The sequence below is a fragment of the Vitis vinifera genome, chromosome 2 (genome assembly GCF_030704535.1).
Source record: "Vitis vinifera cultivar Pinot Noir 40024 chromosome 2, ASM3070453v1".
Lineage (NCBI taxonomy): Eukaryota > Viridiplantae > Streptophyta > Magnoliopsida > Vitales > Vitaceae > Vitis > Vitis vinifera.
The window spans coordinates 14026712-14170890 of NC_081806.1; the positions used below are offsets into that span (position 1 = coordinate 14026712).

At 39.5% G+C, this 144179-nt stretch overlaps 1 protein-coding gene across 1 annotated transcript; it reads left to right on the forward strand.

Moving 5' to 3' along the window:
* Positions 1 to 30207: 30207 nt before the first annotated feature.
* On the forward strand, positions 30208 to 105268 carry LOC104882562 (uncharacterized). Its single transcript, XM_010666407.1, has 5 exons — positions 30208 to 30630; positions 31327 to 31582; positions 73847 to 74457; positions 75229 to 75462; positions 105119 to 105268. The coding sequence occupies exons 1-5, from the start codon at positions 30208 to 30210 to the stop codon at positions 105266 to 105268; spliced, it is 1674 nt and encodes a 557-aa protein (XP_010664709.1).
* The last annotated feature ends 38911 nt before the right edge of the window (positions 105269 to 144179 follow it).

Genomic DNA, 144179 nt, shown 5'->3' on the forward strand with positions numbered 1-144179 from the left:
CCTCTGGGAGGTGACTTGTAGGTAGGATTTTTTGGAATTGCCAACACTTGGTAAGCTTTTGGACTCCAAGGAGACATCCATTAATTATCTCTTGCGAGCTTGAGAAGGGAAGTCCAAGGTTAAAGATCACCTTGAATGGTTAAGGGTTAGTGAGAGGTTTGAACCATTGCAAGTTGTATCAGTGAGAGAATTAAAGCTGAAATCTAATTAAAGGATGTATCTGTACAACACCGGTTAGAGAATTGACTATATGTTGATTCTCTCACGCGAGGAAATGAACCAACTGACCTGAGCTATGTCTTTTGCATGAGGAACCTCCCTAGTGAACCTGACCCTCCAAGGAATGTTTTTCTTCCTAAGTAATTTCCATCACTTGCTTTGTAGTCATTTTAAATCTAAATCTTTACCAATCAAAGTTTTTGTTTTATTTCGTGAGCTAACCTTGAAATGAAAAAGTACCAATTCACTTTGAATTGGTATCATTTGTAATTTGGAAGCCCTTCCCAGTGAACGATCCTAGAGCCGCTATACTATGGTAGCTTTGTCTTTGCTACCCTAGTATATGGTGTAATAGGTTATAAATTTTGTTGATTAATCCCTCAATCAGAGCACCAGCTGGACACGAATCAGCTGAGACACCAATTGGGCACTAATCAAATGCCACACGAGTGCCATCACCTCAAGTAGCGAAACGGTTTCGCACGGTGCGAATTCGAGTGCGAAAATCAAATCATGGTGCGAAAATTTCGCACCTTGAAATCTAAAGTGCGAAAAATCCTTTCCAAGGTGCGAAATTTTTTTTAAAGTGCGAAAATGACCAATTGTCTTTTAAACCCATTTTTAAACACCCAAGACTCTGTTTTTCATTCCTAAAAGCCATTTCGACTTCCGAAAGAGTTTTTAAACGTGTGACCATCCAAAATCCGCCCCTCCCTCTCTATTTGAAGCCTTAGGAACATGCATTAGAGGAGAGAACACCCCTGTGCACCATTTGAGAACTCTCTGGAAATCATGAACATCCACCTCTCTCCATTTGAGCCATGGCCAAGACTAGAGGAGAGCCCCGCGCACCAGCTAAGTACCCTCTGGAACTCATGAACAACCACCTCTCTCCATTTCAGCCATGGTCAAGACTAGAGGATAACCCCATGCACCATGGGATCACACACATGAAGCCTCTCACTCCATTTTTGACCTCCCTAAACCATCACAACCCATAGCTCCAACTGAGAGCTCCAATTGAGAAGACTACGCCACCTAAGGAGACTACCAGAGTAGAGGTCAATGTCTTAACCCAACCCACTCAGAAGGCCACCACAGAGCCATTATCTCCACAGGACCCTACCACTACTTGATCATCTCTTTAATTTTTGTATTTACTTATTATATTAGTATAGACAATTCCATGTTTTAATGTTTTATATTCTGGGATTGGATGTATTGCATGATCATATATTATATTCTATTTTCTCAGATTAATATATAGACATCATTTTTGTTTAAACTTGACATTTTTGTATTTCCTCTACTCACTGAATCTTTTGTTTTTTTTTTAAACATGTGGTTTCTCCTATACGACTCAGACTCTATGCCACTCAGGAGGTACCACTTCCTCACTTTATTTTTTTAATCGCTCTTGAAACATTGAGGACAATGTTCAGCTTGGTTGTGGGGAGAGTTGAGGAAGGAGGTTTTGTTATTAATGCTAAGTTATTTTGGTAATTTACTTGCTTTTGGCTTAATTTTTAAAATTTTTTAAAGTTTTTTTAATACTCTCCATGGTTATTAAGAAAAAAAAATTCAAAATGAAATGGGAGAAATTAAATTTTTGTCTTTTTACTTGAAACTTAGAGTTTGTATTATGTTATTAAAAGTTGATGAATTATTGAACTCCTATTGATTTCAACCTTATTTCTTCCACTTTAAGCTTATCACACACCGTGCACACTAGGTTCCATTTATAAGATGAAAAACTATTTTCCCCCTTGACTTAGGAAAATTTAGACTTGGTACCTTTGACCTCATTTTAATAATGTTGAGACACCTTATAAAAGGCCAATGAGCCTTTGGAAAAAGAAAGAAAAAGAAAAATGTTTTACTTCCCTTGAAACCCGAGCAAGGTCTGAGGGGTATATGGTGAAAATCTTTAAAACTTGGTGCCCTAAGCCTTCAATGGTTGGGAGTCACCGACCTCAATGCTCGTTACATGGGTGAATAGGTGGAGTTTAACATATTGTAGGTGCTTGGGTATTAAAAATTCATTCTCAAAAGTCCGGGGTGAAATCCGAGGAGTTAGTGGTTGAAAAATCCTTAAAGCTTGATGCCCTAAACCTTGATTGGTTGGGAGTCATCGATGGACCCCCATTACATGGACAATTTAGAAAAGAATGCCTTTAAGCTTTGCACTCCTACAAGAAAAAAATTGTGAAAGAAAAGAGGTACGTTCTTAGCCTATTGGAGGTTGATTAGTTTGCTAAGCTTTGAAAAGAACTAGGTTGAGGGGAGAGATTAGTTTGACATACTATATCCGGAAACTAATAAATAACACTTACATTTTTGTGGAAGATTAAGGATTGGACCTTTGGGAGTGGAAATTATTTTGAAGCTTAAATTTGCATGATGCCTACTCTTTATGAATTGTGACTAGGCAAATTATTTGATAGCTCCTATTGAAGTTTGAGTTTTATATCTTTCATGTTCCATGTGAGAGTTTGATCAGTCATGCCACTTAAACATTTTTTGGAGTGATCAGCATGATTTTGTAAACTTATTACTTTTATTTTTATTTTTTCTCTCCTTCATTGTTAAGGGACTAGCAATATGTCGGTTGGGGGGAGTGATTACTACTCAAAAAGTGCTATTTTGTAGCTTGTAATTAACTCTTTTAAACACTCTTGAGTAGTAATTATTACCTTTTAACTCAATTGACATGTTAAGGACCCTTGCAATCGTTTCTAATCAAATTGTGTTAAGTTTTGGTGTTTTTGATAGCTTTTAGCTACACCAAAGCAATCCAAGAATGAGGGAGAGCTGTATATAGTTCATGGCAAAGCTTTTGGAAGCTCAAATTCATCAAGAACCAAGCTTTGGAGCTCCATAGCCCTTTGCCAAAGTCGTTCAAAGTAAGCAAGGAAAGAACAACGGAGAGAGGAAAAACAGAGTGAAGAAAACAGAGGACAGCAGCTACAGTCTTCTTTTGCACTTTTGGACCACTTTCCGAAGTCTATTTTATACATGCTATATACCATTTCAAAGCTCAGAAAGTCAAGAATTCAACGCTTCAAACGGTGTACGAATTGGAGCTGAAATAAGGAAGATATGGCCTTCTCAAGACAACTGCATCCAGCTGAAGGACAAATTCGCATCTTGTGAATTTGGAACTCCAACGTGCGAAATTAAATCCTACCTTGTGAAATGGAAATGGAATATGGCCGCACAGTCACAGAGAAGCCCAACTTGCGAAAGTGATTTTGCAACTTGTGAACTTGGAGCTCAACGTGCGAAAATGGATTCCAAGTTGCGAAATCAACTTGCGAGATTTTCGCAAGTCACCATGCAACGTGCGAAATCTACATGCGAACTGGGATATTTGTGCACCGACTCTTTTAGATCTTTTCTTCAGATATTTTTGTATAAATTTCCATTATTCTCCTTGTAATCCACCAACCATAAGATTTCTTAGCTAGGAAGGTTGGAAAAACTTCTCTATATATATTCCCTTGCATCCATTGTAAAAGATATAGATATAGATATATAAATATGTAGAATCGATCAATATATAGAATATACAGAGCCTTGCTCTGTTTTTCCTTCCCTTTCATTTTCATTTTCTTGCTAGCCAAACATTCTCTGAGATGTTTTCTCAGAGGATGAGTGGCTAGGCTTTTTGTTTCTTGGGTGAAGGAAGCTAAGTAAGGTTCCGGCTACATAAGTGTGAGACTTTGTTGTTTCCGTTTTTAATGAAGAGAAAGTGTGATCCGTTTTTGGTTTTTATATTTTTAGTTAACTAGGATTACCATGAATAGCCAATACTTGGTAAGCTTTCGGATTCCATGGATTCTTATTGCTTGCAATCTTGCTCCATGGAGGTCTAATTGTTATCTCTTGTTCGCTTGTGAAGGATGATCCGATGGTAAGGATCACCTTGAATGGCAAATACTAGGTGAGAGGTACAAGCCATTGCAAGGTGTATCAGTGAGAGGGATTTAGCGTTGAAACCATTAATGGCAAGAATCTGTATCACACCGGTTCGGGAAATAACTATAGGTTAAATTTCGAATGCGAGGAAAAGATTCAAGTGATTGGAATCTCCCTCTTTGTAGTTGACATCTGATCCTAGTAACCTGAAATCCCAAGAAACACCTTTCTTTCTAATTTCTTTCTAGTTAATTTTAGTTACTTTATGTTAGGTTAGCTTAATACCATCCGTTTTCATTCAAACTTATGTCTTCTTTTAAAGCTAACAAAGAAAAGAAAAAACACCAATTCAGTTTTTGAACTAATATCAATTGCGAAGTGAAAACCCATCTCTCTGGACTATCCTAGAGCCACTATATTATGCTAGCTAAATGCTACCTCTGTATATGGTGAAATAGGTTTATAAATTTTGTTGATTACTCATGTCTGAGGATTGAGATCAAAGCACATCAATTGAGTTGAATCAATTGGAACACTAATCGGGCATGAATCAATCACCTTGAATGAAAAATGCCAAGTGAGAGGCACGAGCCATTGTAAGATGAATCAGTGAGAAGGAGTTAGTGTTTGAATCCATAAAAGGGAAGCATTTGTACCGCACCAGTTAGAGAAATAACTATATGTTAATTCTCTAATATGAGGAAAATATTCAAGTGATCGGAACTCTGTTTTTGTATTGGGAACCTAAAACTCCAAGAAACGCTTTTCTTTATAAGTAATTCCCATTACTTTATTTTAGTTAGCTTAAAACCAATCCTTTTTAAACCAAAGTTTATGTTTTCTGTTGAAACTAACCTTGAAATGAAAAAATATCAATTCAACTTTGAATTATTATCAGTTGTAAGTTGAAAACCCTTCCTAGTGAACGATCCTAGAGCCACTATGCTATGCTAGCTGAGGCTATCTTAGCACATGGTCATATAGGTTATAAATTTTGTTGATTACTCCTGTCTAAGGACCGAAATCAAGGTACACCAACTGGGCACAAATCAAACAACCATGAGTTGTTCATAGAATCTAAAGACCTGAGCTCATAACCTAGATTTGTTCATGTATCCATAGCCTTGAGTTGCTAATAGCATCAAGAGGCCTTAGCCGATGATCTGGAGTCACTCATGTCAACAACAACCCTAAGTTGTTCATAGCATCTAGAGCCCTAAGCTCACGAGTCAGAGTCTTTCATTTCATTGACAACATTAAGTTGTGCATAACTTCTAGAGCCTTGAGCTCATAAATTGGAGTCTTTCATGTCAACCATAGCCCTTAGTTGTTCATAGAATCTAAAGGTCTAAGCTCATGACCTGGAGTCGTTCATGTTATCCACCAGTTTGAGTTGCTAATAACATCTAGAGCCTTAAGCTCACGACCCGAATTTGTTCATGTCATCCATAAGCCTAAGAAGTTCATAGCATCTAGAGGTTTGAGTTCATGACATAGCATCACTCATATCATCAATAACCCTTAGCGGTTCATAGCATCTAGAGGTTTGAGCTCACGAGATCCCGAGTCATTCATATCATCCGCAACTTTGAGTTGTTCATAGCATCTAGAGCCTTGGGTTCACGACCCGTAGCAGCTCATGTAATCAACAACCTAGAGTTGTTCATAGATTTTTGAGCCTTGAGCTCATAATCTCGAGTCATTCATGTTAACCACGGCCTTGAGCTCGCAACCTAAAGTCATTCGTGTCATCCACAACCCCGAGTTGTTCATAGAATCTAGAGGCCTAAGCACACGAGATCGTAACTCATTCATTTCATCAACATATCTGAGTTGTTCATAGCATTTGGAGCCCTGGCCTCACTACTTGGAGTCGTTCATGTTAAAAGATTTGAGCAATTCATAGCTTCTAGACAACTTTGCTCACAGGATCCCAAGTCATTCATATAATTCACAACTCTAGATTGTTCGTAACATCTAGAGTCTTAAGCTCATGACTTTGAGTAGCTCATGTCATCCATAGCTCTAAGTTATTCATAGCATCCACAACCTTAAGCTCATGACTTGGAGCAGCTTATCTCACCCACACCCTTGATTTTTTCATAACATTTAGAGTCTTGAGTTTAGGACCCAGATGATTCATGCCTAATTGGTGTCTCAGCTGATTCGTGTCCAGCTGGTGCTCCTTGATTGAGGGAGTAATCAACAAAATTTATAACCTATTACACCATATACTAGGGTAGCAAAGAAAAAGCTACTATAGTATAGTGGCTCTAGGATTGTTCACTGGGAAGGATTAACAAGCTATCAATGATACCAATTCAAAGTGAATTGGTCTTGTTTCATTTCAAGGTTAGCTTAAGAAATAAAACACAAACTTTGATTGGTAAAGATTAAGACTTAAACTAACTAACACAACAAGTAATGGGAATAACTTAGGAAGAAAAGCATTCCTTGGAGAGTCACGTTCACTGGGGTGGTTCCTCATGGAAAAGACATAGCTTCGGTCAGATGGTTCATTTCCTCGCGTTAGAGATTCAACATATAGTCAATTCTCTAACCAGGGTTGTACAAATACATCCTTTAATTAGATTTCAACTTTAATTCTCTCACTGATGCAACTTGCAATGGTTTAAGCCTCTCACTAAGCCTTAACCATTCAAGGTGATCTTTAACCTTGGACTTCCCTTCTCAAGCTCGCAAGAGATAACTAATGGATGTCTCCTTGGAGTCCAAAAGCTTACCAAGTGTTGGCAATTCAAGAAAATCCTACCTTAAAGTCACCTCCCAAAGGCTCGCAAGGGGTAAACTAGTGCATTTCCATGGTTGGAAATCACTTGCCTTACCAAGTGTTGGCCCAGGTGACTCTACAGTGTTTTAAGTTAACTAAAAACATAGAAATCACTAAAGGATTTCACTTCCTCTTCATTACTTGCTAAAACCACAAAGCTTTGCATTCTTGCACTTGGAACCTTCCCCGGCAACCTTAGCTCCAAAGAATTAGAGGTTTAGTTACTCATTCTCTGGGGAAAACTCCTCAGAGAGTTCATAACTTAGTAAGAAAATAAAAATACAAAGTGAGAAGGTAAGGCAATACAAAGAACTGAACTTTAATTGCTTACCCAAAACTTTACAAAAGGATCTCCTCTCTGAGAACAGGCTCCCGAGAGGTACTTATATGAACATAATATAAAACTAATTATTACATAGATATTTTCTCTTTTTACTAACTTAAAAGCTAAGGAATCTTGTAATTGGTGGCTTACAAGGAGTATTTTGGGATTTAGACAACAAAAATCTAATAGAAAATATCTCCAAATGTCGGTAGCAAATATCGGGATGCTCCAGGAACCATTTCGCAAGAGAAAATGGTGTCTGCGAGATTTCACAGACACTCAAGAAGGGCTGCGAAATCACTTCGCAACAAAAAGCTATTCTCGCAGGGTTGCGAAGTTGGCTTCCACCTTGAGGTTCTCAGCTCCCAGCTTGCGGCATATATTGGGCAACTTCAAAAGGAAATACACCCTACTGTACAAAAGGGCTGCAAAATCACTTCGCAACAAAAGGGTGATTTCGCAGCACTTTGCAAAATGCTTCCTTCAGCTTGGAGTGATTGGCTTGCACTGTCTGCAACTTCTTCGTTTCAACTCCGAATTGCACACCGCTTGAAGCATTGGATTGTTGACTTCCTGAGCTTTGAAATGGTATATAGCATGCATCAATTGGACTCTATAAAGTGCTCCAAAAGTGGCTGCTACGACTATCATCAAGAATATACTTCATGGCAGATTCTCTTTACTTTTTCTCCTTGCATTCCGGATTTACTCTTGGCAAATGACTTCCAAGCTTTGCCCAAGATTCCTCAAAATTCTCCTCAATCTTGACTTGTTTGGATGATCAAATTACTAACAAAAACACCAAAACTTACACAAAGTGATTAAAATTGCTTTCAAGGGTCCTTAACATGCCAATTGAGTTAAAAGGCCAAAACTACTACTCAAAAGTGTTTAAAAGGATTAATTATAAGCTATCAAATAGCACTTTTTGAGTAGTAATCACCAGAGTCATCCATAACCTTAAGTTGTCCATAGCATCTAGAGGCTTGAGTTCATGATGCAAAATCGTTCATATCATCAATAGCCCTGAGTGGTTCATAGTATATATGGGCCTGAGCTCACATGATCCTAAGTTGTTCATATCATCCATAACTCTTACATGTTTATAGCATCTAAAGCCCTTGGCTGATGACCTAAGGTTTTTGAGGACAACCACAACCCTATGTCATTAATGTTATCCACAACCCTAAGTTGTTCACACTGTCCAGAACCTAGAGCTTATGTCCCATAGTCGTTCATGTAAACCACAACCCTAAAACTATTCATCGCATCTAGAGCCCTAAGCTCACGACCTGAATTTGTTCATTTCATCTACAACCCTTATCCATTCATAACATTTAGAGGCTTGAGCTAAAGATATAGAATTGTTCATATCATCCATTGCCCTTAGCGATTCAAAGTATCTAGAGGCTTGAGCCACGGGATCCCAAGTCATTCATATCAACCATAACTTTTACCTATTCATGGCATCTAGATCCCTAAGCTCGTCCTAGAGTTATTCACCTTAACCAAAGCCTTGAGCGGTTCGTATCATCTAGAGACCTGTGCTCACAGGATCCTGAGTTGTTCATATAATTCATAACTCTAAGTTGTTCATAACATCTAAAGCCTTGAGCTCATGACCCGGAGTAGCTCATGTCATCCACAACCTTGAGCTGTTCATATCATCCAGGCCTTGAACTCACGACTTAGAGTAGTTCGTCTCATCCACACCCTTGAGTTTTTTATAGCATTTAGAGCCTTAAGCTTATGACCCAGAGTCATTCATGTCAACGACAACCATGAGGTGTTCATAGTATCTAGAGCATTAAGCTCATGACCTAGAGTTGTTAATGACATCCATAATCCTAAGCAGTTCACAACATCTAGAGGCATGAATTGATAAGATCTTGAGTCATTCATATCATCCATAGCTTTAAGTTGTTCATTTCTTCTAAAGCCTAGAGCTCACAACCCAAAGTCTTTCATGTCATCCATAGCCCTGACCCATTCATAGAATTTAGAGGCTTCATCTCATGATGTAGAATCTTTCATAGAATCCACAAACTTGAGTAGTTAATAACATCTAGAGACCTAAGCTCATGAGATCCTGAGTCGTTCATATTATCCATAATTTTGAGTTGTTTATAGCATCCAAAGCCTTGAGCTCACCACCCAGACTAGCTCTTATCATCCACAGCCTTAAGTTGTTTAAAGCATCTAGAGCCCTCAACTCACGACTAGAAGTTGGTCATGTCAACCATAACACTTGGTTGTTCATAGTATCTAGAGCCCTAAGCTTCCATCCAGAGTCGTTCATGTCATCCACAACCCTGAGTCGTGCATATCATCTAGATCTCTGAGCTCATGACCCGGATTCTTTCATGACATCGACAAAGCTAAGCTATGCATAGCATTTAGAGCCCTAACCTCACGACTTGGAGTCTTTCATGTCATCGATAGCCCTGAGTTGTGCATAACATCTACAGGTCTGAGCTCATGTCCCAGAGTATTTCATGTCAACCACAACCCTGAGCTATTCATAGTATCTTGAGGCCAGAGCTCATCACCCGGAGTCATTATTATCTTTCACAGCCTTGAGTTCTTCATATCATTTAGAGCCCTGAGGTCACGAACCGGATTCGTTCATGTCCACCATAAGCCTGAGCTGTTCATAACATCTAAAGCCTAGAGCTCATAACCCTAAGCTATCAATGATAACCCTAAGCTATTCATAGCATCTAGAGCCTTAAGCTTATAACTCAGAGTTGTTCAACTCAACCAGAGCAAAGAGTTGTTCATTACATCTAGAGCCTTGAGCTCATGACCAGGAGTTGATCATGTCATCCATAGCACTTAGAGGCTTGATCTAATAATGTAGAATCATTCATATCATCCACAACCCTAAACGGTTCATAATATCTAGAGGCCTGAGCTGACAAAATCTAAAGTCGTTCTTATAATCCACAACTCTAAGCTATTCATAGCATCTAAAGCCTTAAGCTCACAACCTAGAGTCGTTCATGTCAACCAAAGCGCTGAGTGATTCATAGCATCTATAGGCTCGAGATCATAGGATTATGAGTCATTCATATCATTCACAACTCTAGGTTGTTCATAGCATCCATAACGTTTACCTCACGATCCAGAGTAGCTCATGTCATCCACTACCCTGAGTGGTTTGTATCATCCAAAGCCCTATGCTCGTAACCTAGAATATCCCATCTCATCCACAACCATGAGCAGTTCATAGCCTCAAAAGCCCTAAGCTCACAACTCAGAGTCATTTATGCCAACCACAACCTTAAGTTATTTATAGTATTTCGAGCCTTGAGCTCATGACTAGAAATCATTCATGTTATCCATACCCCTAAGTTGTTCATAGCATCTAAAGGCTTAAGCTCATGGTGAAGAATCGTTCATATCATTCACAACTTTTAGTGGTTTATAGCATTTTGAAGCGTGAGCTCATAGGATCTTGAGTCATTCATATCATTCACAACTCTTAGCTGTTCATTGCTTTTAAAACACTGAGCTTAAGACTTAAAGACTTTAATGTCGACCACTGCCATGTTCATAGCATTTAGAGCCCTTAGCTTGTCACTTGAAGTTGTTCATGTCATTCATAGCTCTGAGTTATTCATAGCATCTAAAGCCTTAAGCTCACAACCTAGAGTCATTCATGTCAACCAAAGCGCTGAGTGATTCATAGCATCTATAGGCTCGAGATCATAGGATTATGAGTCATTCATATCATTCACAACTCTAGGTTGTTCATAGCATCCATAACGTTTACCTCACGATCCAGAGTAGCTCATGTCATCCACTACCTTGAGTGGTTCGTATCATCGAAAGCCCTATGCTCGTAACCTAGAATATCCCATCTCATCCACAACCATGAGCAGTTCATAGCCTCAAAAGCCCTAAGCTCACAACTCAGAGTCATTTATGCCAACCACAACCTTAAGTTGTTTATAGTATTTCGAACCTTGAGCTCACGACTAGAAATCATTCATGTTATCCATACCTCTAAGTTGTTCATAGCATCTAAAGGCTTAAGCTCATGGTGAAGAATCGTTCATATCATTCACAACCTTTAGCGGTTCATAGCATTTTGAAGCATGAGCTCATAGGATCTTGAGTCATTCATATCATCCACAACTCTTAGTTGTTCATTGCTTTTAAAACACTAAGCTTAAGACTCAAAGACTTTAATGTCGACCACTGCCATGTTCATAGCATTTAGAGCCCTTAGCTTATCACTCGAAGTTGTTCATTTCATTCATAGCTCTGAGTTATTCATAGCATCTAAAGCCCTAAGCTCATTACCTGGAGTCATTCATATTAACCACAACCTTGAGCTATTCATAGGATGTAGAGCCTAGAGCTCCCAAACCATAGTCTTTCAAGTCAACAACAACCTTGAGCTGTTCAGAGTATCTAGTGGCCTCATCTCATGACCCAGAGTCGTTCATGGCATCCACAACCCTGAATTATTCATAGGATGTAGAGCTTGTAGCTCACAATCTTAAGTCGTTCATTTCAACCCCAACCTTGAGCTGTTCATAGCATCTAGAGCCTTGACCTCAAGACCTAGAGTCTTTGAAGTAAAAAAGCAGCCCAAAGCTTGTCATAGTATCTAGAGACTTGAGCTCAAGAGCCGGAGTTGTTCATGTCATCCATAACCCTGAGTTGTTCACAACATCTAGAGCCTTGAGATCATGAGCTAGAGTTGTTCATGTCAATTGTAGCCCTGAGCTTTTCATAGCATCTAGAGCCCTGAGCTCACGACCCATAGTCATTCATGTCAACCGTAGCCTAGAGTTATTCATAGCATCTATAGACTTGTCCTCACGACTTGGAGTCATTCATGTCAACTATAGCCTTGAGTTGTGCATAGTATCTTAAGCCCAGAGCTTAAGACCCGTAACGGTTCATGTCAAGCATAACCCAGATCTATTCATATCATTCAGAGCCCTAAGCTCATGACCTAGAGTTGGTCATGTTAACCACAACCCTTAGTTGTTCATAGCATCTAAAGCTTTGAGCTCACAACTTGTAGTCACTCATGTCAATCACAACCTAAAGTTGGTTGTAGCATTTAGAGCCTTGAAATTATGACCTATAGTCATTCCTGTCAACCACAACCTAAAGCTATTTGTAGCATCTAGAGCCTTGAAATCATGACCTATAGTCATTCATGTCAACCGCAACCCTTAGTGGTTGATAGCTTCAATAGCCTTGAGCTCATAACCCGTAGTCGTCCATGTCAACCACAACCTAAAGTTATTCATAATTGCTAAAGCTTTAAGCTCATGACCTGGAGTCGTCATGTTAACCACAACCGTAAGCTCTTCCTAGTATCTAGTAGCCTAAGCTCATGACTTGGAGTCGTTTAAGACATCTACAAGCTTGAATTATTCCTAGGATCTAGAGTCTTGAGATCATGACTTGAATTTGTTCATGTCAACCATAGCTCCAAGTTGTTCACAACATTTAGAGCCTTGAGCTCATGAGCTAAAGTCTCTCAAGTCAATAACAACCCTAAGTTGTTCATAGTATTTAAAGGCCTAAGCTCATGAGTCGTAGTTGTTCATGTCATTAAGCACCCAGAGTTGTTCATAGCATCTAGAGCCTTAAGCTCATGACCTATAGTCATTCATGTCAACCATAGCATAGAGCTGCGCATTGCATCTAGAACCCTCCACTCACAACCTAGAGTCATTCATGTCAACCACAACCCTAGCTTGTTCATAGCATCTAGAGCCTTGAGCTCATGAGCCAAAGTCATTCAAGTCATTAATAGGCTTGAGCTCATGAGTCGAAGTCGTTCATGTCATCCACAATCCTGAGTTGTTCATGACATCAAGAGCCTTAAGATCACAAGCTGGAGTTGTTCATTTCAACCAAAGCCCTCAATTGCTTATAATATCTAGTGCCTTGAGCTCGCGACCCATAGTTGTTTATGTCAAACACACCTAGAGCTATTCATACCATCTAGAAACCTAAGCTCATGACATGGAGTCATTCATGTCATCTATAATCTTGAGCTCACGACCTATAGTTGTTCATGTCAACCACAACCAATAGTTGTTCATAACATCTAGAACTCTAAGCCAACGACCTGGATTCGTTCTTATCAACCATAGCTCTAAGCTCTTCATAGTATCTAAAGGCCTGAGCTCATGACCCGAAGTCGATCATGTCATCCATAACCCTGAATTATTTATAGGACTAAGATCCTTGTGATCATAACTCGGAGTTACTTATGTCAACCACAACCTTAAGTTATCAAAGCATCTAGAGCCTTGAGCTCACAACCTAGAGTCTTCCAAGTCAATAATAGCACTAAGTTGTTCATAGTATCTAAAGGCCTTAGTTCATAAGCCAGAGTCATTAATGTCATCCATAATCTAGAGTTGTTCATAGAATCTAGAGCCCTAAGTTGAGTGTTGTTCATGTCAACCACAATCCTGAGGTGTTCATAGTATCTATAGGTCTGAGTTCATGACCTAGAATAGTTCATGTTATCCACTTCCCTAAATTAATTGTAGGATCTAGAGCCTTGAGCTCTCGACCTCGAGTCATTCATTTCAATGACAACATTGAGTTGTTCATTTCATCTAGAGCCATTAGATCACAACTCAAAGTCTTTCAAGTCAATAAAGGCCTTGAGGATTTCATAGTATCTAGAGGCTTGAGCTCTTAAGCCAATATCATTCATGTCATCCACAACCCTGAGTTGTTCATAACCAAGAGCTATATATAACATCTAGTGCCTTGAGCTAATGAACAAGAGTAGCTCATGTCATCTATAGCCTTGAGCTTTTAATAGCATCCAAATTCATGAGCTCATGACCTAGAGTCCTTTATATCAACTACAACCTAGTGTTATTCATAGCATCTAAAGCCTTCAGTTAAAGACCCAAAGTGGCTCATGTCATTGACAACATTGAGTTGTTCATAGCATTTAAAGCCCTAAACGCATGACCTATAGTCATTCATGTCAACCACAACCTTAAGATGTTATATTATTTGTAGCCCTTAACTCAAAATCCTGAGTCATTCATGTCATCCACAACCCTAAGCTCATGATTCAGAGTCTTTCATATCATTAACAACCATGAGCTATTCATAACATCTAAGTCAAGAGCTCACGACCTGAACTCATTCATGTCAACCATTACTCAGACTTGCTAATAGTTTATAGAGCCCTGATCTGACGACTTAGAGTCATTTATGTAAACCACCGCCTAGAGTTGTTCATAGCATCTAGGGCCTTGAACTCATGAAATAAAGTCATTTATGTCAACCACAACCCAATGTTGTTCATAGCATCTAGAGCCACGAGCTCACGACCTAGAGTAGCCCATGTCATGCACAACCCTAAGCTATTCACAACATCCAGAGCCTTGATCTCACGACCCAGAGTTGTTCATGTCAAACACTACCCTGAGTTGTTCATAGTATCTAGAGCCTTAAGCTTACAACCCATAGTCTTTTATGTTATTGACAGCCTTGAGCTATTAATTGCATTTAGATCCCGGAGTCTCTTATGTCAACCACAACCAACCTTTTTTCATAACAATTTTGAGTCTTGAGCTCACAACCCAGATTAGTTGATGTTATTCTCATCCCTGATCCATTCTTTGGATTTAGAGTCCTCATCTCATGACCTAGAGTCGTTCATGTCAACCATAAGCTAGATTTGTTCATAACATCTATAGCCTTGACCTCATGACCTAAAGTATTTCATGTCATTAATATGTAGACCCTCAATTTTGTCCTTCGACACTTGAATTTATCTTAGGGGTGTCACATGCACCCAATTTTTTTTGTATGGCACCGCCATGACCCTCTTTTGGGCTTGATCGGCTTTTAAGCCTTGTGTAGGTTCATATGCGGTTCAATGTAGTGCGAGGGTGTAGTTAATTTTAGAGTATTGTCATGGCCAATTTCCTAGTCATTCACATTATGCTAAAGAAAGGAAGTGAGGTCTCCCTGAAACTTCAGTTTAGTTGGAGTTCATATGAGCGGATTTGAATACGGAGCACTTGGGATTGTTTCAATCATATCTCCATCATCCGAACTTAGAATCATGCACAATTTTTTTTGTTGGTTCCTTATTCTTCAAGAAATATTGTGTCAAAATTTGACAATTTTTATCAATCGATTGACCATTTTTTAAGGCGGTTGGCCTGTTCGTCGGGGCTGCTTGGAAACAGCTCTGTTTTTGGCATTTTTGGTGCCCTTGTCCATGTTGGTTCGAGCCCTGGTGCTCTAGATCGGATAGGAGGATGGTTTTATGTCTGATTTGGGCCATTTTTTGGGTTGATTGCAACCCACCTTGAATCCATGTGGATTCTTGGTGGGCAAGGAATTATGAAGTAATGAGAGGGCAGCCGCCCACCTCAAGAAATGGGGGAACTGAATGTGTTGGGGGGTTCCAAAGCTGAAGGTAATTTTCCCAAAGCTGAATGGGAAGAAAATGGTGTGGTGTGGATGCTGAGAGGGAGAAGTTTGAGAGGTTTTTGGAAAATAGAGGACGTTGGGAAGAGAAAAGGGGTTTTTTGGAGAGATCCTAAAGGAGACTCTATAGAAGAAAAACTGAAGCATGGGGAAAGAGTCTGGAGGTCTTGGAGGGTTTGGCACCTAGAAAGAAAGACAAAAACACAGTTGGGAAGAGAAGTTTGAGGGGTTTTAAGGAAAACAAAGAGGACGGGAAAAAAAGAAAAGAAAAAAAAGACAAAGGTATGAGAACAGGGGAGGTTTTGAGAGAAAGGCTGAGAAAGCAAGAAGTGGAGAGAAAGAAAGTAGAGTTGGAATTCGAACGTGTTCTTGCTTGAGAGGAGAACCTGCAGGTATATTTGTTATGTTTCCCTTACTTGCTTCCATTTATCGCTCTATTTTTCATCCGCTCTTGTGGTTCTTGGACATTTCTGGATAGTTTGGTTGTGAAATTGTTTTACTATTATGCTTTCTTCCCTTTTGATTTTGATTTTCATCAAACGGTAAGCTTGGATGTGGCTTCAGTTGTGCCACTGATCATGGATCTCATCGACTTCTACATGAAATGGGTGTCCATTTGATAGGTCATTTATTCGTTTTCCATGACTTTCTCTATTCTTTTTTTTTTTTTTTTTTTAATTTTGGGCTACCCATTAATAATCCAAACTTAAACCCTATGTCTTATGGCTACATGTAAAGGTTCCATGTGGCCGAAATTTTGGTTTGCTTCTTAGTGATTCTAGTAGCTGCATTGGGGGGACTTTAGGTGGTTGAATTTCAGCTGGATTCATAGGCTATAGAAGGATGAAATTTCAGTTTGTTTCATGGGATTGAAGTAGCTATAAGTGGGAGGCTTCAGGTGCATGAAATTTCAGTTCGGTTTTAGGGGATTTAGGTGGTCGTATGTGGATGTCCCTGTGACTGAACTTTCATATGGGTTTCCTGAGTTCAAGGGGGCTGCATTGTTCGTTGATTAATGAGCCCCATGGCCTTAGTTTTAATAAGGTTGGGTGGCTCGGGCTTGGCCTTCTACAAGGAACACATTGTATTGTTTCGGCCGGTTCTCCCTCATTTGGGATCGGAATTGAGCTCCATTTTTTTTTTTTTGGATTCCTTATTGTTTAAAGAATCTGTTGTTAAAGTTTCAAAATTTTTATCAATCGATTGAACCAGCTGGGAATCGGTTCAACGGGTCCCGTTAGGCAGTCCCGTTAAATAAACACGTTGCATTGTTTTGGCCGTTTGTCCCTCATCCGGGCTCAAAATTGAGCACCATTTTTATTTTTTTTGGATTCCTTATTCTTCAAAGAATTTGTTGGTAAAGTTTCAGAATTTTTCCTAATCAGTTGAATCGGTTGGGAGCCGATTCAACAGGTTCTGCTAGGCAACCCCAGTTTTAGCATGTTTTGACCCCGATTTTTGTTGTGGTTTGAGCCCTTAGGCCCCAAGGCACTTGTGGGCCACCATTAAGGTTGGAGTTCGGTTTGGTTAGATGTCATGTGAGCCCACTTCATTGATGGGAAGAATGTGGGTTAAGCGAGCATGGTTTAGTTTGATGGAATTTTTGTGTGCAAAAGAAAGCAAACCATTTATTTCATTTCGACCTGCTTCCCTCCCTTATGGGTATGAGATTTGATGTTTGATCGAGAGTGCATGTTGTATGCTTGTATTACTTGCCTCACCTTTTCCTTGCACCGCATGGTTAGGGACCACAGGTATACACTTCGGCTTTGGATAATGAAATTCACATGAATGCTTGGTGCATGATTGCTATGTATATTTTTTGTGCATTTGAGCTTATTGACTGACCTCTTATGCAGCGCTTGGCTGGGGACCTTAGGTATGCACTCTGATTTTGACTTGTTGAGTGTATGTGCATGCTAAATACTAGGCGGGTCCATGTGATTCATGTCATTTGTTTAGCTTAAGGTTTGTTTGGTCTTTGACCCATATGCTCCCATATACCCAGTTCATTAGTAGAGATCGAGTTCCGGGCCTAGAGGGGTGCTACCTCGTGTGAGGTACCTTCCCAATAGGTAACCTGATCCCCAAACCCAGAATCTAGTTTTCGTAGACCGTTTTTTCCTGACTGGAGTCATGTTAGGGTTTTTGTTCTTACTTAAATTTTCCCCATTTAAAAATAAAAATAAAAAGTAAGTGGTGACTCTAAACAAAACCATTCCTCACTAGGACGAATTTTTCAAAACTCAAAAACCAGCTTTCCCTTTCACCTTTAAAATAGTGAGTCATGCCGGTTGGTGGATCGGTTGAGGGTCCACACAATAACCTAGAGTTGTTCATAACATTTAGAGCCCTGAGCTCATGGCATAGATTCATTCATGTCAACCACAACCCAACATTGTTCATTGCATCTATAGTCCTAATCTCATGACCTAGAGTAGCCCGTGTTATCTATAGCCCTCAATTGTTTATAACAACTAGTCCCTTGAGCTCACAACTTGGAGTGATTCATGTCAACCACAACTTTGAGTTGTTTATAGTATCTAGAGCCCTAAGCTTATGAGTTGTAGTCTTTCATGTCATCGACAACCTTGAGTTGTTCATAGCTTCAAGAGCCCTAAGGTCATGACCTGGAGTAATTCATGTCAACCACAACCTAGACTTGTTCATAGAATCTTGTGCCCTAAGCTCACAAGTAAGAGAAGCTCATTTCATCCACAACCTTGAGTTGTTAATAGTATCTAGAGCCCTAATCTAACAACCCAGAGTCATTCATGTCAACCACAACCCAGAGTCGTCCATAGCATCTAAAGCCTTAAGCACAAGACCCAAAACGACTAATATCATCAAAAGCCTTTAGTGTTCATAGCATCTTGAGCCCTAAGCTTAGGACCTAGAGCCTTTCATCTCAACCATAGCCCAAACCTGTTCATAGAATCTAGAGCTCTAACCTCACAACCTAAAGTACCTCATGTCTTCCACAGCCCTGAGCTATTAACAACATCTAGAGTCTCGAGCTCATGACTCAAAGTCGTTCATGTCAACCACGAATGAGAGTTTTTCATAGCATTTAAAGCCCTAAGCTCAAGACCTACAGTGGGTAATGTCATCTATAGCTCTGAGTTGTTCATAACATCTAGAGCCATGAGCTCACAACTCGGAGTCTTTCATGTCAACCATAACCTAAAGCGGTATATTGAATCTAGGGCCTTGAGCTCACGACCTAGAGTTGTTCATGTCATCCATAACTCTGAACTGTTCATAGCATCTAGAGCCCTAAACTCACGACATAGAGTCATTGATGTCAAACACAACCCAATGTTATTCATGTCATTTAGAGCCCTTATCTCACAACCAAGAGTATCCCATGTTATCCACAACCCTTAGTTGTTCATAGCAACTAGAGCCTTGAGCTCACGATTGAGAGTCGTTCATGTCAACCATAACCCTGAGTTGTTCATAGTATCTACAACGCTGAGCTCATGACCCATAGTCTTTCATGTCATTAACAATTTGAAGTTGGTCTTAACATCAAGAGCCCTGTGCTCACGACCCTGAGTCGTTCATCTCAACCATAGCCCGAAGTTGTTCATAGCATCTAGAGCCCTGAGTTCATGACCTAGAGTACCTTATGTCTTCCATATAGAATCTAGTGGCTTGAGCTCATGACCCAGAGTCTTTCATGTCTTCGACCGCCTTGATCTGTTCATAGCATCTAGAGCCTTAAGGTCATGACTCGAATTGGCTCATGTCATTGACAACCCTGAATTGTGCAAAACATCTAAAGCCTTGAGCTCACGATCCAAGGCCATTCATGTGCCTCACAACCCTGAGATGTTCATAGTATCTATAATCCTTTGTTCATGACCTCGAGTCATTCATGTCAACCAGAACCTTAAGTTGTTCATAACATCTAAAACCATAAGCTCACGACCTAGAGTCTTTCATGTCATCCACAACCCTAAGTTGTTCATAGCATCTAAATTCCGAACCTCACAACCCAAAGTCGTTCCAGTTAACCATAGCCTAGAGTTGTTCATATCATCTAAATCCTTAAGCTCACGACCCAAAGTAGCTAATGTGATCCACAAACCTAAGCTATTTATAGCATCTAGAGCCCTCAGCTCATGACCCAGAGTATGTCATGTCATCCACAACCTTGAGTTGTTCATAATATCAAGAGCTCTGAGCTCACAAACTATAGTATTTCATGTCATCAACAACATTGAGTTGTTTATAACATCAAGAGGCCTAAGCTCATAATCGGGAGTCGTTCATACCAAATCCTAGAGTTGTTCATAGCATCTAGAGCCTTCAGCTCATGACCCATAGTAGCTCATGTCATCCACAATCGTGAGCTCTTAATAGCATCTAGAGCCATGAGCTCATGACCCAAAGTTGTTCATGTTAACCACAACCCAAAGTTGTTCATAGCAGCTAAAGCCCTAAGCTCATGACCTAGAGTAGCCCATGTTATCCATAGCTTGGAGCAGTTCATAGCATCTAGAGACCTAAGTTCACGACTTAGAGTCATTCAAGTCAACCACAACCTAGAGCTATTCATAGCATCTAGATTTCTAAGCTCATGATCCATTATAGCTAATGTGATCTACAGACCTAAGTTGTTCATAGCATCTAGAGCCTTGAGCTCACAACCCAGTGTAGATCATGTCATCCATAACCTTGAGTTGTTCAAAACATCAAGAGCCTTTAGCTCATGACCTATAGTCTTTCATGTCATCAACAATCCTGAACTGCTCATAGCATCAAGAGGCCAAAGCTCATGATGAAGAGTCGTTCACGTCTACCAAAGTCTAGAGTTGTTCATAGCATTTAGAGCTTTGAGCTCATGACCCATAGTTGCTCATGTCATCCACAATCGTGAGTTGTTAATAGCATCTAGAGCCTTGAGCTCATGACCCAGAGTTGTTCATGTCAGCCACAACCCAGAGCTATTCATATCTGCTAGAGCCCTAAGCTCACGACCTAGTACTACCCATGTTATCCATATCCTGAAGTAGTTCATAGCATCTAGAGGCATAAGCTCACGACTAAGAGTCGTTCAAGTCAACCACAGCCTAGAGTTATTCATAACATCTAGAGTCCTAAGCTCATGATCCATTGTAGCTAATGTGATCCATAGGCCTAAGTTGTTCATAACATCTAGAGCCTTGAGCTCACAGCCCAATGTAGATCATGTCATCCACAACCTTGAGTTGTTCATAACACCAAGAGCCTTGAGCTCACGACCTATAGTCTTTCATGTCATCGACGACCCTAAACTATTCATAGCATCAAGAGGCTAAAGATCACGATTGGGAGTCATTCACGTCTACCAAAGTCCAGAGTTGTTCATAGCATCTAGAGCCTTAAGCTCATGACCCGTAGTTGCTCATGTCATCCACAATCGTGAGGTGCTAATAGCATCCAGAGCCTTATGCTCCCAACCCAGAGTTGTTCATGTAAGCCACAACCTAAAGCTATTCATAGCAAGTAGAGCCTTCAGCTCACAACCAAGAGTAGCCCATGTTATCCATAGCTTAGAGTTATGCATAGTATCTAGAGCTTTGACCTTATGACCCAAATTCATTCATGTCAACCATACCTTAGAGTTGTTCATAGAACCTAGAGCCCCTGAGCTCATGACCCAGAGTAGCTTATGTCATCCACGATCCTGAGTTATTCATATCATCGAAAGCCTTGAGCTCACAACCTAAAGTCATTCATGTCAACCATATCCCTGAGTTGTTCATAGTATCTAGAGCCTTGAGCTCATGACTCTGAGTCGTTCATGTCATCCACAATCCTAAGTTGTTTATAGCATCTAGAACCCTTAGCTTAAACCCTAAGTCTTTAGTGTCATCAATAACCCTGAGTTGTACATAGTATCTAGAGCCTTAAGCTCATGACCTGGAGTTGTTCATGTCCACCATAGCCCAGGGTTGTTCATTGCATCTAGAGCCCTGAGCTCATAACCCAGAGTAGCTCATGTCATCCACAGCCTTGAGTTGTTCATAGCATTTAGAGCCCTGTGATTATACCCCAAGTCGTTCATGTCAACCACAACAGAGAGTTGTTTATAGCATCTAGAGCCTGAGTTAATGACCCATAGTAGCTCAATTTATCTACAACCTTGAGTTTCTCGTACCATCTAGAACCCTAAGCTCTTGACCTGGAGTCATTCATGTCAACCATAGCTCTAAGTTGTTCATAGTATAATGAGCCTTGAGCTCATGACCTGAAGTCATCCATGTTAACCATAACCATAGCTATTCATAGCATTTAGAGCCCTTATCTCACGACCCAGAGTTGCTTATGTCATCCATAGCCCTAAGCTATTTATAGTATCCTAAACATTGAGCTCATGGGATCCTGAGTTGTTCATATCATCTACAACTCAAAGTTGCTCATAGCATTTAGAGCCCTAAGCTCATGATCCAGAGTCATTCATGTTATCCACATCCCTAAGCTCATGACACAAAGTCATTCATATCATCCAAATCACTTGAACTACTCATAGCATCTAAAGGCTTAAGTTAACGGGATCCTTAGTTGTTCATATCATCCACAATGTTGAGTTGTTCAAAGCATCCATACCCTTGAGCTCACGACCTGGAGTGGCACATATCATCCATAGGCTTGAGCTTTTCATAGCATCTAGAGCCCTAAGAACACGACTCAGAGTTGTTTATGTCATCAATAGCCCTAAGCTATTCATAAAATTTAGACCCCTAAGCCCATGACCCGAAGTTGTTCATGTCATCATAAACCTTGGGCTATTCATAGCATCTAGAGTCGTGAGTTCATGACCCGAAATCATTATGTTATCCACAATCCTGAGCTATTCATAGAAATTAAAGCCATAAGCTCATGACAAAGAATCATTCATATTATCCATAGCTCTAAGTTGTTCATAGTATCTTGTGGCCTGAGCTCACAGGATTCTAAGTCATTCATATCATCTACAACTCTGAGCTGCTCATAGCATCTAGAGCCTTGAGCTCACGACCCAAAGTCGTTCATGTCAACCAGAACCTTAAGTTGTTCATAGTATCTTAAGTCATGAGCTCATAACTCAGAGTCATTTATGTCGTCCACCACCCTTAACTCGTGATGCAGAATCATTCATATCATCCATAGTCCTAAGCTACTCATAGCATCTAGAGGCCTTAGCTCACGGGATATCAAGTCATTCATATAATTCACAATGCTTAGTTATTCAAAGCATCCATAGGCTTGAGCTCATGACCCGGAGTGGAACATATCATCCATAGCCTTGAGTTGTTCATAACATCTAAAGCCCTAAGCACACAACCTAGAATCGTTCATGTCATCAACAACCCTAAATTATTCATATAATTTAGTCTACTAAGCCCATGACCCTAAATCTTTCATGTCATTTATAGCCCTAAGATTTTCATAAAATTTAGAGCCCCGAGATCACAGCCTGGAGTCCTTCATGTCATCCTTAACCTTGACTTTCCATATAATTTGAAGCCTTAAGCTCATGACCCAGAGTCATTCATGTCCACCACAACCCTGAGTTATTATAGCATCTAGAGCCTAGAGCACACCACTAAAAGTATTTAAAGTCATCCATAACCCTAAGCTATTCATAGTATAAAGCCCTAAAATTGTAACCTGAAGTAGTTCATGTCATCCACAACCTTGAGTTGTTCATAGCTTCTAGTACCCTAAGCTCACAACTCGAAATCGTTCATGTAATCCATAACCTTGAGTTTTTCATAGCATCTAGAGCCTTGAGCTCATGCCAAAGTTGTTCATGTCCACCATAGGCTTGATCTACTAATAGCATTTAGAGCCCTGAGCAGATGACCTTGAGTCATTCATGTCATCAATAGGTCTAGGATATTCATAGCATCTAGAGCCAGAAGCCCACGACCCAAAGTTATTCTTGTCATACATAGCCTTGAGTTGTTCATAACATCCGGAGCCTTAAGCTCACGACCTAGAGTCATTCATGTCATCCATAGCTTTGAGCTATTTATAGCAATTAGAGCCATGGGCTCATGACCAAGATTCATTAATATCATTCTCAACCATGAGTTGTTAATAGCATCTTGAGGCTTGAGCTCACAACATCCCAAGTTGTCCATATCATCCACAACTTTGAGTTGCTCATAACATCTAGAGCCTTGAGCTCACAACCTTGAGTCATTCACGTCAACCATAACCTTTAGTTATTCAAAGTATTTGCAACTGTTAGCTCACGACCCAAAGTCATTCATGTCATCCATGACCCTCAGCTCATGATGTAGAATCATTCATATCATCCACGACCCTAAGCTACTCATAGCATCTAAAGGCCCGAGCTTATGGGATCCCAAGTCATTCATATCATCCATAATGTTGAGTTTTCCAAAGCATCCATAATCTTGAGCTCACGACTCAGAGTAGCACATATCATCCAAAGCCTTGACTTGTTTCTAATATTTAGAGCCCTAAGCTCATGACACAAAGTCATTAATGTTATCCAAAGTCGTGAGCTATTCATAGCATCTTGACCCCTAAGCTCACAACCCGAAGACATTTATGTCCACCATAACCTTGAGTTGTGCATAGTATCTAGATTGCTAAGCACACAACCCAAAGTTGTTCATGTCATCCACAAACATGAGTTGTTCATAGCATCTCGAGTGATTACTACTCAAAACATGCTATTTTGTAGCTTGTAATTAGCTCTTTTAAACACCATTGAGTATTAATTATTACCTTTTAACCCAATTAGCATGTTAGGAGCCCTTGCAATCGTTTCTAACAATTATGTTAAGTTTTGGTGCTTTTTGATAGCTTTATGCTCACCAAAGCAATTTAAGAATGAGGGAGAGCTATTTATAGTTCAGGGCAAAGCTTTTGAAAGCTTAAATTTATGAAGAAATCAAGCTATGGAGCCTCATAATCCTTTGCCTTAATCGTTCAAAGTTTACAAGGGAGAAACAATGGAGAAGAAGAAAACAGGGGATGAAAACAGGGGACACAGCTGCAGTCTTTTAGTGCACTTTTGGAGCACTTCCCAAATTCCATTCTTTACATTCTATATACCATTTCGAAGCTCAGAAAGTCAAGAATCCAATGGTTCAAACCACGTATGATTTGGAGCTGAAATGAGGAAGATATGGACTTCGGAAGACAACTGCATCAAGCTGAGGGACAATTTCGCACACCACTGTTTAAGGTGCGAAATCCTCAGTCCACTGTGCGAAATTTTCGCACACCTCAAACCAACATGCGAAATTGGAACTCAGCGTGCGAAAATTGGATATTTTTGCCGACTCTTTTTCTTCTGATATTTTTGTGTTTAAATTTCCATTTTCTCCTTGTATTCAACCAACCATGTAATTCCTTAGCTAGGAAGTATCCAAGGAAGGGTAAAACTACCTTCCTATATAAATTCTCTTGTAATCACTGAATATATATCTTCGTCGGGGAGCTTTCTCCAGGAGACCAACTAATGTAACTTTGTTATACAGAGATCTCTTTTGTTTATTTTCTCTCTTCTATTTTCTATTTTCTTGCAAGCCAAACACCCTCTGAGGATGTTTTCCCAGAGGATGAGAGGCTAAACCAATAGTTTCTTGGATTAAAGGAAGCTAGGTGAAAAGTCCAGATTAAAAGGTGGAAAGTTTCCGTGCATTGAATTCAGGTGGTTGGAGTCCATAAATGGCTTTTAAAGCCAAGGTTTTGCCTTAAATCCCTTCGGATCACTTTGACTGGCCAATACATGGTAAGCTTAAGGTCTCTGTGGATGCTTATTGCTAGATCCATATCAGTCCATTAGTTATCATGTACGAGCCATTGGAAAGTGATTCAAGGTGATAGCCCATAGTGTCTTAAGCCATTAATGGATCTTGACTACCATCTCTAGTGACTTTTTATGGATTAAAACTTCATTGTCAAACCTATACCGGTTCGGGAAATAACTATAGGTTAAATCCCCAATGCGAGGAGAAAAATCCGGAATTTTCCACTTTGCATCTGGAACTTAAACCTAGCAACCTTTAGCTCCGGGAGACTTTCTTTCTTCCGCTTTTTACTTAGTTCTATGTGAGTTTAGTTTAAATCACCACTTTCAAAACAATTTTATTTTCTTTTAAACTTCAAGTTTGTGCTATAGGAAATCATCAGAATCAATTTCTAATTTAGAGTCTATCATTGGTAGAGTGAAAACCCATCCCTGAGTTCGACCCTAGAACTGCTATACTATAGTAGCTTTGCTACTCCAGTATAAGGTCATAGGTTTTATAAATGTTTTTGATTAAAAGATCCGGCTGGGGAAGTCAAGCTCAAAGAATCAAATGGCGCCGTTGCCGGGGATGGTGCCACAATACAGTGATACAACCTTTTAGAGGCTACTTGTGATTTTTATCACAAGTTAGGTGAATTCCTTTTTCACTAATTTCATTTTCTTTCATTTCCCTGTTGTTAATATTATTTTCATTTTCTTCCTAACTTTAACCTTTTTTCTAGATTCCTTTTGTTTTTGTTGTTTTTGTCTTATTTCAGGTATTGTAACTTGTGCATGCCCTATTGGATTAGGGACCAAGAGGGAAGATTAGTAAGGATTGAGAATCCTCAAGACACAGAGTTGGATATCTGTGTAAATATCATGGACCCTCCACCAGAGGATCAGAATTCTCAACAAGGTCAAGGGGGTAATCCTAATGCATACCTATCCATGAGGGATAGAATGCATCCCCCAAGGATGAGTGCACCCTCATGCATCCTGCCCCCTCTTGAGCAGTTGGTTATAAGACCCCATATTGTACCCCTCCTACCAACTTTCCATGGAATGGAGAGTGAGAATCCATATTCTCACATTAAGGAGTTTGAGGAGGTATGTAATACTTTTAGAGAGGGAGGAGCTTCAATAGACTTGATGAGACTCAAGCTATTCCCTTTCACTTTAAAGGACAAGGCAAAAATATGGCTTAATTCTTTAAGGCCAAGGAGCATAAGGAATTGGGTTGATCTTCAAGCTGAATTTCTGAAGAAATATTTCCCTACCCATAGGACTAATGGGTTGAAGAGACAAATCTCAAACTTTTCTGCAAAAGAAAATGAGAAGTTCCATGAGTGTTGGGAAAGGTATATGGAGGCTATCAATGCTTGTCCTCATCATGGTTTTGATACATGGCTCTTAGTGAGCTATTTTTATGATGGAATGTCTTCTTCCATGAAGCAAATTCTTGAGACCATGTGTGGGGGAGATTTTATGAGTAAGAATCCTGATGAAGCCATGGACTTTTTAAGTTATGTGGCTGAGGTGTCAAAAGGATGGGATGAGCCCAACTCAAGAGAGAAAGGAAAATTCCCCTCTCAACAAACCCAAAATCCAAAGGCTGGAATGTACATGTTGAGTGAAGACGTGGACATTAAAGCTAAGGTGGCAACAATAGCAAGGAGGTTGGAAGAACTTGAGTTGAAAAAGATGCATGAAGTCCAAGCTATTTCCGAGACTCAAGCCCATGCCATGCCATGCACCATTTGCCAATCATGTGATCATGTGGTAGATGAGTGTCCAACCATGCCAGCTGTGAGAGAGATGTTAGGTGATCAAGTGAATGTTGTGGGGCAATTTAGGCCTAACACCAATGCACCATATGGTAACACCTATAATTCAAGCTGGAGAAACCACCCAAATTTTTCTTGGAAACCAAGACCACCTCCATACCAACCACAAGGCCAAACCCAAGCACCTCAACAACCATCTTCAGTGGAGCAAGCCATTGCAAACCTAAGTAAAGTCATGAATGACTTTGTGGGTGAACAAAGGGCAATCAACTCCCAATTGCACCAAAAGATAGAGAATGTTGAGAGTTCTCTAAATAAGAGAATGGATGGGATGCAAAATGATCTATATCATAAGATAGATAATATTCAGTACTCCATCTCTAGACTTACCAACCTCAACACAGTGAATGAGAAAGGAAAATTCCCCTCTCAACCAAGCCAAAATCCTAAGGGTGTTCATGAAGTTGAAACCCAAGAGGGGGATTCTTCAAAGTTGAGGGAGGTTAAAGCTGTGATAACCTTGAGGAGTGGAAAGGAGGTTGATCAACCCTTGCCTAAGGTGAGGCAAGATGAAGAACTCATGTCAAAGGGACCCTTGATTAAAGAGGGCAAAAACCAAGAAGAGCAGAGTGGGAAGAAAAGTGCATCCAAATCAAGCATTGAGGAAGAACCAAGGATAGTGATTAAGGAGGATATGATGAAGAAACATATGCCTCCCCCTTTTCCTCAAGCTTTACATGGAAAGAAAGAAATCAAGAATTCATCAGAAATTCTTGAAGTACTGAGGCAAGTGAAGGTGAATATACCTTTACTTGATATGATCAAGCAAGTCCCCACATATGCAAAGTTTCTAAAGGACTTGTGCACAGTCAAGAGAGGTTTACAGGTGACAAAGAATGCATTCCTCACTGAGCAAGTGAGTGCTATCATTCAAAGTAAGTCCCCAGTTAAGTATAAAGATCCGGGATGTCCCACCATATCAGTCAACATTGGAGGGACACATGTGGAAAAAGCTTTACTAGACTTGGGAGCAAGTGTGAATTTGCTCCCATACTCTGTCTATAAACAACTGGGACTAGGAGGATTAAAGCCTACAACCATGACTCTCTCTTTAGCTGATAGGTCAGTCAAAATCCCAAGGGGTGTGATAGAGGATGTTCTAGTTCAAGTGGACAAATTCTACTATCCTGTGGATTTTGTGGTGCTTGATACTGATTCCTCTGTCAAAGAAGAAAATTATGTGCCAATCATCTTAGGGAGGCCTTTTCTAGCTACCTCAAATGCCATCGTTAACTGTAGGAATGGGGTGATGCAACTCACATTTGGAAACATGACTTTGGAAGTAAACATATTCCACTTATGTAAGAGGCATCTTTACCCTGAAGAGGAAGAAGGATTTGAGGAAGTATGCTTGATCAACACTTTGGTTGAAGAGCACTGTGACAAGAGTTTAGAGGAGAGCTTGAATGAAAACCTGGAAGTCCTTGAAGATGGGTTCCCTGAACCCTCTGATGTGCTAGCCATTATGTCTCCTTGGAGGAGACGGGAAGAGATCTTACCACTGTTCAACCAGGAAGACTCACAAGGAGCAACTGTGGAGGACCCTCCAAAGCTAGCTTTGAAGCCACTTCCTGTTGATTTAAATGCAAACTTCATATGGGATCCGGGCAAGCTAAATCCGGATCCAATTTTTTTTTTATGGACTTAGTCTTTCTAAAGACTAGCTAGTCCATATCTTTTTGTTTTATTTTTAAACTTGTTTTAATTTTGATTTCTTGCTTTAATTTTATTTTGGTTTGATTTAACTTAGTTTTTTTTATGATCTTGCTATGGGGGCTGTTTTGGAACAAAGAGTCTTGCTTTATGACTCTAAGCTTCATCTTTTTCCGGGAAAATTGAAATCCAGGTGGACGGGTCCTTTCATAATTCATGAAGTACATCCCAACGGAGTGGTGGAAATATTCAATTCCACAGGCAATCAAACCTTCAAAGTCAATGACCATCGTCTCAAGCCATTCTTAGAGCCTTACAGTACAGACAAGGAGGAGATCAACCTCCTTGAGCCACCACAACTCTGAGGGAAAGCAGGGTATCATGGGCTAAATAAGTCCATGAATTTTTTGTTATAGTTTTATAGTTATATCATTAATTTTATTTCTTTTTATTTTAATTTTTCCTTAATCTTAGTTTATTTTGTCTTAATTCAAGTCAATTTTCATGATAAATTTCAGAAAAAAAATCATGAAAGGTGAGGAGAGCTCTTCAAAAGCAGAACAGGGGAGTAAAATCAAGGAAGCAGAGCACCCAATTTCAAGGTGCCAAAATTTTCGCACACTTGATTTCAAGGTGCGAAAATTTCGCACACCCCAAAACCAAGGTGCGAAATCCTTGGGCCAAAAGAAGCCATTTTCGCACACCCCTACCTCAAGGTGCGAAATCAATTTCAAGGTGCGAATTTCCTAAAATCCAATTTCGCACACCACTGTGGAAGGTGCGAAAATTTTCGCACTGTGCGAAATCATCTCCAGGCACACGTGTGCCAATTTCGCACACCTCAAGCTGATTTTCGCATTGTGCGAAATAGTGTGCGAAAATTTCGCACACCACTATTCAAGATGCGAAAATTTCGCACACCTCCTTTTAACGTGCGAAATCATCAGCCAAAGGGGTGCCATTTTCGCACACCTAAATCCAAGGTGCGAAATTTGCAGGCCAAGGTGCGAAAATTTCGCACGGTAAAATTTTAACTTCTAAAAATTTAAAACCGACTTTTAAATTAAAATTTTACCCCCGAAATTGTGCCTAACGTCCAAAAAACGACTTTTCGGTTGCCTTGGAAAATTTTAAAAGATCAGAAACCCCTTAAACCTCATTCCTATATAAACCCCTGAAGTCCAGAAGCTCAAAGGACTCTCCTAAGCACCAGCTGAAAAACCTCTGGAATCCCGAACACCCATCTCCCTTCATTTCGGCCATGGCAAAGACCAGAGGAGGCCATTCCGCCTCCCCGTCCTCACCGACACCTCGACCACAGCGAGCCGCCATGGGAGCCGCGCCTTCACCTCCTGTTCAGGGCCCGGCCATTCCCCCAACTGAGGGGGAAGTTCCTTCTCAGCGCCGTTACCCCACTCGGAGGCCACCCGCGGACCCTGTGCCACCAGTCGAACAGGCCACGAGCCCTGTTTCTCGGCCCCCTGCGAAGAGGACCAGGTTCTTGGGTCCTGGAGAGCCATCCCACGCACCTCAGCCAGAACCAGCTACAGAGGAACCTCGGATTCCATTCGACATGCCTCTCGAGGCCATTATCAGGCGTCCCATGATAGCCGGACCACCGATTGAGGGCAACCTGGATTGCAGAGATCGACCCTTCCATTCCGAGACCTATTTTGATATAGAGGCCCTCAGACAGCAGCCAGAGCTCAGAGATTCATTCCGACTGCTGTAGAGGTATCACATGGAGTCTTTTCTTACTCCTAGGCAATTCTACTATCCCAGAGTAGTTTTAGATTTTTATCAATCTATGACTACTCGAGGTCTCCGCAATCCTACCCTCATCCAGTTTACTATAGACGGACGTCAGGGCGCCATTGGAGCTCATCACATTGCTGAGGCCCTCCATATACCTTATGAGCCCGTATTTCAGGCAGATTTCAGGGAGTGGTCCTCATTCTCTCAGAGTGACATGGTCCGCATTTTGTCCAGGGGGACTTCTACAGCCTCGGTATTGACCAGGAGAGAGCTTCCATCTGGGATGCTCCTCATTGATGTGCTCCTGCGTGCCAACCTATTCCCCCTTCAGCATAAGGTTCAGAGGAGAGGAGCTATACTTGAGGCGTTATTCAGGATTTCTGAGGGCTATTTCTTCGGCCCTCATCATTTGATTATGACTTCTCTTCTTCATTTTGAAGAGAAAGTCCATCAGAAGAAGCTTCAGAGGGCAGATGGCATCCCATTACTATTTCCGAGGCTCCTCTGCCAGATTTTAGAGCACTTGGGCTATCCTGAAGAGCCCCGTCTTGAGAGGCGCCGCCATTGTCGAGAGGACTTCTCTCTCGACAAATGGCATCACTTGGTAGCCTATTTTGCACCCCAGGGAGCCCCAGCTGTGCCTACACCTCCAGAGCTACCCCGAGATGAGCAGATACCTCAGGCCGAGCAGGATGAGATTCTCACAGAGACACCACCTCCTGCCCCAGCAGCACACCCCTCAGTGCACATGCCCGAGGCTATACATTCTACCTCCCCTATCACTCAGGGTGCTCCACCAGTCGTGCCAGCTACCCCAGCACCTCCTCCTCCATCTGAGCCCACTGTCACCATTTCTCTTACAGAATTCAGAGGCTTAGAGCGTTCATTGCGGACACTGAGCACTGCTCGGGATTCTATTATCCACCAGATGGCCACTATTCGGGCACACCAGGATCAGATCATCGCTACTCAGGCCCAGCATACCACGATCCTTCATCAGATTCAGCAGCATCTGAGTTTGCAGACCCCTCTTGGGCATGATAGGTCTGCACCATCCGAGCCTCTAGTGCCAGATGAGGAGAGCTTGCCAGCTGAGCAGCCTATACCCGAGGAGGAGATCAGAGCAGAGCCATCACATGACCCCACTCATATCTGATCTTTTTATGTTTTACTTGTTTTTTATTTTAGACTTGTAAATCCCAGCTTTTGCATGTGTTATAAACTGGGATTGGAAATAGTACTTGAAATCATACATTGTATTTTTTTTTTCAAGTAATATATATATATATCCTTTTTGATTATATTCCCTTTTCTCATTACTCTTTTGTCCTTGGAACATGTGGTTTAAGGTACTCCATACCTCCTTTACACTCAGACTTTATCTCACTCAGGAGGTACCACTTCCTCCCTCTATTTTTAATCGCTTTTGAAACATTGGGGACAATGTTCAACTTGGTTGGGGGGGAGAATTGAGAAAGGAAGTTTTGTTGTCAATATTAAGTTATTTTGGTATTTTAGTTGATTTTTGCTTAAAATTTAAAATTTTTAAAAGTTTTTTGAATCATTCTCTCTGGTTGTTAAAGATAATTTCTCAAAAATAAAATAGGATAAGTCGAGTTTTAACTTAATTATTTAAGTCTTAGAGTTTTTTTTATGCTTTCAAAGTTGATAATCTATTGACGCCTCTTTGATTTTGAACTTTCTTCTTCCATTTCGAGCTTTACACACACTGTGCACATTAGATCCCGGATTTAAGATGTAAAACTTTCTCACTTTCTAAGCTTAGGAAAATTTTGACTTGGTTTATTACTTAACCTCTTTTTAATAGTGTTGGGACACCTCATAAAGACCAATGAGTCTTAGAAAAAGACCAATGAGTCTTAGAAAAAGAAAAAGAGAATAAGCTTCTATTCTTTCCTTGAAACCTAAGTATGATCCGAAGGGGTGGCGAAAGCCTTTAAAACCCGATGCCCTAAACATTAATTGGTTGGGAGTCATCGATCCTTTGCTTGCTACATGGGTGAATTGGTTAAGTTTAGTAAGTAAAAAGAATTGTGAATAAGAAGGTGCGTTCTTAACCTATTAAGAGTTGGTTAATGTTACCAATATCCGAGAAAAGCTTAGGTTGGAAGGTGAGGATAGTTGTACATACTATATCCGGAAGCTAATCTCATTAACACTTAGCTTATTATGGAAGAGTTTGATTTGGAACCTTGAGAGTAGAGATTCTTTTGATACTTAATTGCATAATCTCCACTCTTTGTACTTTTTGTTTAAGTTTAAGCTTTGACAACTCCTATTGCATTTTGAATCTTCATATCTTTAGTTCACCATATGAGATGTGTTTTGATATCAGTCATGCCACTCAATTATTTTTTGGAATGAATTGCATGACTTCTTTTATGTATATTATTACGTTTGCTTAGTTTTTCTCTCCTTAATTGCTAAGGGACTAGCAATATGTCGGTTGGGGGGAGTGATTACTACTCAAAACATGCTATTTTGTAGCTTGTAATTAGCTCTTTTAAACACCAGTGAGTAGTAATTATTACCTTTTAACCCAATTAGCATGTTAGGAGCCCTTGCAATCGTTTCTAACAATTGTGTTAAGTTTTGGTGCTTTTTGATAGCTTTATGCTCACCAAAGCAATTTAAGAATGAGGGAGAGCTATTTATAGTTCAGGGCAAAGCTTTTGAAAGCTTAAATTTATGAAGAAATCAAGCTATGGAGCCTCATAATCCTTTTGCCTTAATCGTTCAAAGTTTACAAGGGAGAAACAATGGAGAAGAAGAAAACAGGGGATGAAAACAGGGGACACAGCTGCAGTCTTTTAGTGCACTTTTGGAGCACTTTCCAAAGTCCATTCTTTACATTCTATATACCATTTCGAAGCTCAGAAAGTCAAGAATCCAATGGTTCAAACCACGTATGATTTGGAGCTGAAATGAGGAAGATATGGACTTCGGAAGACAACTGCATCAAGCTGAGGGACAATTTCGCACACCACTGTTTAAGGTGCGAAATCCTCAGTCCACTGTGCGAAATTTTCGCACACCTCAAACCAACATGCGAAATTGGAACTCAGCGTGCGAAAATTGGATATTTTTGCCGAATCTTTTTCTTCTGATATTTTTGTGTTTAAATTTCCATTTTCTCCTTGTATTCATCCAACCATGCAATTCCTTAGCTAGGAAGTATCCAAGGAAGGGTAAAACTACCTTCCTATATAAATTCTCTTGTAATCACTGAATATATATCTTCGTCGGGGAGCTTTCTCCAGGAGACCAACTAATGTAACTTTGTTATACAGAGATCTCTTTTGTTTATTTTCTCTCTTCTATTTTCTATTTTCTTGCAAGCCAAACACCCTCTGAGGATGTTTTCCCAGAGGATGAGAGGCTAAACCAATAGTTTCTTGGATTAAAGGAAGCTAGGTGAAAAGTCCAGATTAAAAGGTGGAAAGTTTCCGTGCATTGAATTCAGGTGGTTGGAGTCCATAAATGGCTTTTAAAGCCAAGGTTTTGCCTTAAATCCCTTCGGATCACTTTGACTGGCCAATACATGGTAAGCTTAAGGTCTCTGTGGATGCTTATTGCTAGATCCATATCAGTCCATTAGTTATCATGTACGAGCCATTGGAAAGTGATTCAAGGTGATAGCCCATAGTGTCTTAAGCCATTAATGGATCTTGACTACCATCTCTAGTGACTTTTTATGGATTAAAACTTCATTGTCAAACCTATACCGGTTCGGGAAATAACTATAGGTTAAATCCCCAATGCGAGGAGAAAAATCCGGAATTTTCCACTTTGCATCTGGAACTTAAACCTAGCAACCTTTAGCTCCGGGAGACTTTCTTTCTTCCGCTTTTTACTTAGTTCTATGTGAGTTTAGTTTAAATCACCACTTTCAAAACAATTTTATTTTCTTTTAAACTTCAAGTTTGTGCTATAGGAAATCATCAGAATCAATTTCTAATTTAGAGTCTATCATTGGTAGAGTGAAAACCCATCCCTGAGTTCGACCCTAGAACTGCTATACTATAGTAGCTTTGCTACTCCAGTATAAGGTCATAGGTTTTATAAATGTTTTTGATTAAAAGATCCGGCTGGGGGAAGTCAAGCTCAAAGAATCATCGAGCCCTAGGCTGATGACCTGATGCTATTCATGTCATCTATAACACTAAATTGTTCATAGAATATAGAGCCTTGAGCTCACGACCTGAATTCATTCATGTCAGCGATAAGCCATTCCTATTCATAGCATTTTAAAGCCATGGTCTCATAACCAAGAATTGTTCATATCATCCACACCCTTGAGTTATTCATACCCTCTAAAGGCCTGAGCTCAAGGGATCCCGAGTCGTTCATATCATCCACAACCTTGAGTTGTTCATACCATCTGAATTCGTGAGATCATGACTTGGAGTCGTTCATGTCATTTATAACCTTGAGCTCATGATGCAGAATCGTTCATATCATCTACATTCCTAAGTTGTTCATATCATTTAAAGGCCTAAGCTCATGGGATCCTGAGTCATTCATATCGCCCATAATGTTGAGCTATTCAAAGTATCTACAACCTTAAGCTCATGACCCAGAGTAGCACATATCATCCACAACCTTGAGTTGTTCATAACATCCAGAGCCTTGAGATCACAACCTAAAGTCATTGATGTCAACCACAACCCTGAGTTGTTCATAGAATTTAGAGCCCTTAGCTCACGACCTTGAGTCATTCATGTAATCTATAACCTTAAGTTGTTTATAACATTTAAAGTCTTGGGCTCACGACCAAGAATCATTCCTAAGTGGGCTTAAGTTACTTGAGCCCACCACATGGGCTTGGGTCACTTAATCTAACTAAAATGGGTTATAATTGATTAATGAGCCCAATAGAGCCTACTAATTAATCACTTAATCCAATCCAGAGACCTTGTTCGCTTACCCCTATGCAACCTTACATAATTACCAAAACACCCTTATGCACAAAAGTGAGCTTAAAGCCAACTCGACTCTAATAACCCATGCCAACAAGGTATATGAGCTCAAAGTAGGGACCACTGGGACTTATAGGAATACTGGCTCCCTTAGAATCCAATTCTAAAGTTGATTCAACATCCCACTATAGAGAATTAACTGAACTCTAGTATCCCATGTAAATAACAACGAGAAACCAAGACCTCGAGTTTGTGACCTGGTATCCACTGTGTTTAGTCTCCCCATGAACTAGTGTCTGTAGTCTAACAAAGTGAAAGCTATCAGTATTTCAAGTCTACCTCTACCATCCTTGAGTTACAGATCCTTCTATTATGTGTTCAATTGACATATCATAGCTCTTAAAGAGCCTATGTCGAGTTCCACTTAAGGAACTACTATGGCCATAGTTTCCATGAATACACCTCCTTAGGATTTCTCATTGGGACACTCTATCTCAATCCCAAGAGATATCATGGTGCCTTTATTGAGAATACCTATTTCTACCGGTTTCCATTAATAGTGTGTCGATCCATAGGGAATATATGATCAGATTGCAATCTCACCCATAGGTCAAAGCCACTACTAACTTCAGCACAAGCTCAATATCCCTTCAAGGTTGAGAGATAATACAATGAAGCATCTTGGTGGAAATGTACTTAAGTCATGTACAATGCAAACGGTTGAGGCATGAATGCTCATAGTGTATAATACATGGAATAAGGATCGATAATAGTGAAACTGGAACATCATTAAATAAATAATGAAATTCAAATTTATTACATCATGTCATGCTTTTAAGGGCCCTATCCTAACACTAGAGCCCTTATCTCATGACCTAGACTAGTTCATGTTAACCACAAACCTAAGTTGTTCATATCATCTAGAGACTTGAGCTCACGACCATGAGTTGTTCTGTCATCCATAACCTTGAGGTGTTCATAACGTTTAAAGCCTAGTTCTCATGAGCAATAATCATTCATATCTTCTAGAGCCCTGATTCGTTCATAATATCTAAAGGCCTGAGCTCACAGGATCATGAGTTATTCATATCATCCATAGCTTTGAGTTGTTCATAGCATCTAGAGCCTTGAGCTCATGACATGGAGTCTTTTATGTCCTCCACATCCTTAAACTATTCATAGCATCTAGATCCCTTAGCTCATGTCCCAAAGGAGTGCATGCCAATCACAATCCTAAGTTGTTCATAGCATCTAAAGCCTTGAGCTCACGACCCAGAGTTGTTCATGTCATCCACAATCCTGAACTATTCCTAACATCTAGAGCTTTGAGCTTACGACCTTAAGTCATTCATGTCATCCATAGCTTAGGGTCATTCATAACATTTAGAGCCTTGACCTCACGACCTGGGATCGTTCATGTCATCTACAACCCTTAGCTATTCATAGCATCTATAGGCCTAAGCTCAGGGGATCCTGAGTCATTCATATCATCCACAACTCTGAGTTGTTCATAGAATCTAGAGCTCTGAGATATTCACAGCATCCAGGGCCCTGAGCTCACGACCGTTAGTCATTCATGTCATCTAAAGCCTAAAGTTGCTTATGACCAAGAATCATTTATATCATCCACAACCTTGAGCGATTGATAGCACCTAGAGGTTTGAACTCATAGGATCTCAAGTCATTCATATCATTCACAACCTCAAGCATTTCATAGCATCCAAAGCCATGAGCTCACAACATGGAGCAACTCATATCATCCATAGGCCTACGCTGTTTATAGCATCTAGAGCCCTAAGTTCACAACCCGGAGTTGTTCATGTCACCCATATACTAAGTTGTTTATATCATCTAGAGCCTTGAGATCACAACCTTGAGTAGTTCGTGTCCTCTATAGCCCTGAGTTGTTCATAACATTTAGTGCCTTGTGCTCAAAACAAAGAATAGTTCATATAATCTAAAGCCTTGAGTTATTCATAACATCTAAAGGCCTGAGCTCATGGGATTCCGAGTTGTTCATATCATCCATAACTTGGACTTGTTCATAGCATCAAGAGCCTTGAGCTCACAACATGACATCATTTATGTCATCCACATCCGTGAACTGTTTATAACATCTAGAGCCTTGAACTCATGACTTGGAGTCATTCAGGTCATCCACAGCCTTGAGCAGTTCCTAACACCTAGAGCCTTGAGCTCACGACCTTGAGACATTCATGTCATGCATAGTTGAGAGTTATTCATAGCATCTAAAGCCCTAAGCTCACGACCTTGAGTCGTTCATGTCATCCATAACCCTAAGTTGTTCATAACATTTGGAGCCTTCTCCTCATGACCAAGAATCATTCATATCACCCGAAGCCCTAAGCTGTTCATAGCATCAAAAGGCCTGAGCCCATGGGATCCCAAGTCATTCATAACATTTAAAAATTTGAGATGTTCATAGCATCTAAAGCCCTGAGCTCACCAAACAGAGTCGTTCATATCATCCATATCCCTAAACTATTCATAGTATATGGAGCTGTTAAGTCATGACCCAGAGTCGTTCATGTTAACCATAGCCCTAAGCTGTTCATAACATCTAAAGCGTTGAGCTCACGCCTAGAGTTATCCATGTCATCTAAAGCCCTGAGTTGTTTTTAACATCCAGAGCATAGATCTTACGATCTTGAGTCATTCATGTCATCCATAGCCTTAAGTTGTTCCTAGAGCTCACATCTTAAAGTCGTTCATGTTTCCACAACCCTGAGCTATTCATAGCATCTAGAGGCTTAAGCTCATGGGATCCTGAGTCATTCATATCATCCACAACTTTGACTTGTTCATAGATTCTAGAGCCCTAAGCTCACAACGCGACGTCGTTTATGTCATCCACATACCTGAGCTATTCATAGCATCCAGAGGCTTGAGCTAATGGGATGTCGAGTCATTCATATCAGCCACAACTTTGGCTTGTTCATAAAATCTAGAGCCCTAAACTCACAACACGGCGTCGTTTATGTCATCCAATTCCTTGAACTAGCCATAGCATCTAGAGCCTTGAACTCATGACTCGAAGTCATTCAGGTCATCCACAACCATGAGTTGTTCCTAACATTTAGAACCTTGAGCTCATGACCTTGAGATGTTCATGTCATCCATAGTCTAGAGTTGTTCATAGCATCTAAAGCCTTAAGCTCATGACCTTTAGTCATTCGTGTTATCCATAACACTGAGTTGTTCATAACATTTGGAGCCTTCTTCTCATGACCAAGAATCGTTCATATCACTTGAAGTTCTAAGTTGTTCATAGCATCTCAAGGCCTGAAGTCATGGGATCTTGAGTCATTCATATCGTCCACAACTTTTAGTTGTTCATGCCATTTGGAGCCTTGAGCTTATCACATAGAGCCATTCATATCATCCACATCTTTAAACTATTCATTGCATCGGAAGCCCTTAACTCACGACCCAAAGTTATTCATGTCAACCATAGTTATAAGCTATTCATAACATCTAGATCGTTGACATCACAACCTAGAGTTGTTTATGTCATCCAAAGCTCTGAGTTGTTTTTAACATCTAGTTCCTAGAGCTCACGATCTTGAGTTGTTCATGTCATCCACGACCTAAAGTTGTTCATAGAGCTCATGACTTGGAGTTGTGCATGTTTCCATAGCCCTGAACTATACATAGCATCTAGAGGCCTAAGGTTAGGGGATCCCAAGTCATTCATATCATCCACAACTTTGAGCTATTCATAGCATCTAAAGCCCTGAGTTGTTCATGGCATCCAAAGTGTTAAGATCGCGACCCTTAATCGTTCATGTCATCCATAACCCTTAGTTGTTCATACCATTTAGAGCCTTAGGCTCATGACCAAGAATCATTCATATCATCCACAACCATGAGCTATTCATAGCACCTAGAGGCTTGAGCTTATAGGATCTTAAGTAATTCATATCATCCATAACCCCGAGTTATTGATAGCATCCAAAACCATGAGCTCATGGCATGCATATTAACCATAACCTTGAGTTCTTCATAGCATCTAGAGCCCTAAGCTCATGACTTGGAATCGTTCTTGTCATCCACACACCTGAGTTGTTCATAACATCTAAAGCACTGAGCTCATGTCCTTGAATCATTCATGTTATCCATAACCCTAAGTTGTTCATAACATTTAGTGTCATAGGCTCATGACCAAAAATCGTTCATATCATCCTCAGCCTTGAGTTGTTCAAAGCATCTAGAGACCGTACCTCACGGGATCCCAAGTCGTTCATATCATCCACAACTCTAAGCTGTTCACAACATCTAAAGCCCTAAGCTAACAACATAAATTCATTCATGTCAATCACAACCCTGACCAGTTCATAACATTTAGAGCCTTGGGCTCATGACTAAGAATCATTCATATCCTCTACAACCCTAAGCTATTCATAGCTCCTAGAGGCTTGACCACATAGGATTTTGAGTCATTCATATTATCCACAACCTTAAGCTATTCATAGATTTTAGAACCATGAGCTCAAGACATGGAGCAACTCATGTCATCCATAGGCCTGAGATGTTGATAGTATCTAAAGCCTTGAGCTCAAGATTTGGTGTCGTTCATATCGACCATAAACATGAGTTGTTCATAGAATTTAGTGCCCTAAGCTCATGACTTTGAGTCATTCCTATCCTCTACAGTCCTGAGTTGTTCATAAGATTTAGAGCCTTGGGCTCATGACTAAGAATCAATCATGTCATCCACAATATTGACTTGTTCATAGCATTCAAAGCCCATAGATCAAGACTCGGAGTAGCTCATGTCATCCACAAGCCTGAGCTGTGCATGGCATCGTTCATGTCATTCACAATCCTAAGTTGTTCATAGCATCTAAAATACTAAGCTCATAACCCGAAGTCATTCATGTCAACTACTATCTTGAGCTATTCATAGCATTTAGAGCCCTAAGCTCATGAGCCAAAGTTGTTCATGTCATCCACAACCTTGAGCTATTAAAAAAATCTAGATCATTAGGCTCATGACTAAGAATCATTCATATCATCTACAACCTTGAGTTGTTAGTTGTTCATGTCAACCACAACCCTTAGTTGTTCATAGCATCTAGAGTCCTCAACTCACAGGATCCTGAGTTGTTCATATCATACACAAAGCTCAGTTGTTCATAGCATCCAGTGCCTTGAGCTCATGATTCAAAGTAGCTCATGTAGTTAAATGCGTTGATTTATTCATAGCATGTTGAGCCCTAAGATCACAACCCAAAGTCATTAATGTCAACCACATATCTGAGTTGTTCATAGTATCTAGGATACTAAGCTCACGAACCCGATTCATTTATGTCATCCATAGCTCTGAGCTCATGAGGCAGAATCGTTCATATCACTTACAACCCTAAGATTTTCATAACATATAGAGGCTTGAGCTCACGACCTAGAGTTGTTTATGTCAACCACGACCTTTAGTTGTTCAGAGTTTGTAGAGCCTTGAGCTCATGAACCAAAGTCATGAACCAATCCATAGGGAATATATGATCTCACCCATAGGTCCAAGCCACTACTAACATCAGCACAAGCTCAATATTCTCTCAAGGCTGAGAGACAATACAATGAAGCAGCTTGGTGGAAATGCACCTAAGTCATGTACAATACAAAAAGTTGAGGCAAGAATGATCATAGAGTATAATACATAGAATAAAGATGGATAAGAGTGAAACTAAAACATCATTAAATAAATAATCAATTCTAAATTTATTACATCATGTCATGCTTTTAAGGGCTCTATCCTAACATTAGATCCCTTAGCTCACGACCCAGAGTGGTTCAGGTCAACTACAGACCTGAGTTGTTCATATCATCTAGAGCCTTAAGCTCATGATCATGAGTTGTTCCTGCCATCCATAACCTTGAGGTGTTCATAATGTTTAGAACCTGGTGCTCATGACCAAAAATCGTTCATATCTTCCAAAGCCCAAAGCCATTCATAAGATCTAGAGGCTTAAGCTCATGGGATCATGAGTTGTTCATATCATTCACAACTTTTAGTTCTTCATAACATCTAGAGCCTTTAGTTCACGATACGGAATCGTTCATGTCATCCACATCCTTAAACTGTTCATAGCATCTAGATCCCTTAGCACACGACTCAAAGTAGTTCATGTCAACCACAACTCTGAGTTGATCATAACATTTAAAGCCTTGAGCTTAAGACCCGGAGTTGTTCATGTCATCCATAATCCTAAACTGTTCTTAACATTTAGAGCTCTAAGCTTACGGCCTTGAGTTGTTCATGTTGTTGGACCTCCATATCTCAAAGGAACATGTTTTGCATTTTATCACGAGGGACTTCTAAAGATACATGCTTGCTACGCAAGGAGCTTCCATCTGAGATGCTCCTAGTAGATGTATTGTTGAGGTCCAACATTTTTCCTCTCCAGCATTTAGTGCAGAGGTGAGGACCTATTTTGGATGCATTATACAGGACATATATGTATATGGGTTTCTATTTTGGTCCACACCATGTAATCATGGACGCTCTCCTATACTTCGAGGAGAAAGTGCATAGGAAGAAGCTACAGTGAGCTGTCGCGATTCCATTACTATTTCCGAGGCTTCTCTGCCATGTCTTGGAGCATATAGGCTACCCTACTGAGCCACATCTCGAGCGCCGCCACCATTGCTGAGAGCATTTCACTCTCGACCAGAATGGACATAGTTAGTAGAGGGGAATTCAGCCGAAGCAGCCCTACCCAAGCCAGTACCTCTAGTACCAGCACAACCTGACCGGGCACTGCAAGACGAGCATCCCACAGATTTTATTCCATCCACCCCTGCTGCACCATCTATTCCTCAGGCCGCCTCTACTGATCCTCCAGTTACACCACCTGTTCCACCAGTTGTACCTCCTCCATCATAGGACTTTATCACCATTTCTGGCTTAGAGTTTCATGGCATGGTATTATTATTTAGAACACTCAACGCCACACACGACACTTTATTCCGGAAAATGAGAGACATCTGAGATCAGCAAGATAGGCATTCTATTATCCTTGACCAGCATACTGCTATCCTTTGTTAGATACAACAACATCTAGGCCTTGATCCACTTTAAACTGATATTCCTGGGCCATCAAAGCCGAGAGTTCCAGTTGAGGAGACTATGCCACCTAAGGAGACTACCAGAACAGAGGCCAAAGTCCTGATCCAACCCACTTAGGAGGCCACCATAGATGCATCAGCTCCACAAGACCCTACCATTGCTTGATCATCTCTTTACTTTTGTCTTTACATATTATATAGATAATTCCATATTTTGATGTCTTATATTCTGGGATTGGATGTATTATTGATGATACATCACATATAGACATCATTTTTGTTTAAACTTGGCAATTTTTCTATTTCCTCTACTCACTAACTCTTATGTTTTCATTGAAACATGTGGTTTCTCCTACATGACTCAAACTCCATGTCACTCAGGAGGTACCACTTCCTCCCTATTTTTGAATCGCTGTTGTCACATTGAGGACAATGCTCAACTTGGTTGGGGGGAGAGTTGAGGAAGGAAGTTTTTGTTATTAATGCTAATTTATTTTGGTAATTTAGTTGTTTTTTTCTTAATTTTTAAAAAAAAATTTAAAGTTTTTTATTCTACTCTCTATGGTTATTAAGGAAAAATTTTCAAAATGAAAAAGGAGAAATTGAATTTTTGTCTTTTTACTTGACTTAGAGTTTGTATTATGTTTATTAAAGTTGATGAATTGTTGAAGTTTCTATTGAATTCAAACTTATGTCTTCCACTTTAAGCTATTCACACACTGTGCACAATAGGTTCCGATTATATGAAAAACTATTTCCCTCTTGACTTAGGAAAATTTTAGACTTGCTACCTTTGACCTCAATTAATAGTGTTGGGACACCGTATAAAAGGCCAATGAGTCTTTGAAAAAAAAAAAGAAAGAAAGAAAAAATCTTTTACTTACCTTGAAACCCGAGCAAGGTCCGAGGGGTATATGGTGAAAATCTTTAAAGCCTGGTGCCCTAAGCCTTCATTGGTTGGGAGTCACCGACCTCAATGCTCGTTACAAGGGTTGATAGGTGGAGTTTAATGATTACTACTCAAAAAGTGCTATTTCATAGCTTGTAATTAACTCTTTTAAACACTTTTGAGTAGTAGTTATTGCCTTTTAACCCAATTAACATGTTAAGGACCCTTGCAATCACTTCTAATCAATTTGTGTTAAGTTTTGGTGTTTTGATAGCTTTTTGATCACCAAAGCAATACAAGATTGAGGAGAGTTATTTGGAATCCATGGAAAAGAAATGGAAAGCTCAGAAACATGAAGAACCAAAGCTTTGAAGTCCTTTGCCATAAGCAAATCCGGAATGCAAAGAGAAATCTGCCATGAAGTATTCTTGATAACAGTCATGTCAGCTACTTTTGGAGCACTTTCCGAAGTCTATTTTATACATGCTATATACCATTTCAAATATCAGGAAGTCAAGAATCCAATGCTTCAAACGATGCATAATTCGGAGTTGAAACGAAGGAGTTACAGCCATTGCAAGCAGATCACTCCAAGCTGAAGGAAGATTTTTGCACGGTTGTGAAATCAGCCTTTTGTTGCGAGAATTTCGCAGCCATTTTGCACAGTGCACGGGTGTTCTCCTGAAGCTTCCCAATAGTTGCGACTGACACTTTTGGATATTTTCTTCAGATATTTTTGTATAAATTTCCATTCTTCTCCTTGTAACCCACCAATTATAGGATTCCTTTGTTATTAAGTTTGGAAAAATGGTGAATAACCTCAGATATTTTGTTTTGTAATTTTCTTTATATATAGCTCTCGGGAGCTTGTTCTTGGAGGAGACCTTTTGTAAAGTTTTGGAAAAGCAAGTAAAGTTCAGGTCCTTTGTTTTGCCTTACCTTCTCACTTTGTATTTTTTTTATTTCTTACTAAGTTATGCACTCTCTGAGGAATTTTCCCCAGAGAATGAGTAACTAAACCTTTAGTTCCTTGGAGCTAAGGTTGCCGGGGAAGGTTCCAATTGCAAGAATGCAAAGCTTTGTGGTTTCAGCCATGAATGAAGAGGAAGTGAAATCCTTCAGTGATTTCTATGTTTTTAGTTAACTTAAAACACCTTAGAGTCACCTGGGCCAACACTTGGTAAGGCAAGTGATCTCCAACCATGAAGATGCACTAGTTTACCCCTTGCGAGCCTCTAGGAGGTGACTTGTAGGTAGGATTTTTTGGAATTTCCAACACTTGGTAAGCTTTTGGACTCCAAGGAGACATCCATTAGTTATCTCTTGCGAGCTTGAGAAGGGAAGTCCAAGGTTAAAGATCACCTTGAATGGTTAAGGCTTAGTGAGAGGTTTGAACCGTTGCAAGTTGCATCAGTGAGAGAATTAAAGCTGAAATCTAATTAAAGGATGTATCTGTACAACACCGGTTAGAGAATTGACTATATGTTGATTCTCTCACGTGAGAAAATGAACCAACTGACCTGAGCTATGTCTTTTGCATGAGGAACCTCCCCAGTGAACCTGACCCTCCAAGGAATGTTTTTCTTCCTAAGTAATTTCCATCACTTGCTTTGTAGTCATTTTAAATCTAAATCTTTACCAATCAAAGTTTTTGTTTTATTTCGTGAGCTAACCTTGAAATGAAAAAAGTACCAATTCACTTTGAATTGGTATCATTTGTAATTTGGAAGCCCTTCCCAGTGAACAATCCTAGAGCCGCTATACTATAGTAGCTTTTTCTTTGCTACCCTAGTATATGGTGTAATAGGTTATAAATTTTTTTGATTACTCCCTCAAACAAGGAGCACCAGTTGGACATGAATCAACTGAGACACTAATTGGGCACGAATCATTTAACATACTGTAGGTGCTTGGGTATTAAAATTCATTCTCAAAAGTCTGGGGTAAAATACGAGGAGTTATTGGTTGAAAAATCCTTAAAGCTTGATGCCCTAAACCTTAATTGGCTGGGAGTCATCGATGGACCTCCATTACATGGACAACTTAGAAAAAAAAAACCTTTAAGCCTTGTACTCTTACAAAGAAAAAATTGTGAAAAAAGAGGTGCGTTCTTAGCCTATTGGAGGTTGACTAGTTTGCTAAGCTTTGAAAAAGAACTAGGTTGGGGGGAGAGATTAGTTCAACATACTATATTCGAAAGCTAATAAATAACACTTAGATTTTTATGGAAGAGTAAGGTTTGGTCCTTTGGAAGTGGAAATGATTTTAAAGCTTAAATTTGCATAATGCCTTCTCTTTAAGAATTGTGATTAGATAAGTTATTTGATAACTCTTGTTGAAGTTTGAGTTTTATTTCTTTAATGTTCCATGTGAGAGTTAGATCATCATGCCGCTTGGAAATTATTTTTTGATCAGCATGATGTTGTAAATTATAGTACTGTTTATTTTTATTTTTCTCTTCTTCATTGCTAAGGGACTAGCAATATGTCGGTTGGGGGGAGTGATTACTACTTAAAAAGTACTATTTCATAGCTTGTAATTAACTCTTTTAAACACTTTTGAGTAGCAGTTATTACCTTTTAACCCAATTGGCATGCTAAGGACCCTTGCAATCAATTCCAATCAAATTGTGTAAAATTTTTGGTGTTTTGATAGCTTTTTGATCACCAAAGCAATCTGAGATTGAGGAGAGTTCTTTGGAATCCATAAGCAAATCTAGAATACAAGGAGTATGGAATTCCATCTGACTGCCGCCAGATTCCACCCAGGTAGGAATTCCATCCAACTGTCGCCGCCATTCCATCCGGCTGCCGCCACTTTCCACTAGGATGTATCACATCCAAAAATTGGCCGCGCCGCCAGTACATCCGGCTGCTGCCACATTCCACCCGGGTAGGAATTCCATCCGGCTGCCACCACCATTCCATCCAGATGTCTTACATTGGGAATTCTGACACCGGATGGGAGAGGAGGGCATTTCAACTTCTCCAGATATACATATCTGGATCCTCTAATAGTGCTCACTCGGAGAGTATCGCATCCAATTTTGCACAGTGTCGTAGTGTTCTCTTGAAGCTTCCCGATATTTGCGACCGACATCTTTAGATATTTTTCTTTAGATATTTTTCTTTAGATATTTTACTTTAGATATTTGATGTCTAAATACCCAAAGTATCCTTGTAACCCACCTATCATAGGATTCCTTAGTCTTTAAGTAAGTACAACGGGTAAATAACCCCTTATATATAGTTTGTAATTTCCTTTACAAAAGAGATCGATGATAGATCGATCATAATCGGATCTCGGGAGCTTGTTCCCAGAGACGCATCCTTTGTACAGTTTTGGGAAGGAAGTAAAATACAGAGCACTTGCTCTGCTTTTGTTTTCTCGTTATTTTCTTTCTAGCTAATCAAACTCTAAGGATTTTTCCTTAGAGGATGAGAGGCTAGGCTCTTTGTCTCTTGGAGTGAAGAAAGCCGGGTAAATTTCCACATGCATAAATTGGAAGTTTTGTTGTTTTAGTTTTTAATGAAGAGAAAGTATGACCCGTTAACGGTTTTTATCTTTTTAGTTAACTTAAAACGCCTTTAAATCACCTAGGCCAACACTTGATAAGGCAAGTGATCTCCATCCATAGAGATGCACTAGTTTATCTCTTGCGAGCCTTTAGGAGGTGATTTGAAGGTAGGATTTTCTAGAATAGCCAACACTTGGTAAGCTTTTGGACTCTAAGGAGACATCCATTAGTTATCTCTTACGAGCTTTTGGCGGGTAATCCAAGGAAAAAGATCACCTTGAATGGCAAGTGCTAGGTGAGAGGTATGAGCCATTGCAAGGTGCATCAGTGAGAGGGATTTAGTGTTTGAACCCATTAATGGGAAGCATCTGTACCACATCGATTCGGGAAATAACTATATGTTAAATCCCCAATGCGATGAAAATAAACAAGTGACCTGAACTCTCCTTTTTGTATGAGGAATCTGAACCTAGTGATCTAAACTCCAAGAGACACTTTTCTTTATAAGTAAAATCAGTTACTATTTTTTGTTAGTTTAAAACCAAATATTTTTCCGCTAAAGATTATGTTTTCTTTTAAAGCTGACCTTGAAATGAAAAGACACCAATTCATCTTTGAATTAATATCAATTGTGAAGTGAAAACCCATCCCAATGAACGATCCTAGAGCCACTATGCTATAGTAGCTTTGTCTTTGCTACCCTAGTTCATGGTGTAATAGGTTATAAATTTTGTTGATTACTCCCTCGATCAAGGAGCACCAGCTGGACATGAATCAGATGATACACCGACTGGGCACGAATCAATGGACGACTTTGGGTCGTGAGCTCAAGGTTGTGGATGACATGAACGACTCCGGGTTGTGAACTAAAGGCTTTGGATACTATGAATAGTAAAGGGCCTTAGATTCTATGAACAACTTAGGTTCGTGGATTATATGATCGATTCTAGGTTATGAGCTAAAGGCTTCATAAGCGATGAACACCTCTGAGTTGTTTATGACATGAATGACTTCGAGTCATCAATTGAGGGCTCTACATGCTATGAACAACTTAAGACGGTTAAGGACATGAACGACTTTGTGTGTAGAGTTTAGGTCTCTAAATGTGATAAACAACTTAAGGCTATGAATGATATAAATGACTTAAGGTCATGAGCTCAAGACTCTAGATGTTATGAAAAACTCAAGGCTATGGATGACATGAACAACTCCGTGTCATGAGCTCAAGGCTCTAGATGCTATGAACAACTCAGGGTTATGGATGAAATGAACTACTCTGGACCGTTAGCTTAATGTATTAAATGCTATGAATAGTAGAGGAATATGGATGGCATGAATGACTTAGGGTCTCGTGCACTCAGGGTTCTTGATGCTATGAACAACTTAGGGATGTGGATGACATGAACGACTCTAGGTCATGACCTCAAGCCTCTAGATGTTATGAACAACTCAAGGTTGTTGTTGACATGAACGATTTCAGGCTGTGAGCTCAAGGCTTTAGATGCTATGGACAACTCAAGGTTGTGGATGATATGAACAATTCTAGTTGTGATCTCAAGGGTCTAAATGGTCCAACCAGCTTTGGACGGTGGAGGACATGAAAAACATTGTGTCATAGGCTCAGGTCTCTAAATGCTATGAACATCTTAAGGTCATGGATTATATAAATGACTTGGGGTCCTGAGCTTATGACTATAGATATTAGGAACAACTTAGGGCAGTAGATGACATGAATGACTATGAGTCATGACCTCATGGCTTTAGATGTTGTAAACACAATAGAGTTATGGTTGACATGAATGTCTATGAGTAGTGAGCTCTGGGCACTAGATGCTATGAACAACTCGGGGTTGTGGATGATATAAACGATTATTGGTTGTGATGTCAAGAGTTTGGATGTTATGAGCAACTTAAGGCAATGGAGGACACAAATGATTCCGCGTCATGAGCTCAAGTCTCTAAATGCTATGAACAACTTAGGGTCATGAGCTAATGAGTCTTAATGTTATGAATAACTTAAGGATGTTGATGACATAAATGACTCCAAGTTGTGAGCTTAAGGCTTTAAATGTAATGAACAACTTAAGGTTGTGGTTGACATGAACGACTAGGGGTCGTGAGCTTATAACTTTGGATGCTATGATTAACTCATGGCTATGGATGACATGAACTACTCTAGGTCGTGAGCTTAGGACTCTAAATGTAATGAATAGTAGAGTGTTGTGGATGATATAAATGACCGGGGGTCCCATGAGTCCAGGGCTCTAGATGTTCAAAATAGCTCAGGCTATGGATGATATGAACGATTCTTGGTAGTGAGCCCAATGCTTTAGATGCTATGAATAGTTTAAGGTTATGGATGACATGAACAAATTCAGGTCGTGAGCTCAAGGCTCTAGATAGTATAAACAACTCAGGATTGTGGTTGACATGAACGACTCTGGGTCATGAGCTTAAGGCTCTAGATGTTTTGAACAACTTAAGCTTGTGGATGATATGAATGATTCTTATTATGATCTTAAGGGTCTAAATGCTACAAACAACTTCTGGTAGTGGACGACATGAATGACCACATGTTATGAGCTTAGGGCTTGATTCATGCCTAATTGGTGTATCAACTGATTCATGTCCAGCTGGTGCTCCTTGATTGAGGGAGTAATCAACAAAATTTATAACCTATTACACCATGTACTAGGGTAGCAAAGACAAAGCTACTATAGCATAGTGGCTCTAGGATCGTTCACTGGGATGGGTTTTCACTTCACAAATGATATTAATTCAAAGTTGAATTGGTGCCTTTTCATTTCAAGGTTAGCTTTAAAAGAAAACATAAAGATGAGTTGGAAAAGGTTTGGTTTTAAACTAACCAAAAATAGTAACTGATTTTACTTACAAAGAAAAGTGTTTCTTGGAGTTTCAAATCACTAGGCTCAGATTCCTCATGCAAAAAGGGAGTTCCGGTCACTTGCTTCTTTTCCTCGCATTAGAGAATTAACATATAGTTAATTCTCTAACCGGTGTGGTACATATGCTTCCCATTAATGGGTTCAAACACTAAATCCCTCTCACTGATGCACCTTGCAATGGCTCATACCTCTCACCAAGCACTTGCCATTCAAGGTGATATTTAACCTTGGATTACTCGTCAAAAGCGAACAAGAGATAACAATTAGACCTCCATGGAGCAAGCTTGCTAGCAATAAGAATCCATGGAATCCGAAAGCTTACCAAATATTGGCTATTTCTAGAAAATCCTACCTTCAAACCACCTACCAAAAGCTCCCAAGAGATAAACTAGTGCATCTCCATGGACGGAGATCACTTGCCTTACGAAGTGTTGGCTCAGGTGAATTGAAGGCGTTTTAAATTAACTAAAAAGATAAAAACCATTAATGGGTCACACTTTCTCTTCATTAAAAACTAAAACAACAAAACTTCCAATTTATGCATGTGGAAACTTACCCGGCTTTCCTCACTCCAAGAGACGAAGAGCCTAGTCTCTCATCCTCTGAGGAGAAATCCTCAGAGTTTGGTTGGCTAGAAAGAAAAAGAAAATGAAAAATGAAAGAGAAGGAAAAACAGAGCAAGGCTCTATATATTCTATATATTTATCTATCTATATCTATATATCTATATCTCTATATTTTTTTACAATGGATGCAAGGGAATATATATAGAGAAGTTTTTCCAACCTTCCTAGCTAAGAAATCTTATGGTTGGTGGATTACAAGGACAAGAATGGAAATTTATACAAAAATATCTGAAGAAAAGATCTAAAAGAGTCGGTGCACAAATATCCCAGTTCGCATGTAGATTTCGCACGTTGCATGGTGACTTACGAAAATCTCGCAAGTTGATTTTGCAACTTGGAATCCATTTTCGCACGTTGAACTCCAAGTTCGCAAGTTGCAAAATCACTTTCGCAAGTTGGGCTTTAATTTCGCACGTTGGAGTTCCAAATTCGCAAGATGCGAATTTGTCCTTCAGCTAGATGCAGTTGTCTTGAGAAGGCTATATCTTCCTCATTTAAGCTCCAAATCATACATGGTTTGAAGAGTTGGATTCTTGACTTCATGAGCTTTGAAATGGTATATAGAATGTAGAAAATGGACTTCGATAAATGCTCCAAAAGTGCGAAAGAAGACTGCAGCCGCTGTCCTCTATTTTCTTCACTATGTTTTTCCTCTCTCCGTTGTTCTTTCCTTGCATACTTTGAACGACATTGGCAAAGGGCTATGGAGCTCCAAAGCTTGGTTCTTGATGAATTTGAGCTTCCAAAAGCTTTGCCATGAACTATATACAGCTCTCCCTCATTCTTGGATTGCTTTGGTGTAGCTAAAAGCTATCAAAAACACCAAAACTTAACACAATTTGATTAGAAACGATTGCAAGGGTCCTTAACATGTCAATTGAGTTAAAAGGTAATAATTACTACTCAAGAGTGTTTAAGAGAGTTAATTACAATCTACAAAATAGCACTTTTTGAGTAGTAATCACTCCCCCCAACCAACATATTGCTAGTCCCTTAGCAATGAAGGAGAGAAAAAATAAAAATAAAAGTAATAAATTTACAAAATCATGTTGATCACTCCAAAAAATGTTTAAGTGGCATGACTAATCAAACTCTCATATGGAACATGAAAGAAATAAAACTGAAACTTTAATAGGAGCTATCAAATAATTTGCCTAGTCACAATTCATAAAGAGTAGGCATTATGCAAATTTAAGCTTCAAAAGAATTTCCACTCCCAAAGGTCCAATCCTTACTCTTCCACAAAAATCTAAGTGTTATTTATTAGTTTCCAGATATAGTATGTCAAACTAATCTCTCCCCTCAACCTAGTTCTTTTCAAAGCTTAGCAAACTAATCAACCTCCAATAGGCTAAGAACGCACCTTTTTTCTTTCACAATTTTTTTCTTGTAGGAGTGCAAAGCTTAAAGGCATTCTTTTCTAAATTGTCCATGTAACGGGGGTCCATCGATGACTCCCAACCAATCAAGGTTTAGGGCATCAAGCTTTAAGGATTTTTCAACCAGTAACTCCTTGGATTTCACCTTGGACTTTTGAGAATGAATTTTTAATACCCAAGCACCTATTCACCCATGTAACGAGCACTGAGGTCGGTGACTCCCAACCATTGAAGGCTTAGAGCATCAGGTTTTAAAGATTTTCACCATATACCCCTCAGACCTTGCTCGGGTTTCAGGGCAAGTAAAACATTTTTCTTTTTCTTTCTTTTTCCAAAGGCTCATTGGCCTTTTATAAGGTGTCTCAACACTATTACAATGAGGTCAAAGGTACGAAGTCTAAATTTTCCTAAGTCAAGGGGGAAAATAGTTTTTCATCTTATGAACGGAACCTAGTGTGCACGGTGTGTGATAAGCTTAAAGTGGAAGAAATAAGGTTGAAATCAATAGGAGTTCAATAATTCATCAACTTTAATAAACATAATACAAACTCTAAGTTTCAAGCAAAAAGACAAAAATTGAATTTCTCCCATTTCATTTTGAAATTTTTTCCTTAATAACCATGGAGAGTATTAAAAAAAACTTTAAAAAAATTTAAAAATTAAGCAAAAAACAACTAAATTACCAAAATAACTTAGCATTAATAACAAAACTTCCTTCCTCAACTCTCCCCCCAACCAAGTTGAACATTGTCCTCAATGTTTCAAGAGCGATTAAAAAATTAAAGGGAGGAAGTGGTACCTCCTGAGTGGCATGGAGTCTGAGTCGTATAGGAGAAACCACATGTTTAAAAAAAAAAACAAAAGATTCAGTGAGTAGAGGAAATAGAAAAATGCCAAGTTTAAACAAAAATGATGTCTATATATTAATCTGAGAAAATAGAATATAATATATGATCATGCAATGCATCCAATCCCAGAATATAAAACATCAAAACATGAAATTATCTATACTAATATAATAAGTAAATGCAAAAATTAAAGAGATGATCAAGTAGTGGTAGGGTCCTGTGGAGATAATGGCTCTGTGGTGGCCTTCTGAGTGGGTTGGGTCAGGACATTGACCTCTGCTCTGGTAGTCTCCTTAGGTGGCATAGTCTTCTCAACTGAAGCTCTCAGCTGGAACTATGGGCTGTGATGGTTTAGGGAGGTGAGAAATGGAGTGAGAGGCTTCATGTGTGTGATCCTAGGGTGCATGAGGTTGTTCTCTCCTCTAATGCATGTTCCTGAGGCTTCAAATAGAGAGGGAGGGGCGGAATTTGGATGGTCACACGTTTAAAAACTCTTTCGAAAGTTGAAATGGATTTTAGGAATGAAAAACAGAGTCTTGGGTGTTTAAAAATGGGTTTAAAATATAGTTGGTCATTTTCGCACTTTAAAAATTTTTTCACACCTTGGAAAGGATTTTTCGCACTTTGGATTTCAAGGTGCGAAATTTTCACTCAACTTTGCGCAGTCTGTCTTCAAATGGCCATAACTTCTTCGTTTCAAATCCAAATCATGCACTGTTTAAAGCTCTGGATTCCTAACTTCCCAAGATTCAAAACGACATATCGTATGCATAATTTGAGCTCCAGGAAGTGCTTCAAAAATGTGTCCAACAGTAGTGAATTTTTCATACTTGAATTCGCACGTTGGAATGAATTTCGCACCTTGAATTGTGGTGTGCGAAATTTTCGCACCTTGTTTCGCACGGTGTGAAAATTGGTTTGGGCTGTGCGAAATGCCACTCGTGTGTCAGGAGAGTGTTTCGCACCTTGATTCGCACTGTGCGAAATTTTCTTTCAGCTCGGTGTAGTTTTCTTGTAATGACCATAACATTTTCGTTTCAACTCCGATTTGGACACCGTTTGAAGCGTTGGACTCCTGACTTCCCAAGCTTCGAAACGGTATATAGTATGTATAAAATGGAATCGAGAAAGTGCTCCAAATATGTCCCGAAGTGGCAATAGAACCAATGGCCAGAATTCTCTCTTCTCTTCCTTTTCTTTCATCATTTGATTTTTGATAGTACACCCAACTATTTTGTAGTCCCTCCTGCAATGATCATCCAAAAACTTATGTTAAATAAAAACTAATTAAAATTTAAGCATTGAAATCAAAATTAAAACAAGTAATAAAGCAAAAAGATATGGACTAGCTAGTCTTTAAAAAGACTAAGTCCATCAAAAAAATGTTGTCCTGTTTCAGCTTGCCCGGATCCCATATGAAGTTAGCATCCTTCATTAGAGATTTGCATTGTATGATGGCAATGGAAACAATTCCCTTTCTCTTTCCTTTAATTTCCTCCCTCTTCTTTTTCTCTGTTTCATTCTCTGTTTCATGCTCTTGTTTGGATGTGGCCAAATCAACCTCTTTACCACTCCTTAGAGTGATCACGACTTTAACGTCTCTCACTTGTGAAGATTCTCTCTTATGAGCCTTGAGATTGAGTATTGGAGATTATCTATCTTTTGAGATAGATCATTTTGTATTTCATCCATCCTTTTATTCAATGAACTCTCTACACTGTCAATTCTTTGACTGAGCTGAGCATTGATGGATTTTAGAGCTCCAACAAAGTCTCCCCCGACCTTGCTAAGATTCACTATAGCTTGTTCAAGGTTCAAGGCTTGCTAAGGTGCTTGAGCAGGTTGCTGGTACTGAGGTGGCTGTGGTTTCCAAGAGAAATTTTGATGGTCCCTCCAATTAGAATTGTAGGTGTTGCAATCACCAAACATTTCCCTCACCACTGGAATGGTAGGACACTCTTCCACCAAGTGCTCATAAGATAGACAAATGGCCCAAGGCATAGCTTGCAATGGTATCCGAGAGATGGCTTGCATTTCTTGTATTTTTTTCATTTCTAGCTCTTCCAATCTCCTTGCCATAGCTGCAATCTTTGCCTTAATGTCGATTTCTTCCTTCAAAATATACATCTCAGCCTTAGCATTAGGTTGAGATGTCATTCTTCCCATATCTCTAGCATTTGGTTCATCCCATTCTCTTGAAAGTTTAGCCACATAACTCAAGAAGTTCATAGCTTCCTCTGCTATCTCGTATTCAATATGACATGCACAACTAGCAATTTGTGAATTAAAAACAGAGAAAACAAAAGAAAAACAATTCTAAAAAAAAAATTAAGACTAACTAAAACTAGTTGAAAGGTAAACTAAAACATACATAAAGAAAAAGAACAATTAAAAAGAGTTAGTAAAAGAAAAGAAAAATCACCAAACTTGTGATGAATATCACAATTGTTCTCAAAAGATCATATCACTGCAAAGTGGCACCATCTCCCGCAACGGCGCCATTTGATTCATGCCTAATTGGTGTATCAGCCGATTCATGTCCAGCTGGTGCTCCTTGATTGAGGGAGTAATCAACAAAATTTATAACCTATTACACCATGTACTATGGTAGCAAATACAAAGCTACTATAGCATAGTGGCTCTAGGATCGTTCACTGGGATGGGTTTTCACTTCACAAATGATATTAATTCAAAGTTGAATTGGTGCCTTTTCATTTCAAGGTTAGCTTTAAAAGAAAACATAAAGATGAGTTGGAAAAGGTTTGGTTTTAAACTAACCAAAAATAGTAACTGATTTTACTTACAAATAAAAGTGTTTCTTGGAGTTTCAAACCACTAGGCTCAGATTCCTCATACAAAAAGGGAGTTCCGGTCACTTGCTTCTTTTCCTCGCATTAGAGAATTAACATATAGTTAATTCTCTAACCGGTGTGGTACAGATGCTTCCCATTAATGGGTTCAAACACTAAATCCCTCTCACTTATGCACCTTGCAATGGCTCATACCTCTCACCTAGCACTTGCCATTCAAGGTGATCTTTAACCTTGGATTACCCGTCAAAAGCGAACAAGAGATAACAATTAGACCTCCATGGAGCAAGATTGCAAGCAATAAGAATCCATGGAATCCGAAAGCTTACCCAATATTGGCTATTCTAGAAAATCCTACCTTCAAACCACCTACCAAAAGCTCGCAAGAGATAAACTAGTGCATCTCCATGGACGGAGATCACTTGCCTTACGAAGTGTTGGCTCAGGTGAATTGAAGGCGTTTTAAGTTAACTAAAAAGATAAAAACCATTAACGGGTCACACTTTCTCTTCATTAAAAACTAAAACAACAAAACTTCCAATTTATGCATGTGGAAACTTACCCGGCTTTCCTCACTCCAAGAGATGAAGAGCCTAGCCTCTCATCCTCTGAGGAGAAATCCTCAGAGTTTGGTTGGCTAGAAAGAAAAAGAAAATGAAAAATGAAAGAGAAGGAAAAACAGAGCAAGGCTCTATATATTCTATATATTTATCTATCTATATCTATATATCTATATCTCTATATTTTTTTACAATGGATGCAAGGGAATATATATAGAGAAATTTTTCCAACCTTCCTAGCTAAGAAATCTTATGGTTGGTGGATTACAAGGACAAGAATGGAAATTTATACAAAAATATCTGAAGAAAATATCTAAAAGAGTCGGTGCACAAATATCCCAGTTCGCATGTAGATTTCGCACGTTGCATGGTGACTTGCGAAAATCTCGCAAGTTGATTTTGCAACTTGGAATCCATTTTCGCACGTTGAGCTCCAAGTTCGCAAGTTGCAAAATCACTTTCGCAAGTTGGGCTTTAATTTCGCACGTTGGAGTTCCAAATTCGCAAGATGCGAATTTGTCCTTCAACTAGATGCAGTTGTCTTGCGAAGGCTATATCTTCCTCATTTAAGCTCCAAATCATACATGGTTTGAAGAGTTGGATTCTTGACTTCCTGAGCTTTGAAATAGTATATAGAATGTAGAAAATGGACTTCGAGAAGTGCTTTAAAAGTGTGAAAGAAGACTGCAGCTGCTGTCCTCTATTTTTCCTCTCTTCGTTGTTCTTTCCTTGCATACTTTGAACTACTTTGGCAAAGGGCTATGGAGCTCCAAAGCTTGGTTCTTCATGAGTTTGAGCTTCCAAAAGCTTTTCCATGAACTATATACAGCTCTCCCTCATTCTTGGATTGCTTTGGTGTAGCTAAAAGCTATCAAAAACACCAAAACTTAAAACAATTTGATTAGAAACGATTGCAAGGGTCCTTAACATGTCAATTGAGTTAAAAAGGTAATAATTACTACTCAAGAGTGTTTAAGAGAGTTAATTACAAGCTACAAAATAGCACTTTTTGAGTAGTAATCAGGGCTCTAGACCGTATGAACAACCAAGGAATGTGGATGACATGAACTACTCTAGGTTATGAGCTCAGGTCTCTGGATGCTATGAACAGCTCAAGGTTGCGGCAAACATGAACTACTCAATGTCATGAGCTAAGGCCATTAGATGCTATGCATAGGGTAGGGTTGTGGATGATGTGAACAATTCATGGTTGTGAGTCTAAGGCTTTAGATTGTATGAACAACTCAGGGTTATAGATGACATGAAGGACTCTAGTTCATTAGCTTAGCGCTTTAGATGTTATGAACAACTTAGGGTTATGGTTGACATGAATGATTCTAGGTCATGAGCTCAAGGCTTTAGATGTTATGAACAAGTCAATGCAGTAGATGACATGAACAATTCTATGTCGTGATCTTATGGGTTTAGATGTTGTGAACAGCTTAGGGCGGTGGAGGACGTGAATGACTCCGCATTATGAGCTCAAGTCTCTCAATGCTATGAACAATTTAAGGCTGTGGATGATATAAATGACTCAGAGTCTTGAGCTTAGGACACTAGATACTATGAACAGATCAGGGTTATGGATGACATGAACAAATCAAGGTCGTGAGCTCAGGGCTCTAGATACTCTAAACAACATAGGGTCATGGATGACATGAACAACTCCGAGTCATCAGTTGAGGGCATTAGATGCTATGAATAATAAAGGGTCGTGGATGATATGAATGTGTCGAGGTCCCATGAGCTTAAGGCTTTAGATGTTATCAATAGCTTAGGGTGCGGGATGATATGAACGATTTTGTGTTGTAAGGTCAATGCTCTAGATGTTATGAACAATTTAGCACTCTGGATGACATGAATGACTCCGAGTTATAAGCTTATGGGTTTAGATGCTATGAACAGTAGAGGGTTGTGGATTATATGAATGACTAGGTGTTCTATGAGCTCATGGCTCTAGATGCTATGAAAAACTCAAGGTTGTGGATGATATGAATGATTTAAAGTCCTTAGCTAGAGCCTCTAGATAGTGTGAACCACTCATAGTTGTGGATGACATGAACGACTCTAAGTCATTAGTTGTGGGCTTTAGGTGCTATGAACAACTCGAGGCTATAGATGACATGAGTGACTTTGGGTCATAAGCTCAAGGCTCTAGATTCTATGAATAATAGAGAGCCATGAATGATATGAATAACTCGGGGTCTTGTGAGTTCAAGGCTTTAGATGACCTGAATAGCTCGAGATTACGGATTATATGAATGATTCTGGTTTGTGTGCTCAAGGCTCTAGATGCTATGAATAATAGAGGGCTTGAGATGCCATGAACAACTCAAGGTATGGAAGATATGAATGGTTCAAGGTCCTTGCTCAAGGCTCCAGATGTTGTGAACAACTCAAAGCAATGGATGACATGAACGACTCCTGGTCGTTAGTTGAGGACTCTAGGTGCTATGAACAAGTCAAGCTTATAGATGACATGAACAACTCCAAGTTGTGAACTCAATGTTCTAGATGCTATAAATAACTCAAGGCTATGGATGATATATACGATTCGAGGTCCCATGAGCTTAAGGCTCTAGACGTTATGAACATCTCATGGCTGTGGTTCACATGATCAACTTCAGGTCATGAGCTTAGGGCTTTAGCTGCTATGAACAACTTAGGGTTGTGAATGATATGAACTATTGTAGGTCATACCTCAAGGCTCTAAATTCTATGAATAATAGAGGGTTGTGGATGATATGGACAACTCAAGATCCCGTGAGCTTAGGGCTTTAGATACTATCAATAGCTCAAGGTCGTGGATCACATGAACGACTCTAGGTTGTGAGCTCAAGGCTCTAGATTTTATGAATAACTTAGAGTTATGGTTGTTTTGAATGACTCCGAGTCATGTGCTCAAGGCTCTAGATGTTATGAACAACTCAAGGCCATGGATGATATGAACAATTCTTGGTCCTGAACCTATGACTCTAAATACTATGACAACTCAATGCTGTGGATGGCATGAGCTACTCCAGGTCGTGAGCTTAGGGCTCTAGATGCTACGAACAACTTAGGGTTGTGGTTGACATCAATGACTCTTGGTCATGAGCCTAGGGCTCTAGATGCTATGCACAACTTAGTGTTGGGGATCATATGAATGATTCTCGATCTTGATCTCAAGGGTCAAGATGTTATAAACAACTTAAGGCAGTTGAGGATGTGAACGACACCTCGACATAAGCTCAAGTCTCTAAATGCTATGGACAACTGAGGGTCATGGAAGATATAAATGACTTAGGGTTGTGAACTCAAAACTCTAGATGTTATGGATAGCTCAGGGCTATAGATGACATGAATGACTATGGGTCATGAGCTCCGAGCTTTAGACCATATGAACAACTTAGGACTTTCGATGACAAGAACTATTCTGAGTCTTTAGCTCAAGGCTCTAAATACTATGAATATCTCAAACCTTTGGATGACATGAATAACTTTAGGTCATGAGCTTAGGGTTTTAGATGCTATGAACATTAGAGAGTTGTGGATGATATGAACGACTCGGGGTCCCGTGAGCTCAGGGTTCTAGATGTTGTGTACAGCTTACCACTATGGATGATATGAGTGATTCCTCATTGTGTGCCCAAGTCTCTAAATGCTTTGAACAACTCAGGGTTGTGGATGGTATGAATGACTCTAGATCGTGAGCTCAGGGCTCTAGATGCTGATTACTACTCAAAAAGTGCACTTTTATAGCTTTTTATAAACTCTTTTAAACACTTTTGAGTAGTAATTAACACCTTTTAACTCAATTGGAACATTAAGGACCCTTGCAAGTGTTACAAATCAAGTTTTGGCTAGTTTTGGTGTTTTTGGTAGCTTTTTTATCATTGAAGCAAGTCATGAATAAGGGAGAATTTTGTGCAAACCTTGGAAATAGGTTTCTACATGCACTTCGCATAGCTATGAAGAGATGCAAGGAAGAAAATCAAAGAGAGAAATCCAACATGAAGCAATTTCTCATAGCTATGCGAAATATTCGCATGCTATGCAAATTATTCGCATGTTATGCAAAATATTCGCATGCTATGCGAAATCTTCGCATGCTATGAGAAATCTTTGCATGCTATGCAAAATTCAAAAGGACGTCAGCTTCAAGACAAATTTAGAGCACTTTCCGGAGTCCATTATATACATACTATATATCATATTCAAGCTCAGGAAGTTAGGAGTCCAACGCTTTAAACAATGTGCAAATCGGAGCTGAAATGAAGAAGTTATGGCCACTTGAAGACAACTACAACAAGATGAAAATGAATTTCGCAACCCCTTTTCAGCCTTGCGAAAGTTTTGCAAGCCCATCTACCCCTTGCGAAACTGAAGAATTTCGTAACCCCTTTTCAGCCTTGCGAAATTTTCTTGAAATCTTTAGATATTTTTGCACTGATTCCGTTAGATTTTGTATCTCAAGATATTTTGTATAATTATCTAGTCTCTCCTTGTAATCAACTAAAGATCTTTGTAGATATTAGAATATTTAATTGAGGGATTAAAAATATCTCTCTATATTTGTCTTAACGTATCTCTTTTTGTAATATCTATCTATCTCAAAATCTTGAAAAAAATTATGAGGGGAGGATCACTTGTACATTTTTAGTAAGAAATATTTAGAGCTTTGCTCTGCCTTACCTACTCATTTTGATTGTATTTTCTTTCTAGCCAAACAACCTCTGAGGATGTTTTCTCAGAGAATGAGTGGCTAGGCTTTTTGTTTCTTGGGCTGAAGGAAGCTAGGTAAGGGATCTAGATACAAAAGTGGGAGTTTTCCTTGTTTTAGTTTTTAATGAAGAGAAGGCTGTGTCCCGTTAATGGTTTTTATATTTTTAGTTAACTTAAAATCCCTTATAATCACCTGGGCCAACACTTGGTAAGCTTTTCAAACTCAATCCATAGAGATCCATTAGTTATCTCTTGCGAGCCTCTAGGAGGTGGTTTAAAGGTAGGATTGCCTAGGATAGTCAACACTTGGTAAGCTTTTGGACTCCTTAGAGACATCCATTAGTTATCTCCTGCGAGCTTTTGAAGGGTAATCCAAGGTTAAGGATCACCTTGAATGGCAAATACTAGGTGAGAGGTACGAGCCATTGCAAGATGCATCAGTGAGAGGGATTTAGCATTGAAACCATTAATGGGAAGTAACTGTAGCACACCGGTTGGGAGGATAACTATAGGTTAAATCCCCAATGTGAGGAAAAGATCCGGAATCTCCCCTTTTGTATAAGGAACCTGAACCTAGTGACCTGAAACTCCAAGAAACCTTTTCTTTATAATTAAACTCGGTTACTATTTATGCTTAGCTTAAAACCAAACCTTTTTCAACCATCATTATGTTTTCTTTTAAAGCTAAGTTATAAAAGAAAAAGCACCAATCCAATTCTTTAAACTAATATCAGGTGTAAAATGAAAACCCATCCCTATGGACGATCCTAGAACCACTATGCTATGCTAGCTATGCTACCCTAGTATATGGTGAATTAGGTTTATAAATTTTGTTGATAACTCCCATCTGAGGACTGAATCAAAGGTACACCAATTGGGGACGAATCAAATGGCGTCGTTGCCGAGGATAGTGCCACTTCACAGTGATATGATCTTTCCAGAACACTTGTGCTCTTCATCACAAGTTTGGTGATTTTTCTTTTCTTTTACTAACTCTTTTTATTTGTTTCTCTTTTTAGTTTATCTTTTGATTAGCTTTTAGTTAACCCTAATTTTTTCTTTCTAAAATTTTTTTTCTTTTGTTTTCTTTGTTTTTATTTTTTTCAGTTATTCCTAGTTGTGCATGCCATATTGGATACAAGACAGTGAGGGAAGACTTGTGAAAATAAAAAATCCTCACGAAACAAAGTTAGAATTAAGTGCGAAAGTCATGGAAACTATACTTGAAGATCAACATAGTCAACATGCTCCAAAAGAGAATATCAATGCATACCGATCCATGAGGGACCGCATGCATCCACCTCGTATGAGTGCACTGTCATGTATAGTGGCACCTATAGAGCAGCTAGTGATCCGACCACATATTGTGCCACTCATAACTACTTTCCATGGGATGGAAAGTGAGAATCCCTACACGCATATCAAGGAATTTGAGGACATTTGTAATACTTTCTGAGAAGAAGGAGTTTCAATCAACTTGATGAGGCTCAAGCTATTTCCTTTCACTTTAAAGGACAAGGCCAAAATTTGGCTTAATTCTTTAAGGCCAAGGAGTATCCGAGCTTGGACTAATTTGCAAACCGAATTCCTTAAGAAATTTTTCCCAACTCACAGGACCAATGGCTTGAAAAGGAAAATTTCAAACTTCTCAGCTAAGGAGAATGAGAAATTCTATAAGTGTTGGGAGAGATACATGGAAGCTATTAATGCTTGTCCTCACCATGGCTTTGATACATGGCTATTGGTGAGCTATTTTTACGATGATATGTCTTTCTCAATGAAGCAACTCTTAGAAACGATGTGCGGAGGAGACTTCATGAGTAAGAATCTGGAGGAAGCCATGGATTTCTTGAGTTATGTGGCTGAATTTTCAAGAGGATGGGATGAGCCCTATGCCAGAGAAGTGGGAAGAATGAAATCTCAACCAAATGCTTTTAATGCTAAGGCTGGGATGTATACTTTGAATGAAGATACCGATATGAAAGCAAAATTTACAACTATGGCAAGAAGATTGGAGGAGCTTGAAGTAAAGAAGATACAAGAAGTGCATGCCATTTCAAAAACACCAGTGCAAACTAAGTCGTGTTCAATTTGTCAATATTTTGAGCACTTGGTGGAGGAGTATCCTATGATGCCAGATGTGAGAGAAATGTTTGGGGATCAAGGAAATGTTATTGGACAGTTTAAGCCCAATAACAATGCTTCATATGGCAACACCTACAATTCAAATTGGAGAAACCATCAAAATTTCTCTTGGAAGCTAAGGGCACCCCAGTACACGCAACCTGGCCAAGCACCCCCGCAAGCCCCAAGTCTTGAACAAGGCATTATGAATCTTAGCAAGGTTGTAAGAGATTTTGTTGGAGACCAGAAATCCATCAATGATCAAGTCAAGCAAGAAAATGCTCAACTCAGTCAAAGAATTGATAGCCTAGACAGAAAGATGGATGAGAAGCAAAATGATCTATCTCGGAAGATAGATAATCTCCAATACTCAATCTCAAGGCTCGCCAATCTCAACACAGTGCAAGTTAAAGGAAAATTTCCTTCTCAACCTCATCAGAATCCCAAGGGTATCCATGAAGTGGAGGCTCAGGAGAGAGAATCTTCAAGGCTGAGGGAAGTAAAAGCAATGATCACTGTAAGGAGTGGTAAAGAGGTTGATCTGTTTACATCCAAGCCAGAACATGAACCAGAGAGTGAATCAGAGAAAGAGAAGAGGGAGGAAATCAAAGGAAAGAGGAAAGGGAACAATACAAAGAAGGAGGACCTTGAAGCTATTGTGAATGAAAGACCAAAGAGGACCATCAACCAAGAAGAAGTGATAAAGAAGCACATGTCTCCACCATTCCCCCGAGCTTTGCATGGCAAAAAGGGAATCATCAATGCATCAAAAATTCTTGAAGTGTTGAGGCAAGTAAAAGTTAGCATCCCTTTGCTAAACATGATCAAACAAGTTTCGACTTATGCGAAATTCCTGAATGACTTATGCACTATAAAAAGAGGGTTAAATGTGAGTAAGAAAGCCTTCTTAACTAAGCAAGTAAGTTCCATTATACAGTGCAAGTCTCTAGTGAAATACAAAGATCTAGGCTATCCTACCATCTCAATGATGATTGGAGAGACGTGTGTGGAAAAAACTTTGTTGGACTTGGGAGCAAGTGTAAATTTGCTTCCCTACCCTGTCTATAAGCAATTGGGACTTGGAGAGTTGAAGCCAACATCAATCACTCTATCTCTAGCAGATATATCTGTGAAAATTCCAAGAGGTATGATTTAAGATGTCTTAATTCAAGTTGACAAATTATGCTACCTAGTGGATTTTGTTGTTCTTGATACGGACTCGATTGCTAAAGGAACTAACTGTATTCCTATCATACTTAGAAGACCATTCCTAGCTACATCAAATGCTATCATCAATTGTAGGAATGGAGTCATGCAACTTACATTTGGCAACATGACGTTGGACCTCAATATCTTCTATATGTATAATAAACAATTCCATCCGAGAGAAGAAGAATGACCAAAAGAGGTGTGCATGATTGACAACTTAGTGGAGGAGCATTGTGATTAGAAGATGGTAGAAGATTTGAATGAGATTTTTGGTGATCTTGATGAAGGGTTGCTTGAACCCTTAGTTTTGCTTGCTACTCTGCCTCCTTTGAAAATGAGAGAAGAAATTCTCCCTTTATTCAATGAGGAGGAGACACAAGAAGCCGTTAAGGAGGAGCCCGCAAAGATTATTTTGAAGCCATTACCCACGGAGTTGAAGTATGCATACCTGGAAAAGAACAAGCAGAGCCCTGTTGTTATTTCTTCATCTCTTACCAATACTCAGGAGGATTGTCTACTTAAAATCCTCAAGAGATGCAAGAAGGCGATAGGGTGGAAAATTTCTGATTTGAAAGGGATCATCTCTTTAGTCTATACTCATCTTATATACATGGAAGAAGAAGCTAAGCTAGTTCATCAACCCTAGAGAAGGTTGAACCCTCACATGAAAGAGATGGTGCGAGCTGAAGTGCTTAAGCTACTTCGGGCCAGTATTATCTATCCCATATCAGATAGCCCATGGGTGAGTCCTACGCAAGTCATGCCAATGAAATCAGAGATCACAGTGGTGCAAAATGATAAGGGAGAGGAAGTTTCTACATGCCTCACTTCAGGTTAGAGGGTGTGTATTGATTATAGAAAGTTGAATGTTGTAACAAGAAAGGACCACTTCTCGTTGCCGTTTATTGATCAAGTGCTTGAGAGGGTCTCAGGCCATCCATTCCACTATTTCTTGGATGGCTACTTCAGGTATTTTCAAATAGAAATAGTTGTTGAAGATCAGGAGAAAACCATTTTCACATGTCTATTTGGAACCTACGCATATAGAAGAATGCCTTTTGGCTTATGCAATGCACCAACAACATTCCAAAGATGCATGTTAAGCATTTTCAGTGATATGGTGGAGTGATTACTACCAAAAAGTGCTATTTTGTAGACCTAATCATAATGGTTTTAAGCACCTTTGAGTATTAATCATATTCATTTAACCCAATTAATTCATTAAAGTCCTTAGTAATTGGTTCTAACCATTTTGTGGTAAGTTTTGGTGCTTTTTGATAGCTTTTTGCTCACCAAAGCAATCCAAGAATGAGGGAGAGCTGTATACTCTTCATGGCAAAGCTTTTGGAAGCTCAAATTCATGAAGAAACCAAGCTTTGGAGCCTCATAGTCCTTTGCCTTAGTCGTTCAAAGTATGCAAGGAAAGAACAATGGAGAAGAGGAAAACAGAGTAAGGAAAACAAGGGACAGCAGCTGCAGTCTTCCTTCACACTTTTGGAGCATTTCCCGAAGTCCATTTTCTACATTCTATATACCATTTCAAAGATCAGGAAGTCAATAATCCAAAGCTTCAAACCGTGTACAATTTGGAGCTGAAATGAGGAAGATATGGCCTTCGGAAGACAACTGCATCAAGCTGAGGGACAATTTCGCACCTTGCGAAATTGGAACTCCAATGTGCGAAATTTAAAGTGGATGGCAGCTGTGAAGTCGCGGTGAAGCCCAACATGCGAAGTTGATTTTGCAACTTGTGAACTTGGATCTCAACGTGTGAAAGTGAATTCTAAGTTGCAAAATCAACTTGCGAAATTTTCGCAAGTCACCATGCAACGTGCAAAACTAGGATATTTATGCCGACTCTTTTTCTTCTGATATTTTTGTGTCTAAATTTCCATTTTCTCCTTGTATTCAGCCACTCATGTAATTCCTTAGCTAGGAAGTATCCAAGGAAGGGTAAATTACCTTCCTATATAAACTCTCTTGTAAACACTGAAAAAACACTCTCGGGGAGCTTTTTCCAGGAGACCAACTTATGTATATTTTACACTTAAGGAAATACAGGGATCTCTTTTGCTTTACTTTTTCTCTATCATTTTATTGGAAGCCAAACAACCTCTGAGGATGTTTTCCCAGAGGATGAGAGGCTAACTTTTTGGTTTCTTGGAGTGAAGGAAGCTAGGTGAAAAGTCCAGATGCTAAAGTGGAAAACTTTTGTGCCTTAAATACAAGTAGTTGGAATTCATAAATGGCTTCTAAATCTAAAGTTTTACTTTAAATCCCTCAGAATCACTTTGAATGGCCAATACATGGTAAGCTTCAGGTCTCTGTGGATGCTTATTACTAGATCCATATCAGTCCATTAGTTATCATGTACGAGCCATTGGAAAGTGATTCAAGGTGAAGACTCATAGTGTCTAAAGCCATTAATGGAATTTAACTACCATTTCTATTGACTTTCTATGGATTAAATCTTCATTGTTAAACCTATTCCGGTTCGGGAGATAACTATAGGTTAAATCCCCAATGCGAGGTGAAAAATCCAGAATTTCCACTTTGCATTCTGAACTTGATCCTAGCAACCCTTAGCTCCAGGAGACTTTATTTCTTCCATTTTTACTTAGTTCTATGTTAGTTTAATTTCAGTCACTACTTTCAAAACAAATTTTATTCTCTTTTAAACTTTTAAGTTTATGATAAAGGAAATCATCAGACTGAATTTCTAATTTAGAGTTTATCACTGGTAGAGTGAAAACCCATCCCTGAGTTCGACCCTGTAGCTGTTATACTATAGTAGCTTTGCTACGCCAGTATAAGGTTATAGGATTTATAAATATTTTTGGTTAAAATACTCAACTGGGCATGAATCAAATGGCGCCGTTGCCGGGGATGGTGCCACTTTGCAATGATATGATCTTATGAGAACACTTATGATTTCCATCACAAGTTTGGTGAATTCCTTTTTCACTATCTTCATTTCCTCTCTTTTAATTGTAGAATTTCTTTTGTTAAGTTTACTTTCATTTTTTTTTCTAACCTTAACTTTCGTCTAGCTTTCTTTTCTTTTTGTTATCTTTGTTTTGTTTTTCAGAGAAGTTACAACTTGTGCATGCCCTATTGGATTCGGGACCAAGAGGGAAGGCTAGTAAGGATAGAGAATCCTCAAGACACAGAGTTGGATATCTGTGTAAACATCATGGACCCTCCACAAGAGGATCAGAATTCTCAACATGGTCAAGGGGGTAATCCAAATGCACATCTATCCATGAGGGATAGAATGCACCCACCAAGGATGAGTGCACCCTCATGCATCGTACCTGCTCTTGAGCAGCTGATTATAAGGCCCCATATTGTGCCCCTCCTACCAAATTTCCATGGAATGGAGAGTGAGAATCCATATGCCCACATCAAGGAGTTTGAGGAGGTGTGCAATACCATTAGAGAGGGAGGAGCTTCAATAGACTTGATGAGACTCAAGCTATTCCCTTTTACTTTGAAGGACAAGGCAAAAATATGGCTTAATTCTTTAAGGCCAAGGAGCATAAGGAATTGGGTTGATCTTCAGGCCGAATTTTTGAAGAAAATTTTCCCCACCCATAGGACCAATGGGTTGAAGAGACAAATCTCAAACTTTTCTGCCAAAGAAAATGAGAAGTTCCATGAATGTTGGGAAAGGTATATGGAGGCCATCAATGCTTGTCCTCATCATGGCTTTGATACATGGCTCTTGGTGAGCTATTTTTATGATGGGATGTCTTCCTTCATGAAGCAAATTCTTGAAACCATGTGTGGGGGAGATTTTATGAGTAAGAATCCGGAAGAAGCCATGGACTTTTTAAGTTATGTGTCTGAGGTGTCAAGAGGATGGGATGAGCCCAACTCAAGAGAGAAAGGAAAGTTTCCCTCTCAACCAACCCAAAATCCAAAGGCTGGAATGTACATGTTAAGTGAAGACATGGACATGAAAGCTAAAGTGGCAATAATGGCAAGGAGGTTGAAGAACTTGAGTTGAAAAAAATGCATGAAGTCCAAGCCATTTCCGAGACACAAGCACATGTCATGCCATGCACCATTTGCCAATCATGTGATCATGTGGTAGATGAGTGTCCAACCATCCCAGCTGTGAGGGAGATGTTAGGTGATGAAGCCAATGTTGTGGGGCAATTTAAGCCCAACAACAGTGCATCTTATGGAAACACCTATAATTCAAGTTGGAGAAACCATCCAAATTTTTCTTGGAAACCAAGGCCACCTCCATAACAACCACAAGCCCAAACCCAAGCACCTCAACAAACCTCTTCAGTGGAGCAAGCCATTGTGAACCTGAGTAAAGTCATGGGAGACTTTGTGGGTGAATAAAAGGCAATCAACTCCCAATTGCACCAAAAGATTGAGAATGTTGAGAGTTCTCAAATTAAGAGAATGGATGGGATGCAAAATGATCTATCTCAGAAGATAGACAATATTCAATACTCCATCTCTAGGCTTACCAACCTCAACACAGTGAATGAGAAAGGAAAATTTCCCTTTCAACCAAGCCAAAATCCAAAGGGTATTCATGAAGTTGAAACCCAAGATGGCGAGTCTTCAAAGTTAAGGGAGGTTAAAGCTGTGATCACTTTGAGGAGTGGTAAAGAGGTTGATCAACCCTTGCCTAAGGTGAGGCAAGATGAAGAACTCTTGTCAAAGAAAACCTTGGTTAAAGAGAGCAATAACCAAGAAGAGAAGAGTGGGAAGAAAAGTGCATCCAAATCAAGCATTGAAGAAGAGCCAAGGATAGTGATTAAAGAGGATATGATGAAGAAACATATGCCTCCCCCTTTTCCTCACGCTTTACATGGAAAGAAGGAAATCAAGAATTCATCATAAATTCTTGAAGTCTTGAGACAAGTAAAGGTGAATATACCCTTACTTGATATGATCAGGCAAGTCCCCACATATGCAAAGTTTCTAAAGGACTTGTGCATAGTCAAGAGAGGGTTACATATGACAAAGAAAGCATTCCTCACTGAGCAAGTAAGTGCTATCATTCAGAGTAAGTCTCCAGTTAAGTATAAAGATCTGGGATGTCCCACCATTTCAGTCAACATTGGAGGGACGCATGTGGAGAAAGCTTTGCTAGACTTGGGGGCAAGTGTGAATTTGCTCCCATATTCTGTGTACAAGCAACTGGGACTTGGAGGATTGAAGCCCACAGCCATCACTCTCTCCTTAGCTGACAGGTCAGTTAAAATCCCAAGGGGGGTGATAGAGGATGTTCTAGTTCAAGTGGACAAATTCTACTATCCTGTGGATTTTGTGGTGCTTGATACTGATCCCACTGTCAAGGAAGCAAACTATGTATCAATCATCCTTGGGAGACCTTTCCTAGCTACCTCCAATGCCATCATCAATTGTAGAAATGGGGTGATACAACTCACATTTGGAAACATGACCTTGGAATTGAATATATTTCACCTATGCAAGAGGCATCTTCACCCAGAAGAGGAGGAAGGATTGGAGGAGGTGTGCTTGATCAACACTTTGGTTGAAGAGCATTGTGACAAGAATTTAGAAGAGAGCTTGAATGAAAGCCTTGAAATGTTTAAAGAAGGGTTACCTGAACCCTCTGATGTTCTAGCCATCATGTCTCCTTGGAGGAGACGGGAAGAGATCTTACCACTGTTCAATAAGAAGGACTCACAAGGAGCAACTGTGGAGGACCCTCCAAAGCTTGTTTTGAAGCCGCTTCCTGTTGATTTGAAATATGCATATTTGGAGGAAGATGAGAAATGTCCAGTGGTGGTTTCTTCAACTCTCACTAGTGATCAAGAGGATAGCCTTTTGGGAGTCCTCAGGAAATGCAAGAAAGCCATTGAATAGCAAATTTCTGATCTGAAAGGGATTAGCCCTTTGGTATGCACCCACCATATCTACATGGAGGAAGATACAAAACCAGTGAGGCAACCCTAGAGGAGGTTGAATCCTCACATGCAAGAGGTGGTAAGGGGTGAAGTTCTGAAGCTACTTCAAGTAGGGATCATATATCCCATTTCAGATAGCTTGTGGGTAAGCCCAACCCAAGTAGTCCCAAAGAAATTTGGAATTACTGTGATCCAGAATGAGAAAGGGGAGGAAGTCTCTACACGTCCTACCTCAGGATGGAAGGTGTGTATAGACTACAGGAGGTTGAATGCAGTGACTAGGAAGGACCATTTCCCATTGCTTTTCATGGATCAAGTCCTTGAGAGAGTCTCAAGACATCCTTTCTACTGTTTTTTGGATGGATACTCAGGGTACTTCCAAATAGAGATCGATTTGGAAGATCAAGAAAAGACAACCTTCACTTGTCCCTTTGGTACTTTTGCCTATAGGAGGATCCCCTTTGGTCTATGTAATGCACCTGCAACTTTCCAAAGATGTATGCTAAGCATCTTTAGTGATATGGTGGAACGCATCATGGAAGTCTTCATGGATGACATCACTGTATATGGAAGTTCTTATGAGGAGTGTTTGTTGGATTTAGAAGCTATTCTCCAAAGATGTATTGAGAAAGACCTAGTGCTAAATTGGGAGAAGTGCCATTTTATGGTACAACAAGGAATTGTCTTAGGACATATCATCTCCAAGAATGGCATTGAGGTAGATAAGGCAAAGGTGGAGCTAATTGTTAAGTTGCCACCTCCCACAAATGTTAAAGGAATTAGGCAATCCTAGGACATGTCGGGTTCTATAGGAGGTTCATTAAGGATTTTTCAAAAATCTCAAAGCCTCTTTGTGAACTCTTGGTAAAGGATGCCAAGTTTGTGTGGGATGAGAAGAGTCAGAAGAGTTTTGAGGAACTAAAGCAATTCCTCACAACTGCACCAATAGTGAGAGCCCCAAATTGGAAATTACCTTATGAGGTAATGTGTGATGCAAGTGATCTTGCTATGGGGGCTGTTTTGGGGCAAAGAGAAGATGGAAGGCCCTATGTGATTTATTATGCAAGCAAAACTTTGAACGAGGCTCAAAGGAACTACACAACTACTAAGAAGGTGTTGTTGATAGTAGTTTTTGCCTTGGATAAGTTTCGTGCTTATTTGGTAGGGTCCTCTATAGTGGTGTTCACTGACCATTCCGCTTTGAAGTACTTGCTAACCAAGCAAGATGCCATGGCAAGATTGATAAGATGGATCCTTTTGCTCCAAGAATTCAATCTCCAAATCCGAGATAAAAAGGGGGTAGAAAATGTGGTAGCTGACCACTTGTCAAGACTTGTGATAGCACATGACTCACATGGTCTACCTATCAATGATGACTTCCCTGAGGAGTCTCTCATGTCAATAGAGGTAGCTCCATGGTATTCTCAGATTGCAAATTTCTTGGCTAATGGAGAAGTTCCAAGTGAGTGGAGTGCCCAAGACAAGAGGCATTTCTTTGCTAAGATCCATGCCTATTATTGGGAGGAGTCTTTTCTTTTCAAATATTGTGCGGATCAAATCATAAGGAAATGTGTTCCTGAACAAGAGCAATCAGGAATTCTTTTCCATTGCCATGATAGTGCATGTGGAGGTCATTTTGCCTCATAGAAAACAACTATGAAAGTGATCCAATCAGGTTTTTGGTGGCCCTCTCTTTTCAAGGATGCCCACTCTATGTGCAAGGGATGTGATCGGTGTCAAAGGCTTGGTAAGCTAACATGCCGAAATATGATGCCCTTGAACCCCATCTTGATAGTGGATGTCTTTGATGTGTGGGGAATAGACTTCATGGGACCATTTCCAATGTCATTTGGACATTCCTACATTTTGGTGGGAGTGGATTATGTCTCTAAGTGGGTAGAGCAATGATCATAAGGTGGTTCTTAAATTCCTCAAGGACAACATCTTTGCAAGATTTGGAGTGCCTAAGGCCATTATCAGTGATGGAGGAACCCACTTTTGCAATAAACCTTTTGAGACTCTTCTAGCCAAATATGGGGTTAAGCACAAGGTAGCTACACCTTATCACCCTCAAACAAGTGGCCAAGTTAAGTTAGCCAACCGGGAGATCAAGAATATATTGATGAAGGTGGTGAATGTGAATAGGAAGGATTGGTCTATTAAGCTCCTGGATTCCTTATGGGCTTATAGGACCGCTTATAAGACCATTCTCGGTATGTCTCCTTAACGCCTTGTTTATGGCAAAGCATGCCATCTCCCAGTGGAGATTGAATATAAAGCATGGTGGGCAATCAAGAAGCTCAACATGGATTTGACAAGAGCCGGGTTGAAGAGATGTTTGGATTTGAATGAATTGGAGGAAATGAGGAATGATGCTTACCTCAATTCAAAAATTGCAAAAGCAAGGTTGAAAAAATGGCATGATCAGTTGGTAAATCAGAAGAATTTTACCAAGGGACAAAGATTCTTGCTTTATGATTCTAAACTTCATCTTTTTCCAGGAAAATTGAAATCCAGGTGGACGGGTCCTTTCGTAATTCATGAAGTGCAACCCAATGGAGTGGTGGAAGTATTCAATTCCAAAGGCAATCAAACCTTCAAAGTCAATGGCCATCGTCTCAAGCCATTCATAGAGCCTTACAATGCAGACAAGGAGGAAATCAACCTCCTTGAACCACAACAACTTTGAGGGAAAGCAGGGTTTCACGGACTATATAAGTCCATGAATTTTTGTAGTTTTATAGTTGAATTTTTGTTTTCTATTTCTTTTGATTTTAATTCTTGCTCAAACTTGGTTTATTTTGACTTAATTCAAGTCAATTTTGATGTTAAATTTCAGAAAAAAAATCAAGAAAAAATGTGGAGAAGCTTTCAAAAGCAAGACAAGGGAGCAAAACAATGGAACAAAGCACTGCAATTCAAGGTGCGAAAATTTCGCACGATGGAATCCAACATGCGAAAATTCATTTCAAGGTGCGAATTTCTAAAACTTCAATTTCGCACACCTCAAGGCCATTTTCGCACCGTTCGAATCAAGGTGCGAAAATTTCGCACACCACTGTCCAAGGTGAAAAATTCATTCCAGTGTGCGAAACAAGGTGCGAATTCCTTAAATGTCAATTTCGCACACCACTGTTCAAGGTGCGAAACTCCCTCCTGGCACACGAGTGCCATTTTGCACACCACAAGCCACTTTTCGCACCGTGCGAATCAAGGTGCGAAATTTTCGCACAGTGCGAAATTGAGTGCGAAATTCAATTTAAGGTGCGAAATTCTCAGTTTTGAGTGCGAAAATTTCGCACGATGCAATCCAAAGTGCGAAATTCTCAATTCAAGGTGCGAAAATTTCGCACAGTGAAATTTTAAGCTGCGAAAACTCCTAACTGACTTTTAAACATAAATTTTACCCTTGGGATTTTGCCTAACGTCCAAAAACGACTTTTCAGTTGCCTTGGAAATTTTTAAACATCAAACCCCCCCAAACCCCATCTCTATATAAACCCTTGAAGGCGAGAAGCTGAAGAGACCAGCCCGCGCACCACTTCCGAGCCTCTGGAACTCTCGAATAGCCACTCGCTCCATTTCGGCCATGGCAAAGACTAGGGGAGGTCTTTTCGCATCCCCATCCTCGCCGATGCCTTGACCAGAGCAATCTGCCATTGGAGGCGCCTCTTCGCCACCTGCTCAGGACTCCATCGTTCCCCCATCTGAGGGTGGAACGCCTTCTCAATGCCGATATCCCACCAGGAGGCCACCCACTGACACTGTGCCACCCGCCGCCAAAGCCAAGAGGCCTGCTCCTCGGCCACCTGCGAAGAGGACCAAGTTCGCGGGTCCTGGTGAGCCATCGCAGACACCTCAGGCAGAGCCGCCTACAGAGGACTCTCAGATTCCCGTGGGGATTCCTCTCGAGACCGTCATCAGGCGTCGTATGATCGTAGGACCGCCTATAGAGGGCAACCTGGATTGCAGAGATCGATCTTTCCATGTAGAGACCTGGTTTGATGTCGAGGCTCTCAGACAGCAGCCAGAGCTCAAGGATTCATTCCGTTTGCTGCAGAGGTATCACATGGAGCATCTTCTCACCCCTAGGCAATTCTATTATCCCAGAGTAGTTTTAGACTTTTATCAGTCTATGACTACTCGAGGCGTCCGGAATCCTACTCTCATCCATTTTACCATAGATGGACGCCAAGGTGCCAATGGAGCTCGTCACATTGCTGAGGCCCTCCGTATACCTTATGAGCCTATGACTCAGGCAGACTTCAGGGAGTGGTCCTCATTCTCTCAGAGGGACATGGTTCGTATATTGTCCAGGGGGACTTCTACAGCCTCAGTGTTGACTAGGAGAGAGCTTCCATCTGGGATTCTCCTTATTGATGTGCTCCTGCGTGCCAACATCTTCCCGCTTCAGCATAAAGTTCAGAGGAGATGAGCTATACTTGAGGCATTATTTAGGATTTCTGAGGGATATTACTTCGGCCCTCATCATTTGATTATGACTTCTCTTCTTCATTTTGAAGAGAAAGTCCATCAGAAGAAGCTTCAGAGGGCAGATGTCATCCCATTATTATTTCCGAGGCTCCTCTGCCAGATTTTAGAGCACCTGGGCTATCCTGGAGAGCCCCGCCTTGAGAGGCGCCGCCATTGCCAAGAGGACTTCTCTCTCGACAAATGGCATCACTTGGTAGCCTACTTTGCACCTTAGGGAGCCCCAGCTGTGCCTCCACCTCAGGGAGTCCCAGCTGTGCCTTCACCTCAGGGAGCCCTAGATATGCCCCCACCTCCAGAGCTACCCTAAGATGAGTAGCTACCTCAGGTCCAGCAGGATGACATTCTCACTGACACTACACCTCCTGCCCCTGCAGCACACACCTCAGTGCACATGCCTAAGGCTACACTTCCTGCTGCTCCTATCACTCAAGGTGCTCCACCAGTCAGGCCAGCTACCTGAGCACCTCCTCCTTCATTTGAGCCCACTGTCACCGTTTCTCTTGCGGAATTCAGAGGCTTAGTGCATTCATTGCAGACACTACTGAGCACCGCACAGGATTTCCTTATCCAGCAGATGGCCACTATTCGTGCACACCAGGATCAAATCATTGCTACTCAGATTCAACACACCACGATCCTTCATCAGATCCAACAACATCTGAGTATGCAGGCACCTCTTGGGCATGTTAGGTCTGGACCATCTGAGCCTCCAATGCCAGATGAGGAGATCATACCAACTGAGCAGCCCATACCAGATGAGGAGATCAGAGCAGAGCCATCACATGATCCCACTACTATCTGATTTTTTTTTATGTTTTGTTTTACTTACTTTTTATATTCGTCTTGTGAATCCCATCTTTTTCATGTTTTATAAACTGGAATTGGATGTATTACTTGAACATCATGCATAGTATATTTCTTTTCCGAGTAATACATATATATATATATATCCTTTTTGATTATATTCCCTTTTCTCATTACTCTTTTGTCTTTGGAACATGTGGTTTAAGGTATTGCACACCTCCTATACACTCAGACTTTGTCTCACTTAGGAGGTACCACTTCCTCTCTTTATTTTTTTTAATCACTCTTGAAACATTGAGGACAATGTTCAGCTTGGTTGGGGGGAGAATTGAGGAAGGAAGTTTTGTTACTAATGCTAAGTTATCTTGGTAATTTAGTTGATTTTTGCTTAATTTTTAAAATTTTTAAAAGTTTTTTTTTTTGAATCATTCTCTATGGTTGTTAAAGTTAACTTCTCAAAATAAAATAGGATAAGTCGAGTTTTAACTTAATTACTTAAGTCTTAGAGTTTTTTTTATGCTTTCAAAGTTGATAATCTATTTTAGCCCTCTTTGATTTCGAACTTATTTCTTCCATTTCAAGCTTTGCACACACCGTGCACATTAGATCCTGGATATATGATGTAAAACTTTCTCACCTTCTAAGCTTAGGAAAATTTTGACTTGGTTCATTACTTAACCTCTCTTTAATAGTGTTGGGACACCTCATAAAGACCAATGAGTCTTTGAAAAAAAAAAAACAACAAAAAAAAAAAAAAAAAAAACAAAAAGAATAAGCTTCTATTCTTTCCTTGAAACCTAAGCATGATCCGAAGGGGTGGCGAAAGCCTTTAAAACCTGATGCCCTAAACCTTGATTGGTTGGGAGTCATCGATCCTCTGCTTGCTACATAGGTGAATTGGTTAAGTTTAGTGAGTAAAAAGAATTGTGAATAAGAAGGTGCGTTCCTAACCTATTAAGAGTTGGTTAATTTTGCCAATGTTCGAGAAAAGCTTAGGTTGGGGGGAGAGGATAGTTGTACATACTATATCCGGAAGCTAATCTCATTAACACTTGGCTCATTATGGAAGAGTTTGATTCGGAACCTTGAGAGTAGAGATTATTTTGATACTTAATTGCATAATCTCCACTCTTTGTACTTTTTGTTTAAGTTTTAGCTTTGACAACTCCTATTGCATTTTGAATCTTCATATCTTTAGTTCACCATGTGAGATGAGTTTTGATTTCAGTCATGCCGCTCAATTATTTTTTGGAGTGGTTTGCATGACCCCTTTTATGTATATTATTATAGTTTAATTAGTTTTTATCTCCTCCATTGCTAAGGGACTAGCAATGATTCGGTTGGGGGGTGTGATTACTACCAAAAAGTGCTATTTTGTAGAACTAATCATAATGGTTTTAAGCACCTTTGAGTAGTAATCATATTCATTTTAGCCAATTAATTCATTAAGGTCCTTAGTAATTGGTTCTAACCATTTTGTGGTAAGTTTTGGTGCTTTTTGATAGCTTTTTGCTCACCAAAGCAATCCAAGAAGAGGAAGTCCATTTTGGAGAAGAGAAAAACAGAGTAAGGAAAACAGGGGACAGCAGCTTCAGTCTTCCTTTGCACTTTTGGAGCACTTCCCGAAGTCCATTTTCTACATGCTATATACCATTTCAAAGCTCAGGAAGTAAATAATCCAAAGCTTCAAACCGTGTACTATTTGGAGCTGAAATGAGGAAGATATGGCCTTTGGAAGACAACTGCATCAAGCTGAGGGACAATTTCGCACCTTGAGAAATTGGAACTCCAATATGCGAAATTTAAAGTGGATGGCAGCTGTGAAGTTGCGGTGAAGCCCAGCATGCGAAGTTGATTTTGCAACTTGTGAACTTGGATCTCAACGTGCGAAAGTGAATTCTAAGTTGCGAAATCAACTTGCGAAATTTTCACAAGTCACCATGCAACGTGCAAAACTAGGATATTTATGCCGACTCTTTTTCTTCTGATATTTTTGTGTCTAAATTTCCATTTTCTCCTTGTATTCAGCCACTCATGTAATTCCTTAGCTAGGAAGTATCCAAGGAAGGGTAAATTACCTTCCTATATAAACTCTCTTGTAAACACTGAAAAAACACTCTCGGGGAGCTTTTTCCAGGAGACCAACTTATGTATATTTTACACTTAAGGAAATACAGGGATCTCTTTTGCTTTACTTTTTCTCTATCATTTTCTTGGAAGCCAGACAACCTCTGAGGATGTTTTCCCAAAGGATGAGAGGCTAACTTTTTGGTTTCTTGGAGTGAAGGAAGCTAGGTGAAAAGTCCAGATGCTAAAGTGGAAAACTTTCGTGCATTAAATACAGGTAGTTGGAATTCATAAATGGCTTCGAAATCTAAAGTTTTGCTTTAAATCCCTCAGAATCACTTTGAATGGCCAATACATGGTAAGCTTCAGGTCTCTGTGGATGCTTATTGCTAGATCCATATCAGTCCATTAGTTATCATGTACGAGCCATTGGAAAGTGATTCAAGGTGAAGACTCATAGTGTCTAAAGCCATTAATGGAATTTAACTACCATTTCTATTGACTTTTTATGGATTAAATCTTCATTGTTAAACCTATTCCAGTTCGAGAGATAACTATAGGTTAAATCCCCAATGTGAGGTGAAGAATCCAGAATTTCCACTTTGCATTCTGAACTTGATCCTAGCAACCCTTAGCTCTAGGAGACTTTCTTTCTTCCATTTTTACTTAGTTCTATGTTAGTTTAATTTCAGTCACTACTTTCAAACAAATTTCATTCTCTTTTAAACTTTTAAGTTTATGATAAAGGAAATCATCAGACTCAATTTCTAATTTAGAGTTTATCACTGGTAGAGTGAAAACCCATCCCTGAGTTCGACCCTAGAGCTGCTATACTATAGTAGCTTTGCTACGCCAGTATAAGGTTATAGGATTTATAAATATTTTTGGTTAAAATAATCAACTAGGCATGAATCATGGAGCGTATTATGGAAGTCTTTATGGATGATATCACCATATATGGGAGTGCATTTGACAAATGCTTAATCAATTTGGAAGCTGTGTTGAACCGATCCATTGAGAAAGACTTGGTGCTTAACTGGGAGAAATGTCATTTCATGGTACTCCAAGGAATTGTCCTTGGGCATATTATCTCATAGGAAGGTATTGAAGTGGACAAAGCAAAAGTTGAACTTATTGTCAAGTTGCCATCGCCAACAACTGTCAAAGGAGTAAGGCAATTCCTTGGCCACGTTGGGTTCTATAAGAGGTTTATTAAAGATTTCTCTAAACTTACAAGACCTCTTTGTGAGCTATTGGTAAAGGATGCTAAATTTGTATGGGATGATTGATGTCAACGGAGTTTTGAAGAATTGAAGTTATTGCTGACAACCGCTCCAATAGTGAGAGTTCCCAATTGGCAATTGCCTTTTAAAGTGATGTGCGATGCCAGTGACTTTGCTATAGGAGTTGTTCTTGGGTAAAGAGAAGATGGAAAGCCCTATGTGATCTACTATGCGAGCAAAACATTGAATGAAGCGCAAAGAAACTACACAACCACAAAGAAAGAATTGTTGGTTGTAGTTTTTGCCTTAGACAAATTCCACGCTTACTTAGTGGGGTCTTTCATTGTGGTTTTCATGGACAACTCGGCCTTGAAATATTTGTTGACTAAACAAGATGCAAAATCAAGGATGATTAGATGGATTCTCTTGCTTCAAGAATTCAATCTTTAGATCAAAGACAAGAAAGGAGTGGAGAATGTGGTAGTTGACCATCTGTCAAGGCTAGCCATCGCACATAGTTCCCATAGTTTGCCAATTAATGATGATTTTCCAAAGGAGTCACTCATGTTGATAGAAACCGCTCCTTAGTATGCTCATATTGCTAACTATTTAGTTACCGGAAAAGTTCCAAGTGAGTGGAAAGCACAAGATAAGAAGCACTTATTTGCAAAAATTCATGCCTACTATTAGGAAGAGCCATTTCTATTCAAATATTGTGTGGATCAAATAATACGGAAGTGTGTCCCCGAGCAAGAGCAATAGGGGATCCTCAGTCATTGCCACAAAAGTGCATGTATAGGCCACTTTGCTTCTCAGAAGACAGCTATGAAGGTGTTGCAATCAGGTTTTTGCTGGCCATCACTTTTCAAAAATGCTCACACCATGTGCAAGAGCTGTGACAGATGCCAGAGGCTTGGAAAATTAACACGTAAGAACATGATGCCTTTGAACCTCATTTTAATAGTTGATCTTTTTTATGTATGGGGCATTGACTTCATGAGACCTTTTCCTATGTCCTTTGCCTATTCCTACATCTTGGTGGGAGTCGATTATGTTTCTAAATAGGTTGAAGCGATCCTATGCAAACGAAATTATCATAGAGTTGTTCTCAAATTTCTCAAAGAGAACATCTTCTCTAGATTTGAAGTACCCAAATCCATAATTAGTGATGGGGGTACTCATTTTTGCAACAAGCCATTTGAAATTCTCTTCGCCAAGTATGGGGTGAAGCATAAGGTAGCTACACCTTACCACCCTCAGACTTCTGGGCAAGTTGAGTTAGCCAATCGGGAGATCACAAACATACTAATGAAGGTGGTGAAAATGAGCAGAAGCGATTGGTCTGTTAATCTTCATGATTCACTATGGGCTTACAGAACAACTTACAAGACCATTCTTGGAATGTCCCCTTATCGCCTGGTCTATGGCAAAGCATGTCATCTCCCTGTTGAAGTGCAATACAAAGCTTGGTGGGCAATCAAGACGCTCAACATGGACTTAAACAGAGTCGACATGAAGAGATTTCTAGACCTTAATGAGATGGAGGAATTGAGAAATAAAGCATACAATAACTCAAACATTGCAAAATAAAGATTGAAAATGTGGCATGATCAGTTAATCTCCCACAAGGAATTCTAGAAAGGACAAAGAGTCTTGCTTTATGACTCTAAGCTCCACATCTTCCCTAGAAAGTTGAAGTCAAGGTGGATAGGTCCATTTACTATCTAACAAGTGTATTCAAATGGAGTAGTAAAGCTACTCAACAACATCGAGAGTTTCAAAGTCAATGGCAAACATCTCAAGCCATTCTTAGAGCCATTTTCTAAAGACAAGGAGGAAATCAACTTCCTTGAGCCAAATCAAGCTTAAAAAGACAAATGGTTAGATGGACTTAGTCTGTTGGAACACACTAAGTCCATATTTTTTGCTTTAATGATAATTTTAAGTTGTATTGATTTAGTATATGTTTTAAATTGAAATTTCTTGCCTTAATTTTATTTTGTTATGATTTAATTAAATTTTTTATGATCAATTGCAAGTGAATTCCAAAGTAGATGGAAAAACAGAGCATTTCTCAGGGTATGTGAAAATTTCGCAACCCTATACCTGCCTTGCGAAAATTCTGCAACCCTATACCTACCTTGCGAAAATTTTGCAAACCCAAATCAGCCTTGCAAAAATTTTGATAGGGCTGCCAACAATTGGCAAACCCGTTTTTGCCTTGCAAAACCCATGCGAAATTTGAAAGAGGTTGTGAATGCCAACGGTCAGCAAGAAAACCAAAGGTCATTTAAAAATCCTATTTAAAGACCTTCAAAACCTCTATTTATTTCGCACGACCCATTCTCTATTGTGAAAAGCTTAGCACCACCTTGTGAAGTTGTTTTCTTGCCATTCCACGCCCCGTGGCCACCAATTTGAAGAAGCTACCTCTGCCTCTCGCCCCATTTCAGCCATAGCGCGCATCAAAAGAGGCCATACAGACCCATTAGTATATTGCGAGGCCAGGCCAAGCTCCTCCACTCCTCGGGATTCATCTTAGGCCTTTCAGGCCCCGACTGTTCCATCTTCTGAGGGCGACATGCCCTCTAGCCCTCCTCAGCGCTGATACTTAACACGGAGACCACCGACTTCTCCACCCCCTGAGTCATCAGTATGCCGTATTCCACCAAAGAGAGCCAAGACCTCAAGCCCTGGAGAGACATCTAGGCATGCACATCCTGATTCTCAGGCCCTAACGGATTCTCAGCGTCCTTCCGGCTTGCTCCAGAAGCCATCATCAAGAGGCCTATGGCCATTGCGCCACCTATTGAGGGCAATTCAGATTGAGCCAAGTCATTTCATTCTAAGCTTTATTTCGACATTGAGGCTATGCGACAGTAGCCAGAGCTTCGGGATTCATTTGGACTGCTCTAGAGGTACCATCTCGAGCACTTTATGACTCCCAAGGAGTTTTTCTACCCCAAAGTGGCGATGGACTTCTATCAATCCATGACTACTCAGGGCGCCCAGAGTCCCACCGCCATTCATTTCAGCATTGACGGGCGCCAAGGTATCTTAGAGGATAGGCACATTGTTGAGGCTCTCCATATTCCATATCAGCCAGAGGATCCAACACATTTCAGGTAGTGATCCCCTATTTCTCAGCGAGACATGGTCTGCATCCTATCCAGGGGGACTTCTGGAGATTCATTCCTTTTATGTAAGGAGTTTCCATCTAGGATGCTCCTAGTAGATGTACTGTTGTGGTCCAATATTTTCCCTCTTCAGCATCTAGTGTAGAGGCGAGGAGCCATCCTGGACGTGTTATTTGATTACTACTCAAAAAGTGCTATTTGATAGCTTGTAATTAACTCTTTTAAACACTTTTGAGTAGTAGTTATTGCCTTTTAACCCAATTAACATATTAAGGACCTTTGCAAGCACTTCTAATCAATTTGTGTTAAGTTATGGTGTTTTGATAGCTTTTTGATCACCAAAGCAATAGGAGATTGAGGAGAGTTATTTGGAATCCATGGCAAAGCAATGGAAAGCTCAGAAACATGAAGAACCAAAGCTTTGAAGTCCTTTTCCATAAGCAAATCCGGAATGCAAGGAGGAGAAGCAAACAGAAATCTGCCATGAAGTATTCTTGATGACAGTCATGTCAGCAACTTTTGGAGCACTTTTTGGAGTCCAATTTATGTATGCTATATGTCATTTTTAAGCTAAGGAAGTAAACAATCCAATGCTTCAAACGGTGTGCAATTCAGATTTGAAACGAAGAAGTTACAGCCACTGCAAGTCAATCACTCTAAGCTGAAGAAAGCATTTTGCAAAAGCGTTGCGAAATCACCCTTTTGTTTCGAGATCATTTCGCAGCCTTTTTGAACAGTGTGGTGGATTTCCTCCTGAAGTTGCCCGATATATGCGTCAAGTTGGAAGCTGAGAACCTCAAGATGAAAGCCAACTTCGCAGCCCTGCGAGAATACCCTTTTGTTGCGAAGTGATTTCGCAACCCTTTTTGTGCGTCTGCGAAATCTCGCAGACCTCGTTTTCACCTGCGAATTGGTCCTTAAGTGCTTCCCGATATTTGTGACCGACACTTTTAGATATTTTTCTTCAGATTTTTGTGTCTAAATTTCCATTTTCTCCTTGTATTCAACCACTCATGTAATTCCTTAGCTAGGAAGTATCCAAGGAAAGGTAAATTACCTTCCTATATAAACTCTCTTGTAAACACTAAAAAATGAGACTCTTGGGGGACTCTCGGAGGAGCTTGTTCCAGGAGATCCATCATATAGAAGTATGTAATATATAGATATATCATATATAGAATCAATGAACAGAGCACTTGCTCTGTTTTTCATATATATTCTTGTTTTCTCGTTAGTTTTCTTTCTAGCCAATCATTCTCTAAGGATTTTTCCTCAGAGGATGAGAGGCTAGGCTTTTCGTCTCTTGGAGTGAGGAAATCCGGGTAAGTTTCCACATGCATAAATTGGAAGTTTTGTTGTTTTAGTTTTTAATGAAGAGAAAGTGTGACCCGTTAATGGTTTTTATCTTTTTAGTTAACTTAAAATGCCTTTAAATCACTTGGGCCAACACTTGGTAAGACAAGTGATGTCCGTCCATGGAGATGCATTAGTTTATCTCTTGCGAGCCTCTGGGAGGTGACTTGAAGGTAGGATTTTCTAGAATTGCCAACACTTGGTAAGCTTTTGGACTCCAATGAGACATCCATTAGTTATCTCTTGCGAGCTTGAGAAGGGAAGTCCAAGCTTAAAGATCACCTTGAATGGCAAGTGCTAGGTGAGAGGTATGAGCCATTGCAAGGTGCATCAGTGAGAGGGATTTAGTGTTTGAACCCATTAATGGGAAGCATCTGTACAACACCGGTTGGAGAAGGAACTATATGTTAATTCTCTAATGCGAGGAAAAGAAACAAGTGACCGGAACTCTCTTTTTTGTATGAGGAACCTGAGCCTAGTGATCTGAACTCTAAGAAACATTTTTCTTTGTAAGTAAAATCAGTTACTATTTTTGGTTAGTTTAAAACCAAACCTTTTTCATTCAAACATTTTTATGTTTTCTTTTAAAGCTAACCTTGAAATGAAAAGGCACTAATTCAACTTTGAATTAATATCATTTGTGAAGTGAAAACCCATCCCAGTGAACGATCCTAGAGCCACTATGCTATAGTAGCTTTGTCTTTGCTACCCTAGTGAATGGTGTAATAGGTTATAAATTTTGTTGATTACTCCCTCAATCAAAGAGCACCAGTTGGACACGAATCAGCTGAGACACCAATTGGGCATGAATCAAATGGCGCCGTTGCCGGGGATGGTGCCAACCTACAATGATATCACCTTTTCAGAGTACTTGTGATCTTCATCACAAGTTTGGTGACTTTTCTTTTCTTTTTACTAACTCTTTTTATTTGTTTCTCTTTCTTTGTTCATATTTTAGTATACATTTTATTTAGTTTTTAGTTTACCTTAATTTTCTTTCTTTGAATTGTTTTTCTTTTGTTTTCTTTTGTTTTCTCTGTTTTTAATTCACAAATTTCTAGTTGTGCATGCCATATTGAATACGAGATAGCAGAGGAAGCCATGAACTTCATGAGTTATGTGGCTGAAGTCTTAAGAGAATGGGGTGAACCAAATGCTAGAGATAAGGGAAGAATGATGTCTCAACCTAAAGCTAAGGGTGAGATGTATATTTTGAATGATGGTATGAACATGAAGGCAAAGATTGCAGCTATGGAAAGGAGATTGGAAGAGCTAGAAATGAACCAGATGCAAGAAGTGCAAGCCATATCTCAGACACCATTGCAAGCTATGCCTTGTGCCATTTGTCTATCTTATGAGCACTTAGTGGATGAGTGTCCTACCATTCTAGCCGAGAGGGAAATGTTTGGTGATTGCAACACCTACAATTCCAATTGGAGGGACCATCCAAATTTCTCTTGGAAACCACAGCTGCCTAAGTACAAGCAACATGTTCAAGCACTTTCGCAAGCCTCAAGCCTTGAACAAGCTATGGTGAATCTTAGCAAGTTCGTGGGAGACTTTGTTGGAGCTCAGAAATCCATCAATGCTCAGCTCAATCAAAGAATTGACAGTGTAGATAGTTCATTAATTAAAAGGATGGATGAAGTGCAAAATGATCTATCTCAGAAGTTAGATATTCTCCAAGATTCAATTTCAAGGCTCACAAATCTCAACACAATGCAAGAGAAAGAAAACTCTCCTTCTCAACCTTATCAAAATTCCAAGGGTATCCATGTAGTGGAGGCTCAAGAGGAAGAATCTTCAATGGTGAAGGAAGTTAAAACGGTTATCACTTTGAGTGGTAAAAAGGTTGATCTGCCCACATGCAAGCTAGAGCATAAGGTAGAGAGTGAAACAGATAAAGAAAAGAGGGAGGAAAGAAAAAGGAAAGAAAAAGGGGAAAAGCATAGAGAAAGATGACTATGATCTACGTATAGATGAAAAATCACAGAGGATAGTCATCAAGGAAGAAATGATGAAACACATGCCTCCACCTTTTCTCCAAGCTTTGTATGGGAAAATCATACAAACCAAGTCTCAAGTGAGGAATGAAAACTTCATATGGGATCCGGGCAAGCTAAATCAGGATCAAAATTTTTGATGGACTTAGTCTTTTTAAAGACTAGCTAGTCCATATCTTTTTGTTTTGTTAATTTCTTGTTTTAATTTTGATTTCAATGCTTTAATTCTAATTGTTTTGATGTAATATAGGTTTTTGGATGATCAAAATCAAGAGGAAATGCAAAGAAATTGAAAGGAAGTCTTTCGGAGTCAAACGGAGCGAAAACATAGCAAAAATAGGGGTCTGCGAGATTTCGTAGCCTCTGCGAAATCGACACTTTGCTGCAAAACCAGTTCGCAGCCTTAGACCCCTCTCTGCAAAAATTTTCGTAGCTGCAAAACCACTTTTGGCACACGAGTGCCACTTCGCAGCACAGGAGCTCCCATTTCGCAGCTGCGAAACGGCTGCGAACCACCAAAGCATGAAAGATCCCATTTTCGTAGGGAAAGCTCCATTTCGCAAAGGATTTCACAGCTGCGAAGCCACTTTTTGGCACACGAGTGCCATTTTGCATCACAGTGATCCTCATTTCGCAACTGCGAAACGGCTGCGAAATGCAAAAACGCAAAAACTTCCAATTTCGCAGCCAAAGCTTCATTTCGCAGGGTATTTCGAAGCTGCGAAACCACTTTTTGGCGCATGAGTGCCATTTGGAAGCCCCATACACTCATTTCGCATCTGCAAAATGGTTGCAAAACCTCAACACCTTAAAATCCTTCAGCGCGCACACCATGCACAGACATGTCACAGCCCCACCTCCATTTCGGCAATTGTTAGACACATCTCGATCACTTTCCAAAGTTAAAATTATACATAAAATATTTTGTTTCAAATATTGGGAAGTCAGGAGTCCATAGCTTCAAACGGTGCTCGATTTGGATTTGAAACAGAAAAGTTATGGCTGTTTGAAGATGACTATGCAAACCATGAGCGGAAATGTCGCACCTCCATTTTGCTACTGTTGGACACATTTTTGAAGCACTTCTTGGAGCTCAAATTATGCATACCATATCTCGTTTCAAAGCTTGGGAAGTCAGGAGTCCAGAAATTCAAACGATATGTGATTTTGAGGTAAAATGAAGAAATTATGGTCTTTTGAAGACGAGCATGCAAAGCTGAGCGGGAATTTTTTTTTTCTTTCCCATTTGGCTGCGAAATCATCTCCAAGCTTCGAAATGGCTACGAAATGACCTCCAAGATTCAAAATGGCCTTCAAATTGCGATATTGACTTGCGAAATGGAGGAAGGTTTGCAAAAACACCTTGCAAAGCCAAGGGAAGTTGCTAAAATGCCAATAGAGCCTTGCGACCATGCATTTGAAAAGAAGAGCCCCGCGCACCCTGGGATCACACACACTAAGTCTCTCACTCCATTTTTTACCTCCTAAAACCATCAGAGCCCATAGCTCCAATTGAGGAGACTATGCCACCTAAGGAGACTACCTGAACAGAGGCCAAAGTCCTGATCCAACCCATTCAAGAGGCCACCACAGATGCATCAGCTCCACATGACCTTACCATTACTTGATCATCTCTTTACTTTTTGGTCTTTACATATTATATTAGTATACATAGCTCCATGTTTTGATGTCTTATATTCTGGGATTGGATGTGTTACTGATGATACATCATATATAGACATCATTTTTTTGTTTAAACTTGGCATTTTTTTATTTCCTCTACTCACTAACTCTTATGTTTTCTTTGAAACATGTGGTTTCTCCTATATGACTCAGACTCCAGGTCACTAAGGAGGTACCACTTCCTCCCTATTTTTCAATTGCTTTTGTCACATTGAGGACAATGTTTAGCTTGGATGGGGGGAGAGTTGAGGAAGTAAGTATTGTTAATAATGCTAAGTTATTTTGGTAATTTAGTTGCTTTTTGCTTAATTTTAAATTTTTTAAGTTTTTTTTCTCTACTCTCCATGGTTATTAAGGAAAAATTTTCAAAATGAAATGGGAGAAATTGAATTTTTGTCTTTTTACTTGACTTTGATTTTGTATTATGCTTATTAAAGTTGATGAATTGTTGAAACTTCTATTGAAGTCAACCTTAGTTCTTCCACTTTAAGCTATTTACACACTGTGCACAATAGGTTCCGAGTAAAAGATGAAAAACTATTTCCCTCTTGATTTAGGAAAATTTTAGACTTGGTACCTTTGACCTCATTTTATAGTGTTAGGATACCTTATAAAAGGCCAATGAGCCTTTGGAAAGAAAAGAAGAAAAAAAGAAAAAAGAAAAAATGTTTGCTTGCCTTCAAACCCGAGCAAGGTATGAGGGGTATATGGTGAAAATCTTTAAAACTTGGTGCCCTAAGCCTTAATTGGTTGGGAGTCACCGACCTCAATGCTCGTTACAAGGGTGAATAGGTGGAGTTTAACATACTGTAGGTGCTTGGGTAATAAAATTCATTCTCAAAAGTCCGGGGTAAAATCCGAGGAGTTAGTGGTTGAAAGATCCTTAAAGCTTGATGCCCTAAACCTTAATTGGTTGGGAGTCGTCGATGGACCCCCGTTATATGGACAATTTAAAAAAGAATACCTTTAAGCCTTGTACTCCTACAATGAAAAAAATTGTGAAAAAAGAGGTGTGTTCTTAGCCTATTGGAGGTTGATCAGTTTGCTAAGCTTTGAAAAAAAAAAAACTAGGTTTGGGGGAGAGATTAGTTCAACATACTATATTCGGAAACTAATAAATAACACTTAGATTTTTGTGGAAGAGTAAGGTTTGGTCCTTTGGAAGTGGAAATGATTTTAAAAGCTTAAATTTGCATAATGCCTTCTCTTTAAGAATTGTGATTAGACAAGTTATTTGATAACTCTTGTTGAAGTTTGAGTTTTATTTCTGTAATGTTCCATGTGAGAGTTAGATCATCATGCCACTTGAAAATTGTTTTTTGATCAACATGATGTTGTAAATTATAGTACTTTTTATTTTTATTTTTCTCTCCTTCATTGCTAAGGGACTAGCAATATGTCGGTTGGGGGGAGTGATTACTACTCAAAAAGTGCTATTTGATGGCTTGTAATTAACTCTTTTAAACACTTTTGAGTAGTAGTTATTGCCTTTTAACCCAATTAACATATTAAGGACCTTTACAAGTACTTCTAATCAATTTGTGTTAAGTTATGGTGTTTTGATAGCTTTTTAATCACCAAAGCAATAGGAGATTGAGGAGAGTTATTTGGAATCCATGGCAAAGCAATGGAAAGCTCAAAAACATGAAGAACCAAAGCTTTGAAGTCCTTTTCCATAAGCAAATCCGGAATGCAAGGAGAGGAAGCAAAGAGAAATCTGCCATGAAGTATTCTTGATGACAGTCATGTCAGTCACTTTTGGAGCACTTTATGGAGTCCAATTTATGTATGCTATATGTCATTTTTAACCTCAGGAAGTCAACAATCCAATGCTTTAAACGGTGTGCAATTCGGATTTGAAACGAAGAAGTTACAGCCACTGCAAGTCAATCACTCTAAGCTGAAGAAAGCATTTTGCAAAAGCGTTGCGAAATCACCCTTTTGTTGCGAGATCATTTCGCAGCCTTTTTGAATAGTGTGGTGGATTTCCTCCTGAAGTTGCCCGATATATGCGTCAAGTTGGAAGCTGAGAACCTCAAGATGAAAGCCAACTTCGCAGCCCTGCGAGAATACCCTTTTGTTGCGAAGTGATTTCGCAACCCTTTTTGTGCGTCTGCGAAATCTCGCAGACCTCGTTTTCACCTGCGAATTGGTCCTTAAGTGCTTCCCGATATTTGTGACCGACACTTTTAGATATTTTTCTTCAGATTTTTGTGTCTAAATTTCCATTTTCTCCTTGTATTCAACCACTCATGTAATTCCTTAGCTAGGAAGTATCCAAGGAAGGGTAAATTACCTTCCTATATAAACTCTCTTGTAAACACTAAAAAATGAGACTCTTGGGGGACTCTCGGAGGAGCTTGTTCCAGGAGATCCATCATATAGAAGTATGTAATATATAGATATATCATATATAGAATCAACGAACAGAGCACTTGCTCTGTTTTTCATATATATTCTTGTTTTCTCGTTAGTTTTCTTTCTAGCCAATCATTCTCTAAGGATTTTTCCTCAGAGGATGAGAGGCTAGGCTTTTCGTCTCTTGGAGTGAGGAAATCCGGGTAAGTTTCCACATGCATAAATTGGAAGTTTTGTTGTTTTAGTTTTTAATGAAGAGAAAGTGTGACCCGTTAATGGTTTTTATCTTTTTAGTTAACTTAAAATGCCTTTAAATCACTTGGGCCAACACTTGGTAAGACAAGTGATGTCCGTCCATGGAGATGCATTAGTTTATCTCTTGCGAGCCTCTGGGAGGTGACTTGAAGGTAGGATTTTCTAGAATTGCCAACACTTGGTAAGCTTTTGGACTCCAATGAGACATCCATTAGTTATCTCTTGCGAGCTTGAGAAGGGAAGTCCAAGGTTAAAGATCACCTTGAATGGCAAGTGCTAGGTGAGAGGTATGAGCCATTGCAAGGTGCATCAGTGAGAGGGATTTAGTGTTTGAACCCATTAATGGGAAGCATCTGTACAACACCCGTTGGAGAAGGAACTATATGTTAATTCTCTAATGCGAGGAAAAGAAACAAGTGACCGGAACTCTCTTTTTTGTATGAGGAACCTGAGCCTAGTGATCTGAACTCCAAGAAACATTTTTCTTTGTAAGTAAAATCAGTTACTATTTTTGGTTAGTTTAAAACCAAACCTTTTTCATTCAAACATTTTTATGTTTTCTTTTAAAGCTAACCTTGAAATGAAAAGGCACTAATTCAACTTTGAATTAATATCATTTGTGAAGTGAAAACCCATCCCAGTGAACGATCCTAGAGCCACTATACTATAGTAGCTTTGTCTTTGCTACCCTAGTAAATGGTGTAATAGGTTATAAATTTTGTTGATTACTCCCTCAATCAAGGAGCACCAGCTGGACACGAATCAGCTGAGACACCAAAAGCTTACCAAATATTGACAACTCAAAGTCATTCCAGGTGATAAACTCACCTTTCAATGCCCATTGAAATTGGTTCTAACGGATTAATGCAAAACTTGGAATTGAAAACCTCACCTTCCAATAGCTCGTAAGAGATAACTATTGGATAGAAATCCAAAAGCTTATCAAGTATTGGCCGTTGGAAGTTGTCCAAAGGAAGTAAAAACCAAACTTTGCATTAATGAACCTTTAATGAAAAACGACTACCTTACCTTCCAGGTGCGAGAAATTTCCATGGGATTGCATCAAAGTCATCACATAAGATCCATACTTTGAGAAACTAAAATTTTTAGCCAATCATCCTCTGAGGAAAAGCCCTCAGAGGCTGTTTGGCTACTAAGAAAATAGAAATGGGGAAGAGAAAAGGGAAACGAGAGAGAAACAGAGCTTTATATATTTCTAAGTTAATGTACAGAGGATCGATCCCCCAATCATCCAATATCTTTTGGAGGCGTTGTGCACCTCTATATATAGCAAAATTACAAGATAAAGCCTTATGTCGGTTGAATACAAGGTTACAAAAGGAATTTACACGAGAAAATATCAAGCTAAAAATATCTGGGAAGTCGGTGGTGCGTGCGTGGAGAAACAGAGGAAAATTCGCACCACGCATGGGCTGTGCGAATGTTGTGCGAGTTTCGCAAAAGCTTCGCACAACCAACGTGTTGTGCGAGTTTCGCACAAGGTTCGCACAAGCCTGGAGCAGTTGTCTTCCGAAGGCCATATCTTCCTCATTTCAGCTCTAAATCGTACACGGTTTGAAGCGTTGGATTCTTGACTTACTGAGCTTTGAAATGGTATATAGCATGTAGAAAAATGGACTTCAGGAAGTGCTCCAAAAGTGCGAAAGAATACTGCATCTACTGTCCTCTTTGCTTCTCTTCACTTTGCTTGCTTTTCCTCTTTGCTTCTCTCCTTTACTTGGCTTGTCTTAATGATCCAAAAGGCTGTCAAAATACTAAAACTAGCCACAAATATGATTAGAAGTCATTGCTAGGTCCTTAACATGCCAATTGGGATAAAGATGAAGAACTACTACACAAAAGTGCTTAAAACATAATGAATTAAAGGCGTAAAATGACACTTTTTGGGTAGTAATCAGCCGCTCTCCTATACTTTGAGGAGAAAGTTTACATGAAGAAGCTATAGCGAGCAGACGCTATTCCATTGTTGTTTTCAAGGATGCTCTGCCATATATTAGAGCACATGGGCTATCCTACTGAGCGCCGCCAGCATTGTCGATAGCATTTCACTCCCGACCAATGGACATAGTTGGCAGGTTATTCATCACCTGAAGCAGCCCCACCCAGGCCAACATCTCCAATGCCAGCACCGGCTGAGCAGGCATAGCAGGACGAGATTCCCACAGAGTTTGTTCCACCCGCCCCTGCTGCACCATTTATGCCTGATGCCACTTCTACTTATCTTCCTGCTACACCTCCTATTCCACCAGCTGCACCTCCTACATCGGAGGCTCCTTAATACCATATATGCCATGGAGTTTTGTGCCATGATAAATTTGTTCAAGACACTAACCATTACGCACAATGCTCTATTTCGGCAGATGGCAGACATACGTGCTTAGCAGGACCAGCATATTGCTATCCTTCGTCAGATTCAGCAGCATCTGGGACTTTCACCACCTCAGACTGACATTTCTGGACCATTAGAGCCCATAGCTCCAGCTGAGAAGATGACTCCAACTGAGGAGACCATCAGAGCCGATGTCCCACCCCAAGTCACTCACTAGGTAGCCACATAGCCATCATCTCCACCAGAGAACCCTGCTCCTTGATCATTCCTTTATTTTGTATTTACTTAGTATATTAGTAGACATTATTACTTATGTTGATAATTTATATTCTAGGATTGGGTGTATTGCATGATCATCTCATTGTACTTTTTCAAAGTAATATATATATATATCATTTTTGTTTATACTTCGCATTTTTTCTATCTCTTTTACTTATTAATCTTTTGTTTTTTTTGAATCATGTGGTTTCTCTTATACGACTCAGACTTAATGTCACTCAGGAGGTACCATTTTCTCTCTTTATTAACAATCGTTCTTGCCACATTGAGGGTAATGTTGATCTTGGTTGGGGGAAGAGTAAAAGAAGGAAGTTTTAGTAATAATGTGAAGTTATATTGTTAATTTATCACCTTTTTGTTTAATTTTAAAATTTGTAATAATTTTTAAAGTTTTTACTCTACTCTCCATGATTATTAAGGAAAAATTCTCAAAATGAAATGGGAGAAATTGAATTCTTACATTTTTTACTTAAATATTAGAGTTTGTATTATGCTTATGGAGGTTGATGAATTATTGAAACTCCTATTGATTTCAACCTTATTTCTTCCACTTTAATCTTAACTTAGTCTATTAGTAGACATTATTACTTATGTTGATAATTTATATTCTGGGATTGGATGTATTACATGATCATCTCATTGTACTTTTTCAGAGTAATATATATATATATCATTTTTGTTTATACTTCGCATTTTTTCTATCTCTTTTACTCATTAATCTTTTGTTTTTTTTGAATCATGTGGTTTCTCTTATACGACTCAGACTTAATGTCACTCAGGAGGTACCATTTCCTCCTTTTATTAACAATCGTTCTTGCCACATTGAGGGTAATGTTGATCTTGGTTGGGGGAAGAGTAAAGGAAGGAAGTTTTAGTAATAATGTGAAGTTATATTGTTAATTTAGCACCTTTTTGTTTAATTTTAAATTTTGTAATAATTTTTAAAGTTTTTACTCTACTCTCCATGATTATTAAGGAAAAAATCTCAAAATGAAATGGGAGAAATTGAATTCTTACCTTTTTTACTTAAATATTAGAGTTTGTATTATGCTTATGGAGGTTGATGAATTATTGAAACTCCTATTGATTTCAACCTTATTTCTTCCACTTTAATCTTACCACACACTGTGCACTTTAGATTCCATTTATAGGATGAAAAACTATCTCAGCCCCTGAACTTAGGAAAATTTAGACTTGATACCTTTGACCTCGTTTTCATAGTGTTGGGACACCTTATAAAAAACCAATGAGCCTTTGAAAAAAAAAAGAAAAAGAACAAAGTGTTTCGCTTGCTTTGAAACCCGAGCAAGGTTCGAGGGGTATATGGTGAAAATCTTTAAAACCCGGTGCCCTAAACCTTAATTGGTTGGGAGTCATCGACCTCAATACTCGTTACAAGGGTGAATAGGTGGAGTTTAATGATACGTTCCCAATTGGTGTCTCAGTTGATTCATGTCCTCTCAATGGTCCCTGACAGTGGTGCCATTTGATTCGTGTCCAGCTGGTGTCCCTTGATTGTGGTCCTCAGAAGGGAGTAATCAACAAAATTTATAACCTATTACACCATGTACTAGGATAGCCTTAACTAGCATAGCATAGCATAGTGGCTCTAGGGTCGTTCACTGGGATGAGTTTTCACTTCACAATTAATATTAATCCAAAGCTAAATTGGTGCTTTTTCATTTCAAGGTTAGCTTTAAAAGAAAACATAATCTTTGGTGGAAAAAGGATTGGTTTTAAGATAACCAAAAATAGTAGTAATTGATTTTAATTACAAAGAAAAGTGTTTCTTGGAGTTTAGATCACTAGGCTCAGGTTCCTCATACAAAAAGGAGAGTTCCGATCATTTGTTTCTTTTCCTCGCAATAGAGAATTAACATATAGTTAATTCTCTAACCGGTGTGGTACAGATGCTTCCCCTTAATGGGTTTAAACACTAATTCCCTCTCATTGATGCATCTTACAATGGCTCATGCCTCTCACCTAGCATTTGCCATCCAAGATGATCCTTAACCTTGGATTACCCGTCAAAAGCTCACAAGAGATAACTAATGGATGTCTCCTTAGAGTCCAAAAGCTTACCAAGTGTTGGCTATTCTAGAAAATCCTACCTTTAAACCACCTCCCAAAGGCTCGCAAGAGGTAAAATAGTGCATCTCAATGGATGGAGACCACTTGCCTTATCAAGTGTTGGCCCAAGTGAGTTAAAGGCGTTTTAAGTTAACTAAAAAGATAAAAACCATCAACGGGTCACACTTTCTCTTCATTAAAAACTAAAACAACAAAACTTCCAATTTATGCATGAGGAAACTTACTCGGATTTCTTCACTCCAAGAGACGAAGAGCCTAGCCTCTCATCCTATGAGAAAACATCCTCAGAGTTTGATTGGCTAGAAAGAAAAATAACGCGAAAACAAAAATATGAAGGAAAAACAGAGCAAGTGCTCTGTAAAATATATTTCTTCCTTTCCCCGATTACATGATTCTTTGTAAAGAAAATTACAAAACTATATATAAGGGGTTATTCACCCTTTGTTCTTACTTAAAGACTAAGGAATCCTATGATAGGTGGGTTACAAGGAGAGTTTGGGGATTTAGACATCAAATATCTAAAGCAAAATATCTCAAAATGTCGGTCACAAATATCGAGAAGCTTCAAGAGAACACTGCAGCCGTGCGTGCAAGAGGGTTGCGAAATTTTGCAGCAAAAGGACAACATTTCGCAGCCCAAGTTTATTTCGCAATCGTGCGAATTTTTCCTTTATCTTGGAGGGATCAGGTTCCAATGGTTGTAACTCCTTCATTTCAACTCCGAATCATGCACCGTTTAAAGCATTGGATTGTTGACTTCTTGAGCTTTGAAACGACATATAGCATGCATAAATTGAACTCCAAGAAGTGCTCCAAAAGTGGCTGACACGACTTTCATCTAGAATGCTTCATGTTAGATTTCTCTTTGCTTCCCCTCTTTGCATTCCGGATTTGCTTATGGAAAAGGACTTCAAAGCATTGGTTCTTCATGTTTATGAGCTTTCCATTGCTTTACCAGGGATTCCAAATAACTCTCCTCAATCTTGGATTGCTTTGATGATCAAATTACTAACAAAAACACCAAAACTTACACAAAGTGATTAAATATGATTGCAAAGGTCCTTCATATGTTAATTGGGTTAAAAGGTGATAACTACTACTCAAAAGTGTTTAAAAGAGTTAATTACAAGCTATAAAATAGCACTTTTTGAGTAGTAATCATTTAACATATTGTAGGTGCTTGGGTATTAAATTCCAATCTCAAAAGTCCGGGGTAAAATCCAAGGAGTTAGTGGTCGAAAGATCCTTAAAGCTTGATGCCCTAAACCTTGATTGGTTGGGAGTCATCGATGGATCCCCGTTACATGGACACTTTAGAAAACAATACCTTAAGCATTGCACGCCTACAAAAAAAAAAATTGTGAAATAAAAGAGGTGCGTTCTTAGCCTATTGGAAGTGGTCGGTTTGCTAAAGTCTGAGAAAGAACTAGGTTGGGGGGAAAGATTAGTTCAGAGTACTATATTTGGAAACTAATAGGCTTAATACAGATTTTTGTGGAAGAGTATAGATTGAGCCTAGGAGAGTAGAAATCCTCTTAATACTTAAATTTGTATAATACCTAGTCTTTATGAATTATGATCAGGAAAGATATTTGATATACTCTTATTGAAGGTTGAGTTTTTCTTCTTTAATGTCCCATGTGAGAGTATGCTTTGTAATCATGCCACTTATGATTTTTTTGAGTGATCAGCATGATTTTGTAAATTATTTTACTATCTTATTTTTGTTTTTCTCTCCTTCATTGCTAAGGGACTAGCAATATATTGGTTGGGGGGAGTGATTACTACTCAAAAAGTGCACTTTTATAGCTTGTTATAAACTCTTTTAAACACTTTTGAGTAGAATTAACACCTTGGCGCATTAAGGACCCTTGCAAGTGTTACTAATCAATTTTTGGCTAGTTTTGTGTTTTTGGTAGCTTTTTTATCATTGAAGCAAGCTATGAATGAGGGAGAATTTTTTGCAAACCTTGGCAATAGGTTTCCAAGCCAATCAAGAGATGCAAGGAAGAAAATCAGAGAGAGAAATCCAACATGAAGCAATTTCGCATGGCTATGCGCAATTCAAAAGGACAGCAGTTGCAAGACAAATTTAGAGCACTTTATAGAGTCCATTATATACATACTATCTATCATTTCGAAGCTCGGGAAGTCAAGAGTCCAACGCTTCAAACAGTGTGCAAATTGGAGCTGAAATGAAGAAGCTATGGTCATTTGAAGACAACTACAACAAGCCGAAAATGAATTTCGCAACCCTTTTTCAGCCTTGCGAAAGTTTCGCAACCTTGCGAAATCTTCTTTAAATCTTCAGATATTTTTGCATCAACTTCGTTAGATTTTTTATCTCAAGATATTTTGTATAATTATCTAGTCTCTCCTTGTAATCATCTAAAGATTTTTTTAGATATTTAGGATATTTAATTGAGGGGTTAAAAATATCTCTCTATATTGTCTTAACATATCTCTTTTTGTAATATCTATCTATCTCAGAATCTTGAAAGAAATTATGAGGGGAGGATCACTTGTACATTTTTAGTAAGAAATATACAGAGCTTTGCTCTGCCTTACCTACTCACTTTGATTGCATTTTATTTCTAGCCAAACAACCTCTGAGGATGTTTTCTCAGAGAATGAGTGGCTAGGCTTTTTGTTTCTTGGACTGAAGGAAGTTAGGTAAGGGATCTGGATACAAAAGTGGGAGTTTTCCTTGTTTTAGTTTTTAATGAAGAGAAGATTATGACCCGTTAATCGTTTTTATATTTTTAGTTAACTTAAAATCTCTTATAATCACCTCGGCCAACACTTGGTAAGCTTTTTAGACTCAATCCATAAAGATCCATTAGTTATCTCTTACAAGCCTTTGGGAAGTGGTTTAAAGGTAGGATTGCCTAGGATAGCCAACACTTGGTAAGCTTTTGAACTCCCTGGAGACATCCATTAGTTATCTCCTGCGAGCTTTTGAAGGGTAATCCAAGGTTAAGGATCACCTTGAATGGTAAATACTAGGTGAGAGGTAAGAGCCATTGCAAGATGCATTAGTGAGAGGGATTTAGCGTTGAAACCATTAATGGGAAGTAACTGTACCATACCGATTGGGAGGATAACTATAGGTTAAATCCCCAATGCGAGGAAAAGATCCGGAATCTCCTCTTTTGTATAAGGAACCTGAACCTAGTGATCTGAAACTCCAAGAAACCTTTTCTTTGTAATTAAACTCAGTTACTATTTTTGGTTAGCTTAAAACCAAACCTTTTTCAACCATCATTATGTTTTCTTTTAAAGCTAACTTATAAAAGAAAAAGCACCAATCCAATTCTTGAAACTAATATCAGGTGTGAAATGAAAACCCATCCCTATGGACGATCCTAGAACCACTATGCTATGCTATCTATGCTGCCCTAGTATATGGTGAATTAGGTTTATAAATTTTGTTGATAACTCCCATCTGAGGACTGAATCAAAGGTACACCAATTGGGGATGAATCAGATGCTATGAACAACTTAAGGTGGTGGTTGACATGAACGACTCTGGGTTGTGAGCTCAAGGCTCTAAATGTTATAAACAAGTCAGTGTTGTGAATGATATGAATGATTTTGGGTCGTGATCTCAAGGGTCTAGATGTTGTGAATAGCTTAGGGCCATGGATGATATAAATGTTTGGGGGTCATGAGCTCAAGACTCTAGATGCTATGAACAACTCAAGGCTCTAAACGACATGAATGACTCCAACTCGTGAGCTCAGGGATTTAAATGCTATGAACAACTCATGACTGTGATTAACATGAATGAATGTGGTTCATGAGCTCGGGGTTCTAGATGCTATAAGCAGCTTAGGGCTATGGATCACATGAACTACTCCAACTTATGGAATCACAACTCTTGATGCTATGAACAACTAAAGGCTATGGATGGTATGAATAACTCAGGGGTGTTGATGATATGAATGATTCTGGGTCATGAGCTCAAGACTCTAAATGTTGTGAATAACTTAGGGCAGTGTATGACATAGATGACTCTAGATCATGAGCTAAGGTTTATGCATGACATGATCAACTCTGGGTCATGGGCTGAGGAGTCTAGATGCCATGAACAACTCAAGACTATGGATAAAATTAATGACTCTAAGTCATGAGCTTAGGGCTCCAGATGTAATGAAATGCTTAGGGTTGTGATTGACATGAACGACTACGGGTCTTGACCTCAAAGCTCTAAGCCCTATAGACAGCTCAAGGCTTTGGATGCTATGAACAACTAAGGGTTATAAATCACATGAACTACACCAGGTGGTGAGCTCAGGGCTCTAAATGCTATGAACAACTCAGGGTTGTGGATGATTGAATGATTCCTCATTGTGTGGCCAAGGCTCTAGATGCTTTTAGCAATTCAAGGCTATGAATGACATGAATGACTCCTAGTCATAGGCTCAAACCTCTTTACACTATGAATAACTCAAGATTGTGATTTACATTAATGACTCCGGGTTATGAGCTTTGAGCTCTAGATGTTGTGAACAACTCAGTTTTTTGGATGATATAAACGATTGTAGGTCATGAGCTCAAGGCTCTAGATGCTATAAATAGTAGAGGGTTGTGGATGATATGAACAACTCAGGATACCATGAGCTCAGGTCTCTAGATGCTATGAACAACTTAGGGTTGTGCATGACATGAATGATTCTAGGTTATGAGCTTAGGGCATTAGTGGCTGTGAACAACTTAAGGTTGTGGTTGACATCAATGATTCCAGGTTATGAGCTCAAGGATCTAGATGCTATTAACAGCCCTGGGTTATAGATGATATAAACAATTCTAATTTGTGATCTCAAGGGTCTATATGATATAAATGACTCAGGGTTGTGAATGACATGAACAACTCCGGGTCATAAGCTTAGGACTCTAGATGTAATAAGTAGCTCAGGGTTGTGGTTGACATGAATGATTATAGGTCAAGAGTACAGGGATTTAAACCCTATGAAAAGCTTAGGGTTGTGAATGATAAGAACTACTCTAGGTCGTGAGCTTAGGGTTTTGGAAGCTATGGACATCTTAGTGTTATAAATGACATGAAAAGTTCTGGTCATAAGCTCCAGGTTCTAAACACCATGAAAAATAGAAGGTTGTGGGTGATAAGAACGACTTAGGTTCCTGTGAGCTCAACACTCTAGATGTGATGAACAACTTAGAGCCATGGATGATATGAATGTTTCCTTGTCATGACCCCAAGGCTTTAGATGTTTGGAATAGCTTCGGGTACTGGATGACATGAATGACTCTAAGTCATGAGCTTAGGGCTATGAACAGCTCAGGGTTGTGGTAAATATGAACAATTCTAGGTCATGATCTCAAGGATCTAGATGCTATGAAAAGCTTAGCATGGTGGAGGGCATGAACGACTCTATGTCATGAGCGTAGGTGTCTAAATGCTATGAACAATTCAGGGCCATGGATGATATAAAAGATTTTGGTTCATGGGTATAAGGCCTATAAATGCTATGAAAAGCTCAAGGTTATGTATGACATGGACAACTCTGTATCATGGGCTCAAGCCTCTAGATACTAGGATCAACTCAAGGTTATGTATGGCATGGATGATTGTGAATCTAGAGCTCAAGGCCTTAGATGCAATGAACATCCCGATGTTATGGATGATATAAATGATTCGAGGTGATGAGCTCAAGCCTCTAGATGCTGTGAACAATTTAGAGTTATGGATGATATGAATGACTTTGGGTCGTTAGTTGAGGGCTCTAGGTGCTATGAACAGCTCAGGGCTATAAATGACATGAACGACTCCGGGTCATGAGCTCAAGGCTCTAGATGTTATGAATGGCTCAAGGCTGGATGATATCAACATCTTAGGGTCCCGTAATATCAAGCCTTTAGATGCTATGAATAGCTTAGGGCTGTGGATGACATGAACGATCCTACATTGTGAGATCAAGCCTCTAGATGCTATGAATAGCTCAAGGCTGTGGATGATATGAAGGATTCTACATCATGAGATCAAGTTAGAGCTATGGATTACAATAACAACTCTGGGTTGTGAGCTCAAGGCTTTGGATGCTATGAACTACTCAAGATTATGGATAATATGAACGATTGTAGGTCATGAGCTGAAGGCTCTTAAAGCTGTGAATTATATGAAAAACTCAGGGTCTTGTGAGCTAAGGGATTTCGATGCTATGAACAACTCTAGGTTGTGGATGGCATGAATGAGTTCAAATCATGAGCTCAAGACTCTAGATGCTATGAACAAGTTAGGGTTATGGATGACATGAACGACTATGAGATGTGAGCTTAGGGCTCTCGATGTTATGAACTGTTCAAAGTTGTGCTTGAATAGTTTAAGGCGGTGGAAGACATGAAAGAATCCACATTGTGAGTTCAGGCCTTTAAATTCTATGAATAACACAGGTTCATGTATGTCGTAAACTATTCGGGGTCATGAGCTTAAGACTCTATATGCTATTAATAGCTCAAAGTTGTGAATAACATGAAGAACTCCAGATCATGAGCTTAGGGCTTTAGATGCAATGAAGAACTCAGGGTTATAGATGATATAAACAACTCAAGGTCAGGAGGTTAAGACTCTACATGTTATGAACAACTCACAATTGTGGTTGACATTAATGACTCTGGGTCGTGAGCTTAGGGATCTAGATGTTATGAATATGTCAGGGTTGTGGATGATATGAACGATTGTAGGTCATGAGCTCGTGGATCTAGTTGTAATGAATAGTAGGAGGTTGTGGATGATATGAACAACTCGAGGTCCCATGAGCACAAGGCTCTAGATGCTATGAACAACTCAATGCATTAAATGACATGAATGACTCTAGGTTGTGAAATCAAGGCTATAGATACTATGAACAACTTAAGGCAATTATTAACATTAATGACTTTGGTTTTGAGCTCAAGGCTCTAGGTGCTATGAACAGCTTAGGGCTATGGATGATACGAACGATCCTGGGTCATGATCTTAAGGGTTTAGATGCTATGAATAGCTTAAGGTGGTTGAGAACATGAACGACTCCATGACATTAGCTCAGGTCTCTAAATACTATGAATAGCCTATGGTTGTGGATGATATAAATGAGTAAGGGTTGTGAGCTCAGGACTTTAGATACTATGTAGAGCTCAAGGCTATGGTTGACTTGAACCACTCCAAGTTATGAGCTCAGGGATCTAGATGCTATCAAAAGCTCAGGTTGTGGATGACTTGATTCACTCTAGGTCGTGAGCTTAGGGCTATAGATACAATGAATAGCTCAGGGTTGTGGTTGACATGAACAACTATAGGTCGTGAGCTCAAGGCTCTAGACTCTATGACCAGGTCAGGGCCGTTGATGATAAGAACTATTATGGGTTGTGAGCTCAGGGTTCTAGATGTTATGAACAGTAGAGGGTTGTGGATGATTTGAATGACTTGGGGTTTCCATTAAGGGCTCTAGGTGTTATGAACAACTTGGGGCTATAGATGAAAAGAATGACTTTGGTTTGTGAGCTCAAGGCTCTAGATGCTTCGAATAACTCAAGGCTATGAATGATATCAACGAATCAAGGCCTTGATAGCTTAAGGCTCCAAATGCTACAAACAACTCAAGGCTTTGGAAGCTAGGAATAGTCAAGGCTATGGATGACATGAACGATGTCAGGTTGTGAGTTAAGGGCACTAGATGCGGTTAACAGCTCAGGGCTATGGTTGACATGAACGACTCTGAATTATGAGCTTTGGGCTCTAGATGCTATGAAAAACTAAGGGGTGTGGATAACATGAGCTACTTTGGGTTGTGAGCTCAAGGCTCTAGATGCTATGAACAACCCAAGGTTGTGGATGCTATGAATGACTATTCTATGAGCTCGGGCCTTTAGATGCTATGAACAACTCAAGCCTTTAGATGATGTGAATGATTCATGGTCTTTGTCCTAAGGCTCTAAATGCTATGAGCAACTCAGGCTTATGGATGACATGAATGACTACAGGTCGTGAGCTTAGGGCTTTAGATGTTATGAACAGTAAAGGGCCCTAGATACTATGAACAACTGGGGGTTATGGATGAGATGAACGAATTAGGGTCCAGAGCTTAAGGCTTCAAATGCTATGAACAACTCAGAGTTGTGGATGACATGAACGACTTTGGTCATCAGTTGAGGGTTATAGATGATATCAACAACTCGAGGTTTTAGATGACATGAGTAACTCTAGGTCATGAGCTCAAGGCTTTAAATGCAAGAAATAGTTCAAGGTTATAGATAATATCAACGACTTAGGGTCTCGTGAGCTTAGAGCTTTATCCGCTATGAAGAACTTAAGGTTGTTGATGATATGAATGATTCTCCCTCGTAAGATCAAGCCTCTTGATCCTATAAATAACTCAGATCTAAGGATAATATGAGGAACACAAGGCCGTGACCTTAAGGCTCTAGATGCTATGAACAACTCATGGTTGTGGATGACATGAATGACCTCGGGTCCCGAGCTTAGGGATCTAGATGTTATGAACAACTCAAGGTTCTAGATATTATAAATAATTGAAGGTCATTAGCTCAAGGCTCTAGATGCTATAAATAGTAAAGGGTTATGGATGATATGAACAACTCAGGGTCCAGTGAGTTTAAGGCTCTAAAACTATGAGTAGCTCAGGGTTATTGATGATACAAACGATTTTGCATCATAAGCACAAGTCTCCATATGCTATGATCAGCTTAAGGCTGTGGATGACACGAACAACTCTAGGTCGTGAGCTTAGTGCTCTAGATGCTATGTATAGCTTAGGGCGGTAGTTGACATGAACGATTCTGGGTTATAAGGTAAGGGCTCTAGACACTATGAACAACTTGGGTTTGTAGATGACATGAGTTACTATGAGCCGTGAGCTCAGGGCTCTAGATGTTATGAACAACTCAAGGTTGTGGATAATATGAATAAATCGGGATCTAATGAGGTCGGGTCTCTACATGTTATGAACAACTTAAGGATATGGATGATATGAATGGTTCCTGGTCGTGAGCCCATGACTCTAAATGTTATGAATAACTCAGGGCTATAGATGACATGAATGATGATTACTACTCAAAAAGTGTTATTTGATAGCTTGTAATTAACTCTTTTAAACACTTTTGAGTAGTAGTTATTACCTTTTTACCCAATTAGCATATTAAGTACCTATGCAATCATTTCTAAGCAAATTGTGTAATTTTTGGTGCTTTTAAGAGTAGTTTGATCACCAAAGCAATCCAAGATGAAGTAGAGCTCTATGGAATCCATGGCAAAGCAATTTTGCCATAAGCAAATCAAGAATGCAAGGAGGAAAAACAGAGGAATCTAACATGAAGAATCCAAGAGGACATTATCTGTTTCGAAGCTCGGGAAGTAAGTAATCCAATGCTTCAAACGGTTCACAAATCGGAGTTGAAATGAAGAAGTTAGAGCCATTGGAAGCCTATCACATCAAGCTAAAGGCCAATTTCGCAGGGCTGCGAAATCAGCCTTTGGCTGCGAAATGATTTCGCAGCCATCTTGTACATCTGCGAAATTTCACAACCATTTTGTGCGCCTGCGAAATTCTCCTGAGTGCTTCCAGATATTTGCGACCGACATTTTTTGATATTTTGCTTTAGATATTTGATGTCTAAATCCCAATTTTCTCCTTGTAATCCACCAATTATAGGATTCCTTAATTGTTAAGCAAGAAAAAAAGGGTGAATAACCTCATATATATTGTTTTGTAATTTTCATTATAGAGACATCTCGGGAGCTTGTTCTCAGAGAATCAACTTTTTGTATAGTTTGAAAGGAAGTAAAATACAAAGTTTTGCTCTACCTTACCTACTCAATTTGATTGTACTTTTCATTACTAGCCAAACAAGCTCTGAGGATGTTTCCTCAGAGAATGGGTGGCTAGGCTTTTTGTCTCTTGGAGCTAAGGTAGCCGGGTAAGGTGCCGAATGCAAGAATTGAGAGTTTTATTGTTTCAGCTGTTAATGAAGAGAAAGTGTAACCCGTTTATGGTTTCTTTGTTTTTAGTTAACTTAAAATGCCTTCAATTCACCTGGGCCAACACTTGGTAATGCAAGTGATCTCCACCCACTGAGATGCACTAGTTTACCTCTTGCGAGCCTTTAGGAGGTGACTTGAAGGTAGGATTTTCTAGAATTGCCAACACTTGGTAAGCTTTTGGACTCTAAGGAGACATCCATTAGTTATCTCTTGCGAGCTTGAATAGGGAAGTCCAAGGTTAATGATCTCCTTGAATGGCAAATGCTAGGTGAGAGGCACGAGCCATTGCAAGATGCATCAGTGAGAGGGAATTAGTGTTGAAATTCATAAAAGGGAAACATCTATACAACACCAGTTGGAGAATGAACTATATGTTAATTCTCCAATGCGAGGAAAAGAACCAAAGTGACTGGAACTCTAATTTTGCATGAGGAGCCTGACTCCAGTGATCCTGAAACTCTAAGAGACGCTTTTTCTTTAAAAGTAATTCCCATTACTTTCTTTTTAGTTAGAGTGAAACCAAACCTTTTTCAACCAAAGTTTATGTTTTCTTTTGAAGCTAACCTTGAAATGAAAAGGCACCAATTCAACTTTGAATTGGTATCAGTTGTAAGTTGAAAACCCTTCCCAATGAACAATCCTAGAGCCACTATGCTATACTAGCTTATGCTATCCTAGTGCATGGTGATATAGGTTATAAATTTTGTCGATTACTCCCATCAGAGGACCAAAATCAAGGTACATTAGGAGATGACAACTCTTCGTGCTCATCAGGAGCAGATAATCGCCACTCAGACTCAGCATACTGCCATCCTGAGGTAGATTCAGCACCATCTTGGTATTCCATCAGCTCCTGAGCACCCCATTCCTATCCTCTCAGAGCACACAGATCCATCACAGGCCTCTCCTTTCGAAGAGCAGGCTTTGGCCTCTGAGGAGCTGACTACAGGAGATGCAGAGACATCCACCTGAGCCATCATCATCCTCCCACTATTTGATCATTTCCATAATTTTCTTTATGTATTTTCTTTATGCATTTCCTTATTATCATAGCACTTTTAATCCCATGCTTTTGATATTTTATATATTGGGATTGGTTGGATTACTTGTTTCCTTTATATTGTACTTTCATGAAGTAATATAAATCTATCAATTTTTTAGCACTCTTAGCATTATTTTATTTTAATTCCTCTACTCATATCTTTTGTTGTTTTTGAAACATGTGGTTTCTCCTATTCTACTCGAACTTCATATCATTTAGGAGGCACCACTTCCTCCCTATAATCTCAATCGCTCATGCCACATTGAGGACAATGTTCAACTTGGTTGGGGGGAGAGTTGAGGAAGGAAGTTTTTTGTTGTTAATACTAAGTATTTTGGTATTTTATTTTATTTTTGTTTAATTTTAATTTTTTTTCTAATTTTTATTCTACTCTCCATGGTTATTAAGGAAAAAATTGCAAATTAAAATAAGAGAAATTGAATCTTTGTTTTTACTTGGCTTAGAGTTTGTATTATGCTTACTAAAGTTGATGAATTGTTGAACTTCCATTGAATTCAACTTTAGTTCTTCCACTTTAAGCTACTCACACACTGTGCACAATAGGTTCCGATTATAAGATGAGAAACTATTTCCCTCTTGACTTAGGAAAATTTAGACTTAGTACCTTTGACCTCATTTAATAGTGTTGGGGCACCTTATAAAAGGCCAATGAGCCTTTGAAAAAAAGAAGAAAGAAAGAAAAATGTTTGCTTGCCTTGAAACCCGAGCAAAGTCTGAGGGGTATATGGTGAAAATCTTTAAAACCTGGTGCCCTAAGCCTTTATTGGTTGGGAGTCACCGACCTCAATGCTCGTTATAACGGTGAATAGGTGGAGTTTAACATACTGTAGGTGCTTGGGTATTAAAATTCATTCTCAAAAGTCCGGGATAAAATCCGAGGAGTTAGTGGTTGAAAGATCCTTAAAGCTTGATGCCCTAAACCTTAATTGGTTGGGAGTCATCGATGGACCCCCGTTACATGGACAATTTAGAAAAGGATACCTTTAAGCCTTGTACTCCTACAATGAAAAAAAAAAGTGTGAAATAAAGGAGGTGCGTTCTTAGCCTATTGAATTTGGTCAATTTGCTAAGTGTTGGAAAAGAACTAGGTTGGGGGAAAAGATTAGTTTAGCATACTATATTCGGAAGCTATCAAATGACTCCAGGTCATGAGATCAAGGCTCTAAATACTATGAATAACTCAGGTTTATAGTTGACATGAACAACTCCGGGTTATGACCTTTGGGTTATAGATGCAATGAACAACTTAGAGTTGTGAATGATATGAACAACTCAGGATCCTATGATCTTAGTCCTCTAGATGCTATGAATAGCTCAAGGTTATGGATGACATGAACAATTCTTGATCATTAGCTCAAGGCTCTAAATGCTATGAATAACTCAAGGTTATGGATGACATGAACAACTATGGGTCATAAGCTTTAGGCTTTAGATGTTATGAGTAGTAGAGGGTTGTAGATACTATGAACAACTTAGGGTTATGGATGATACAGATGATTCAATGTTTGGAGCTCTAGATACTATGAATAACTCAAAGGTGTGGATGACATGAATGACTCTGGGTCGTCATTTGAGAGATTTTGATGTTATGAACAAATCAGGGCTGCAACTGACATGAACGAATCTAGGTCGTGAGCTCAAGGCTTAAGATGTTATACATAGTAGAGGGTTGTAAATAATATAAACAACTTCGGGTCATCAGATGAGAGCTCTTAATGTTATGAACAACTTAGGGCTATAGGTGACATGAATGAATCCGAGTCATGAGCTATGAGCTTTGGTTACTATGAACAACTTAGAGTTGTGGATGATGATGATATGAACTATTGGGGATTCAGTGAGCTTAGTCCTCTAGATGTTATGAACAACTCAAGGATATGGATTACTTAAATGATTCTTGGTCGTAAGGCCAAGACTCTAAATTCTATGAACAACTTAGGGTTTAAATACATGAACAACTATGGGTCATGAGCTTTAGGCTCTAGATGGAATGTACAACTCAATGTTGTGGATGATATCAATGACTCAAGGTCCCATGACCTCGGGGCTCTAGATGTTATGAACAGCTTAGAGTTGAGATTGATATGAAGGATTCTTCATTATGAGCTCAAGCCTCTAGATGCTATGAACAACTTAGGGTCGTGAATGACATGACAGACTCTGATTTGGGAGCTTAGGGCTCTAGATGCCATGATCAGCTCAAGTCTATGGTTGATATGAACAACTACGAGTCGTGAGCTTAGGGCTTTAGATGTTATGAATAGTAGAGGGCCACAAATTTTATGAACAACTCAGGGTTGTGGATAACATGAATGACCCTAGGACATGAGCTTAGGGCTCCAAATGCTATGAACAACTCAGGGTTGTGGATAGTATAAACGCTTGTAAGTCATCATCTCAAGGCTTGAGATGCTATGAATAGTAGAGGGTTGTGGATGATATGAACAACTTGGGGTCTCATGAACTCAGGGCTCTAGATACTATGAGCAGCTCAGGGTTATGGATGATATGAACAATTTTGCGTCATGAGCTCAAGCCACTAGATGTTATGAATAGGTCAGGGCTATGGATGACATAAATAACTTTGGGTCATGAGCTTAGGGCTTTAGATGCTATGTATAACTTAGGGTTGTTGGTGACATGAATGACTCTAGGTTGTGAGCTCAAGACTCTAGACGTTATAAAGAACTTAAGGTTGTGGATGACATAAGCTACTCTGGGTTGTGAGCTCAAGGCTCTAGAGGCCCTGAATAGCTCAAGGTTGTGGATGATATGAACGAATTAGGATCTCATGAGCTAACGCCTCTAGATGCTATGAATAGGTTAGGTCTATAGATGATATAAACGATTCTTGGTCGTGAACCCATGGCTCTAAATGCCATGAACAGCTAAGGGCTATGGATGACATGACAACTCTAGGTTGTGAGCTCAAGGCTATAGATGCTATGAAAAACTCAAGGTTGTGGTTGACATGAACAACTTCGGGTTGTGAGCTGAAGGCTCCAGATGCTATCAATAGCTTAGGGTTGTGGATGACATGAACGACTTTGGATCGTGAGCTCAAGACTTAAGATACTATGAATTGCTCAAGGTTGTTGTTGACATGAGTGACTTTAAGTCATGAGCTTAAAGTTATAGATGCTATGAAAAGGTCAGGGTTGCTGATGACATGACTTATGGGTTTTGGATACTATGAACAACTTAGGGTTGAGGATGATATGAACAACTAGGAATCCCATGAGCTCAGTCATCTAGATGTTATGAACAACTCAGGGTTATAGATGACATTAACGATTCTTGGTCATGAGCCCAAGGTTGTAAATGTTATAAACAACTCAGGGTTATGGATGGCATGAACAACTATGGTTCATAAGCTCTAAGCTTTAGATGCTATGAATTGTAGATATGAACGATTCTATCTTATGAACTCAAACATCTAGATGTTATGAATAGCTAAGACCTGTGGATGACATGAACGAATCTGAGTCGTGAGCTCAAGGATCTAGATGTTATGAATAGCTAAAGGCTATAGATGACATGATCTACTCCAGGTTATGAGCTCAAGGCTCTGGATGCTTTAAACAACTTAGGGTTGTGGATGATATGAACGACTTAGGATCTTTTAAGCTCAGGCCTTGAGATTCTATAAACAACTCAAGGTTATGGATGATATGAATGATTCTGGGTAGTGAGCCCATGGCTCCAAATGCTATGAACAACTATGGGTTGAGGATGACATAAACAACTCTAAGTCATGAGCTTAGGGTTTTAGATGCTATGAACAGCTCAAGGTTGTGGTTGACATGAATGACTCTAAGTCATGAGCTCAAGGCTCCAGATGCTATCAATAACTTAGTGCTTTGGATGACATGAAGGACTCTGGGTCGTGTACCTATGAATTCCTCAATATTGTGGTTGATATGAACAACTTCGGGTCTTTAACTTAGAGTTATAGATGTTATGAACAACCTAGGGCTATGGATGACGTAAGCTACTTTGGATCGTGAGCTAAGGGATTTAAATACTATGAACAACATAGAGTTGTGGGTGATATGAATGACTAGGAATTCTATGAGCTCAGTCCTCTAAATGCTATAAACAGCTCAAGGTTATGGATGACTTGAATGATTCTTAGTCGTGAGCCCAAGGCATTAAATGCTATGAACAACTTAGGGTTGTGGATGACATGAACAACTATGGGTCATGAGCTTTGGGTTCTAGATGCTAAGAACATCTCAGGGTTATAGATGATATGAATGATTCAGGTTCCTGAGCTCTAGATGTTGTGAACAACTCGGAGGTGTGGATGAAAGGAATAAGTCTGAGTCATCATTTGAGATCTCTTGATGCTATCAACAACTTAAGTCTATAAATGACATTAACGAATCCAGGTCGTGAGCTCAGGGTTTTAGATTCTATGAATGGTAGAGGGTTATGCATAATATGAATAACTCTAGGTCAACAGTTGAGAGCTCTTGATGCTATGAATAGCCAAAGGTTGTAGGTGACATGAACGAATCCAGGTCATGAGTTCAAGGCTCTAGATGCAACTAACAATTCAAGGTTGTGCTTGATATAAATGAGTGAGGGTCCCATGAACAACTCAGGGTTGTGGATGATATGAACAATTCTACATCAAAGACTCAAGCCTCTATATGCTATGAACAACTTAGGGTTGTGGATGACATGAACTACTTTGAGTCGTAAGCTCAAGGCTCTAAATGTTATGTCAACTCAGGGTTGTGGTTGACATGAACGACTACGGATCGTGAGCTTAAGGCTTTATATGTTATGAACAGAGAGGGCTCTTGATAAGCCATGAATAACTCAATATTATGGATGATATGAATGATTCAGGGTCCTCAGATCAAGACTATAGATGCTGTGAATAGCTCAGAGTTTGGATGACACAAACAACTTTAGGTGGTCAGTTGAGGGCTCTAGGTGCTATGAATAACTTAAGGCAGTAGATAAGATGAACGACTACGGGTCATGACCTTAAGGCTCTAGATGCTAGGATTATCTTAATGTTATGGATGATATCAATGACTTAGGGTCACGTGAGCTCAGGGCTCGATATCCTATTATGAACATCTCAGGGCTGTAGATGACATGAACAACTCCAGGTCATGATCCGAAGGCTCTAAATGTTATGAACAACTCAAGGTTATGGATAATATAAATGATTATAGGTCGTGAGCTCATGGCCCTAAATGCTATGAACAGTAAAGGGTTGTGGATAATATGAACAACTATAGGTGTCGTGAGCTCAAGGCTCTAGATGCTATGAACAACTTAGGGTTGGGAATGATATGAACGATTCTATGTCAAAAGCTAAAGCCACTGGATGTTATGAAAAACTTAAGGCTATGGATGACATGAATGACTCTTAATTGCAAGCTTAGGGCTCTAGATGCTATGTACAGCTCAGGGTTGTAGTTGACATGAATGATTCCATTTGTGAGCTCAACACTATAAATAGCTTAGAGCTCTACATGACATGAGCTACTCCAAGTCGTGAGCTTAGGGCTTTAAATGCTGTGAACAACTCAGGATTGTGGATGATATGAATGATCTAAGATCTTGTAAGCTTCATCCTCTGGATGCTATAAATAGCTCAGGGTTATGGATACTATGAATGATTCTTAGTCGTGAGTTGATGGCTTTAAATGTTGTAAACAACACAGATTGTAGATGGCATGAACGACTCTGGGTCATGAGCTTAGGACTTAAGATGTTATAAACATATTAGGAATGTGGTGGAGATGAAGAAATTTGGATTGTGAGCACAAGGCTCTTTATGTTATGAACAACTCAGTGATGTGGACAACATGAATGACTTTGAGTCATGAGCTTAGGGCTCTAGATAGTATGAATAGCTTAGGTTATGGTTGACATGAACGACTCTAGGTCATGATCTGAGGGTCATAAATGTTATGAATAGCTCAAGCTTGTGGATGACATGAGCTACTCTAGGTTGTGAGCTATGGGCTTTGGATGTTATGAACATGTTAGATTTGTGGGTGATATGAACAACTCCAGATCCTGTTATCTCAGCCTTTTAGAGGCTATGAATAGTTTAGGGTCATGGATGATATGAATGATTCTTGGTCGTAAGCCCAATGTTCAAAATGCTATGAAGGACTCAAGGCTATGGATGACACAAACAACTATGGGTCATGAACTCTAGGCTCTTGATGCTATGAATAGTAGAGGGCTTTGGATGCTATGAACAACTCAGGGTTATAAATACTATGAGTAGCTCAAGGTTATAGATGCTATGAGTAGCTCAAGGTTATAGATGCTATAAGTAGCTCAAGGTTATGGATGACATAAACGACTCCGGGTCATGAGCTTAGGGCTCTAAATGGTATGATTAGGTCAGGGTTGTGGTTAAGATGAATGACTCAAGGTCTTGAGCTCAGGAATTTAAATGTTATGAACAACTCAAGGTTTTGGTTGACATCAACAACTCTGAGTCGTGAGCTTAAGATTCTAGATGATATGAACAACTTAGGCTAGTGGATGACATGAATGACTCTAGGTCATGAGCATGAGGCTATAGGTACTATGAATAGCTTCAGCTTATAGTTGATATGAACGACTCTGGTTCAAGATCTTAGGGCTCTAGATGCTATGAATAGCATAGCATTGTGGATGGCATGAACTACTATTGGTTATGAGCCCAAGTCTCTAAATTCTATGAACAGTTGAGGGTTGTGGATGATATGAATGATTCTTAGTTGTGAGCTCAAGCTTCTAGATTCTATGAACAATTTAGGGTTGTGGTTTATATGAACAATTATGGGTCCTTAACTCAACGCACTAGATGTTATGAGTAACTCAGTGTTATGGATGACATGAACGACTTTGAGTTATGAGCTCAAGGCTCCTGATAGTATGAACAACTCAGGGCATTGGATGATATGAATGATTCTGCATCATGTGCTCAAACCTTTAGCAACTATTAACAGCTTAGAGCTGTAGATAACATGAATGACTCTAGGTTGTGAGCTCAAGGCTCTATATTCTATGATTAGCTTAGGATTGTGGTTTATATGAACAACTTCGGGTTGTGAGCTTAGTACACTAAATGTTATGAACACCTTAGGGTTATGGATGAAAGAAGTTACTCTGGTTCGTGAGCTCAAGGCTCTAGATGCTATAAACAACTTATGGTTGTGGATGATATGAATGACCCAGGATCTCGTGAGCTCAGTCCTTTAAATACTATGAATAACTTAAGGCATTGGGCTATATGAACAATTCTTGGTTGGGAGCTCGTGGTTTTAAATTTTATGAACAACTCAGGGCTAAAGACATGAACGACTCTAGGTCGTGAGCTCAAGGCTTTATATGTTATGAACAGCTCAAGCCTATGGATGACATGAACAACTCCAAATTATGAGCTCAAGGCTCTAGATGTTATTTATAGCTTAGGGTTGAAGTTGACATGAACGAATTCGGGTTGTGAGCTCAAGGCTCTAGATGTTATGAACAACACAAGGCTGAGGATGACTTGAGCTACTCCGGGTCATGAACTCAAGGTTATGGATGCTATGAACAACTTAGGGTTTTGGATGATATGAATGACTCGGGATCTTGTGAGTTCAAGCCTCTAGATGCAATCAATAGCTCAAGACAATGGATGATATGAATGATTCTAAATCGTGAGCCCATGACTACAAATGTTATTAACAACTTAAGGCTATGGATCACATGAATGACTCTAGGTCGTGAGCTTAGGCCTCAAGATGTTATGTACAACTAAGGGTTGTAGTTGGCATGAAGGACTCTTGGTTGTGAGCTCAAAGATTTAGATGCTATGAATAACTTAGATTTGAGGATGACATGAATAACTCGGGATCTCATGAGCTCAGTCCTTTAGACACTATGAACAACTCAGAACTACGGTTGACGTGAACGACTTTGGGTCATGAGCTTAGGGCTCTAGATGTTACGAACAACTTAGCATTGTGGATGACATGAACTACTCTAAATCATGAGCTCAGATCTTTAGGTGTCATGAACAATTGAGGGCTGTGAATGCTATGCATGATTATGGGTTATGAGCTCAAGGCTTTAGATTCTATGAAAAGCTTATGGCTATGGTTTGTAAGAACAATTCTAGATCTTGAACTCAAGGCTTTAGATGCTACGAATAACTCTGGATTGTGGATGACATGAATGACTTCAGGTTGCGAGCTCAAGGATTTAGATATTATGAATAACTCAGGGCATTGGATGATATGAATGATTTTGCATCATGTACTCAAGCCTCCAACAGCTATGAATAGCTCAAGGCTATAGATGACAAGAACTACTCCAGGTCGTGAGCTTAAGGCTCTAGATGCTATGAACAACTCAGGGCTGTGAATAACAGGAAGTACTCTAAGTCATGAGCTCAAGGCTCTAGATGTTGTGAATAGTAAAGGGTTAAGGATGATATGAACGATCAGGGTCCCATGAGCTCACGACTCTAAATTTTATGAACCACTCAATCCATTGGATGATATGAACGATTCTTGGTCGTAAGCTCAAGGGTCTACATGCTATGAATAGATCAGGGTTGTGGATGACATGAATAACTCCGAGTCATGAGTTAGGGTTATAGATGCTATGAACAGTAGAGGGTTGTGGATAATATAAACAACTTCGAGTCATCAGTAGAGACCTCTTAATGCTATGAACAACTCAAGGCTATAGGTTACATGAACAAATCTAGGTTATGAGCTCAAGGCTTTAGATGCATTAAACAACTCAAGGTTATGGATGATATCAATGACTAGGGTTCTCGTCAACTCAAGGCTCTATATACTATGAATAGCTGAGGGATGTAGCTGACATGAAAGACTCTAGGTTATGAACTCAAGGCTCTAGATGATACGAATATCTCAAGTTAGTGGATGATATGAACAACTCTTCGTCATGAGCTCAAGCCTCTAGATGCTATAAACAACTCAAGGCTACGGACAACATGAATGACTCTAGGTTGTGAGCTTATGACTCTAGATGCTATGATTAGCTTAGGGTTATGGTTCACATCAACAACTCTAGGTCATGAGCTCAGGGCATTAGAGTCTATGAACAACTTAGGGTTGTGGATGACAAGAACTACTTGGGGTCGTGAGCTTAAGGCATTGGATGCTATGAACAACTCAGGGTTGTGGATGTTATGAACTACTTGGGATCACGTGATCTCAGTCCACTAAATGCTATGAACAATTTAGGGTTGTGGATGATATGAATGATTCTTGGTCGGGAGCCTATGACTTTAAATGCTATGAATAACTCAGGGTTGTGGATGACATGAATGACTCCAGGTCATGAGCTTAGGACTCTAGTTGATATGAACAACTAAAGAATGTAGATGAGATGAATGACTTTGGGCCGTGAGCTTAGGGCTAGATATGTTATGTATAGCTCAAGGTTGTAGTTAACATGAATGACTCTAGGTTGTGAGCTCAAGGCTTTAGATGTTATGAGCAACACCAGGCTATGGATAACATGAGCTACTCTAGGTTGTGAGCTCAAGGCTCTTGATGTTATGAACAACCTAAGGTTTTGGATGATATGAACAACTCAGGATCTAGTGAGCTCAAGCCTCTAAATGCTATGACCAACTCAAGGCACTAGATGATATGAATGGTTCTTGATCGTGAGCTCGGGGCTCTAAATGTTATGAATGGCTTAGGGCATTGGATGATGTGAACAATTCTACATTATGTTCCTAAGCCTCTAGTTCTTATAATAGCTTAGGGTTGTGGATGACAAGAACAACTATGGGTTATGATCTCAAGGCTCTAGATGCTATGAATAGCTAAGGGTTGTGGATGACTTAAACGACTTTGGGTCATGAAGTCAGGGTTCTAGATGCTATGAATAGCTTAGGGTTGTGGATGACATGAACGAAATTGGGCCATGAGCCAAGGGCTTTAAATACTATATACAACTAAAGGCTATGGTTGACATGAACAACTCCAAGTCATGAGCTTAAGGCTTTTGAGGCTGTGAATAGCTTAGAGTTGTAGATGATATGAACAACTTAGGATCTTGTGAGCTTAGGTGTCAGGATTCTATAAATAGCTAAGTGTTATAGATCATATGAAAAATTTTGCATCACGAGCTCAAGCCTTTAAATTCTATGAATAGTTTTAGGTTGTGGATGTCATAAATGACTCCAATCATGAGGTTAACGCTCTAGATACTATGATCAGCTCAGGGCTATGGTTGACATGAATGACTCTAGGTCGTGAGCTCAAGTCTCTAGATGTTATGAAAGCTAAAGGTTGTGGATGACATGAACTACTCTAGGTCTTAAGCTCAAGGCCCTTGATGCTATGAACAACTTAGGGTTGTGGATGATATGAATGACTCGAGATCCCATGAGCTTAGTCCTCTAAATGCTATGAACAGCTCGGGGCTATGGATGATATGAACAATTCGTGGTCGGGAGCCCATGGCTCTAAATACTAAGAACAACTCAAGGCTATGGTTGACATGAATGACTCTAGGTTGTTAGCTCAAGGCATTAGATACAATGAATAGCTCAGGGTTGTTGATGACATGAGTTACTTTGGGTCATGAGCTCTAGGATCCAAATGTTGTAAATAACTAAGAGTTATGGATGACCTGAATGACTCGACATCTCATGAGCTCAAGCGTCTAGATGCTACGAATATCTCAAGGTTGTGGATTACATGAATGACTAAGGGTTGTAGCTCAAGGCTCTGGATGCTATAAACAAATTAGGATTATGGTTAATATGAAGACTCCGGGTCGTGACCTCAGGGCTGTAAATACTATGAACAGTTCTAGGCTGCGGATGACATGAATGACTCCAAGTCATGAGCTTAAGGCACTAGATACAATGAATAACTCAAGGTTGTGAATGATATCAATGACTCAGGGTCCCGTGAGCTCAGGGCTATAGATGCTATGAGCAACTTAGGGTTGCAGATGATATAAAGGATTCTGTGTCATGAGCTCAAGCCTGTAGATTCTATGAACAACTCAAGGTCATGAATGACATGAATGAATCTGGGTCATGAGATCAAGGCTCATGATGCTATAATCAGCTCAGGGTTGTGTTGACATGAACAACTCTAGGTTGTGAACTTAGATTACAGGGTTGTGGATTACATGAATGACTACAGGTCGTGACCACAGGGCTTTAGATCCTATGAACAACTCAAGGTTGTGGTTGACATGAATGACTCAGATTCATGAGGTTAGGGCTCTAGATGATATGAACAACTCAGCATTGTGGATGACATGAACTACTCTAGGTCATCAGCTTAGGTATCTAGATGCTATGAATAGCTTAAGATTGTAGATGATATGCAGGACTCTAGGTCATGAGCTCTAGGCTTTAATTAATATGAACAACTCAAGGTTGTGGATGATATGAACGATTTTGGGTTGTGAATTGAAGGCTCTAGATGCTATGAACAACTCAGGGCTGTGGATGATATGAATGACTTCAGGTCTTAAACTCAGAACTCTAGTTGCTATGAACAACTCAAAGTTGTGGATACTATGAATGATTTAGGGTCATGACCTCAAGGCTCTAGATCTTATGAACAATTTAGGGTTTTGGATGACATGAACGACTTCATGTCTTAAACTCGAGACTCTAGATGCTATGAATAGCTTAAGGCATTGGATGATGTGAACAATTCTATGTTGTGTGCTCAAGGTTTTAGATGCTATGAACAACTCCGGGTTTTTGGTGATATGCATGACTCTGGGTCATGAGCTCAAGGCTCTGAATGCTATGAATAACTTAGGGTTATGGATGATATGAACGATTTTTAGTAGTGAACTCAAGGCCCTAGATGCTATGAAGACCTATGAGCTATGGATGACATGAACAACTTTAAGTCTTTCACTTAAGACTTTCAATGCTATGAACCACTTAGGGCATTGGATGATGTGAACAATTCTATGTCATGTGCTCATGCCTTTGGATGTTACGAATAGCTCTGGGTTATTAATGACACGAATGACTTTGGGTTATGAGATTAGGGCTCTAGATGCTATGAATAGCTCAGGTCTGTGGTTGACATGAACGACTTATGGTCGTGAGCTCAAGTCTCTAAATACTATGAAAAGCTCAAGCCTATGGATGGCATGAGCTACTCCAATTCATAAACTCAAGGCTCTAGATGTTATGAATGACTCAAGATCCCACTATATCAAGCCCTTAGATGCCAAGAACCGCTCAAGGTTATAGATGATATGAACAATTCTTGGTCGTGAGCCCAAGGCTCTTAATGTTTTGAACAACTCAAGGTTGTGATTGACATGAATGAATTTGGGTCATGAGCTCAAGGCTCTAGATGTGATGAACAATTCAGGGATGTAGATGATATGAAAGAGTCCGACTCATGAGCCCAGATCTCTAGATAGTATGAATAGCTCAAGGTTGTGGATGACATGAAAGACATCGGGTCATTAGTCAAGGCCTCTAGATGCTATGAATAGCTCAGGGCCGCCAATGACATGAACTACTCTTGGTCATGAGCTCAGGTCTATGGATGCTATGAAAAACTCAAGGTTGTGGAAGACAAGAACGACTCTAAGTCATGAACTAAGGGCTCTAAATGCTATAAACAACTCAAGGTTATGGTTGACATGAATGACTATTGGTCGTGAGCTCAAGGCTCTAGATGTTATGAATAGGTTAGGGATGTGCTTGATATGAACAACTCTAGGTCATAAGTCTAACACTCTAGATAGTATGAACAACTTAGGGATATGGTTGACATGAAAGACTCCAGGACGTGAGCTCTGGGTTATAAATGCTATGAGGAACTCAATCATCTTGATGACATGAACTAATCTTGGTCATGTGTTCAAGTCTCTAGATGCTATGAATCGCTCCGGGCTATGGATGATATGCACGATTCTAGGTCGTGAGCTCAAGGATCTAGATGTTTTGAACAATATAGGGATTTGGATGATATGAACGATTCTAGGTCGTGAACTAAAGGCTTTAGATGCTATGAATAGCTCAATTCTACGGATGATATTATTAATTCTTGGTCATAAGTTAATGGCTCTAAATGCTATGAACAACTCTGGGCTATGGATGAAATGAACAACTCTAGGTCATGAGTTGAGGGCTTTAGATGCGAAGAAAAATTTAGGGTTGTGGATGTGATGAATGACTCTAAGTCATGAGCTCAGGGCTCTAGATGCTTTGGACAGCTGAGAGTTATGGATGATATGATTGATTCTTGGTCGTGAGATGAGGGCTCAAAATGCTATGAATAGCTCCGGGTTATGGATGACATGAATGAATCTGGGTCGTGAGCTTAGGGATCTAGTTGCTAAGAATAACTCAGGGTTGTGGATGACATGAATGACTCCTAATCATGAGTTATGGGCTTTAGACACTATCAACAACTCAAGGCTGTGGTTGACATGAATGACTCCAGGTCATAAACTTAAGGCTCTGGATGCTATGAACAACACAGAGTTATGGATGATATGAACAACTTGGGATCCCATGAGCTCAAGCCTTTAGATGCTATGAATAACTCAAGGCTATGGATGATATGAGTAATTTTACGTCATGAGCTGAAGCCTGGAGATGCTATGAATAACTCAGAATATTGGATGATATGGACAATTTTGCATCATGTACTCAAGCCTCTAGATGTTGTGAACAACTCAACACTATGGATGATATCAATGACTCGGGGTCCCATAAGCTCAGAGTTCTAGATGCTATAAGAAACTAAGGATTGTTGATGATATGAATGATTTTATATTATAAGCTCAAACCTCTAGATGATATGAACAACTCAAGGTGGTGGATAACATGAACGAATATGGGTCATGAACCTAGGGCTTTTGATGCTATGAACAACATAGGGTTGTGATTGCTGTGAATGCCTTTGGGTCATGAGCTTAGGGAAATAGATGTTATGAACATCTTAGAGCTATGAATGACATGAACTCAAGGTTCTAAATGCTATCAACAACTTAGGGTTGTAGATGATATGAACAACTTGGGATATTGTTTGCTCAGACCCTTAGATGCTATGAACAGCTTAGGGCTATGGATGATATGAACAATTCTTGGTTGTGAACCCATGGCTTTGAATGCTTCAAATAACTCAAGGTAGTAGATGACATGAATGACTTCAGTCTGTGAGCTCAAGGCTCTAAATTCTTTAAAATGCTCAAGGTTATGGTTAACATGAATAACTCTAAGATATGAGTAGAAGTCTCTAGATGGTATGAACAACTCAGGGTTGTGGATGACTTGAATGACTTCGAGTCATAAACTCATGGCTCTAGTTGATATTAAATGCTCAAGGTTGTGGTTGACATGAACAAATCTTGGTCATGAGCTCAGGTCTCTAGATGTTATCAACAGCTCAGGACTGTAAATGACATGAACGACTTCAGGTTGTCAGTTTAAGGCTTTTGATGTTATAAACAACTCATGTTTGTAGTTGACATGAATGACTCCAGGTCATAAGCTCAAGGCTCTAAATGCTATGAATGGCTTAGGGCTGTGGTTGACATGAATGAATCTGGGTCGTGAGGTCAGCGTTATGGATGCTATGAATAGCTCAAGGTTGTGGATGATATGAACAACAAGGGATGCTATGAGTTCAATCCTCTATATGCTATGAACAACTCAAAGTTGTGGATGGCATGAGCTACTCCAGGTCATGAGCTCTAAGCTTTGGATGCTAGCAACAACTCAGGTTTGTGAATAATGTGAATGACTTGAGATCTCATGAGCTCAGGCCTCTAGATGCTATGAACAACTCAAGGCTTTGGATGATATGAACAATTATTGGTTGTTAATGCATGACTCTAAATTTTATGAGTAGCTCAAGGTTGTGGATGATATAAACGACTCTATTTCATGAGCTCAAGAATCTAGATGCTTTGAAATGCCCAAGGTTGTGGTTCACATGAATGACTCCAAGTCATGAGCTTAGGGCTCTAGATGCTATGAACAACTTAGGGTTGTGGATGACATGAATGACTTTAGGTTGTGAGCTCAAGGATATAGATACTAATAACAACTCAAGGTTGTAGATGACATGAACAACTCATGTTCATCAGCTCAGGACTCTAGATGCTATGAATAGCTCATGGTTATGAATGACATGAACAATTCTAGGTCATGAGCTCAAGGCTCTAGATACAATGAATAGCTCAAGGCTGTGGTTGGCATGAACAACTCCATGTCATGATCCTAGGGTTGTGGATGCTATGAACAACTCAAAGTTATGCATGATATGAATGACTCAAGGTCTTATGACCTCAGTCCTATAGATGCTATGAATAGTTTAGGGCTATGGATAATATGAGCGATTTTGCATCATGAGCTCAAGCCACTAGATGCTATTAATAATTTAAGGTTATGGATGTTATGCGTGACTTAGGGTTGTGAGGTCAGGGCTCTAGATGTTATGAACAACTTAGGGTTGTTGTTGACATGAATGACTCTAGGTTGTGAGCTGAAGGCTCTAGATGTTATGAATAACTCAAGGCTATGGATGACATGAATGACTCTGGGTCGTGAGCTCAAGGATCTAGATACTATGAGTAACTCAGGGTTATGGTTGACATAAACGACTCCAGGTTGTCAGCTCAAGGCTTTGGATGCTATGAACAACATAGGGTTTTAGGTGATATGAATGACTTGGGATTCCATGATCACAAACCTCTAGATGTTGTGAACAACTCTGGGTTGTGGATGGCATGAGCTACTACGGGTCGTGAGCTCAAGGCTCTAGATGCTATGAACAACTTAGGGTTATGTATGATATGAACGACTCTTGGTCGTGAGCCAAAGGCTTTAAATATTCTGAATAACTCAAGATTATGAATGACATGAACAACACAAGGTCGTGTGGTCAAGGCTTTAGATTCTATGAATAGCTAAGGGTTAGGGTTTACATGAACGACTTTAGGTCATGAGCTTAGGGCTCTAGATGCTATGAACAATTCAGGTTTATGGTTGACATGAATGACTTCGAGTCGTGAGCTCTAGGCTCTAGATGCCATGAATAACTAAAGCCTATGGATGATATAAGGTACTCTAAATCGTGAGCTTATGGCTTTGGATGCTAGGAATAGCTAAAGGTTATTGCTGATATGAATGACTTAGGATCCCATGAGCTCAGGCCTTTAGAAGCTATGAACAACTTAGGGTTGTGGATGATATGAATGATTCTTAGTCCTTAACCCAGAGTGCTAAATGTTATGAACAACTTATGGCTATGGATGACATGAATGTCGTAAGGTCACAAGCTCAAGGCTCTAGATGCTATGAATAGCTTAGGGTTGTGCTTGACATGAATGACTCCGGGTTGTGATTAGGCCATTAAATGCTATGAACAACTCAAAGCTATGGTTGACATGAACAACTCTAGGTCATGAGCTCGGTCTTCTAGATGCTGTGAACAATAAAAAGTTGTTGTCAACATGAACGACTTTATGTCGTGAGCTCGGTGCTCTAGAAGCTATGAACAACTCAAGGCCTTGGATGATATGAATGATCCTACATTGTGTCTTCAACCTTCTAGATGCTATGAACAACTCAAGGCTATGGATGACATTAATCACTCCTAGATGTGAGCTCAAGGCTCTAGATGCTATGAATAACTCAGGTCTATGGTTGATTACTACTCAAAAAGTGTTATTTGATAACTTGTAATTAACTCTTTTAAATACTTTTGAGTATTAGTTATTACCTTTTAACTTAATTAATTAGCATATTAAGTACCTTTGCAATCGTTTCTAATCAAATTGTGTAAGTTTTGGTGCTTTTGATAGTAATTTGATCACCAAAGCAATCCAAGATATCTGAGGGATTCTAACATGAATGCAAGGATACTAACCTAAGCTTTTAAGCTTTATAGTCCTTTGCCATAAACAAATCATGAATGCAAGGATGAAAGCAAAGAGAGAAATCTAACATGAAGAATTCAAGAGGACATCAACTGTTTGACACTTTTGCAGCACTTCCTGAAGTCCATTTGATGCATACTATATGTCATTTCGAAGCTCGAGAAGTTAGAAATCCAACGTTTCAAATGGTTTGTGAATCGGAGTTGAAATGAAGAAGTTAGAGCCATTGGAAGCTAATCACACCAAGCTAAAGGCCAATTTCGCAAGCTGCAAAATCAGCCTCTGGCTACGAAATCATAAGGTGATGGCTGCGAAATCAGCCTTTGGCTACAAAATTTCGCAGCCATCTTGCACGCCTATGAAATCCTCCTGAGTGCTTCCAGATATTTGCGACCGACATTTTTAGATTTTTTGCTTCAGATATTTGATGTCTAAATCCCCATTTTCTCCTTGTAATCCACCAATTATAGGATTCCTTAGTTATTAAGTAAGAACAAAATGGTGAATAACCTCATATATATATTGTTTTCTAATTTTCATTATAGATATATCTCTTGAGAAAGGAAAAAAAGTCTTACTCTATGATTCAAGGCTCCATATCTTTCCTGGGAAGCTCAAGTCAAGGTGGATAGGCCCTTTCATTATTCACCAAGTGCATCTAAATGGAGTGGTGGAATTACTGAATTCCAATAGCACTGACACTTTTAAGGTCAATGGTCATCATCTCAACCCATTCATTAAGTCATTCAAGCAAGAAAATGAGGAAATCAACCTCCTTGAGCCACAGAAAGCCTAATCAGAAAAGGGTTAGATAAGCTTGGTTTCACCAAAGTCCATATTTTTTGTTTAATTTTGTTAATTTAAAAGCTTTATTAATTGTTTTGATTTTAATTTTGGTCTTAAGTTTTATTATTTATATGTAACTTAATCTTTTTGAATGATTTAATTTAGGAGGAATTGCAAAGAAATTGAAGGAAGGTCTCAGGGAGCTAAAAGGAGCTCAAAAGCATGAAAATTCAGTGGTCTGAGAAATTTCGCAGCCAAAAATAACCCCCTGTGAAAATGGCCCTTGGCTGCGAAATCAGGCCTCCGCTGTAAAATAGCCCCTTGGCTGTGAAATGATTTCGTAGCCTCATAGCCCCCTCTAGGAAAATTTTCGCAGCTGCGAAACACCCCCTTGGCACACAAGTGCCATTTTGCAGCCCCTCACCTCATTTCGCAGTTGTGAAATGGGCTGTGAAATACCCAAAGCTTTAAAACTCCAATTTTCGAAGCCAAAGCCCCATTTCGCAGGGTGTTTCACAACTGCAAAACCACCCTTTGGCACACGAGTGCCATTTCGCAGCCCCCACTCCTCATTTCACAGTTGCAAAATGGGCTGCAAAATGGGCTGTGAAAATGCCCCTTCACTGCGAAATCGACCTTCCGCTGCGAAATCGACCTCTAGCTACGAAAATTAAAACCATCCCTTGGCATCCATTTTTAAACGTTATAAATTCCACATTTCGTTTTAAACCGGTCATTTGAACTTCAAATAGGTACCAAAGAGGAGCTAAACCAGAGCAACCTTCTGTCTTCTCCCTCCCATCTAAACCCAAGCCGCGCGCGCACCTTCGGCTATCTTCTCTGAGATAGCCATGGCAAAAACCCGAGGAGCTAAGTCCTCGTCTCCTTCAAGCCGTTTGAGAGCCCCAAGAGAGACCTCTGTTTAAGGCTCCATACCCGAGCCTCCACGGCCACTGGTCATCCCATCTCCGGTTGAGGACGCACCGTTGAGTCCTCATTCGAGGCGCTATGAGACAAGGAGACCTCCCACCATACCTGGGGCAAGCTCCTTTCGTCCTAAAAAGTCAAGTAGTCGTCCCCTAAAGAAGAAATCCAGAGTATCCGAGCCAATTGACTTATCAGAGCCGTCTTCAGAGCCTCCGCCAGAGCCTCAACCGTCTCAGCCACCAGCCATAGAGTCTCAGATTCCCTCAAGCATGACCCCTGAGGTGCTTATCAGGCGTCCCATGGTCACTCACCCGCCCATTGAGGGTAATTTGGATTGCAGGGCTAGGCCATTCCATTCCGAGCTCTACTTTGACACAACCACTTTCAAACTTCAGCCAGAGCTTAGGGACTCCTTCCATCTGCTGCAGAGGTACCATATGGAGCACTTGATGACTCCCAGGGATTTTTTCTATCCCCGTGTAGTAGTGGATTTTTCTCAGTCCATGACCACACACCAGGTCCGAGATCCTACTGTCATCCACTTCACCATAGATGGACGCCATGGTATTTTGGGAGCTAGACACATAGCAGAGGCATTGCATATTCCCTACGAGCCAGCCCATCCAGAGGATTATCGAGTCTGGACTCATCCTTCCCAGAGTGACATAATTCATATTCTGTCCAGAGGGGCATCCACATGCCAGTATCTGTTGGGGAAGAGCTCCCTTCTAGCATGTTTTTCATAGATGCACTCCTACGCCATAACATCTTTCCACTTCAGCATTGGGTGCAGAGGAGAGGAGTATTGCTAGAGGCATTGTTCAGGATATTTGAGGGATTCTTCTTTGGCCCTCATCATCTCATTATGGCCGCCCTTCTGTACTTTGAAGAGAAGGTCCATAGGAAGAAGCTGCTTAGAGCGGATGCTATTCCACTTCTCTTCCCCAGATTGCTATGTCAGATTTTGGAGCACTTGGGGTACCCATCAAAGCCTCAGCTTGAGCGCAGGTGCATTTGCCGAGAGATATTCACTCTCGACAAATAGATGAGTATGATAGCCTATAGTGCAGAGCCGGGAGCCCCAACTGGAGCAGAGCATCCAGAGATTCCACATCCAGATCAGCCAGAGGAGCCACAGCCAGTTGAGATACTAGCTGACATGAGAGCACCTGCCCCTACAATGCCCTCTACAAAGCCTATACCTGAGGTTGCACCCTCTGCTCCTCCTGCCACACCACGGACTCCCCCTATTATTCCATCTATATCAGAGCTCTCTCCTTCATCTGAGCCTAGGATCGCCATATCCATTTCCGAGTACAGAGGCCTATGTCACACTTTGCAGGCATTGACCACTTCTCAGAGCATCCTTACTCAACAGATGATATCTCTTCGTGCTCATCAGGAGCAGATTATCACCACTCAGACTCAGCATACTGCCATCCTTAGGCAGATTCAGCACCATCTAGGTATTCCATTAGGTCCTGAGCACCCCGTTCCTATCCTCTCAGAGCCCACAGAGCCATCACAAGCCCCTCCTTTCATAGAGCTGACTATGTCCTCTGAGGAGCCGACTATAGGAGAGGCAGAGGCATCTAACCCCAGCATTCCGTCCTCTGCAGCTGAGCCATCATCTTCACATCATCATCCTCCCACTATCTGATCATTTGCATAATTTCCTTTATGTATTTCCTTTATGTATTTCCTTACTATTAGCACTTGTAATCCCATGCTTTTGATATTTTATATATTAGGATTGGTTGTATTACTTGTTTTCCTTTATATTGTACTTTCATGAAGTAATACAAATCTATCAATTTTTTAGCACTCTTAGCATTATTTTATTTTATTTCCTCTACTCATATCTTTTGTTGTTTTTGAAACATGTTTTTTCTCCTATTCCTCTATTCATATCACTCAGGAGGCACCACTTCCTCCCTCTAATTGCAATCGCTCATGCCACATTGAGGACAATGTTAAGCTTGGTTGGGGGGAGAGTTGAGGAAGGAAGTTTTTTGTTGTTAATGCTAAGTATTTTGGTAATTTAGTTTATTTTTGTTTAATTTTAAAATTTTGTAAGTTTTTTATTCTACTCTCCATGGTTATTAAGGAAAAATTCTCAAATTAAAATAAGAGAAATCGAATTTTTGTTTTTACTTGACTTAGAGTTTGTATTATGCTTACTATAGTTGATGAATTGTTGAACTTCTATTGAATTCAACCGTAGTTCTTCCACTTTAAGCTACTCACACACTGTGCATAATAGGTTTCAATTATAAGATGAAAAACTATTTCCCTCTTGACTTAGGAAAATTTAGACTTGGTACCTTTGACCTTATTTTAATAGTGTTGGGACACCTTATAAAAGGCCAATGAGCCTTTGGAAAAAAAAAAGAAAGCAAGAAAAAATGTTTTACTTGCCTTGAAACCCGAGCAAGGTCTGAGGGGTATATGGTGAAAATCTTTAAAACCTAGTGCCCTAAGCCTTCATTGGTTGGAAGTCACCGACCTCAATGCTCGTTACAAGGGTGAATAGGTGGAGTTTAACATACTGTATGTGCTTGGGTATTAAAATTCATTCTCAAAAGTATGGGGTAAAATCCGAGGAGTTAGTGGTTGAAAGATTTTTAAAGCTTGATGCCCTAAACCTTAATTGGTTGGGAGTCATCGATGGACCCCCGTTACATGGACAATTTAGAAAAGAATACCTTTATGTCTTGTACTCCTACAATGAAAAAAATTGTGAAATAAAAGGGTGCATTCTTAGCCTATTGAATTTGGTCAGTTTGCTGAGTGTTGGAAAAGAACTAGGTTGGGGGGAGAGATTAGTTTAGCATACTATATTCGGAAGCTATCAAGTAACACTTAGATTTTTGTGGAAAAGTAAGGTTTGGTCCTTTGGAAGTGCAAATGATTTTAAAGCTTCAATTTGCATAATGCCTTCTCTTTATGAATTGTGATTAGGTAAAGCATTTGATAACTCTTGCTGAAATTTGAGTTTTATATCTTTAATGTCCCATGTGAGAGCTTGATCATCATGCCACTTAAAATTTTTTGAAGTGATCAACATGATTTTGTAAAGTATATTACTGTTTAGTTTATTTTTTCTCTCTTTCATTGCTAAGGGACTAGCAATATGTAGGTTGGGAGGAGTGATTACTACTCAAGAAGTTCTATTTGATAGCTTGTAATTAACACTTTTAAACACTTTTGAGTAGTAGTTATTACCTTTTAACTCAATTAGCATATTAAGTACCTTTGCAATCGTTTCTAATCAAATTGTGTAAGTTTTGGTGCTTTTGATAGTAATTTGATCACCAAAGCAATCCAAGATTAAGAAGAGCTCTATGGAATCCATGGCAAAGCAATTGGAAGCTCATTTACATGAAGAACCTAAGCTTTGAAACTTTATAGTCCTTTGCCATAAACAAATCATGAATGCAAGGATGAAAGCAAAGAGAGAAATCTAACATGAAGAATTCAAGAAGACATCAACTATTTGACACTTTTGAAGCACTTACTGAAGTCCATTTTATGCGTACTATATGTCGTTTTGAATCTTGGGAAGTCAGAAATCCAATGCTTCAAACAGTTTATGAATCGGAGTTGAAATGAAGAAGTTAGAGCCATTGGAAGCCAATCACACCAAGCTAAAGGCCAATTTCGCAGGCTGCGAAATCCTCCTAAGTGCTTCTAGATATTTGCAACCGACATTTTTAGATTTTTTGCTTCAGATATTTGATGTCTAAATCCCCATTTTCTCCTTGTAATCCACCAATTATAGGATTCCTTAGTTATTAAGTAATAATAAAAGGGTGAATAACATCATATATATATATTGTTTTGTAATTTTCATTACAGATATATCTCTCGGGAGCTTGTTCTCAAAGACAACTTTTTGTATAGTTTTGAAGGAAGTAAAATACAGAGCTTTGCTCTGCCTTACCTACTCAATTTGATTGTATTTTTCTTACTAGCCAAACAAGTTGTGAGGATGTTTCCTCAGAGAATGGGTGGCTAGACTATTTTTCTCTTGGAGCTAAGGTAGTTGGGTAAGGTGCCGAATGCAAGAAATGGTAGTTTTTTTATTTCAGTTGTTAATGAAGAGAAAGTGTAACCCGTTTATGGTTTCTATGTTTTCAGTTAACTTAAAACGCCTTCAATTCACCTGGGCCAACACTTGGTAAGGCAAGTGATCTCCGTCCATTGAGATGCACTAGTTTACCTCTTGCGAGCCTTTGGGAGGTGACTTGAAGGTAGGATTTTCTAGAATTGCCAACAATTGGTAAGCTTTTGGACTCTAAGGAGACATCCATTAGTTATCTCTTGCGAGCTTGAGAAGGGAAGTCCAAGGTTAATGATCACCTTGAATGGAAAATGCTAGGTGAGAGGCACGTGCCATTGCAAGATGCATCAGTGAGAGGGAATTAGTGTTGAAATCCATAGAAGGGAAGCATTTGTACAACACCGGTTGGAGAATTAACTATATGTTAATTCTCCAATGCGAGGAAAAGAACCAAAGTGATCGGAACTCTGTTTTTTTGCATGAGGAGCCTGACCCCAGTGATCCTAAAACTCCAAGAGACGCTTTTTCTTTATAAGTAATTCCCATTACTTTCTTTTTCGTTAGCTTGAAACCAATCCTTTTTCAACCAAAGTTTATGTTTTCTTTTGAAGCTAACCTTGAAATGAAAATGCACCAATTCAACTTTGAATTGGTATCAGTTGTAAGTTGAAAACCCTTCCCAGTGAACAATCCTAGAGCCACTATGCTATATTAGCTTATGTTATCCTAGTGCATGGTGATATAGGTTATAAATTTTGTTGATTACTCCTATCTGAGGACCAAACTCAAGGTACATTAACTGGAAATGAATCAATGGTTGACATGAATAACTCTAAGTCATGTTCTTAGAGCTCTAGGTGCTATGAATACCTTAGGCTTGTGGATGACATGAGCTACTTTAGATCGTGAGCTCAAGAACTTGGATGCAATGAAAAACTTAAGGTTGTGGATGATATGAATGACTCGAGACCCTATGAGCTAAGACCTTGGGATGGTATGAACAATTCTTGGTCATAAACCCAAGGCTCTAAATGTTATAAACAATGTATGGTTGTCGATGACATGAAGGACTGAAAGTCGTAAAGTCAAGGCTTTAGATGCTATGAATAACTAAGGTTATGGTTGACATGAACAACTTTGGGTTGTTAGCTCAATGCTCTAGATTTATGAATAGCTCAGGTCTATTGTTGACAAGAATGACTTCATGTTATGAGTTCTAGGTTTTGGATGTTATGAAGAGCTCAGGCCTATTGATGACATAAGCTACTCTAGGTGATTCGTCCCCAATTGGTGTATTCTTGATTCAGTCCTCAAATGGGAGTTATCAACAAAATTTATAAACCTAATTCACCATATACTAGGGTAGCATAGCTAACATAGCATAGTGGTTCTAGGATCATCCATATAGATGGGTTTTCATTTCACACCTGATATTAGTTTAATGAATTTGATGGGTGTTTTTTCTTTTCTAAGTTAGCTTTAAAAGAAAACATAATCTTTGGTTTGAAAAAGGTTGGTTTTAAACTAACCAACAATAGTAACTAATTTTAATTATAAAGAAAATGTTTCTTGGATTTTCAGGTCACTAGGTTCAGGCCCCTTATACAAAAAAGGAGATTCTAGATCTTTTCCTCGCATTGGGGATTTAACCTATAGTTATCCTCCCACCAGTATGTTATAGTTGCTTCCCATTAATGGTTTCAACACTAAATCCCTCTCACTGATGCATCTTGCAATGGCTCGTACCTTCCACCTAGCATTTGCCATTCAAGGTGATCCTTAACCTTGGAATACCCTTCAAAAGCTCATAAGAGATAACTAATGGATGTCTCTAGGGAGTCCAAAAGTTTACCAAGTGTTGGCTATTCTAAGTAATACTATCTTTAAACCACCTCCCAGAGGCTCTCAACAGATAACTAATGGATCTCTATGGATTGAGTCTGAAAAGCTTACCAAGTGTTGGCCCAGGTGATTATAAGGGATTTTAAGTTAACTAAAAATATAAAAACCATTAACGGGTCACAACTTCCTCTTCATTAAAAACTGAAACAAGGAAAACTCCCACTTTTGTAGCTAGGTCCCTTACCTAGCTTTCTTCCGTCAAAGAAACAAGAAGTCTAGCCACTCATCTTATGAGAAAACATTCTTAAAGGTTGTTTGGCTAGAAAGAAAAATACAATCAAAGTGAGTAAGTAAAGCAGAGCAAAGCTCTATATATTTCTTACTAAAAAATGTACAAGTGATCCCCAAGAATGTCTTCCGAGATTCTGAGATAGATATTACAAAGAGATGTCTTAAGATATATAAAGAGAGATATTTTCAACCCCTCAATTAGATATCCTAAATATCTTAAAAGATCTTCAGCTGATTACAAAGAGAGAATAGATAATTACACAAAATATCTTAAAGTAAAAATCTAACGGAATCGGTGCAAAATATCTGAAGATTACATGAAGCTTTCGCAAGTGAGAAATGGAGCTACGAAAATTTCGCAAAAGGAAAAGAAGGTGGGAAAATTTCGCAAGTGATTGAGAAATTCTTTAGTGTTAGATTCCTCCTTTGATTCTCTTCCTTGCACACTTGACTGATTTGGCAAAGGCTTTGAAGCTCTCCAAAACTTGGATTCTTCATGTAATTTAACTTTAATCTTACTTTGCCATGGATTATACCAAGTTATCCCTCATTCTTGGCTTTGTTTTAATGATAAAGAATCTATCAAAAACATCGAAACTTGCCAAAAATTGATTAGTAATGTTTGCAAGGGTCCTTAATGTGCCAATTAAGTTAAAAGGTAATAAATACTACTCAAATGTATTTAAAAGAGTTTATAAGAAGCTATGAAAGAGCACTTTTTGAGTAGTAATCACTAGGTCAATAGCTTTGGGCTTTGGATGCTATGAACAACTCAGGATTGTTGAGGATATGGGGATGTCATGGGCTCAGGCCTTTAGATGCTATGAACAACTCCGGGATGTGGATGATATGAACAACTCTTGGTCATGAGCCCAAGGCTCTAAATGTTATGAATAGCTTAGGATTGTGGAAGACATGAATGACTCAAGGTCGTAAGCTTAGGGCTTAAGATACTATGAATAACTTAGGGCTTTAGCTGACATGAATGACTCCGACTCATGAGTTTAGGGCTACAAGTGCTATAAACAGCCCAGAGTTGTGGATGACATCAACAATGTTGAGTCATAAGCTCAAGGCTCTAGATACCATGAACAACTCAGGGTTGTGGTTTGATTACATGCCTAGTTGGTGTTCCTTGATTTTGGTCCTCAGACAGGAGTAATCAACAAAATTTATAACCTATATCACCATGCACTAGGATAGCCTTAGCTAATATAGCATAGTGGTTCTAAGATCGTTCACTGGAAAGGGTTTTCAACTTACAACTGATACCAATTCAAAGTTGAATTGGTGCTTTTTCATTTCAAGGTTAGCTTCAAAAGAAAACATGAACTTTTGTTGAAAAAGGATTGGTTTTAAGCTAACTAAAAGAAAAGTAATGGGAATTACTTATAAAGAAAAACATTTCTTGGAGTTTTAGGATCACTAGGGTCAGGCTCCTCATGCAAAAACAAAGCTTCGGTCACTTGAGTCTTTTCCTCACATTAGAGAACTAACATATAGTTAATTCTCTAACCGGTGTTGTACAGATGCTTCCCTTTAATGAGTTCAAACACTAAATCCCTCTCACAGATGCAACTTGCAATAGCCTGTGCCTCTCACCTATCATTTGCCATTCAAGGTGATCATTAATCTTGGATTTCCCTTCCCAAGCTCGCAAGAGATAACTAATGGATGTCTCCTTAGAGTCTAAAAGCTTACCAAGTGTTGGCAATTCTAGAAAATCCTACCTTCAAGTCACCTCCCAAAGGCTCGCAAGAGGTAAACTAGTGCATCTCAATGGACGGAGATCACTTGCCTTACCAAGTGTTGGCCCAGGTGAATTAAAGGTGTTTTAAGTTAACTAAAAACATAACCATTAACGGGTCACACTTTCTCTTCATTAATAGCTGAAACAACAAAACTACCAATTCTTGCACTCCGCACCTTACCCAGCTACCTTAGCTCCAAGAAACAAAAAGTCTAGCCACTCATTCTCTGAGGAAACATCCTCAGAGTTTGTTTGGCTAGTAAGAAAAATACAATCAAATTGAGTAGGTAAGGTAGAGCAAAGCTCTGTATTTTACTTCCTACATGCTCTCGAGCGATATATGTAATGAAAATTACAAAACAATATATATGCGGTTATTCACCCTTTTGTTCTTACTTAATAACTAAGGAATCCTATAATTTGTGGATTATAAGGAGAAAATGGGGATTTAGACATCAAATATCTTAAGCAAAAAATCTAAAAATGTCGGTCGCAAATACCTGGAAGCACTCAGGAAGGATTTCGCAAGCGTGCAAGATGGCTGTGAAATTTTGCAAGCTGAAGGTCACCATTTCGCAGCCATCCTCTTGTGATTTCGCAGCCTGCGAAATTGGCCTTTAGCTTGGTGTGATAGGCTTCCAATGGCTCTAACTTCTTCATTTCAACTCTGATTTATGCACCATTTAAAGCGTTGGATTGATGACATATAGTATGCATCAAATGGGCTTCAGGAAGTGCTCCAAAAGCGTCCAACAGTTTCTGTCCTCTTGAATTCTTCATGTTAAATTTCTCTCTTTGCTTTCCCTCCTTACATTCATGATTTGCTTATGGCAACGGACTATAAAGCTTCAAAGATTAGGTTCTTCATGTTAATGAGCTTCCACTTGCTTTGCCATGGATTCCATAGAACTTTCCTCAATCTTGGATTGCTTTGGTGATCAAATTACTATCAAAAGCACCAAAACATACACAATTTGATTAGAAACGATTGCAAAGGTACTTAATATGCTAATTGAGTTAAAAGGTAATAACTAATACTCAAAAGTGTTTAAAAGGGTTAATTACAAGCTATCAAATAGCACTTTTTGAGTAGTAATCACTCCCCCCAACCGACATATTGCTAGTCCCTTAGCAATAAAGGAGAGAAAAAAATAAACTAAACAGTAATATACTTTACAAAATCATGCTGATCACTTCAAAAAATTTTAAGTGGCATGATGATCAAGCTCTCACATGGAACGTTAAAGATATGAAACTCAAATTTTAGCAAGAGTTATCAAATACTTTACCTAATCACAATTCATAAAGAGAATGCATTATGCAAATTAAAGCTTTAAAATCATTTCTATTTCCAAAGGACCAAACCTTACTCTTCCACTAAAATCTAAGTGTTACTTGATAGCTTCCGAATATAGTATGCTAAACTAATCTCTCTCCCCAACCTAGTTCTTTTTCAACACTTAGCAAACTGACAAAATTTAATAGGTTAAGAATGCACCCTTTTATTTCACAATTTTTTTCTTGTAGGAGTACAAGGCTGATTACTACCAAAAAGTGCTATTTTGTAGACCTAATTATAATGGTTTTAAGCACCTTTGAGTAGTAATCATATTCATTTAAACCAATTAATTCATTAAGGTCCTTAGTAATTGGTTTTAACCATTTTGTGGCAAGTTTACATGTTTTTATCAGCTTATGAATCGATTCAAGCATGCCAAATGATGGAGGATCTACTTGGACAAGTTAAAGCAAGGATTTTGGACATTTAAAAGCTTGAATTTCAAGTGGAAACACGAGCACAAGCAAAGAGAAGCAAAGAGGAAAAGCAAGCAAAGTGAAGAGAAGCAAAGAGGACAGCAGCTGCAGTCTTCTTTCACACTTTTGGAGAACTTTACGAAGTCCATTTTTTTCATACTATATACCATTTCAAAGCTCTGGAAGTCAAGAATCCAACGCTTCAAACCATGTACGATTTGGAGCTGAAATGAGGAAGATATGGCCTTCGGAAGCCAACTGCTCCAGGTTATGCGAAAATTTCGCATTCCACAAGGTGTTATGCGAAATTCGCATAACATTGGCATAACCCATGCGTGTTGCGAATTTTGCTCTGTTTTTGCCGACTCCACTTTAGATATTTTCCTTTGTATTTTGTGATGTAATTTCCTTTCTTATCCTTGTAACTAACCAATCACAAGCTTTTGCTTTTGTAAAGACTATATAAGGGGTGGAAATCACCTCTTGGAATATATAGAATATAGAACATAGGTTACGTTTTACACGGAGCTCTCTCATTTCTCTTTTCTCTTCCCCATTTCTATTTTCTTGGAAGCCAAACATCCTCTAAGGGCTTTTCCTCAGAGGATGATTGGCTAAAACTTTTAGTTTCTCAAAGTATGGATGTTATGTGATGGCTTGGATGCAATCCCATGGAAATTTCTCACACCCGGAAGGTAAGGTAGTCGTTTTTCATTAATGGTTCATTAATGCAAAGTTTGGTTTTTATTTCCTTTGGACAACTTCCAACGGCCAATACTTGATAAGCTTTTGGATTTCTATCCATTAGTTATCTCCTACGAGCTATTGGAAGGTGAGGTTTTCAATTCCAAGTTTTGTATTAATCCATTAAAACCAATTTCAATGGGCATTGAAAGGTGAGTTTATCACTTGGAATGACTTTGAGTTGCCAATATTTGGTAAGCTTTTGGCTTTAGACCATTAGTTATCTCTTACAAGCCATTCAAAGGAAGTCTAAGGTGAATAACCATTGATGAAATTCACTACCATCTGTTTTGTCATTTTAAAGGATTAAAACTTGATTTGCTAAATCCATACCGGTTCGGGAAGCAAGCATCACCATAGTTGCAACCCCAACGCGAGGAGCCTATCCTGAGATTTCCAATTTGCATAAGAGCCAGAGCATAGCTATCCTGTCTTTGAGAAACTTGTTTTTACACCCTTTCATTTTAGTCTTTAATGTTAGCTTAGATTTGTTTAAATCTTTCTAAAACATTTACATCTTCTTTTAAAGCTAACATCCATAAGAAAATCACCTATTTTCCTAATTTGAATATCACTTGTGTTTGCGAAAACCCTTCCCAGTGAACGATCCTAGAACCACTATGCTATAGTAGCTTGGCTACTTTAGTAATAGTATTCAAGGTATAAATTTTGTTGATACGCCTTTAAAGCTAAGCTACCATGAGTTGCATCAAAGGCTTAAAGGTTTTCTTTTCTAAATTGTCCATGTAACAGGGGTCCATCGATGACTCCCAACCAATTAAGGTTTAGGGCATCAAGCTTTAAGGATCTTTCAACCACTAACTCCTCGGATTTTACCCCGGACTTTTGAGAATGAATTTTAATACCTAAGCACCTACAGTATGTTAAACTCCACCTATTCACCCTTGTAACGAGCATTGAGGTCGATGACTCCCAACCGATGAAGGCTTAGGGTACCAGGTTTTAAAGATTTTCACCATATACCCCTCAGACCTTGCTCGGGTTTCAAGGCAAGTAAAACATTTTTTCTTGCTTTTTTTTTTTTTTTTTCCAAAGGCTCATTGGCCTTTTATAAGGTGTCCCAACACTATTAAAATGAGGTCAAAGGTACCAAGTCTAAATTTTCCTAAGTCAAGAGGGAAATAGTTTTTCATCTTATAATCAAAACCTATTGTGCACAGTGTGTGAGTAGCTTAAAGTGGAAGAACTACGGTTGAATTCAATAGAAGTTCAACAATTCATCAACTATAGTAAGCTTAATACAAACTTTAAGTCAAGTAAAAACAAAAATTCGATTTCTCTTATTTTAATTTGAGAATTTTTCCTTAATAACCAAGGAGAGTAGAATAAAAACTTTAAAAAAAAAATTTAAAATTAACAGAAAGCAGCTAAGTTAACAAAATACTTAGCATTAACAACAAAAAACTTCCTTCCTCAACTCTCCCCCCAACCAAGCTGAACATTGTCCTCAATGTGGCATGAGCGATTGAAATTACAGGGAGGAAGTGGTGTCTCTTGAGTGATATGAAGTTCAAGTAGAATAGGAGAAACCACATGTTTCAAAAACAATAAAAGATATGAGTAGAGGAATTAAAATAAAATAATGCCAAGAGTACTAAAAAATGATAGATTTGTATTACTTCATGAAAGTACACTATAAATCAAAACAAGTAATACAACCAATGCTAATATATAAAATATCAAAAGCATGGGATTACAAGTGCTACTATAGTAAGGAAATACATAAAGGAAACTATGCAAATGATCAGATAGTGGCGGGAGGATGATGTGAAGATGATGGCTCAGCTGCAGAGGATGGAATGCTCTGGGTGGATGTCTTTGCCTCTCCTGTAGTCGGCTCCTCAGGGTGCATAGTCTGCTCTACGAAAGAAGGGGCCTGTGATGGCTCTGTGGGCTTTCAGATGATAGGAATGGGGTGCTCAAGAGCTGATAAAATACCCATATGGTGCTGAATCTGGCTTAGGATGGTAGTATGCTGGGTTTGAGTGGCGATAATCTGCTCCTGATGAGCAAGAAGAGCTTTCATCTATTGAGTCAGGATGCTCTGAGAAGTGGTTAATGCCTGCAAAGTGTAACATAGGCCTTTGTACTCGGAAATGGATATGACGATCCTAGGCTCAAATGAAGGAGGGGGCTCTGATATAGATGGAATAACAGGGAGAGTCCGTTGTGTGGCAGGAGAAGCAGAGGGTGCAACCTCAGGTATAGTCTCTGTAGAGGGCACTATAGGGGCAGGTGCTCTCATGTCAGCCGGTATCTCAATCGGATGTGGCTCCTCTGGATGCTCTGGATGTGGAATCTCTGGATGCTCTGGTCCAGCTGGGGCTCCTGGCATTGCACCATAGGCTGTCATACTCGTCCATTTGTCAAGAGTGAATATCTCTCGGGAAATGCGTCTACGCTCAAGCTGAGGCTTAGATGGGTACCCCAAGTGCTCCAAAATCTAGCATAGCAATCTGGGGAAGAGAAGTGGAATAGCATCTGCTCTGAGCAGCTTCTTCCTATGGACCTTCTCTTTAAAGTACATAAGAGTGGTCATAATGAGATGATGAGGCCTAAAGAAGAATCCCTCAGATATCCTGAACAATGTCTCTAGCAAAACTCCTTTCCTTTGTACCCAATGCTGAAGTGGAAAGATGTTATGGTGCAAGAGTGCATCTATAAAAAACATACTAGGAGGGAGATCCTTCGTCAACAGATATTGGCTTGTGGATGCCCTTCTGGACAGAATATGAACTATGTCGCTTTGGGAATGATGAGTCCAGACTCGATAATCCTCTGGACGGGCTGGCTCATAGGGAATGTGTAAGGCCTCTACTATGTGTCTAGCTCCCAGAATACCATGGCGTCCGTTTATGCTGAAGTGGATGACAGTAGGATCTCAAATCTGTTGTGTGGTCATGGACTAATAAAAGTCCAATGCCACACAGGGATAGAAAAAATCCCTGGGAGTCATCAAGTGCTCCATATGGTACCTTTGTAGCAGATGGAAGGAATCCCTGAGCTCTGGCTGAAGTCTAAAAATAGTTGTGTCAAAGCAAAGCTCGGAGTGGAATGGCCTAGCCCTGCAATCCAAATTACCATCAATGGGTGGCTGAGTGACCATGGGACGTCTGATAACCACCTCAAGAGTCATCCTTGAGGTAATCTGAGACTCTATGGCTGGTGGCTGAGACGACTAAGGCTCTGATGGAGGCTTTGAAGATGGCTCTGATAAGTCAATTGGTGTTGATACCCTGACTTTCTTTTTTGGGGGACGACTACCTGACTTTTTGGCTCGGCAAGAACTTGCCCCGGGTGTGGTGGGTGGCCTCCTCGTCTCATGGCACCTCGAAGGAGGACTCAACGGTGCATCCTCAATTGGAGGTGGGACGACCAGTGGCCGTGGAGGCTCGGGTATGGAGCCTTTAACAGGGGTCTCTCTTGAGGCTTTCAGACGACTTGAAGGAGATGAGAACTTAGCTCCTCGGGTTTTTGCCATGGCTATCTCAAAGAAGGTAGCCAAAGGTGCGCGCGAGGCTTGGGCTCAGATGGGGGGGGGTGGGCAGATGAAAGGTTGCTCTGGTTTGACTCCTCTTTGGCACCTATTTGAAGTTCAAATGACTAGTTTAAAACGAAATGTGGAATTTATAACGTTTAAAAATGGATGCCAAGGAACGGTTTTAATTTTCACAACGGAGAGGCGATTTCGCAAAGGAGGGGCATTTTCTCAGTTGCGAAATGAGGAGGGGGGGCTGCAAAATGGCACTCGTGTGCCAAGAGGTGGTTTCACAGCTGCGAAACCACCTGCGAAAATGGGGCTATGGCTGCGAAAATGGGATTCTCAAGGCTTTGGGGATTTCGCAGAACATTTCACAACTGCGAAATGAGGGGGGGGGGGGGGGGGGGGCTGCGAAATGGCACTCGTGTGCCAAGGGGGTGTTTCGCAGAGGGGGGCATGGGGTTGCGAAATCATTTCGCAGCCAAGGGGGTTTTAGCAGCCAAGGCCTGATTTCGCAGCATGCTTCTTGGGGCTGCAAAATCTCGTAAGCCATGAATTTTCTCTTGCTTTTGAACTCCTTTTGGCTCCAAGAGACCTTCCTTCAATTTCTTTGCAATTCCTCCTAAATTAGATCATTCAAAAAGATTAAGTTACATATAAATAACACAACTTAAGACCAAAATTAAAATCAAAAGAATTAATAAAGCTTTTAAATTAACAAAATTAAACAAAAATATGGACTTTGGTGAAACCAAGTCCATCTAACCCTTTTCTGATTAGGCTTTCTATGGCTCAAGGAGGTTGATTTCCTCTTTTTCTTGCTTGAATGGCTGAATGAATGGCTTGAGACGATGACCATTGACCTTAAAAGTGTCAGTGCTATTGGAATTCAGTAATTCCATCACTCCATTTAGATGCACTTGGTGAATAATGAAAGGGTCTATCCACCTTGACTTGAGCTTCCCAGGAAAGATATGGAGCCTTGAATCATAGAGTAAGACTCTTTGTCCTTTCCAGAATTCTTTGTTGGAGATTAATTGATCATGCCACCTCTTCATCCTCTGTTTTGCAACTTTGGAATTGATGTAAGCATCATTTCTTAATTCCTCCATCTCATTAAGGTCTAAGCACCTCTTTGCCCCGACTCTGATCAAGTCCATGTTTAAATTCTTGATTGCCCACCAAGCCTTATATTCAACTTCCACAAGGAGATGGCATGCTTTTCCATACACTAGGTGATAGGGAGACATGCCAAGAATAGTCTTGTAAGATGTTCTATGTGCCCATAGTGAATCATGAAGCTTAATAGACCAATCTCTTCTGCTCGTGATCACCACCTTCATTAATATGTTCTTGATTTTCCTGTTTGCTAGCTCAACTTGCTCTGAAGTTTGAGGGTGATAAGGTGTAGCTACCTTATGCTTCACTCCATACTTGGCTAATAGGGTTTCAAAAGGCCTGTTGCAAAAATGAGTACCTCCATCACTGATTATGGCCTTGGGCACCCCAAATCTTGAGAAAATGTTCTCTTTAAGAAACTTGAGAACCACCCTATGATCATTGTGTTTACAGGGGATTGCCTCAACCCATTTAGAAACATAGTCCACCCCCACGAAGATATAAGAGTTACCAAAAGACATTGTGAAAGGTCCCATGAAGTCAATGCCCCAAACATCAAAGAGATCAACTATTAGAATGGGGTTCATGGGCATTTGATTTCTTCTTGTTAGCTTCCTGAGCCTTTGGCATCTATCACAGCTCCTACACATGATGTGGGCATCTTTGAAGAGTCATGGCCAACTAAACCCTGATTGCAACACCTTCATGGTTGTTTTCTGAGAGGCAAAATGGCCTTCACATGCACTTTCATGGCAATGGCTGAGGATTCCTTGTTGCTCTTCTTCAGGGACACACTTCCTTATTATTTCATCTACACAATACTTGAAAAGGAAAGGCTCTTCCTAATAATAAGCATGAATCTTTGCAAAGAAGTGCTTCCTATCTTGTGCTTTCCACTCACTTGGAACTTCACCAGTAACTAGATAGTTAGCAATATGAGCATACCAAGGAGTTTTTGCTATCAACATAAGTGATTCCTCAGGAAAGTCATCATTAATAGGTAAGACATGGGAATTGTGTGCTATAACCAACCTTGAAAGGTGGTCAGCTACCACATTCTCCACTCCTTTCTTATCTCTGATTTAGAGATCGAACTCTTGTAGTAAAAGAATCCATCTAATCAACCTTGTTTTTGCATCTTGCTTTGTTAATAAATACTTCAAGGCTGAATGGTCAGTGAAAACAATGATGAAAGACCCTACTAGATAAGCACGAAACTTGTCTAAGGCAAACACTACAGCTAACAATTATTTCTCTATAGTTGTGTAGTTCCTTTGAGCTTCGTTCAATGTCTTGCTTGCATAGTAAATCACATAGGGCTTTCCATCTTCTCTTTGGCCAAGCACAACTCCTATAGCAAAGTCACTGGCATCACACATTACTTCAAAGGGTAGTTGCCAGTTGGGAGCCCTCACTATTTGAGTTGTTGTCAAGAATTGCTTCAGTTGATCAAAACTCTTTTGACATCTTTCATCCCATATAAACTTAGCATCCTTAGCCAAAATTTCACAAAGAGGCTTTGAAAGCTTAGAGAAGTCTTTTATAAACCTCCTGTACAATCCTGCATGGCCGAGGAATTGTCTTACTCTTTTTACAGTTGTTGGGGATGGCAATTTGACAATAAGTTCCACCTTTGCTTTATCAACTTCAATGCCTTTCTCGGAGATGATATAGCCAAGGACAATTCCTTGATGTACCATAAAATGACATTTCTCCCAGTTGAGCACCAAGTCCTTTTCAATGCATATGTTTAGAATTGCTTCCAAGTTGACTAAGCATTCTTCAAATGTACCTCCATATATGGTGATGTCATCCATGAAAACCTCCATAATTCGCTCTACCATATCACTGAAGATACTTAGCATACATCTTTGGAATGTAGCAGGTGCACTACATAAACCAAAAAGCATTCTTTTGTAGGCATATATTCCAAATGGACATGTCAAAGTGGTCTTCTCCTGATCTTCAACATCAATTTCAATTTGAAAATATCCGGAGTACCTATCCAAGAAACAATAGTAAGGATGGCCAGAGACTCTCTCTAACACTTGATCAATAAATGGCAATGGAAAATGATCTTTCCTTGTCACAACATTCAATTTTTTCTAATCAATACACATTCTCCAACCTGAAGTGAGGCGTGTAGTAATTTTTTCTCCTTTTTCATTTTGAACCACAGTAATCCATGACTTCTTTGGTACCACTTGAGTAGGACTCACCCAAGGGCTATCAGATATGGGGTAGATAATACCTGCTTGAAGTAGCTTCAACACCTCAGCTCGCACCACCTCTTGCAAATGAGGATTCAATCTTCTTTGAGTTGGCGAATTAGTTTAGCTTCTTCTTCCATATATATATGATGTGTGTAGACCAAAGGACTAGTGCCTTTCAAGTCAGATATTTGCCATCCTATTGCTTTCTTACACCTCTTGAGAACTTCAAGTAGACATTTCTCCTAAGGACTAGCAAAAGATGAAGATATAACAACAGAGCATTGTTTATTTTCTCTCAGGTATGTGTATTTCAACTCCATGAGCAGAGGCTTCAAATTGAGCTTTGTGGTCTCTTCTTTAGTAGCTTCTTGTGCCTCCTCTTTATTGAACAAAGGTAGAATCTCTTCTCTCCTCCTCCAACCTTGTAGAGTAGCAAGCACATCAGAGGGTTTAGGCAACCCTTCTTCAAGATCACCAAGACTTTCATTCAACTTGTCTTGCATATTCTTATTACAGTGCTCCTCCACTAGAGTGTCAATAATGCATACCTCTTCTAGACCTTCTTCTTCTTCTAGAGTGATTAGCTTTTTAGGCATATAAAAGATATTGAGCTCAAGTGTCATGTCGCCAAAAGTGAGTTGCATGAGTCCATTCCTAAAATTTAGAATTGCATTTGAGGTAGCAAGGAATGGCCTTCCAAGGATGATAGGAACATAATTAGCTTCCTTGACAATGGGGTTCGTATCAAGAACAACAAAATCTATTGGATAGTAGAAATTATCAACTTGAACTAAGACATCTGCAATTATCCCCCTTGGAATTTTCACTGATCTATCTCCTAGAGATAGAGTGATTGATGTTGGCTTCAATTCACCAAGTCCCAATTGCTTGTAAACAGAGTATGGTAGCAAATTCACACTTGCTCCTAAGTCTAACAAAGCTTTCTCCACTACCTTTCCTCCAATCATGACTGAAATGGTAGGACATCCCGGATCTTTGTACTTCAAAGGAGACTTGCATTGTATGATAGCACTTACTTGCTCAATCAATGATTACTACTCAAAAAGTTCTATTTGATAGATTGTAATTAACTCTTTTAAGCACTTGTGAGTAGTAGTTGTTGCCTTTTAACTCAATTAGCATATTAAGTACCTTTGCAATCGATTCTAATCAAATTGTGTAATTTTTGGTGCTTTTGATAGTAATTTGATCACCAAAGCAATCCAAGATTAAGGAGAGCTCTATGGAATCCATGGCAAAGCAATTGGAAGCTCATTTACATGAAGAATTCAAGAGGACATCAACTGTTTGACACTTTTGGAGTAATTCCTGAAGTCCATTTGATGCATACTATATGTCGTTTTGAAGCTCAGGAAGTCAGCAATCGAACGCTTCAAACGGTGCATGAATCAGAGTTGAAATGAAGAAGTTAGAGCCATTAGAAGCCAATCACACCAAGCTGAAGGCCAATTTCACTGGCTGCGAAATCAGCCTTTGGATGCGAAATCACAAGGTGATGGCTGCGAAATCAGCCTTTGGCTGTGAAAGTTTGCAGCCATCTTGCACGACTGAAAAATCCTCCTGAGTGCTTCCAGATATTTGCGACCAACATTTTTAGATTTTTTACTTCAGATATTTGATGTCTAAATTCCCATTTTCTCTTTGTAATCCACCAATTATAGGATTCCTTAGTTATTAAGTAAGAACAAAGGGTGAATAACCTCATATATATTGTTTTTGTAATTTTCATTAAATATATCTCGGGAGCTTGTTCTCAGAGACAATAAACTTTTTGTATAGTTTTGAAAGGAAGTAAAATACAGAGCTTTGCTCTGCCTTACCTACTCAATTTGATTGTATTTTTCTTACTAGCCAAACAAGCTCTGGGGATGTTTCCTCAGAGAATCGGTGGCTAGACTTTTTGTCTCTTAGAGCTAAGGTAGTTGGGTAAGGTGCTGAATGCAAGAATTGGTAGTTTTGTTGTTTCAGCTGTTAATGAAGAGAAAGTGTAACCCGTTCATGGTTTCTATGTTTTTAGTTAACTTAAAATGCCTTCAATTCACCTGGGCCAACACTTGGTAAGGCAAGTGATCTCCGTCCATTGAGATGCACTAGTTTACCTCTTGCAAGCCTTTAGGAGGTGACTTGAAGGTAGAATTTTCTAGAATTGCCAACACTTGGTAAGCTTTTGGACTCTAAGGAGACATCCATTAGTTATCTCTTGCGAGCTTGAGAAGGGAAGTCCAAGGTTAATGATCACCTTGAATGGCAATTTCTAGGTGAGAGGCATGAGCCATTGCAAGATGTATCAGTGAGAGGGAATTAGTGCTAGAATCCATGGAAGGGATACATCTGTCCAACACCGGTTGGAGAATGAACTATATGTTAATTCTCCAATGCGAGGAAAAGAACCAAAGTGACCGGAAATCTGTTTTTGTATGAGAAGCCTGACCCCAGTGATCCTAAAACTCCAAGAAATGCTTTTCTTTATAAGTAATTCCCATTACTTTCTTTTTCGTTAGCTTGAAACCAATCCTTTTTCAACCAAAGTTTATGTTTTCTTTTGAAGCTAACCTTGAAATGAAAAAGCACCAATTCAACTTTGAATTGGTATCAATTGTAAGTTGAAAACCCTTCCCAGTGAATGATCCTAGAGCCACTATGCTATACTAGCTTGTTTTGGGAGACAACCTTTTGTATAAGTAAGAAATATATCTATAGAGCACTTGCTCTATTTTTCCTACATATTTTTGTTCTCATTCTTTTTCTTTCTAGCAAATCAAACTCTGAGGATTTTTCCTTAGAGGATGAGAGGCTAGGCTCTTCGTCTCTTGGAGTGAAGAAAGCCGGGTAAGTTTCCACATGCATAAATTGGAAGTTTTGTTGTTTTAGTTTTTAATGAAGAGAAAGTGTGACCCGTTAATGGTTTTTATCTTTTTAG

Bases quoted from the DNA above. Each gene is read 5' to 3' on its own strand.
- LOC104882562 (XM_010666407.1), top strand. From the start codon at position 30,208: ATGGCAAAGACCAGAGGAGGCCATTCCGCCTCCCCGTCCTCACCGACA. The intron at 30,631-31,326 runs GCCCTCAGACAG...TTTGCACCCCAG, and splicing joins AGACCTATTTTGATATAGAG to GGAGCCCCAGCTGTGCCTAC. The intron at 31,583-73,846 runs GTTCATTGCGGA...TGCCTTGACCAG, and splicing joins AGAATTCAGAGGCTTAGAGC to AGCAATCTGCCATTGGAGGC.